Source organism: Vanacampus margaritifer, chromosome 1 (assembly GCF_051991255.1).
Source record: "Vanacampus margaritifer isolate UIUO_Vmar chromosome 1, RoL_Vmar_1.0, whole genome shotgun sequence".
In the NCBI taxonomy this organism is placed as follows: domain Eukaryota; kingdom Metazoa; phylum Chordata; class Actinopteri; order Syngnathiformes; family Syngnathidae; genus Vanacampus; species Vanacampus margaritifer.
Window position 1 is genome coordinate 42,991,884 of NC_135432.1, and position 144,179 is coordinate 43,136,062.

Sequence of the window (144,179 nt, forward strand, 5' to 3'; positions counted from 1 at the left end):
CTGAAGATGATTCCAGCATTAATTTCATTGTGCTCATGCTCATTTTTAAGATTTTGACATTTTCACCTAAAGTGCACAATCAGGCTGAAAACGCATTTAAAGCAATAAAAAGTTAATTTTGGCTCTCACACCTAAACTAAACGTTGTAGACTCAAAAATGTTGCTGTATTTAGTGTATTCTAGCATCCTGAAGATGATTCCAGCATTAATTTCATTGTGCTCATGCTCATTTTTAAGATTTTGACATTTTCACCTTAAGTGCACAATCAGGCTGAAAACACATTTAAAGCAATAAAAAGATCAGTTTGGCTCTCACACCTAAACTAAACGTTGTAGACTCAAAATGTTTGCTGTATTTGGTGTATTCTAGCATCCTGAAGATGATTCCAGCATTAATTTCATTGTGCTTATGCTCATTTTGAAGAATTTGACATTTTCACCTTAAGTGTACAATCAGGGGCTGAAAACGCATTTAAAGCAATAAAAAGTTCATTTTGGCTCTCACACCTAAACTAAACGTTGTAGACTCAAAATTTTTGTTGTATTTAGTGTATTCTAGCATCCTGAAGATAATTTCAGCATTAATTTCATTGTGCTTATTCTCAATTTTAAGATTTTGACATTTTCACCTTAAGTGTACAATCAGGGGCTGAAAACGCATTTAAAGCAATAAAAAGTTCATTTTGGCTCTCACACCTAAACTAAACGTTGTAGACTCAAAATGTTTGCTGTATTTAGTGTAATATATCATCCTGAAGATGATTCCAGCATTAATTTCATTGTGCTCATGCTCAATTTTAAGATTTTGACATTTTCACCTTAAGAGTACAATCAGGGGCTGAAAACGCATTTAAAGCAATAAAAAGTTCTTTTTGGCTCTCATACCTAAACTAAACATTGTAGAGTCAAAATTTTTACTGTATTTAGTGTATTCTAGCATCCTGAAGATGATTCCAGCATTAATTTCATTGTGCTTATGTTAATTTTTGAAGATTTTGACCTTTTCACCTAACGTGTACAATCAGGGGCTGAAAACGCATTTAAAGCAATAAAAAGTTCATTTTGGCTCTCACACCTAAACTAAACGTTGTAGACTCAAAATGTTTGCTGTATTTAGTGTATTATAGCATCCTGAAGATGATTCCAGCATTAATTTCATTGTGCTCATGCTCATTTTTAAGATTTTGACATTTTCACCTAAAGTGCACAATCAGGCTGAAAACGCATTTCAAGCAATAAAAAGTTCATTTTGGCTCTCACACCTAAACTAAACGTTGTAGACTCAAAATTTTTGCTGTATTTAGTGTATTCTAGCATCCTGAAGATGATTCCAGCATTAATTTCATTGTGCTTATGCTCATTTTGAAGATTTTGACATTTTCACCTTAAGTGTACAATCAGGGGCTGAAAACGCGTTTAAAGCAATAAAAAGTTCATTTTGGCTCTCACACCTAAACTAAACGTTGTAGACTCAAAAATGTTGCTGTATTTAGTGTATTCTAGCATCCTGAAGATGATTCCAGCATTAATTTCATTGTGCTCATGCTCATTTTTAAGATTTTGACATTTTCACCTAAAGTGCACAATCAGGCTGAAAACGCATTTAAAGCATTAAAAAGTTCATTTTGGCTCTCACTCCTAAACTAAACGTTGTAGACTCAAAATGTTTGCTGTATTTAGTGTATTATAGCATCCCGAAGATGATTCCAGCATTAATTTCATTGTGCTCATGCTCAATTTTAAGATTTTGACATTTTCACCTTAAGTGTACAATCAGGGGCTGAAAACGCATTTAAAGCAATAAAAAGTTCATTTTGGCTCTCACACCTAAACTAAACGTTGTAGACTAAAAATATTTGCTGTATTTAGTGTATTATAGCATCCTGAAGATGATTCCAGCATTAATTTCATTGTGCTCATGCTTAATTTTAAGATTTTGACATTTTCACCTTAAGTGTACAATCAGGTGCTCAAAACGCATTTAAAGCAATAAAAAGTTCATTTTGGCTCTCACACCTAAACTAAACGTTGTAGACTCAAAATTGTTGCTGTATTTAGTGTATTATAGCATCCCGAAGATGATTCCAGCATTAATTTCATTGTGCTCATGCTCAATTTTAAGATTTTGACATTTTCACCTTAAGTGTACAATCAGGGGCTGAAAACGCATTTAAAGCAATAAAAAGTTCTTTTTGGCTCTCATACCTAAACTAAACGTTGTAGAGTCAAAATGTTTGCTGTATTTAGTGTATTCTAGTATCCTGAAGATGATTCCAGCATTAATTTCATTGTGCTTATGCTCGTTTTGAGAATTTTGACATTTTTACCTTAAGTGTACAATCCGGGGCTGAAAATGCGTTTAAAGCAATAAAAAGTTCATTTTGGCTCTCACACCTAAACTAAACGTTGTAGACTCAAAATTTTTGCTGTACTTAGTGTATTCTAGCATCCTGAAGATGATTCCAGCATTAATTTCATTGCGCTTATGCTCATTTTGAAGATTTTGACATTTTCACCTTAAGTGTACAATCAGGGGCTGAAAACGCATTTAAAGCAATAAAAAGTTCATTTTGGCTCTCACACCTAAACTAAACGTTGTAGACTCAAATTTTTTGCTGTATTTAGTGTATTCTAGCATCCTGAAGATAATTTCAGAATAAATTTAATTGTGCTTATTCTCAATTTTAAGATTTTGACATTTTCACCATAAGTGTACAATCAGGGGCTGAAAACGCATTTAAAGCAATAAAAAGTTCATTTTGGCTCTCACACCTAAACTAAACGTTGTAGACTCAAAATGTTTGCTGTATTTAGTGTATTCTAGCATCCTGAAGATGATTCCAGCATTAATTTCATTGTGCTTATGCTCATTTTGAAGATTTTGACATTTTCACCTTAAGTGTACAATCAGGGGCTGAAAACGCGTTTAAAGCAATAAAAAGTTCATTTTGGCTCTCACACCTAAACTAAACGTTGTAGACTCAAAAATGTTGCTGTATTTAGTGTATTCTAGCATCCTGAAGATGTTTCCAGCATTAATTTCATTGTGCTCATGCTCATTTTTAAGATTTTGACATTTACACCTAAAGTGCACAATCAGGCTGAAAACGCATTTAAAGCAATAAAAAGTTCATTTTGGCTCTCACACCTAAACTAAACGTTGTAGACTCAAAATGTTTGCTGTATTTAGTGTATTATAGCATCCTGAAGATGATTCCAGCATTAATTTCATTGTGCTCATGCTCAATTTTAAGATTTTGACATTTTCACCTTAATTGTACAATCAGGTGCTCAAAACGCATTTAAAGCAATAAAAAGTTCATTTTGGCTCTCACACCTAAACTAAACGTTGTAGACTCAAAATGTTTGCTGTATTTAGTGTATTCTAGTATCCTGAAGATGATTCCAGCATTAATTTCATTGTGCTTATGCTCATTTTGAGAATTTTGACATTTTCACCTTAAGTGTACAATCCGGGGCTGAAAATGCGTTTAAAGCAATAAAAAGTTCATTTTGGCTCTCACACCTAAACTAAACGTTGCAGACTCAAAATTTTTGCTGTATTTAGTGTATTCTAGCATCCTGAAGATGATTCCAGCATTAATTTCATTGTGCTTATGCTCATTTTGAAGAATTTGACATTTTCACCTTAAGTGTACAATCAGGGGCTGAAAACGCATTTAAAGCAATAAAAAGTTCATTTTGGCTCTCACACCTAAACTAAACGTTGTAGACTCAAAATTTTTGTTGTATTTAGTGTATTCTAGCATCCTGAAGATAATTTCAGCATTAATTTCATTGTGCTTATTCTCAATTTTAAGATTTTGACATTTTCACCTTAAGTGTACAATCAGGGGCTGAAAACGCATTTAAAGCAATAAAAAGTTCATTTTGGCTCTCACACCTAAACTAAACGTTGTAGACTCAAAATGTTTGCTGTATTTAGTGTATTATAGCATCCTGAAGATGATTCCAGCATTAATTTCATTGTGCTCATGCTCAATTTTAAGATTTTGACCTTTTCACCTAACGTGTACAATCAGGGGCTGAAAACGCATTTAAAGCAATAAAAAGTTCATTTTGGCTCTCACACCTAAACTAAACGTTGTAGACTCAAAATGTTTGCTGTATTTAGTGTATTCTAGTATCCTGAAGATGATTCCAGCATTAATTTCATTGTGCTTATGCTCATTTTGAGAATTTTGACATTTTCACCTTAAGTGTACAATCCGGGGCTGAAAATGCGTTTAAAGCAATAAAAAGTTCATTTTGGCTCTCACACCTAAACTAAACGTTGTAGACTCAAAATTTTTGCTGTACTTAGTGTATTCTAGCATCCTGAAGATGATTCCAGCATTAATTTCATTGCGCTTATGCTCATTTTGAAGATTTTGACATTTTCACCTTAAGTGTACAATCAGGGGCTGAAAACGCATTTAAAGCAATAAAAAGTTCATTTTGGCTCTCACACCTAAACTAAACGTTGTAGACTCAAATTTTTTGCTGTATTTAGTGTATTCTAGCATCCTGAAGATAATTTAAGAATAAATTTAATTGTGCTTATTCTCAATTTTAAGATTTTGACATTTTCACCTTAAGTGTACAATCAGGGGCTGAAAACGCATTTAAAGCAATAAAAAGTTCATTTTGGCTCTCACACCTAAACTAAACGTTGTAGACTCAAAATGTTTGCTGTATTTAGTGTATTATAGCATCCTGAAGATGATTCCAGCATTAATTTCATTGTGCTCATGCTCATTTTTAAGATTTTGACATTTTCACCTAAAGTGCACAATCAGGCTGAAAACGCATTTCAAGCAATAAAAAGTTCATTTTGGCTCTCACACCTAAACTAAACGTTGTAGACTCAAAATTTTTGCTGTATTTAGTGTATTCTAGCATCCTGAAGATGATTCCAGCATTAATTTCATTGTGCTTATGCTCATTTTGAAGATTTTGACATTTTCACCTTAAGTGTACAATCAGGGGCTGAAAACGCGTTTAAAGCAATAAAAAGTTCATTTTGGCTCTCACACCTAAACTAAACGTTGTAGACTCAAAAATGTTGCTGTATTTAGTGTATTCTAGCATCCTAAAGATGATTCCAGCATTAATTTCATTGTGCTCATGCTCATTTTTAAGATTTTGACATTTTCACCTAAAGTGCACAATCAGGCTGAAAACGCATTTAAAGCATTAAAAAGTTCATTTTGGCTCTCACACCTAAACTAAACGTTGTAGACTCAAAATGTTTGCTGTATTTAGTGTATTATAGCATCCCGAAGATGATTCCAGCATTAATTTCATTGTGCTCATGCTCAATTTTAAGATTTTGACATTTTCACCTTAAGTGTACAATCAGGGGCTGAAAACGCATTTAAAGCAATAAAAAGTTATTTTTGGCTCTCATACCTAAACTAAACGTTGTAGAGTCAAAATTGTTACTGTATTTAGTGTATTCTAGCATCCTGAAGATGATTCCAGCATTATTAACACTGTGCTTATGCTCAATTTTAAGATTTTGACATTTTCACCTAACATGTACAATCAGGGGCTGAAAACGCATTTAAAGCAATAAAAAGTTCATTTTGGCTCTCACACCTAAACTAAACGTTGTAGACTCAAAATGTTTGCTGTATTTAGTGTATTATAGCATCCTGAAGATGATTCCAGCATTAATTTCATTGTGCTCATGCTTAATTTTAAGATTTTGACATTTTCACCTAAAGTGCACAATCAGGCTGAAAACGCATTTCAAGCAATAAAAAGTTCATTTTGGCTCTCACACCTAAACTAAACGTTGTAGACTCAAAATGTTTGCTGTATTTAGTGTATTCTAGTATCCTGAAGATGATTCCAGCATTAATTTCATTGTGCTTATGCTCATTTTGAGAATTTTGACATTTTCACCTTAAGTGTACAATCAGGTGCTCAAAATGCGTTTAAAGCAATAAAAAGTTCATTTTTGCTCTCACACCTAAACTAAACGTTGTAGACTCAAAATTTTTGCTGTATTTAGTGTATTCTAGCATCCTGAAGATGATTCCAGCATTAATTTCATTGCGCTTATGCTCATTTTGAAGATTTTGACATTTTCACCTTAAGTGTACAATCAGGGGCTGAAAACGCATTTAAAGCAATAAAAAGTTCATTTTGGCTCTCACACCTAAACTAAACGTTGTAGACTCAAAATTTTTGCTGTATTTAGTGTATTCTAGCATCCTGAAGATAATTTCAGCATTAATTTCATTGTGCTTATTCTCAATTTTAAGATTTTGACATTTTCACCTTAAGTGTACAATCAGGGGCTGAAAACGCATGTAAAGCAATAAAAAGTTCATTTTGGCTCTCACACCTAAACTAAACGTTGTAGACTCAAAATGGTTGCTGTATTTAGTGTATTATAGCATCCTGAAGATGTTTCCAGCATTAATTTCATTGTGCACATGCTCATTTTTAAGATTTTGACATTTTCACCTAAAGTGCACAATCAGGGGCTGAAAACGCATTTAAAGCAATAAAAAGTTCATTTTGGCTCTCACACCTAAACTAAACGTTGTAGACTCAAAATTTTTGCTGTATTTAGTGTATTCTAGCATCCTGAAGATGATTCCAGCATTAATTTCATTGTGCTTATGCTCATTTTGAAGATTTTGACATTTTCACCTTAAGTGTACAATCAGGGGCTGAAAACGCGTTTAAAGCAATAAAAAGTTCATTTTGGCTCTCACACCTAAACTAAACGTTGTAGACTCAAAAATGTTTTTGTATTTAGTGTATTCTAGCATCCTAAAGATGATTCCAGCATTAATTTCATTGTGCTCATGCTCATTTTTAAGATTTTGACATTTTCACCTAAAGTGCACATTCAGGCTGAATACGCATTTAAAGCATTAAAAAGTTCATTTTGGCTCTCACACCTAAACTAAACGTTGTAGACTCAAAATGTTTGCTGTATTTAGTGTATTATAGCATCCCGAAGATGATTCCAGCATTAATTTCATTGTGCTCATGCTCAATTTTAAGATTTTGACATTTTCACCTTAAGTGTACAATCAGGGGCTGAAAACGCATTTAAAGCAATAAAAAGTTATTTTTGGCTCTCATACCTAAACTAAACGTTGTAGAGTCAAAATTTTTACTGTATTTAGTGTATTCTAGCATCCTGAAGATGATTCCAGCATTATTTACACTGTGCTTATGCTCATTTTTGAAGATTTTGACCTTTTCACCTAACATGTACAATCAGGGGCTGAAAACGCATTTAAAGCAATAAAAAGTTCATTTTGGCTCTCACACCTAAACTAAACGTTGTAGACTCAAAATGTTTGCTGTATTTAGTGTATTATAGCATCCTGAAGATGATTCCAGCATTAATTTCATTGTGCTCATGCTTAATTTTAAGATTTTGACATTTTCACCTTAAGTGTACAATCAGGTGCTCAAAACGCATTTAAAGCAATAAAAGTTCATTTTGGCTCTCACACCTAAACTAAACATTGTAGACTCAAAATTGTTGCTGTATTTAGTGTATTCTAGCATCCTGAAGATGATTCCAGCATTAATTTCATTGTGCTTATGCTCATTTTGAAGATTTTGACATTTTCACCTTAAGTGTACAATCAGGGGCTGAAAACGCGTTTAAAGCAATAAAAAGTTCATTTTGGCTCTCACACCTAAACTAAACGTTGTAGACTCAAAATGTTTGCTGTATTTAGTGTATTATAGCATCCTGAAGATGATTCCAGCATTAATTTCATTGTGCTCATGCTCATTTTTAAGATTTTGACATTTTCACCTAAAGTGCACAATCAGGCTGAAAACGCATTTCAAGCAATAAAAAGTTCATTTTGGCTCTCACACCTAAACTAAACGTTGTAGACTCAAAATGTTTGCTGTATTTAGTGTATTCTAGTATCCTGAAGATGATTCCAGCATTAATTTCATTGTGCTCATGCTTAATTTTAAGATTTTGACATTTTCACCTTAAGTGTACAATCAGGTGCTCAAAACGCATTTAAAGCAATAAAAGTTCATTTTGGCTCTCACACTTAAACTAAACATTGTAGACTCAAAATTGTTGCTGTATTTAGTGTATTCTAGCATCCTGAAGATGATTCCAGCATTAATTTCATTGTGCTTATGCTCATTTTGAAGATTTTGACATTTTCACCTTAAGTGTACAATCCGGGGCTGAAAATGCGTTTAAAGCAATAAAAAGTTCATTTTTGCTCTCACACCTAAACTAAACGTTGTAGACTCAAAATTTTTGCTGTATTTAGTGTATTCTAGCATCCTGAAGATGATTCCAGCATTAATTTCATTGCGCTTATGCTCATTTTGAAGATTTTGACATTTTCACCTTAAGTGTACAATCAGGGGCTGAAAACGCATTTAAAGCAATAAAAAGTTCATTTTGGCTCTCACACCTAAACTAAACGTTGTAGACTCAAAATTTTTGCTGTATTTAGTGTATTCTAGCATCCTGAAGATAATTTCCACATTAATTTCATTGTGCTTATTCTCAATTTTAAGATTTTGACATTTTCACCTTAAGTGTACAATCAGGGGCTGAAAACGCATGTAAAGCAATAAAAAGTTCATTTTGGCTCTCACACCTAAACTAAACGTTGTAGACTCAAAATGGTTGCTGTATTTAGTGTATTATAGCATCCTGAAGATGATTCCAGCATTAATTTCATTGTGCTCATGCTCATTTTTAAGATTTTGACATTTTCACCTAAAGTGCACAATCAGGCTGAAAACGCATTTCAAGCAATAAAAAGTTCATTTTGGCTCTCACACCTAAACTAAACGTTGTAGACTCAAAATTTTTGCTGTATTTAGTGTATTCTAGCATCCCGAAGATGATTCCAGCATTAATTTCATTGTGCTCATGCTCAATTTTAAGATTTTGACATTTTCACCTTAAGTGTACAATCAGGGGCTGAAAACGCATTTAAAGCAATAAAAAGTTATTTTTGGCTCTCATACCTAAACTAAACGTTGTAGAGTCAAAATTTTTACTGTATTTAGTGTATTCTAGCATCCTGAAGATGATTCCAGCATTATTAACACTGTGCTTATGCTCAATTTTAAGATTTTGACATTTTCACCTAACATGTACAATCAGGGGCTGAAAACGCATTTAAAGCAATAAAAAGTTCATTTTGGCTCTCACACCTAAACTAAACGTTGTAGACTCAAAATGTTTGCTGTATTTAGTGTATTATAGCATCCTGAAGATGATTCCAGCATTAATTTCATTGTGCTCATGCTTAATTTTAAGATTTTGACATTTTCACCTTAAGTGTACAATCAGGTCCTCAAAACGCATTTAAAGCAATAAAAAGTTCATTTTGGCTCTCACACCTAAACTAAACGTTGTAGACTCAAAATTGTTGCTGTATTTAGTGTATTATAGCATCCCGAAGATGATTCCAGCATTAATTTCATTGTGCTCATGCTCAATTTTAAGATTTTGACATTTTCACCTTAAGTGTACAATCAGGGGCTGAAAACGCATTTAAAGCAATAAAAAGTTCTTTTTGGCTCTCATACCTAAACTAAACGTTGTAGAGTCAAAATTTTTACTGTATTTAGTGTATTCTAGCATCCTGAAGATGATTCCAGCATTATTTACACTGTGCTTATGCTCATTTTTGAAGATTTTGACCTTTTCACCTAACATGTACAATCAGGGGCTGAAAACGCATTTAAAGCAATAAAAAGTTCATTTTGGCTCTCACACCTAAACTAAACGTTGTAGACTCAAAATGTTTGCTGTATTTAGTGTATTATAGCATCCTGAAGATGATTCCAGCATTAATTTCATTGTGCTCATGCTTAATTTTAAGATTTTGACATTTTCACCTTAAGTGTACAATCAGGTGCTCAAAACGCATTTAAAGCAATAAAAGTTCATTTTGGCTCTCACACCTAAACTAAACATTGTAGACTCAAAATTGTTGCTGTATTTAGTGTATTCTAGCATCCTGAAGATGATTCCAGCATTAATTTCATTGTGCTTATGCTCATTTTGAAGATTTTGACATTTTCACCTTAAGTGTACAATCAGGGGCTGAAAACGCGTTTAAAGCAATAAAAAGTTCATTTTGACTCTCACACCTAAACTAAACGTTGTAGACTCAAAAATGTTGCTGTATTTAGTGTATTCTAGCATCCTGAAGATGTTTCCAGCATTAATTTCATTGTGCTCATGCTCATTTTTAAGATTTTGACATTTTCACCTAAAGTGCACAATCAGGCTGAAAACGCATTTAAAGCAATAAAAAGTTCATTTTGGCTCTCACACCTAAACTAAACGTTGTAGACTCAAAATGTTTGCTGTATTTAGTGTATTATAGCATCCTGAAGATGATTCCAGCATTAATTTCATTGTGCTCATGCTCAATTTTAAGATTTTGACATTTTCACCTTAAGTGTACAATCAGGGGCTGAAAACGCATTTAAAGCAATAAAAAGTTCATTTTGGCTATCACACCTAAACTAAACGTTGTAGACTCAAAATTTTTGTTGTATTTAGTGTATTCTAGCATCCTGAAGATAATTTCAGCATTAATTTCATTGTGCTTATTCTCAATTTTAAGATTTTGACATTTTCACCTTAAGTGTACAATCAGGGGCTGAAAACGCATTTAAAGCAATAAAAAGTTCATTTTGGCTCTCACACCTAAACTAAACGTTGTAGACTCAAAATGTTTGCTGTATTTAGTGTATTATAGCATCCTGAAGATGATTCCAGCATTAATTTCATTGTGCTCATGCTCAATTTTATGATTTTGACATTTTCACCTTAAGTGTACAATCAGGGGCTGAAAACGCATTTAAAGCAATAAAAAGTTCTTTTTGGCTCTCATACCTAAACTAAACGTTGTAGAGTCAAAATTTTTACTGTATTTAGTGTATTCTAGTATCCTGAAGATGATTCCAGCATTAATTTCATTGTGCTTATGCTCATTTTTGAAGATTTTGACCTTTTCACCTAACGTGTACAATCAGGGGCTGAAAACGCATTTAAAGCAATAAAAAGTTCATTTTGGCTCTCACACCTAAACTAAACGTTGTAGACTCAAAATGTTTGCTGTATTTAGTGTATTCTAGTATCCTGAAGATGATTCCAGCATTAATTTCATTGTGCTTATGCTCATTTTGAGAATTTTGACATTTTCACTTTAAGTGTACAATCCGGGGCTGAAAATGCGTTTAAAGCAATAAAAAGTTAATTTTGGCTCTCACACCTAAACTAAACGTTGTAGACTCAAAATTTTTGCTGTACTTAGTGTATTCTATCATCCTGAAGATGATTCCAGCATTAATTTCATTGCGCTTATGCTCATTTTGAAGATTTTGACATTTTCACCTTAAGTGTACAATCAGGGGCTGAAAACGCATTTAAAGCAATAAAAAGTTCATTTTGGCTCTCACACCTAAACTAAACGTTGTAGACTCAAATTTTTTGCTGTATTTAGTGTATTCTAGCATCCTGAAGATAATTTCAGAATAAATTTAATTGTGCTTATTCTCAATTTTAAGATTTTGACATTTTCACCTTAAGTGTACAATCAGGGGCTGAAAACGCATTTAAAGCAATAAAAAGTTCATTTTGGCTCTCACACCTAAACTAAACGTTGTAGACTCAAAATGTTTGCTGTATTTAGTGTATTATAGCATCCTGAAGATGATTCCAGCATTAATTTCATTGTGCTCATGCTCATTTTTAAGATTTTGACATTTTCACCTAAAGTGCACAATCAGGCTGAAAACGCATTTCAAGCAATAAAAAGTTCATTTTGGCTCTCACACCTAAACTAAACGTTGTAGACTCAAAATGTTTGCTGTATTTAGTGTATTCTAGTATCCTGAAGATGATTCCAGCATTAATTTCATTGTGCTTATGCTCATTTTGAGAATTTTGACATTTTCACCTTAAGTGTACAGTCGGGGCTGAAAATGCGTTTAAAGCAATAAAAAGTTCATTTTGGCTCTCACACCTAAACTAAACGTTGTAGACTCAAAATTTTTGCTGTATTTAGTGTATTCTAGCATCCTGAAGATGATTCCAGCATTAATTTCATTGCGCTTATGCTCATTTTGAAGATTTTGACATTTTCACCTTAAGTGTACAATCAGGGGCTGAAAACGCATTTAAAGCAATAAAAAGTTCATTTTGGCTCTCACACCTAAACTAAACGTTGTAGACTCCAAATTTTTGCTGTATTTAGTGTATTCTAGCATCCTGAAGATAATTTCAGCATTAATTTCATTGTGCTTATTCTCAATTTTAAGATTTTGACATTTTCACCTTAAGTGTACAATCAGGGGCTGAAAACGCATTTAAAGCAATAAAAAGTTCATTTTGGCTCTCACACCTAAACTAAACGTTGTAGACTCAAAATGGTTGCTGTATTTAGTGTATTATAGCATCCTGAAGATGATTCCAGCATTAATTTCATTGTGCTCATGCTCATTTTTAAGATTTTGACATTTTCACCTAAAGTGCACAATCAGGCTGAAAACGCATTTCAAGCAATAAAAAGTTCATTTTGGCTCTCACACCTAAACTAAACGTTGTAGACTCAAAATTTTTGCTGTATTTAGTGTATTCTAGCATCCTGAAGATGATTCCAGCATTAATTTCATTGTGCTTATGCTCATTTTGAAGATTTTGACATTTTCACCTTAAGTGTACAATCAGGGGCTGAAAACGCGTTTAAAGCAATAAAAAGTTCATTTTGGCTCTCACACCTAAACTAAACGTTGTAGACTCAAAAATGTTGCTGTATTTAGTGTATTCTAGCATCCTGAAGATGATTCCAGCATTAATTTCATTGTGCTCATGCTCATTTTTAAGATTTTGACATTTTCACCTAAAGTGCACAATCAGGCTGAAAACGCATTTAAAGCATTAAAAAGTTCATTTTGGCTCTCACACCTAAACTAAACGTTGTAGACTCAAAATGTTTGCTGTATTTAGTGTATTATAGCATCCCGAAGATGATTCCAGCATTAATTTCATTGTGCTCATGCTCAATTTTAAGATTTTGACATTTTCACCTTAAGTGTACAATCAGGGGCTGAAAACGCATTTAAAGCAATAAAAAGTTATTTTTGGCTCTCATACCTAAACTAAACGTTGTAGAGTCAAAATTTTTACTGTATTTAGTGTATTCTAGCATCCTGAAGATGATTCCAGCATTATTTACACTGTGCTTATGCTCAATTTTAAGATTTTGACATTTTCACCTAACATGTACAATCAGGGGCTGAAAACGCATTTAAAGCAATAAAAAGTTCATTTTGGCTCTCACACCTAAACTAAACGTTGTAGACTCAAAATGTTTGCTGTATTTAGTGTATTATAGCATCCTGAAGATGATTCCAGCATTAATTTCATTGTGCTCATGCTTAATTTTAAGATTTTGACATTTTCACCTTAAGTGTACAATCAGGTGCTCAAAACGCATTTAAAGCAATAAAAAGTTCATTTTGGCTCTCACACCTAAACTAAACGTTGTAGACTCAAAATGTTTGCTGTATTTAGTGTATTATAGCATCCTGAAGATGATTCCAGCATTAATTTCATTGTGCTCATGCTTAATTTTAAGATTTTGACATTTTCACCTTAAGTGTACAATCAGGTGCTCAAAACGCATTTAAAGCAATAAAAGTTCATTTTGGCTCTCACACCTAAACTAAACGTTGTAGACTCAAAATTGTTGCTGTATTTAGTGTATTCTAGCATCCTGAAGATGATTCCAGCATTAATTTCATTGTGCTTATTCTCAATTTTAAGATTTTGACATTTTCACCTTAAGTGTACAATCAGGGGCTGAAAACGCATTTAAAGCAATAAAAAGTTATTTTTGGCTCTCATACCTAAACTAAACGTTGTAGAGTCAAAATTTTTACTGTATTTAGTGTATTCTAGCATCCTGAAGATGATTCCAGCATTAAATTCATTGTGCTTATGCTCATATTGAAGATTTTGAAATTTTCACCTTAAGTGTACAATCAGGGGCTGAAAACGCATTTAAAGCAATAAAAAGTTCATTTTGGCTCTCACACCTAAACTAAACGTTGTAGACTCAAAAATTTTACTGTATTTAGTGTATTCTAGCATCCTGAAGATGATTCCAGCATTAATTTCATTGTGCATATGCTCATATTGAAGATTTTGACATTTTCACCTTAAGTGTACAATCAGGGGCTGAAAACGCATTTAAAGCAATAAAAAGTTCATTTTGGCTCTCACACCTAAACTAAACGTTGTAGACTCAAAAATTTTACTGTATTTAGTGTATTCTAGCATCCTGAAGATGATTCCAGCATTAATTTCATTGTGCTCATGCTCATTTTTAAGATTTTGACCTTTTCACCTAAAGTGCACAATCAGGCTGAAAACGCATTTCAAGCAATAAAAAGTTCATGTTGTCTCTTACACCTAAACTAAACGTTGTAGACTCAAAATTTTTGCTGTATTTAGTGTATTCTAGCATCCTGAAGATGATTCCAGCATTAAATTCATTGTGCTTATGCTCATATTGAAGATTTTGACATTTTCACCTTAAGTGTACAATCAGGGGCTGAAAACGCATTTAAAGCAATAAAAAGTTCATTTTGGCTCTCACACCTAAACTAAACGTTGTAGACTCAAAAATTTTACTGTATTTAGTGTATTCTAGCATCCTGAAGATGATTCCAGCATTAATTTCATTGTGCTCATGCTCATTTTTAAGATTTTGACATTTTCACCTAAAGTGCACAATCAGGCTGAAAACGCATTTAAAGCAATAAAAAGTTAATTTTGGCTCTCACACCTAAAATAAACGTTGTAGACTCAAAAATGTTGCTGTATTTAGTGTATTCTAGCATCCTGAAGATGATTCCAGCATTAATTTCATTGTGCTCATGCTCATTTTTAAGATTTTGACATTTTCACCTTAAGTGCACAATCAGGCTGAAAACACATTTAAAGCAATAAAAAGATCAGTTTGGCTCTCACACCTAAACTAAACGTTGTAGACTCAAAATTTTTGCTGTATTTAGTGTATTCTAGCATCCTGAAGATAATTTCAGCATTAATTTCAATGTGCCTATTCTCAATTTTAAGATTTTGACATTTTCACCTTAAGTGTACAATCAGGGGCTGAAAACGCATTTAAATCAATAAAAAGTTAATTTTGGCTCTCACGCCTAAACTAAACGTTGTAGACTCAAAATGTTTGCTGTATTTAGTGTATTATAGCATCCTGAAGATGATTCCAGCATTAATTTCATTGTGCTCATGCTCAATTTTAAGATTTTGACATTTTCACCTTAAGTGTACAATCAGGTGCTCAAAACGCATTTAAAGCAATAAAAAGTTCATTTTGGCTCTCACACCTAAACTAAACGTTGTAGACTCAAAATGTTTGCTGTATTTAGTGTATTATAGCATCCTGAAGATGATTCCAGCATTAAATTCATTGTGCTTATGCTCATATTGAAGATTTTGAAATTTTCACCTTAAGTGTACAATCAGGGGCTGAAAACGCATTTAAAGCAATAAAAAGTTCATTTTGGCTCTCACACCTAAACTAAACGTTGTAGACTCAAAAATTTTACTGTATTTAGTGTATTCTAGCATCCTGAAGATGATTCCAGCATTAATTTCATTGTGCTCATGCTCATTTTTAAGATTTTGACATTTTCACCTAAAGTGCACAATCAGGCTGAAAACGCATTGAAAGCAATAAAAAGTTAATTTTGGCTCTCACACCTAAACTAAACGTTGTAGACTCAAAAATGTTGCTGTATTTAGTGTATTCTAGCATCCTGAAGATGATTCCAGCATTAATTTCATTGTGCTCATGCTCATTTTTAAGATTTTGACATTTTCACCTTAAGTGTACAATCAGGCTGAAAACACATTTAAAGCAATAAAAAGATCAGTTTGGCTCTCACACCTAAACTAAACGTTGTAGACTCAAAATTTTTGCTGTATTTAGTGTATTCTAGCATCCTGAAGATAATTTCAGCATTAATTTCAATGTGCCTATTCTCAATTTTAAGATTTTGACATTTTCACCTTAAGTGTACAATCAGGGGCTGAAAACGCATTTAAATCAATAAAAAGTTAATTTTGGCTCTCACGCCTAAACTAAACGTTGTAGACTCAAAATGTTTGCTGTATTTAGTGTATTATAGCATCCTGAAGATGATTCCAGCATTAATTTCATTGTGCTCATGCTCAATTTTAAGATTTTGACATTTTCACCTTAAGTGTACAATCAGGTGCTCAAAACGCATTTAAAGCAATAAAAAGTTCATTTTGGCTCTCACACCTAAACTAAACGTTGTAGACTCAAAATTGTTGCTGTATTTAGTGTATTCTAGCATCCTGAAGATGATTCCAACATTAATTTCATTGTGCTTATGCTCATTTTTGAAGATTTTGACCTTTTCACCTAACGTGTACAAGCAGGGGCTGAAAACGCATTTAAAGCAATAAAAAGTTCATTTTGGCTCTCACACCTAAACTAAACGTTGTAGACTCAAAATTTTTGCTGTATTTAGTGTATTCTAGCATCCTGAAGATGATTCCAGCATTAAATTCATTGTGCTTATGCTCATATTGAAGATTTTGACATTTTCACCTTAAGTGTACAATCAGGGGCTGAAAACGCATTTAAAGCAATAAAAAGTTCATTTTGGCTCTCACACCTAAACTAAACGTTGTAGACTCAAAATGTTTGCTGTATTTAGTGTATTCTAGTATCCTGAAGATGATTCCAGCATTAATTTCATTGTGCTTATGCTCATTTTGAGAATTTTGACATTTTCACCTTAAGTGTACAATCCGGGGCTGAAAATGCGTTTAAAGCAATAAAAAGTTCATTTTGGCTCTCACACCTAAACTAAACGTTGTAGACTCAAAATTTTTGCTGTATTTAGTGTATTCTAGCATCCTGAAGATGATTCCAGCATTAATTTCATTGTGCTTATGCTCATTTTGAAGATTTTGACATTTTCACCTTAAGTGTACAATCAGGGGCTGAAAACGCGTTTAAAGCAATAAAAAGTTCATTTTGGCTCTCACACCTAAACTAAACGTTGTAGACTCAAAATTTTTGCTGTATTTAGTGTATTCTAGCATCCTGAAGATAATTTCAGCATTAATTTCATTGTGCTTATTCTCAATTTTAAGATTTTGACATTTTCACCTTAAGTGTACAATCAGGGGCTGAAAACGCATTTAAAGCAATAAAAAGTTCATTTTGGCTCTCACACCTAAACTAAACGTTGTAGACTCAAAATGTTTGCTGTATTTAGTGTATTATAGCATCCTGAAGATGATTCCAGCATTAATTTCATTGTGCTCATGCTCATTTTTAAGATTTTGACATTTTCACCTAAAGTGCACAATCAGGCTGAAAACGCATTTCAAGCAATAAAAAGTTCATTTTGGCTCTCACACCTAAACTAAACGTTGTAGACTCAAAATTTTTGCTGTATTTAGTGTATTCTAGCATCCTGAAGATGATTCCAGCATTAATTTCATTGGGCTTATGCTCATTTTGAAGATTTTGACATTTTCACCTTAAGTGTACAATCAGGGGCTGAAAACGCGTTTAAAGCAATAAAAAGTTCATTTTGGCTCTCACACCTAAACTAAACGTTGTAGACTCAAAAATGTTGCTGTATTTAGTGTATTCTAGCATCCTGAAGATGATTCCAGCATTAATTTCATTGTGCTCATGCTCATTTTTAAGATTTTGACATTTTCACCTAAAGTGCACAATCAGGCTGAAAACGCATTTAAAGCAATAAAAAGTTAATTTTGGCTCTCACACCTAAACTAAACATTGTAGACTCAAAAATGTTGCTGTATTTAGTGTATTCTAGCATCCTGAAGATGATTCCAGCATTAATTTCATTGTGCTCATGCTCATTTTTAAGATTTTGACATTTTCACCTTAAGTGCACAATCAGGCTGAAAACACATTTAAAGCAATAAAAAGATCAGTTTGGCTCTCACACCTAAACTAAACGTTGTACACTCAAAATTTTTGCTGTATTTAGTGTATTCTAGCATCCTGAAGATAATTTCAGCATTAATTTCAATGTGCCTATTCTCAATTTTAAGATTTTGACATTTTCACCTTAAGTGTACAATCAGGGGCTGAAAACGCATTTAAATCAATAAAAAGTTAATTTTGGCTCTCACGCCTAAACTAAACGTTGTAGACTCAAAATTTTTGCTGTATTTAGTGTATTATAGCATCCTGAAGATGATTCCAGCATTAATTTCATTGTGCTCATGCTCAATTTTAAGATTTTGACATTTTCACCTTAAGTGTACAATCAGGTGCTCAAAACGCATTTAAAGCAATAAAAAGTTCATTTTGGCTCTCACACCTAAACTAAACGTTGTAGACTCAAAATTGTTGCTGTATTTAGTGTATTCTAGCATCCTGAAGATGATTCCAACATTAATTTCATTGTGCTTATGCTCATTTTTGAAGATTTTGACCTTTTCACCTAACGTGTACAATCAGGGGCTGAAAACGCATTTAAAGCAATAAAAAGTTCATTTTGGCTCTCACACCTAAACTAAACGTTGTAGACTCAAAATGTTTGCTGTATTTAGTGTATTCTAGTATCCTGAAGATGATTCCAGCATTAATTTCATTGTGCTTATGCTCATTTTGAGAATTTTGACATTTTCACCTTAAGTGTACAATCCGGGGCTGAAAATGCGTTTAAAGCAATAAAAAGTTCATTTTGGCTCTCACACCTAAACTAAACGTTGTAGACTCAAAATTTTTGCTGTATTTAGTGTATTCTAGCATCCTGAAGATGATTCCAGCATTAATTTCATTGTGCTTATGCTCATTTTGAAGATTTTGACATTTTCACCTTAAGTGTACAATCAGGGGCTGAAAACGCGTTCAAAGCAATAAAAAGTTCATTTTGGCTCTCACACCTAAACTAAACGTTGTAGACTCAAAATTTTTGCTGTATTTAGTGTATTCTAGCATCCTGAAGATAATTTCAGCATTAATTTCATTGTGCTTATTCTCAATTTTAAGATTTTGACATTTTCACCTTAAGTGTACAATCAGGGGCTGAAAACGCATTTAAAGCAATAAAAAGTTCATTTTGGCTCTCACACCTAAACTAAACGTTGTAGACTCAAAATGTTTGCTGTATTTAGTGTATTATAGCATCCTGAAGATGATTCCAGCATTAATTTCATTGTGCTCATGCTCATTTTTAAGATTTTGACATTTTCACCTAAAGTTTACAATCAGGGGCTGAAAACGCATTTAAAGCAATAAAAAGTTCATTTTGGCTCTCACACCTAAACTAAACGTTGTAGACTCAAAATGTTTGCTGTATTTAGTGTATTCTAGTATCCTGAAGATGATTCCAGCATTAATTTCATTGTGCTCATGCTCATTTTGAGAATTTTGACATTTTCACCTTAAGTGTACAATCCGGGGCTGAAAATGCGTTTAAAGCAATAAAAAGTTCATTTTGGCTCTCACACCTAAACTAAACGTTGTAGACTCAAAATTTTTGCTGTATTTAGTGTATTCTAGCATCCTGAAGATGATTCCAGCATTAATTTCATTGTGCTTATGCTCATTTTGAAGATTTTGACATTTTCACCTTAAGTGTACAATCAGGGGCTGAAAACGCGTTCAAAGCAATAAAAAGTTCATTTTGGCTCTCACACCTAAACTAAACGTTGTAGACTCAAAATTTTTGCTGTATTTAGTGTATTCTAGCATCCTGAAGATAATTTCAGCATTAATTTCATTGTGCTTATTCTCAATTTTAAGATTTTGACATTTTCACCTTAAGTGTACAATCAGGGGCTGAAAACGCATTTAAAGCAATAAAAAGTTCATTTTGGCTCTCACACCTAAACTAAACGTTGTAGACTCAAAATGTTTGCTGTATTTAGTGTATTATAGCATCCTGAAGATGATTCCAGCATTAATTTCATTGTGCTCATGCTCATTTTTAAGATTTTGACATTTTCACCTAAAGTGCACAATCAGGCTGAAAACGCATTTCAAGCAATAAAAAGTTCATTTTGGCTCTCACACCTAAACTAAACGTTGTAGACTAAAAATTTTTGCTGTATTTAGTGTATTCTAGCATCCTGAAGATGATTCCAGCATTAATTTCATTGTGCTTATGCTCATTTTGAAGATTTTGACATTTTCACCTTAAGTGTACAATCAGGGGCTGAAAACGCGTTTAAAGCAATAAAAAGTTCATTTTGGCTCTCACACCTAAACTAAACGTTGTAGACTCAAAAATGTTGCTGTCTTTAGTGTATTCTAGCATCCCGAAGATGATTCCAGCATTAATTTCATTGTGCTCATGCTCAATTTTAAGATTTTGACATTTTCACCTTAAGTGTACAATCAGGGGCTGAAAACGCATTTAAAGCAATAAAAAGTTCTTTTTGGCTCTCATACCTAAACTAAACGTTGTAGAGTCAAAATTTTTACTGTATTTAGTGTATTCTAGCATCCTGAAGATGATTCCAGCATTATTAACACTGTGCTTATGCTCAATTTTAAGATTTTGACATTTTCACCTAACATGTACAATCAGGGGCTGAAAACGCATTTAAAGCAATAAAAAGTTCATTTTGGCTCTCACACCTAAACTAAACGTTGTAGACTCAAAATGTTTGCTGTATTTAGTGTATTATAGCATCCTGAAGATGATTCCAGCATTAATTTCATTGTGCTCATGCTTAATTTTAAGATTTTGACATTTTCACCTTAAGTGTACAATCAGGTCCTCAAAACGCATTTAAAGCAATAAAAAGTTCATTTTGGCTCTCACACCTAAACTAAACGTTGTAGACTCAAAATTGTTGCTGTATTTAGTGTATTATAGCATCCCGAAGATGATTCCAGCATTAATTTCATTGTGCTCATGCTCAATTTTAAGATTTTGACATTTTCACCTTAAGTGTACAATCAGGGGCTGAAAACGCATTTAAAGCAATAAAAAGTTCTTTTTGGCTCTCATACCTAAACTAAACGTTGTAGAGTCAAAATTTTTACTGTATTTAGTGTATTCTAGCATCCTGAAGATGATTCCAGCATTATTTACACTGTGCTTATGCTCATTTTTGAAGATTTTGACCTTTTCACCTAACATGTACAATCAGGGGCTGAAAACGCATTTAAAGCAATAAAAAGTTCATTTTGGCTCTCACACCTAAACTAAACGTTGTAGACTCAAAATGTTTGCTGTATTTAGTGTATTATAGCATCCTGAAGATGATTCCAGCATTAATTTCATTGTGCTCATGCTTAATTTTAAGATTTTGACATTTTCACCTTAAGTGTACAATCAGGTGCTCAAAACGCATTTAAAGCAATAAAAGTTCATTTTGGCTCTCACACCTAAACTAAACATTGTAGACTCAAAATTGTTGCTGTATTTAGTGTATTCTAGCATCCTGAAGATGATTCCAGCATTAATTTCATTGTGCTTATGCTCATTTTGAAGATTTTGACATTTTCACCTTAAGTGTACAATCAGGGGCTGAAAACGCGTTTAAAGCAATAAAAAGTTCATTTTGACTCTCACACCTAAACTAAACGTTGTAGACTCAAAAATGTTGCTGTATTTAGTGTATTCTAGCATCCTGAAGATGTTTCCAGCATTAATTTCATTGTGCTCATGCTCATTTTTAAGATTTTGACATTTTCACCTAAAGTGCACAATCAGGCTGAAAACGCATTTAAAGCAATAAAAAGTTCATTTTGGCTCTCACACCTAAACTAAACGTTGTAGACTCAAAATGTTTGCTGTATTTAGTGTATTATAGCATCCTGAAGATGATTCCAGCATTAATTTCATTGTGCTCATGCTCAATTTTAAGATTTTGACATTTTCACCTTAAGTGTACAATCAGGGGCTGAAAACGCATTTAAAGCAATAAAAAGTTCATTTTGGCTATCACACCTAAACTAAACGTTGTAGACTCAAAATTTTTGTTGTATTTAGTGTATTCTAGCATCCTGAAGATAATTTCAGCATTAATTTCATTGTGCTTATTCTCAATTTTAAGATTTTGACATTTTCACCTTAAGTGTACAATCAGGGGCTGAAAACGCATTTAAAGCAATAAAAAGTTCATTTTGGCTCTCACACCTAAACTAAACGTTGTAGACTCAAAATGTTTGCTGTATTTAGTGTATTATAGCATCCTGAAGATGATTCCAGCATTAATTTCATTGTGCTCATGCTCAATTTTAAGATTTTGACATTTTCACCTTAAGTGTACAATCAGGGGCTGAAAACGCATTTAAAGCAATAAAAAGTTCTTTTTGGCTCTCATACCTAAACTAAACGTTGTAGAGTCAAAATTTTTACTGTATTTAGTGTATTCTAGTATCCTGAAGATGATTCCAGCATTAATTTCATTGTGCTTATGCTCATTTTTGAAGATTTTGACCTTTTCACCTAACGTGTACAATCAGGGGCTGAAAACGCATTTAAAGCAATAAAAAGTTCATTTTGGCTCTCACACCTAAACTAAACGTTGTAGACTCAAAATGTTTGCTGTATTTAGTGTATTCTAGTATCCTGAAGATGATTCCAGCATTAATTTCATTGTGCTTATGCTCATTTTGAGAATTTTGACATTTTCACCTTAAGTGTACAATCCGGGGCTGAAAATGCGTTTAAAGCAATAAAAAGTTAATTTTGGCTCTCACACCTAAACTAAACGTTGTAGACTCAAAATTTTTGCTGTACTTAGTGTATTCTATCATCCTGAAGATGATTCCAGCATTAATTTCATTGCGCTTATGCTCATTTTGAAGATTTTGACATTTTCACCTTAAGTGTACAATCAGGGGCTGAAAACGCATTTAAAGCAATAAAAAGTTCATTTTGGCTCTCACACCTAAACTAAACGTTGTAGACTCAAATTTTTTGCTGTATTTAGTGTATTCTAGCATCCTGAAGATAATTTCAGAATAAATTTAATTGTGCTTATTCTCAATTTTAAGATTTTGACATTTTCACCTTAAGTGTACAATCAGGGGCTGAAAACGCATTTAAAGCAATAAAAAGTTCATTTTGGCTCTCACATCTAAACTAAACGTTGTAGACTCAAAATGTTTGCTGTATTTAGTGTATTATAGCATCCTGAAGATGATTCCAGCATTAATTTCATTGTGCTCATGCTCATTTTTAAGATTTTGACATTTTCACCTAAAGTGCACAATCAGGCTGAAAACGCATTTCAAGCAATAAAAAGTTCATTTTGGCTCTCACACCTAAACTAAACGTTGTAGACTCAAAATGTTTGCTGTATTTAGTGTATTCTAGTATCCTGAAGATGATTCCAGCATTAATTTCATTGTGCTTATGCTCATTTTGAGAATTTTGACATTTTCACCTTAAGTGTACAGTCGGGGCTGAAAATGCGTTTAAAGCAATAAAAAGTTCATTTTGGCTCTCACACCTAAACTAAACGTTGTAGACTCAAAATTTTTGCTGTATTTAGTGTATTCTAGCATCCTGAAGATGATTCCAGCATTAATTTCATTGCGCTTATGCTCATTTTGAAGATTTTGACATTTTCACCTTAAGTGTACAATCAGGGGCTGAAAACGCATTTAAAGCAATAAAAAGTTCATTTTGGCTCTCACACCTAAACTAAACGTTGTAGACTCCAAATTTTTGCTGTATTTAGTGTATTCTAGCATCCTGAAGATAATTTCAGCATTAATTTCATTGTGCTTATTCTCAATTTTAAGATTTTGACATTTTCACCTTAAGTGTACAATCAGGGGCTGAAAACGCATTTAAAGCAATAAAAAGTTCATTTTGGCTCTCACACCTAAACTAAACGTTGTAGACTCAAAATGGTTGCTGTATTTAGTGTATTATAGCATCCTGAAGATGATTCCAGCATTAATTTCATTGTGCTCATGCTCATTTTTAAGATTTTGACATTTTCACCTAAAGTGCACAATCAGGCTGAAAACGCATTTCAAGCAATAAAAAGTTCATTTTGGCTCTCACACCTAAACTAAACGTTGTAGACTCAAAATTTTTGCTGTATTTAGTGTATTCTAGCATCCTGAAGATGATTCCAGCATTAATTTCATTGTGCTTATGCTCATTTTGAAGATTTTGACATTTTCACCTTAAGTGTACAATCAGGGGCTGAAAACGCGTTTAAAGCAATAAAAAGTTCATTTTGGCTCTCACACCTAAACTAAACGTTGTAGACTCAAAAATGTTGCTGTATTTAGTGTATTCTAGCATCCTGAAGATGATTCCAGCATTAATTTCATTGTGCTCATGCTCATTTTTAAGATTTTGACATTTTCACCTAAAGTGCACAATCAGGCTGAAAACGCATTTAAAGCATTAAAAAGTTCATTTTGGCTCTCACACCTAAACTAAACGTTGTAGACTCAAAATGTTTGCTGTATTTAGTGTATTATAGCATCCCGAAGATGATTCCAGCATTAATTTCATTGTGCTCATGCTCAATTTTAAGATTTTGACATTTTCACCTTAAGTGTACAATCAGGGGCTGAAAACGCATTTAAAGCAATAAAAAGTTATTTTTGGCTCTCATACCTAAACTAAACGTTGTAGAGTCAAAATTTTTACTGTATTTAGTGTATTCTAGCATCCTGAAGATGATTCCAGCATTATTTACACTGTGCTTATGCTCAATTTTAAGATTTTGACATTTTCACCTAACATGTACAATCAGGGGCTGAAAACGCATTTAAAGCAATAAAAAGTTCATTTTGGCTCTCACACCTAAACTAAACGTTGTAGACTCAAAATGTTTGCTGTATTTAGTGTATTATAGCATCCTGAAGATGATTCCAGCATTAATTTCATTGTGCTCATGCTTAATTTTAAGATTTTGACATTTTCACCTTAAGTGTACAATCAGGTGCTCAAAACGCATTTAAAGCAATAAAAAGTTCATTTTGGCTCTCACACCTAAACTAAACGTTGTAGACTCAAAATGTTTGCTGTATTTAGTGTATTATAGCATCCTGAAGATGATTCCAGCATTAATTTCATTGTGCTCATGCTTAATTTTAAGATTTTGACATTTTCACCTTAAGTGTACAATCAGGTGCTCAAAACGCATTTAAAGCAATAAAAGTTCATTTTGGCTCTCACACCTAAACTAAACGTTGTAGACTCAAAATTGTTGCTGTATTTAGTGTATTCTAGCATCCTGAAGATGATTCCAGCATTAATTTCATTGTGCTTATTCTCAATTTTAAGATTTTGACATTTTCACCTTAAGTGTACAATCAGGGGCTGAAAACGCATTTAAAGCAATAAAAAGTTATTTTTGGCTCTCATACCTAAACTAAACGTTGTAGAGTCAAAATTTTTACTGTATTTAGTGTATTCTAGCATCCTGAAGATGATTCCAGCATTAAATTCATTGTGCTTATGCTCATATTGAAGATTTTGAAATTTTCACCTTAAGTGTACAATCAGGGGCTGAAAACGCATTTAAAGCAATAAAAAGTTCATTTTGGCTCTCACACCTAAACTAAACGTTGTAGACTCAAAAATTTTACTGTATTTAGTGTATTCTAGCATCCTGAAGATGATTCCAGCATTAATTTCATTGTGCTTATGCTCATATTGAAGATTTTGACATTTTCACCTTAAGTGTACAATCAGGGGCTGAAAACGCATTTAAAGCAATAAAAAGATCATTTTGGCTCTCACACCTAAACTAAACGTTGTAGACTCAAAAATTTTACTGTATTTAGTGTATTCTAGCATCCTGAAGATGATTCCAGCATTAATTTCATTGTGCTCATGCTCATTTTTAAGATTTTGACATTTTCACCTAAAGTGCACAATCAGGCTGAAAACGCATTTAAAGCAATAAAAAGTTAATTTTGGCTCTCACACCTAAAATAAACGTTGTAGACTCAAAAATGTTGCTGTATTTAGTGTATTCTAGCATCCTGAAGATGATTCCAGCATTAATTTCATTGTGCTCATGCTCATTTTTAAGATTTTGACATTTTCACCTTAAGTGCACAATCAGGCTGAAAACACATTTAAAGCAATAAAAAGATCAGTTTGGCTCTCACACCTAAACTAAACGTTGTAGACTCAAAATTTTTGCTGTATTTAGTGTATTCTAGCATCCTGAAGATAATTTCAGCATTAATTTCAATGTGCCTATTCTCAATTTTAAGATTTTGACATTTTCACCTTAAGTGTACAATCAGGGGCTGAAAACGCATTTAAATCAATAAAAAGTTAATTTTGGCTCTCACGCCTAAACTAAACGTTGTAGACTCAAAATGTTTGCTGTATTTAGTGTATTATAGCATCCTGAAGATGATTCCAGCATTAATTTCATTGTGCTCATGCTCAATTTTAAGATTTTGACATTTTCACCTTAAGTGTACAATCAGGTGCTCAAAACGCATTTAAAGCAATAAAAAGTTCATTTTGGCTCTCACACCTAAACTAAACGTTGTAGACTCAAAATGTTTGCTGTATTTAGTGTATTATAGCATCCTGAAGATGATTCCAGCATTAAATTCATTGTGCTTATGCTCATATTGAAGATTTTGAAATTTTCACCTTAAGTGTACAATCAGGGGCTGAAAACGCATTTAAAGCAATAAAAAGTTCATTTTGGCTCTCACACCTAAACTAAACGTTGTAGACTCAAAAATTTTACTGTATTTAGTGTATTCTAGCATCCTGAAGATGATTCCAGCATTAATTTCATTGTGCTCATGCTCATTTTTAAGATTTTGACATTTTCACCTAAAGTGCACAATCAGGCTGAAAACGCATTTAAAGCAATAAAAAGTTAATTTTGGCTCTCACACCTAAACTAAACGTTGTAGACTCAAAAATGTTGCTGTATTTAGTGTATTCTAGCATCCTGAAGATGATTCCAGCATTAATTTCATTGTGCTCATGCTCATTTTTAAGATTTTGACATTTTCACCTTAAGTGTACAATCAGGCTGAAAACACATTTAAAGCAATAAAAAGATCAGTTTGGCTCTCACACCTAAACTAAACGTTGTAGACTCAAAATTTTTGCTGTATTTAGTGTATTCTAGCATCCTGAAGATAATTTCAGCATTAATTTCAATGTGCCTATTCTCAATTTTAAGATTTTGACATTTTCACCTTAAGTGTACAATCAGGGGCTGAAAACGCATTTAAATCAATAAAAAGTTAATTTTGGCTCTCACGCCTAAACTAAACGTTGTAGACTCAAAATGTTTGCTGTATTTAGTGTATTATAGCATCCTGAAGATGATTCCAGCATTAATTTCATTGTGCTCATGCTCAATTTTAAGATTTTGACATTTTCACCTTAAGTGTACAATCAGGTGCTCAAAACGCATTTAAAGCAATAAAAAGTTCATTTTGGCTCTCACACCTAAACTAAACGTTGTAGACTCAAAATTGTTGCTGTATTTAGTGTATTCTAGCATCCTGAAGATGATTCCAACATTAATTTCATTGTGCTTATGCTCATTTTTGAAGATTTTGACCTTTTCACCTAACGTGTACAAGCAGGGGCTGAAAACGCATTTAAAGCAATAAAAAGTTCATTTTGGCTCTCACACCTAAACTAAACGTTGTAGACTCAAAATTTTTGCTGTATTTAGTGTATTCTAGCATCCTGAAGATGATTCCAGCATTAAATTCATTGTGCTTATGCTCATATTGAAGATTTTGACATTTTCACCTTAAGTGTACAATCAGGGGCTGAAAACGCATTTAAAGCAATAAAAAGTTCATTTTGGCTCTCACACCTAAACTAAACGTTGTAGACTCAAAATGTTTGCTGTATTTAGTGTATTCTAGTATCCTGAAGATGATTCCAGCATTAATTTCATTGTGCTTATGCTCATTTTGAGAATTTTGACATTTTCACCTTAAGTGTACAATCCGGGGCTGAAAATGCGTTTAAAGCAATAAAAAGTTCATTTTGGCTCTCACACCTAAACTAAACGTTGTAGACTCAAAATTTTTGCTGTATTTAGTGTATTCTAGCATCCTGAAGATGATTCCAGCATTAATTTCATTGTGCTTATGCTCATTTTGAAGATTTTGACATTTTCACCTTAAGTGTACAATCAGGGGCTGAAAACGCGTTTAAAGCAATAAAAAGTTCATTTTGGCTCTCACACCTAAACTAAACGTTGTAGACTCAAAATTTTTGCTGTATTTAGTGTATTCTAGCATCCTGAAGATAATTTCAGCATTAATTTCATTGTGCTTATTCTCAATTTTAAGATTTTGACATTTTCACCTTAAGTGTACAATCAGGGGCTGAAAACGCATTTAAAGCAATAAAAAGTTCATTTTGGCTCTCACACCTAAACTAAACGTTGTAGACTCAAAATGTTTGCTGTATTTAGTGTATTATAGCATCCTGAAGATGATTCCAGCATTAATTTCATTGTGCTCATGCTCATTTTTAAGATTTTGACATTTTCACCTAAAGTGCACAATCAGGCTGAAAACGCATTTCAAGCAATAAAAAGTTCATTTTGGCTCTCACACCTAAACTAAACGTTGTAGACTCAAAATTTTTGCTGTATTTAGTGTATTCTAGCATCCTGAAGATGATTCCAGCATTAATTTCATTGGGCTTATGCTCATTTTGAAGATTTTGACATTTTCACCTTAAGTGTACAATCAGGGGCTGAAAACGCGTTTAAAGCAATAAAAAGTTCATTTTGGCTCTCACACCTAAACTAAACGTTGTAGACTCAAAAATGTTGCTGTATTTAGTGTATTCTAGCATCCTGAAGATGATTCCAGCATTAATTTCATTGTGCTCATGCTCATTTTTAAGATTTTGACATTTTCACCTAAAGTGCACAATCAGGCTGAAAACGCATTTAAAGCAATAAAAAGTTAATTTTGGCTCTCACACCTAAACTAAACATTGTAGACTCAAAAATGTTGCTGTATTTAGTGTATTCTAGCATCCTGAAGATGATTCCAGCATTAATTTCATTGTGCTCATGCTCATTTTTAAGATTTTGACATTTTCACCTTAAGTGCACAATCAGGCTGAAAACACATTTAAAGCAATAAAAAGATCAGTTTGGCTCTCACACCTAAACTAAACGTTGTACACTCAAAATTTTTGCTGTATTTAGTGTATTCTAGCATCCTGAAGATAATTTCAGCATTAATTTCAATGTGCCTATTCTCAATTTTAAGATTTTGACATTTTCACCTTAAGTGTACAATCAGGGGCTGAAAACGCATTTAAATCAATAAAAAGTTAATTTTGGCTCTCACGCCTAAACTAAACGTTGTAGACTCAAAATTTTTGCTGTATTTAGTGTATTCTAGCATCCTGAAGATGATTCCAGCATTATTTACACTGTGCTTATGCTCATTTTTGAAGATTTTGACCTTTTCACCTAACATGTACAATCAGGGGCTGAAAACGCATTTAAAGCAATAAAAAGTTAATTTTGGCTCTCACGCCTAAACTAAACGTTGTAGACTCAAAATGTTTGCTGTATTTAGTGTATTATAGCATCCTGAAGATGATTCCAGCATTAATTTCATTGTTCTCATGCTGAATTTTAAGATTTTGACATTTTCACCTTAAGTGTACAATCAGGTGCTCAAAACGCATTTAAAGCAATAAAAAGTTCATTTTGGCTCTCACACCTAAACTAAACGTTGTAGACTCAAAATTGTTGCTGTATTTAGTGTATTCTAGCATCCTGAAGATGATTCCAACATTAATTTCATTGTGCTTATGCTCATGTTTGAAGATTTTGACCTTTTCACCTAACGTGTACAAGCAGGGGCTGAAAACGCATTTAAAGCAATAAAAAGTTCATTTTGGCTCTCACACCTAAACTAAACGTTGTAGACTCAAAATTTTTGCTGTATTTAGTGTATTCTAGCATCCTGAAGATGATTCCAGCATTAAATTCATTGTGCTTATGCTCATATTGAAGATTTTGACATTTTCACCTTAAGTGTACAATCAGGGGCTGAAAACGCATTTAAAGCAATAAAAAGTTCATTTTGGCTCTCACAACTAAACTAAACGTTGTAGACTCAAAATGTTTGCTGTATTTAGTGTATTCTAGTATCCTGAAGATGATTCCAGCATTAAATTCATTGTGCTTATGCTCATATTGAAGATTTTGACATTTTCACCTTAAGTGTACAATCAGGGGCTGAAAACGCATTTAAAGCAATAAAAAGTTCATTTTGGCTCTCACACCTAAACTAAACGTTGTAGACTCAAAATGTTTGCTGTATTTAGTGTATTCTAGTATCCTGAAGATGATTCCAGCATTAATTTCATTGTGCTTATGCTCATTTTGAGAATTTTGACATTTTCACCTTATGTGTACAATCCGGGGCTGAAAATGCGTTTAAAGCAATAAAAAGTTCATTTTGGCTCTCACACCTAAACTAAACGTTGTAGACTCAAAATTTTTGCTGTATTTAGTGTATTCTAGCATCCTGAAGATGATTCCAGCATTAATTTCATTGTGCTTATGCTCATTTTGAAGATTTTGACATTTTCACCTTAAGTGTACAATCAGGGGCTGAAAACGCGTTTAAAGCAATAAAAAGTTCATTTTGGCTCTCACACCTAAACTAAACGTTGTAGACTCAAAATTTTTGCTGTATTTAGTGTATTCTAGCATCCTGAAGATGATTCCAGCATTAAATTCATTGTGCTTATGCTCATATTGAAGATTTTGACACCTTAAGTGTACAATCAGGGGCTGAAAACGCATTTAAAGCAATAAAAAGTTCATTTTGGCTCTCACACCTAAACTAAACGTTGTAGACTCAAAATGTTTGCTGTATTTAGTGTATTCTAGTATCCTGAAGATGATTCCAGCATTAATTTCATTGTGCTTATGCTCATTTTGAGAATTTTGACATTTTCACCTTAAGTGTACAATCCGGGGCTGAAAATGCGTTTAAAGCAATAAAAAGTTCATTTTGGCTCTCACACCTAAACTAAACGTTGTAGACTCAAAATTTTTGCTGTATATAGTGTATTCTAGCATCCTGAAGATGATTCCAGCATTAATTTCATTGTGCTTATGCTCATTTTGAAGATTTTGACATTTTCACCTTAAGTGTACAATCAGGGGCTGAAAACGCGTTCAAAGCAATAAAAAGTTCATTTTGGCTCTCACACCTAAACTAAACGTTGTAGACTCAAAATTTTTGCTGTATTTAGTGTATTCTAGCATCCTGAAGATAATTTCAGCATTAATTTCATTGTGCTTATTCTCAATTTTAAGATTTTGACATTTTCACCTTAAGTGTACAATCAGGGGCTGAAAACGCATTTAAAGCAATAAAAAGTTCATTTTGGCTCTCACACCTAAACTAAACGTTGTAGACTCAAAATGTTTGCTGTATTTAGTGTATTATAGCATCCTGAAGATGATTCCAGCATTAATTTCATTGTGCTCATGCTCATTTTTAAGATTTTGACATTTTCACCTAAAGTGCACAATCAGGCTGAAAACGCATTTCAAGCAATAAAAAGTTCATTTTGGCTCTCACACCTAAACTAAACGTTGTAGACTAAAAATTTTTGCTGTATTTAGTGTATTCTAGCATCCTGAAGATGATTCCAGCATTAATTTCATTGTGCTTATGCTCATTTTGAAGATTTTGACATTTTCACCTTAAGTGTACAATCAGGGGCTAAAAACGCGTTTAAAGCAATAAAAAGTTCATTTTGGCTCTCACACCTAAACTAAACGTTGTAGACTCAAAAATGTTGCTGTATTTAGTGTATTCTAGCATCCCGAAGATGATTCCAGCATTAATTTCATTGTGCTCATGCTCAATTTTAAGATTTTGACATTTTCACCTTAAGTGTACAATCAGGGGCTGAAAACGCATTTAAAGCAATAAAAAGTTCTTTTTGGCTCTCATACCTAAACTAAACGTTGTAGAGTCAAAATTTTTACTGTATTTAGTGTATTCTAGCATCCTGAAGATGATTCCAGCATTATTTACACTGTGCTTATGCTCATTTTTGAAGATTTTGACCTTTTCACCTAACATGTACAATCAGGGGCTGAAAACGCATTTAAAGCAATAAAAAGTTAATTTTGGCTCTCACGCCTAAACTAAACGTTGTAGACTCAAAATGTTTGCTGTATTTAGTGTATTATAGCATCCTGAAGATGATTCCAGCATTAATTTCATTGTTCTCATGCTGAATTTTAAGATTTTGACATTTTCACCTTAAGTGTACAATCAGGTGCTCAAAACGCATTTAAAGCAATAAAAAGTTCATTTTGGCTCTCACACCTAAACTAAACGTTGTAGACTCAAAATTGTTGCTGTATTTAGTGTATTCTAGCATCCTGAAGATGATTCCAACATTAATTTCATTGTGCTTATGCTCATTTTTGAAGATTTTGACCTTTTCACCTAACGTGTACAAGCAGGGGCTGAAAACGCATTTAAAGCAATAAAAAGTTCATTTTGGCTCTCACACCTAAACTAAACGTTGTAGACTCAAAATTTTTGCTGTATTTAGTGTATTCTAGCATCCTGAAGATGATTCCAGCATTAAATTCATTGTGCTTATGCTCATATTGAAGATTTTGACATTTTCACCTTAAGTGTACAATCAGGGGCTGAAAACGCATTTAAAGCAATAAAAAGTTCATTTTGGCTCTCACAACTAAACTAAACGTTGTAGACTCAAAATGTTTGCTGTATTTAGTGTATTCTAGTATCCTGAAGATGATTCCAGCATTAAATTCATTGTGCTTATGCTCATATTGAAGATTTTGACATTTTCACCTTAAGTGTACAATCAGGGGCTGAAAACGCATTTAAAGCAATAAAAAGTTCATTTTGGCTCTCACACCTAAACTAAACGTTGTAGACTCAAAATGTTTGCTGTATTTAGTGTATTCTAGTATCCTGAAGATGATTCCAGCATTAATTTCATTGTGCTTATGCTCATTTTGAGAATTTTGACATTTTCACCTTATGTGTACAATCCGGGGCTGAAAATGCGTTTAAAGCAATAAAAAGTTCATTTTGGCTCTCACACCTAAACTAAACGTTGTAGACTCAAAATTTTTGCTGTATTTAGTGTATTCTAGCATCCTGAAGATGATTCCAGCATTAATTTCATTGTGCTTATGCTCATTTTGAAGATTTTGACATTTTCACCTTAAGTGTACAATCAGGGGCTGAAAACGCGTTTAAAGCAATAAAAAGTTCATTTTGGCTCTCACACCTAAACTAAACGTTGTAGACTCAAAATTTTTGCTGTATTTAGTGTATTCTAGCATCCTGAAGATAATTTCAGCATTAATTTCATTGTGCTTATTCTCAATTTTAAGATTTTGACATTTTCACCTTAAGTGTACAATCAGGGGCTGAAAACGCATTTAAAGCAATAAAAAGTTCATTTTGGCTCTCACACCTAAACTAAACGTTGTAGACTCAAAATTTTTGCTGTATTTAGTGTATTCTAGCATCCTGAAGATGATTCCAGCATTAATTTCATTGTGCTTATGCTCATTTTGAAGATTTTGACATTTTCACCTAAAGTGCACAATCAGGCTGAAAACGCATTTCAAGCAATAAAAAGTTCATTTTGGCTCTCACACCTAAACTAAACGTTGTAGACTAAAAATTTTTGCTGTATTTAGTGTATTCTAGCATCCTGAAGATGATTCCAGCATTAATTTCATTGTGCTTATGCTCATTTTGAAGATTTTGACATTTTCACCTTAAGTGTACAATCAGGGGCTGAAAACGCGTTTAAAGCAATAAAAAGTTCATTTTGGCTCTCACACCTAAACTAAACGTTGTAGACTCAAAAATGTTGCTGTATTTAGTGTATTCTAGCATCCCGAAGATGATTCCAGCATTAATTTCATTGTGCTCATGCTCAATTTTAAGATTTTGACATTTTCACCTTAAGTGTACAATCAGGGGCTGAAAACGCATTTAAAGCAATAAAAAGTTCTTTTTGGCTCTCATACCTAAACTAAACGTTGTAGAGTCAAAATTTTTACTGTATTTAGTGTATTCTAGCATCCTGAAGATGATTCCAGCATTATTTACACTGTGCTTATGCTCATTTTTGAAGATTTTGACCTTTTCACCTAACATGTACAATCAGGGGCTGAAAACGCATTTAAAGCAATAAAAAGTTAATTTTGGCTCTCACGCCTAAACTAAACGTTGTAGACTCAAAATGTTTGCTGTATTTAGTGTATTATAGCATCCTGAAGATGATTCCAGCATTAATTTCATTGTTCTCATGCTGAATTTTAAGATTTTGACATTTTCACCTTAAGTGTACAATCAGGTGCTCAAAACGCATTTAAAGCAATAAAAAGTTCATTTTGGCTCTCACACCTAAACTAAACGTTGTAGACTCAAAATTGTTGCTGTATTTAGTGTATTCTAGCATCCTGAAGATGATTCCAACATTAATTTCATTGTGCTTATGCTCATTTTTGAAGATTTTGACCTTTTCACCTAACGTGTACAAGCAGGGGCTGAAAACGCATTTAAAGCAATAAAAAGTTCATTTTGGCTCTCACACCTAAACTAAACGTTGTAGACTCAAAATTTTTGCTGTATTTAGTGTATTCTAGCATCCTGAAGATGATTCCAGCATTAAATTCATTGTGCTTATGCTCATATTGAAGATTTTGACATTTTCACCTTAAGTGTACAATCAGGGGCTGAAAACGCATTTAAAGCAATAAAAAGTTCATTTTGGCTCTCACACCTAAACTAAACGTTGTAGACTCAAAATGTTTGCTGTATTTAGTGTATTCTAGTATCCTGAAGATGATTCCAGCATTAAATTCATTGTGCTTATGCTCATATTGAAGATTTTGACATTTTCACCTTAAGTGTACAATCAGGGGCTGAAAACGCATTTAAAGCAATAAAAAGTTCATTTTGGCTCTCACACCTAAACTAAACGTTGTAGACTCAAAATGTTTGCTGTATTTAGTGTATTCTAGTATCCTGAAGATGATTCCAGCATTAATTTCATTGTGCTTATGCTCATTTTGAGAATTTTGACATTTTCACCTTAAGTGTACAATCCGGGGCTGAAAATGCGTTTAAAGCAATAAAAAGTTCATTTTGGCTCTCACACCTAAACTAAACGTTGTAGACTCAAAATTTTTGCTGTATTTAGTGTATTCTAGCATCCTGAAGATGATTCCAGCATTAATTTCATTGTGCTTATGCTCATTTTGAAGATTTTGACATTTTCACCTTAAGTGTACAATCAGGGGCTGAAAACGCGTTTAAAGCAATAAAAAGTTCATTTTGGCTCTCACACCTAAACTAAACGTTGTAGACTCAAAAATGTTGCTGTATTTAGTGTATTCTAGCATCCCGAAGATGATTCCAGCATTATTTACACTGTGCTTATGCTCATTTTTGAAGATTTTGACCTTTTCACCTAACATGTACAATCAGGGGCTGAAAACGCATTTAAAGCAATAAAAAGTTCATTTTGGCTCTCACACCTAAACTAAACGTTGTAGACTCAAAATGTTTGCTGTATTTAGTGTATTATAGCATCCTGAAGATGATTCCAGCATTAATTTCATTGTGCTCATGCTCATTTTTAAGATTTTGACATTTTCACCTAAAGTGCACAATCAGGCTGAAAACGCATTTCAAGCAATAAAAAGTTCATTTTGGCTCTCACACCTAAACTAAACGTTGTAGACTCAAAATTTTTGCTGTATTTAGTGTATTCTAGCATCCTGAAGATGATTCCAGCATTAATTTCATTGTGCTTATGCTCATTTTGAAGATTTTGACATTTTCACCTTAAGTGTACAATCAGGGGCTGAAAACGCGTTTAAAGCAATAAAAAGTTCATTTTGGCTCTCACACCTAAACTAAACGTTGTAGACTCTAAAATGTTGCTGTATTTAGTGTATTCTAGCATCCTGAAGATGATTCCAGCATTAATTTTATTGTGCTCATGCTCATTTTTAAGATTTTGACATTTTCACCTAAAGTGCACAATCAGGCTGAAAACGCATTTAAAGCATTAAAAAGTTCATTTTGGCTCTCACACCTAAACTAAACGTTGTAGACTCAAAATGTTTGCTGTATTTAGTGTATTATAGCATCCCGAAGATGATTCCAGCATTAATTTCATTGTGCTCATGCTCAATTTTAAGATTTTGACATTTTCACCTGAAGTGTACAATCAGGGGCTGAAAACGCATTTAAAGCAATAAAAAGTTCTTTTTGGCTCTCATACCTAAACTAAACGTTGTAGAGTCAAAATTTTTACTGTATTTAGTGTATTCTAGCATCCTGAAGATGATTCCAGCATTATTTACACTGTGCTTATGCTCATTTTTGAAGATTTTGACCTTTTCACCTAACATGTACAATCAGGGGCTGAAAACGCATTTAAAGCAATAAAAAGTTCATTTTGGCTCTCACACCTAAACTAAACGTTGTAGACTCAAAATGTTTGCTGTATTTAGTGTATTATAGCATCCTGAAGATGATTCCAGCATTAATTTCATTGTGCTCATGCTTAATTTTAAGATTTTGACATTTTCACCTTAAGTGTACAATCAGGTGCTCAAAACGCATTTAAAGCAATAAAAAGTTCATTTTGGCTCTCACACCTAAACTAAACGTTGTAGACTCAAAATTGTTGCTGTATTTAATGTATTATAGCATCCCGAAGATGATTCCAGCATTAATTTCATTGTGCTCATGCTAAATTTTAAGATTTTGACATTTTCACCTTAAGTGTACAATCAGGGGCTGAAAACGCATTTAAAGCAATAAAAAGTTCTTTTTGGCTCTCATACCTAAACTAAACGTTGTAGAGTCAAAATTTTTAATGTATTTAGTGTATTCTAGCATCCTGAAGATGATTCCAGCATTATTTACACTGTGCTTATGCTCATTTTTGAAGATTTTGACCTTTTCACCTAACATGTACAATCAGGGGCTGAAAACGCATTTAAAGCAATAAAAAGTTCATTTTGGCTCTCACACCTAAACTAAACGTTGTAGACTCAAAATGTTTGCTGTATTTAGTGTATTATAGCATCCTGAAGATGATTCCAGCATTAATTTCATTGTGCTCATGCTTAATTTTAAGATTTTGACATTTTCACCTTAAGTGTACAATCAGGTGCTCAAAACGCATTTAAAGCAATAAAAAGTTCATTTTGGCTCTCACACCTAAACTTAACGTTGTAGACTCAAAATTGTTGCTGTATTTAGTGTATTCTAGCATCCTGAAGATGATTCCAGCATCAATTTCATTGTGCTTATTCTCAATTTTAAGATTTTGACATTTTCACCTTAAGTGTACAATCAGGGGCTGAAAACGCATTTAAAGCAATAAAAATTTCATTTTGGCTCTCACACCTAAACTAAACGTTGTAGACTCAAAATTTTTGCTGTATTTAGTGTATTCTAGCATCCTGAAGATAATTTCAGCATTAATTTCATTGTGCTTATTCTCAATTTTAAGATTTTGACATTTTCACCTTAAGTGTACAATCAGGGGCTGAAAACGCATTTAAAGCAATAAAAAGTTCATTTTGGCTCTCACACCTAAACTAAACGTTGTAGACTCAAAATTTTTACTGTATTTAGTGTATTCTAGCATCCTGAAGATGATTCCAGCATTAATTTCATTGTGCTCATGCTCATTTTTAAGATTTTGACATTTTCACCTAAAGTGCACAATCAGGCTGAAAACGCATTTAAAGCAATAAAAAGTTAATTTTGGCTCTCACACCTAAACTAAACGTTGTAGACTCAAAAATGCTGCTGTATTTAGTGTATTCTAGCATCCTGAAGATGATTCCAGCATTAATTTCATTGTGCTCATGCTCATTTTTAAGATTTTGACATTTTCACCTTAAGTGCACAATCAGGCTGAAAACACATTTAAAGCAATAAAAAGATCAGTTTGGCTCTTACACCTAAACTAAACGTTGTAGACTCAAAATTTTTGCTGTATTTAGTGTATTCTAGCATCCTGAAGATAATTTCAGCATTAATTTCATTGTGCTTATTCTCAATTTTAAGATTTTGACATTTTCACCTTAAGTGTACAATCAGGGGCTGAAAACGCATTTAAAGCAATAAAAAGTTCATTTTGGCTCTCACACCTAAACTAAACGTTGTAGACTCAAAATTTTTACTGTATTTAGTGTATTCTAGCATCCTGAAGATGATTCCAGCATTAATTTCATTGTGCTCATGCTCATTTTTAAGATTTTGACATTTTCACCTAAAGTGCACAATCAGGCTGAAAACGCATTTAAAGCAATAAAAAGTTAATTTTGGCTCTCACACCTAAACTAAACGTTGTAGACTCAAAAATGCTGCTGTATTTAGTGTATTCTAGCATCCTGAAGATGATTCCAGCATTAATTTCATTGTGCTCATGCTCATTTTTAAGATTTTGACATTTTCACCTTAAGTGCACAATCAGGCTGAAAACACATTTAAAGCAATAAAAAGATCAGTTTGGCTCTCACACCTAAACTAAACGTTGTAGACTCAAAATTTTTGCTGTATTTAGTGTATTCTAGCATCCTGAAGATAATTTCAGCATTAATTTCATTGTGCTTATTCTCAATTTTAAGATTTTGACATTTTCACCTTAAGTGTACAATCAGGGGCTGAAAACGCATTTAAAGCAATAAAAAGTTCATTTTGGCTCTCACACCTAAACTAAACGTTGTAGACTCAAAATGTTTGCTGTATTTAGTGTATTATAGCATCCTGAAGATGATTCCAGCATTAATTTCATTGTGCTCATGCTCATTTTTAAGATTTTGACATTTTCACCTAAAGTGCACAATCAGGCTGAAAACGCATTTCAAGCAATAAAAAGTTCATTTTGTCTCTTACACCTAAACTAAACGTTGTAGACTCAAAATTTTTGCTGTATTTAGTGTATTCTAGCATCCTGAAGATGATTCCAGCATTAATTTCATTGTGCTTATGCTCATTTTGAAGATTTTGACATTTTCACCTTAAGTGTACAATCAGGGGCTGAAAACGCATTTAAATCAATAAAAAGTTTATTTTGGCTCTCACGCCTAAACTAAACGTTGTAGATTCAAAATGTTTGCTGTATTTAGTGTATTAAAGCATCCTGAAGATGATTCCAACATTAATTTCATTGTGCTTATGCTCATTTTTGAAGATTTTGACCTTTTCACCTCACGTGTACAATCAGGGGCTGAAAACGCATTTAAAGCAATAAAAAGTTCATTTTGGCTCTCACACCTAAACTAAACGTTGTAGACTCAAAATTTTTACTGTATGTAGTGTATTCTAGCATCCTGAAGATGATTCCAGCATTAATTTCATTGTGCTCATGCTCATTTTTAAGATTTTGACATTTTCACCTTAAGTGCACAATCAGGCTGAAAACACATTTAAAGCAATAAAAAGATCAGTTTGGCTCTCACACCTAAACTAAACGTTGTAGACTCAAAATTGTTGCTGTATTTAGTGTATTCTAGCATCCTGAAGATAATTACAGCATTAATTTCTGTGTGCCTATTCTCAATTTTAAGATTTTGACATTTTCACCTTAAGTGTACAATCAGGGGCTGAAAACGCATTTAAATCAATAAAAAGTTAATTTTGGCTCTCACGCCTAAACTAAACGTTGTAGACTTAAAATGTTTGCTGTATTTAGTGTATTATAGCATCCTGAAGATGATTCCAGCATTAATTTCATTGTGCTCATGCTCAATTTTAAGATTTTGACATTTTCACCTTAAGTGTACAATCAGGTGCTCAAAACGCATTTAAAGCAATAAAAAGTTCATTTTGGCTCTCACACCTAAACTAAACGTTGTAGACTCAAAATTGTTGCTGTATTTAGTGTATTCTAGCATCCTGAAGATGATTCCAACATTAATTTCATTGTGCTTATGCTCATTTTTGAAGATTTTGACCTTTTCACCTAACGTGTACAAGCAGGGGCTGAAAACGCATTTAAAGCAATAAAAAGTTCATTTTGGCTCTCACACCTAAACTAAACGTTGTAGACTCAAAATTTTTGCTGTATTTAGTGTATTCTAGCATCCTGAAGATGATTCCAGCATTAAATTCATTGTGCTTATGCTCATATTGAAGATTTTGACATTTTCACCTTAAGTGTACAATCAGGGGCTGAAAACGCATTTAAAGCAATAAAAAGTTCATTTTGGCTCTCACACCTAAACTAAACGTTGTAGACTCAAAATTTTTGTTGTATTTAGTGTATTCTAGCATCCTGAAGATAATTTCAGAATTAATTTCATTGTGCTTATTCTCAATTTTAAGATTTTGACATTTTCACCTTAAGTGTACAATCAGGGGCTGAAAACGCATTTAAAGCAATAAAAAGTTCATTTTGGCTCTCACACCTAAACTAAACGTTGTAGACTCAAAATGTTTGCTGTATTTAGTGTATTATAGCATCCTGAAGATGATTCCAGCATTAATTTCATTGTGCTCATGCTCATTTTTAAGATTTTGACATTTTCACCTTAAGTGCACAATCAGGCTGAAAACACATTTAAAGCAATAAAAAGATCAGTTTGGCTCTCACACCTAAACTAAACGTTGTAGACTCAAAATTTTTGCTGTATTTAGTGTCTTCTAGCATCCTGAAGATAATTTCAGCATTAATTTCATTGTGCCTATTCTCAATTTTAAGATTTTGACATTTTCACCTTAAGTGTACAATCAGGGGCTGAAAACGCATTTAAATCAATAAAAAGTTAATTTTGGCTCTCACACCTAAACTAAACGTTGTAGACTCAAAATTGTTGCTGTATTTAGTGTATTCTAGCATCCTGAAGATGATTCCAGCATTAATTTCATTGTGCTTATTCTCAATTTTAAGATTTTGACATTTTCACCTTAAGTGTACAATCAGGGGCTGAAAACGCATTTAAAGCAATAAAAAGTTCATTTTGGCTCTCACACCTAAACTAAACGTTGTAGACTCAAAATGTTTGCTGTATTTAGTGTATTATAGCATCCTGAAGATGATTCCAGCATTAATTTCATTGTGCTCATGCTCAATTTTAAGATTTTGACATTTTCACCTTAAGTGTACAATCAGGGGCTGAAAACGCATTTAAAGCAATAAAAAGTTCTTTTTGGCTCTCATACCTAAACTAAACGTTGTAGAGTCAAAATTTTTACTGTATTTAGTGTATTCTAGCATCCTGAAGATGATTCCAGCATTAAATTCATTGTGCTTATGCTAATTTTTGAAGATTTTGACCTTTTCACCTAACGAGTACAATCAGGGGCTGAAAACGCATTTAAAGCAATAAAAAGTTCATTTTGGCTCTCACACCTAAACTAAACGTTGTAGACTCAAAATGTTTGCTGTATTTAGTGTATTCTAGTATCCTGAAGATGATTCCAGCATTAATTTCATTGTGCTTATGCTCATTTTGAGAATTTTGACATTTTCACCTTAAGTGTACAATCCGGGGCTGAAAATGCGTTTAAAGCAATAAAAAGTTCATTTTGGCTCTCACACCTAAACTAAACGTTGTAGACTCAAAATGTTTGCTGTATTTAGTGTATTCTAGCATCCTGAAGATGATTCCAGCATTAATTTCATTGCGCTTATGCTCATTTTGAAGATTTTGACATTTTCACCTTAAGTGTACAATCAGGGGCTGAAAACGCATTTAAAGCAATAAAAAGTTCATTTTGGCTCTCACACCTAAACTAAACGTTGTAGACTCAAAATGTTTGCTGTATTTAGTGTATTATAGCATCCTGAAGATGATTCCAGCATTAATTTCATTGTGCTCATGCTCATTTTTAAGATTTTGACATTTTCACCTAAAGTGCACAATCAGGCTGAAAACGCATTTCAAGCAATAAAAAGTTCATTTTGGCTCTCACACCTGAACTAAACGTTGTAGACTCAAAATTTTTGCTGTATTTAGTGTATTCTAGCATCCTGAAGATGATTCCAGCATTAATTTCATTGTGCTTATGCTCATTTTGACAGATTTTGACATTTTCACCTTAAGTGTACAATCAGGGGCTGAAAACGCGTTTAAAGCAATAAAAAGTTCATTTTGGCTCTCACACCTAAACTAAACATTGTAGACTCAAAAATATTGCTGTATTTAGTGTATTCTAGCATCCTGAAGATGATTCCAGCATTAATTTCATTGTGCTCATGCTCATTTTTAAGATTTTGACATTTTCACCTAAAGTGCACAATCAGGCTGAAAACGCATTTAAAGCATTAAAAAGTTCATTTTGGCTCTCACACCTAAACTAAACGTTGTAGACTCAAAATGTTTGCTGTATTTAGTGTATTATAGCATCCCGAAGATGATTCCAGCATTAATTTCATTGTGCTCATGCTCAATTTTAAGATTTTGACATTTTCACCTTAAGTGTACAATCAGGGGCCGAAAACGCATTTAAAGCAATAAAAAGTTCTTTTTGGCTCTCATACCTAAACTAAACGTTGTAGAGTCAAAATTTTTACTGTATTTAGTGTATTCTAGCATCCTGAAGATGATTCCAGCATTATTTACACTGTGCTTATGCTCATTTTTGAAGATTTTGACCTTTTCACCTAACATGTACAATCAGGGGCTGAAAACGCATTTAAAGCAATAAAAAGTTCATTTTGGCTCTCACACCTAAACTAAACGTTGTAGACTCAAAATGTTTGCTGTATTTAGTGTATTCTAGTATCCTGAAGATGATTCCAGCATTAATTTCATTGTGCTTATGCTCATTTTGAGAATTTTGACATTTTCACCTTAAGTGTACAATCCGGGGCTGAAAATGCGTTTAAAGCAATAAAAAGTTCATTTTGGCTCTCACACCTAAACTAAACGTTGTAGACTCAAAATGTTTGCTGTATTTAGTGTATTCTAGCATCCTGAAGATGATTCCAGCATTAATTTCATTGCGCTTATGCTCATTTTGAAGATTTTGACATTTTCACCTTAAGTGTACAATCAGGGGCTGAAAACGCATTTAAAGCAATAAAAAGTTCATTTTGGCTCTCACACCTAAACTAAACGTTGTAGACTCAAAATGTTTGCTGTATTTAGTGTATTATAGCATCCTGAAGATGATTCCAGCATTAATTTCATTGTGCTCATGCTCATTTTTAAGATTTTGACATTTTCACCTAAAGTGCACAATCAGGCTGAAAACGCATTTCAAGCAATAAAAAGTTCATTTTGGCTCTCACACCTGAACTAAACGTTGTAGACTCAAAATGTTTGCTGTATTTAGTGTATTATAACATCCCGAAGATGATTCCAGCATTAATTTCATTGTGCTCATGCTCAATTTTAAGATTTTGACATTTTCACCTTAAGTGTACAATCAGGGGCCGAAAACGCATTTAAAGCAATAAAAAGTTCTTTTTGGCTCTCATACCTAAACTAAACGTTGTAGAGTCAAAATTTTTACTGTATTTAGTGTATTCTAGCATCCTGAAGATGATTCCAGCATTAATTTCATTGTGCTCATGCTCATTTTTAAGATTTTGACATTTTCACCTTAAGTGCACAATCAGGCTGAAAACACATTTAAAGCAATAAAAAGATCAGTTTGGCTCTCACACCTAAACTAAACGTTGTAGACTCAAAATTGTTGCTGTATTTAGTGTATTCTAGCATCCTGAAGATAATTTCAGCATTAATTTCATTGTGCCTATTCTCAATTTTAAGATTTTGACATTTTCACCTTAAGTGTACAATCAGGGGCTGAAAACGCATTTAAATCAATAAAAAGTTAATTTTGGCTCTCACGCCTAAACTAAACGTTGTAGACTTAAAATGTTTGCTGTATTTAGTGTATTATAGCATCCTGAAGATGATTCCAGCATTAATTTCATTGTGCTCATGCTCAATTTTAAGATTTTGACATTTTCACCTTAAGTGTACAATCAGGTGCTCAAAACGCATTTAAAGCAATAAAAAGTTCATTTTGGCTCTCACACCTAAACTAAACGTTGTAGACTCAAAATTGTTGCTGTATTTAGTGTATTCTAGCATCCTGAAGATGATTCCAACATTAATTTCATTGTGCTTATGCTCATTTTTGAAGATTTTGACCTTTTCACCTAACGTGTACAAGCAGGGGCTGAAAACGCATTTAAAGCAATAAAAAGTTCATTTTGGCTCTCACACCTAAACTAAACGTTGTAGACTCAAAATTTTTGCTGTATTTAGTGTATTCTAGCATCCTGAAGATGATTCCAGCATTAAATTCATTGTGCTTATGCTCATATTGAAGATTTTGACATTTTCACCTTAAGTGTACAATCAGGGGCTGAAAACGCATTTAAAGCAATAAAAAGTTCATTTTGGCTCTCACACCTAAACTAAACATTGTAGACTCAAAATTTTTGTTGTATTTAGTGTATTCTAGCATCCTGAAGATAATTTCAGCATTAATTTCATTGTGCTTATTCTCAATTTTAAGATTTTGACATTTTCACCTTAAGTGTACAATCAGGGGCTGAAAACGCATTTAAAGCAATAAAAAGTTCATTTTGGCTCTCACACCTAAACTAAACGTTGTAGACTCAAAATGTTTGCTGTATTTAGTGTATTATAGCATCCTGAAGATGATTCCAGCATTAATTTCATTGTGCTCATGCTCAATTTTAAGATTTTGACATTTTCACCTTAAGTGCACAATCAGGCTGAAAACACATTTAAAGCAATAAAAAGATCAGTTTGGCTCTCACACCTAAACTAAACGTTGTAGACTCAAAAATTTTGCTGTATTTAGTGTATTCTAGCATCCTGAAGATAATTTCAGCATTAATTTCATTGTGCCTATTCTCAATTTTAAGATTTTGACATTTTCACCTTAAGTGTACAATCAGGGGCTGAAAACGCATTTAAATCAATAAAAAGTTAATTTTGGCTCTCACACCTAAACTAAACGTTGTAGACTCAAAATTGTTGCTGTATTTAGTGTATTCTAGCATCCTGAAGATGATTCCAGCATTAATTTCATTGTGCTTATTCTCAATTTTAAGATTTTGACATTTTCACCTTAAGTGTACAATCAGGGGCTGAAAACGCATTTAAAGCAATAAAAAGTTCATTTTGGCTCTCACACCTAAACTAAACGTTGTAGACTCAAAATGTTTGCTGTATTTAGTGTATTATAGCATCCTGAAGATGATTCCAGCATTAATTTCATTGTGCTCATGCTCAATTTTAAGATTTTGACATTTTCACCTTAAGTGTACAATCAGGGGCTGAAAACGCATTTAAAGCAATAAAAAGTTCTTTTTGGCTCTCATACCTAAACTAAACGTTGTAGAGTCAAAATTTTTACTGTATTTAGTGTATTCTAGCATCCTGAAGATGATTCCAGCATTAATTTCATTGTGCTTATGCTAATTTTTGAAGATTTTGACCTTTTCACCTAACGAGTACAATCAGGGGCTGAAAACGCATTTAAAGCAATAAAAAGTTCATTTTGGCTCTCACACCTAAACTAAACGTTGTAGACTCAAAATGTTTGCTGTATTTAGTGTATTCTAGTATCCTGAAGATGATTCCAGCATTAATTTCATTGTGCTTATGCTCATTTTGAGAATTTTGACATTTTAACCTTAAGTGTACAATCCGGGGCTGAAAATGCGTTTAAAGCAATAAAAAGTTCATTTTGGCTCTCACACCTAAACTAAACGTTGTAGACTCAAAATGTTTGCTGTATTTAGTGTATTCTAGCATCCTGAAGATGATTCCAGCATTAATTTCATTGCGCTTATGCTCATTTTGAAGATTTTGACATTTTCACCTTAAGTGTACAATCAGGGGCTGAAAACGCATTTAAAGCAATAAAAAGTTCATTTTGGCTCTCACACCTAAACTAAACGTTGTAGACTCAAAATGTTTGCTGTATTTAGTGTATTATAGCATCCTGAAGATGATTCCAGCATTAATTTCATTGTGCTCATGCTCATTTTTAAGATTTTGACATTTTCACCTAAAGTGCACATTCAGGCTGAAAACGCATTTCAAGCAATAAAAAGTTCATTTTGGCTCTCACACCTGAACTAAACGTTGTAGACTCAAAATTTTTGCTGTATTTAGTGTATTCTAGCATCCTGAAGATGATTCCAGCATTAATTTCATTGTGCTTATGCTCATTTTGACAGATTTTGACATTTTCACCTTAAGTGTACAATCAGGGGCTGAAAACGCGTTTAAAGCAATAAAAAGTTCATTTTGGCTCTCACACCTAAACTAAACGTTGTAGACTCAAAAATGTTGCTGTATTTAGTGTATTCTAGCATCCTGAAGATGATTCCAGCATTAATTTCATTGTGCTCATGCTCATTTTTAAGATTTTGACATTTTCACCTAAAGTGCACAATCAGGCTGAAAACGCATTTAAAGCATTAAAAAGTTCATTTTGGCTCTCACACCTAAACTAAACGTTGTAGACTCAAAATGTTTGCTGTATTTAGTGTATTATAGCATCCCGAAGATGATTCCAGCATTAATTTCATTGTGCTCATGCTCAATTTTAAGATTTTGACATTTTCACCTTAAGTGTACAATCAGGGGCCGAAAACGCATTTAAAGCAATAAAAAGTTCTTTTTGGCTCTCATACCTAAACTAAACGTTGTAGAGTCAAAATTTTTACTGTATTTAGTGTATTCTAGCATCCTGAAGATGATTCCAGCATTATTTACACTGTGCTTATGCTCATTTTTGAAGATTTTGACCTTTTCACCTAACATGTACAATCAGGGGCTGAAAACGCATTTAAAGCAATAAAAAGTTCATTTTGGCTCTCACACCTAAACTAAACGTTGTAGACTCAAAATGTTTGCTGTATTTAGTGTATTATAGCATCCTGAAGATGATTCCAGCATTAATTTCATTGTGCTCATGCTTAATTTTAAGATTTTGACATTTTCACCTTAAGTGTACAATCAGGTGCTCAAAACGCATTTAAAGCAATAAAAAGTTCATTTTGGCTCTCACACCTAAACTAAACGTTGTAGACTCAAAATTGTTGCTGTATTTAGTGTATTATAGCATCCCGAAGATGATTCCAGCATTAATTTCATTGTGCTCATGCTCAATTTTAAGATTTTGACATTTTCACCTTAAGTGTACAATCAGGGGCTGAAAACGCATTTAAAGCAATAAAAAGTTCTTTTTGGCTGTCATACCTAAACTAAACGTTGTAGAGTCAAAATTTTTACTGTATTTAGTGTATTCTAGCATCCTGAAGATGATTCCAGCATTATTTACACTGTGCTTATGCTCATTTTTGAAGATTTTGACCTTTTCACCTAACATGTACAATCAGGGGCTGAAAACGCATTTAAAGCAATAAAAAGTTCATTTTGGCTCTCACACCTAAACTAAACGTTGTAGACTCAAAATGTTTGCTGTATTTAGTGTATTATAGCATCCTGAAGATGATTCCAGCATTAATTTCATTGTGCTCATGCTTAATTTTAAGATTTTGACATTTTCACCTTAAGTGTACAATCAGGTGCTCAAAACGCATTTAAAGCAATAAAAAGTTCATTTTGGCTCTCACACCTAAACTAAACGTTGTAGACTCAAAATTGTTGCTGTATTTAGTGTATTCTAGCATCCTGAAGATGATTCCAGCATTAATTTCATTGTGCTTATTCTCAATTTTAAGATTTTGACATTTTCACCTTAAGTGTACAATCAGGGGCTGAAAACGCATTTAAAGCAGTAGAAATTTCATTTTGGCTCTCACACCTAAACTAAACGTTGTAGACTCAAAATTTTTGCTGTATTTAGTGTATTCTAGCATCCTGAAGATAATTTCAGCATTAATTTCATTGTGCTTATTCTCAATTTTAAGATTTTGACATTTTCACCTTTAGTGTACAATCAGGGGCTGAAAACGCATTTAAAGCAATAAAAAGTTCATTTTGGCTCTCACACCTAAACTAAACGTTGTAGACTCAAAATGTTTGCTGTATTTAGTGTATTATAGCATCCTGAAGATGATTCCAGCATTAATTTCATTGTGCTCATGCTCATTTTTAAGATTTTGACATTTTCACCTAAAGTGCACAATCAGGCTGAAAACGCATTTCAAGCAATAAAAAGTTCATTTTGGCTCTCACACCTGAACTAAACGTTGTAGACTCAAAATTTTTGCTGTATTTAGTGTATTCTAGCATCCTGAAGATGATTCCAGCATTAATTTCATTGTGCTTATGCTCATTTTGACAGATTTTGACATTTTCACCTTAAGTGTACAATCAGGGGCTGAAAACGCGTTTAAAGCAATAAAAAGTTCATTTTGGCTCTCACACCTAAACTAAACATTGTAGACTCAAAAATGTTGCTGTATTTAGTGTATTCTAGCATCCTGAAGATGATTCCAGCATTAATTTCATTGTGCTCATGCTCATTTTTAAGATTTTGACATTTTCACCTTAAGTGCACAATCAGGCTGAAAACACATTTAAAGCAATAAAAAGATCAGTTTGGCTCTTACACCTAAACTAAACGTTGTAGACTCAAAATTTTTGCTGTATTTAGTGTATTCTAGCATCCTGAAGATAATTTCAGCATTAATTTCATTGTGCTTATTCTCAATTTTAAGATTTTGACATTTTCACCTTAAGTGTACAATCAGGGGCTGAAAACGCATTTAAAGCAATAAAAAGTTCATTTTGGCTCTCACACCTAAACTAAACGTTGTTGACTCAAAATTTTTACTGTATTTAGTGTATTCTAGCATCCTGAAGATGATTCCAGCATTAATTTCATTGTGCTCATGCTCATTTTTAAGATTTTGACATTTTCACCTAAAGTGCACAATCAGGCTGAAAACGCATTTAAAGCAATAAAAAGTTAATTTTGGCTCTCACACCTAAACTAAACGTTGTAGACTCAAAAATGCTGCTGTATTTAGTGTATTCTAGCATCCTGAAGATGATTCCAGCATTAATTTCATTGTGCTCATGCTCATTTTTAAGATTTTGACATTTTCACCTTAAGTGCACAATCAGGCTGAAAACACATTTAAAGCAATAAAAAGATCAGTTTGGCTCTCACACCTAAACTAAACGTTGTAGACTCAAAATTTTTGCTGTATTTAGTGTATTCTAGCATCCTGAAGATAATTTCAGCATTAATTTCATTGTGCTTATTCTCAATTTTAAGATTTTGACATTTTCACCTTAAGTGTACAATCAGGGGCTGAAAACGCATTTAAAGCAATAAAAAGTTCATTTTGGCTCTCACACCTAAACTAAACGTTGTAGACTCAAAATGTTTGCTGTATTTAGTGTATTATAGCATCCTGAAGATGATTCCAGCATTAATTTCATTGTGCTCATGCTCATTTTTAAGATTTTGACATTTTCACCTAAAGTGCACAATCAGGCTGAAAACGCATTTCAAGCAATAAAAAGTTCATTTTGTCTCTTACACCTAAACTAAACGTTGTAGACTCAAAATTTTTGCTGTATTTAGTGTATTCTAGCATCCTGAAGATGATTCCAGCATTAATTTCATTGTGCTTATGCTCATTTTGAAGATTTTGACATTTTCACCTTAAGTGTACAATCAGGGGCTGAAAACGCATTTAAATCAATAAAAAGTTTATTTTGGCTCTCACGCCTAAACTAAACGTTGTAGATTCAAAATGTTTGCTGTATTTAGTGTATTAAAGCATCCTGAAGATGATTCCAACATTAATTTCATTGTGCTTATGCTCATTTTTGAAGATTTTGACCTTTTCACCTCACGTGTACAATCAGGGGCTGAAAACGCATTTAAAGCAATAAAAAGTTCATTTTGGCTCTCACACCTAAACTAAACGTTGTAGACTCAAAATTTTTACTGTATTTAGTGTATTCTAGCATCCTGAAGATGATTCCAGCATTAATTTCATTGTGCTCATGCTCATTTTTAAGATTTTGACATTTTCACCTTAAGTGCACAATCAGGCTGAAAACACATTTAAAGCAATAAAAAGATCAGTTTGGCTCTCACACCTAAACTAAACGTTGTAGACTCAAAATTGTTGCTGTATTTAGTGTATTCTAGCATCCTGAAGATAATTTCAGCATTAATTTCATTGTGCCTAGTCTCAATTTTAAGATTTTGACATTTTCACCTTAAGTGTACAATCAGGGGCTGAAAACGCATTTAAATCAATAAAAAGTTAATTTTGGCTCTCACGCCTAAACTAAACGTTGTAGACTTAAAATGTTTGCTGTATTTAGTGTATTATAGCATCCTGAAGATGATTCCAGCATTAATTTCATTGTGCTCATGCTCAATTTTAAGATTTTGACATTTTCACCTTAAGTGTACAATCAGGTGCTCAAAACGCATTTAAAGCAATAAAAAGTTCATTTTGGCTCTCACACCTAAACTAAACGTTGTAGACTCAAAATGTTTGCTGTATTTAGTGTATTCTAGTATCCTGAAGATGATTCCAGCATTAATTTCATTGTGCTTATGCTCATTTTGAGAATTTTGACATTTTCACCTTAAGTGTACAATCCGGGGCTGAAAATGCGTTTAAAGCAATAAAAAGTTCATTTTGGCTCTCACACCTAAACTAAACGTTGTAGACTCAAAATGTTTGCTGTATTTAGTGTATTCTAGCATCCTGAAGATGATTCCAGCATTAATTTCATTGCGCTTATGCTCATTTTGAAGATTTTGACATTTTCACCTTAAGTGTACAATCAGGGGCTGAAAACGCATTTAAAGCAATAAAAAGTTCATTTTGGCTCTCACACCTAAACTAAACGTTGTAGACTCAAAATGTTAGCTGTATTTAGTGTATTATAGCATCCTGAAGATGATTCCAGCATTAATTTCATTGTGCTCATGCTCATTTTTAAGATTTTGACATTTTCACCTAAAGTGCACAATCAGGCTGAAAACGCATTTCAAGCAATAAAAAGTTCATTTTGGCTCTCACACCTAAACTAAACGTTGTAGACTCAAAATTTTTGCTGTATTTAGTGTATTCTAGCATCCTGAAGATGATTCCAGCATTAATTTCATTGTGCTTATGCTCATTTTGACAGATTTTGACATTTTCACCTTAAGTGTACAATCAGGGGCTGAAAACGCGTTTAAAGCAATAAAAAGTTCATTTTGGCTCTCACACCTAAACTAAACGTTGTAGACTCAAAATGTTTGCTGTATTTAGTGTATTATAGCATCCTGAAGATGATTCCAGCATTAATTTCATTGTGCTCATGCTCATTTTTAAGATTTTGACATTTTCACCTAAAGTGCACAATCAGGCTGAAAACGCATTTAAAGCATTAAAAAGTTCATTTTGGCTCTCACACCTAAACTAAACGTTGTAGACTCAAAATGTTTGCTGTATTTAGTGTATTATAACATCCCGAAGATGATTCCAGCATTAATTTCATTGTGCTCATGCTCAATTTTAAGATTTTGACATTTTCACCTTAAGTGTACAATCAGGGGCCGAAAACGCATTTAAAGCAATAAAAAGTTCTTTTTGGCTCTCATACCTAAACCAAACGTTGTAGAGTCAAAATTTTTACTGTATTTAGTGTATTCTAGCATCCTGAAGATGATTCCAGCATTAATTTCATTGTGCTCATGCTCATTTTTAAGATTTTGACATTTTCACCTTAAGTGCACAATCAGGCTGAAAACACATTTAAAGCAATAAAAAGATCAGTTTGGCTCTCACACCTAAACTAAACGTTGTAGACTCAAAATTGTTGCTGTATTTAGTGTATTCTAGCATCCTGAAGATAATTTCAGCATTAATTTCATTGTGCCTATTCTCAATTTTAAGATTTTGACATTTTCACCTTAAGTGTACAATCAGGGGCTGAAAACGCATTTAAATCAATAAAAAGTTAATTTTGGCTCTCACGCCTAAACTAAACGTTGTAGACTTAAAATGTTTGCTGTATTTAGTGTATTATAGCATCCTGAAGATGATTCCAGCATTAATTTCATTGTGCTCATGCTCAATTTTAAGATTTTGACATTTTCACCTTAAGTGTACAATCAGGTGCTCAAAACGCATTTAAAGCAATAAAAAGTTCATTTTGGCTCTCACACCTAAACTAAACGTTGTAGACTCAAAATTGTTGCTGTATTTAGTGTATTCTAGCATCCTGAAGATGATTCCAACATTAATTTCATTGTGCTTATGCTCATTTTTGAAGATTTTGACCTTTTCACCTAACGTGTACAAGCAGGGGCTGAAAACGCATTTAAAGCAATAAAAAGTTCATTTTGGCTCTCACACCTAAACTAAACGTTGTAGACTCAAAATTTTTGCTGTATTTAGTGTATTCTAGCATCCTGAAGATGATTCCAGCATTAAATTCATTGTGCTTATGCTCATATTGAAGATTTTGACATTTTCACCTTAAGTGTACAATCAGGGGCTGAAAACGCATTTAAAGCAATAAAAAGTTCATTTTGGCTCTCACACCTAAACTAAACGTTGTAGACTCAAAATTTTTGTTGTATTTAGTGTATTCTAGCATCCTGAAGATAATTTCAGCATTAATTTCATTGTGCTTATTCTCAATTTTAAGATTTTGACATTTTCACCTTAAGTGTACAATCAGGGGCTGAAAACGCATTTAAAGCAATAAAAAGTTAATTTTGGCTCTCACACCTAAACTAAACGTTGTAGACTCAAAATGTTTGCTGTATTTAGTGTATTATAGCATCCTGAAGATGATTCCAGCATTAATTTCATTGTGCTCATGCTCATTTTTAAGATTTTGACATTTTCACCTTAAGTGCACAATCAGGCTGAAAACACATTTAAAGCAATAAAAAGATCAGTTTGGCTCTCACACCTAAACTAAACGTTGTAGACTCAAAAGTTTTGCTGTATTTAGTGTATTCTAGCATCCTGAAGATAATTTCAGCATTAATTTCATTGTGCCTATTCTCAATTTTAAGATTTTGACATTTTCACCTTAAGTGTACAATCAGGGGCTGAAAACGCATTTAAATCAATAAAAAGTTCATTTTGGCTCTCACGCCTAAACTAAACGTTGTAGACTCAAAATGTTTGCTGTATTTAGTGTATTCTAGCATCCTGAAGATGATTCCAGCATTAATTTCATTGTGCTTATGCTCATTTTGAAGATTTTGACCTTTTCACCTAACGTGTACAATCAGGGGCTGAAAACGCATTTAAAGCAATAAAAAGTTCATTTTGGCTCTCACACCTAAACTAAACGTTGTAGACTCAAAATTTTTGCTGTATTTAGTGTATTCTAGCATCCTGAAGATGATTCCAGCATTAATTTCATTGTGCTTATGCTCATTTTGAAGATTTTGACATTTTCACCTTAAGTGTACAATCAGGGGCTGAAAACGCATTTAAAGCAATAAAAAGTTCATTTTGGCTCTCACATCTAAACTAAATGTTGTAGACTCAAAATTGTTGCTGTATTTAGTGTATTCTAGCATCCTGAAGATGATTCCAGCATTAATTTCATTGTGCTCATGCTCATTTTTAAGATTTTGACATTTTCACCTAAAGTGCACAATCAGGCTGAAAACGCATTTAAAGCAATAAAAAGTTCATTTTGGCTCTCACACCTAAACTAAACGTTGTAGACTCAAAATGTTTGCTGTATTTAGTGTATTATAGCATCCTGAAGATGATTCCAGCATTAATTTCATTGTGCTCATGCTCAATTTTAAGATTTTGACATTTTCACCTTAAGTGTACAATCAGGTGCTCAAAACGCATTTAAAGCAATAAAAAGTTCATTTTGGCTCTCACACCTAAACTAAATGTTGTAGACTCAAAATTGTTGCTGTATTTAGTGTATTCTAGCATCCTGAAGATGATTCCAGCATTAATTTCATTGTGCTCATGCTCATTTTTAAGATTTTGACATTTTCACATAAAGTGCACAATCAGGCTGGAAACGCATTGAAAGCAATAAAAAGTTAATTTTGGCTCTCACACCTAAACTAAACGTTGTAGACTCAAAATTTTTGCTGTATTTAGTGTATTCTAGCATCCTGAAGATGATTCCAGCATTAATTTCATTGTGCTTATGCTCATTTTGAAGATTTTGACATTTTCACCTTAAGTGTACAATCAGGGGCTGAAAACGCGTTTAAAGCAATAAAAAGTTCATTTTGGCTCTCACACCTAAACTAAACGTTGTAGACTCAAAATTTTTACTGTATTTAGTGTATTCTAGCATCCTGAAGATAATTACAGCATTAATTTTATTGTGCTTATTCTCAATTTTAAGATTTTGACATTTTCACCTTAAGTGTACAATCAGGAGCTGAAAACGCGTTTAAAGCAATAAAAAGTTCATTTTGGCTCTCAAACCTAAACTACACTTTGTAGACTCAAAAATGTTGCTGTATTTCGTGTATTATAGCATCCTGAAGATGATTCAAGCATTAATTTCATTGTGCTCATGCTCATTTTGAAGATTTTGACATTTTCACCTAAAGTGCACAATCAGGCTGAAAACGCATTTAAAGCAATAAAAAGTTAATTTTGGCTCTCACACCTAAACTAAACGTTGTAGACTCAAAATTTTTGCTGTATTTAGTGTATTCTAGCATCCTGAAGATGATTCCAGCATTAATTTCATTGTGCTTATGCTCATTTTGAAGATTTTGACATTTTCACCTTTAGTGTACAATCAAGGGCTGAAAACGCATTTAAAGCAATAAAAAGTTCATTTTGGCTCTCACACCTAAACTAAACGTTGTAGACTCAAAATTTTTGCTGTATTTAGTGTATTGTAGCATCCTGAAGATGATTCCAGCATTAATTTCATAGTGCTAATGCTCATTTTTAAGATTTTGACATTTTCACCTAAAGTGCACAATCAGGCTGAAAACGCATTTAAAGCATTAAAAAGTTCATTTTGGCTCTCACACCTAAACTAAACGTTGTAGACTCAAAATGTTTGCTGTATTTAGTGTATTATAGCATCCCGAAGATGATTCCAGCATTATTTTCATTGTGCTCATGCTCAATTTTAAGATTTTGACATTTTCACCTTTAGTGTACAATCAGGGGCTGAAAAGGCATTTAAAGCAATAAAAAGTTCTTTTTGGCTCTCATACCTAAACTAAACGTTGTAGACTCAAAATTTTTGCTGTATTTAGTGTATTCTAGCATCCTGAAGATGATTTCAGCATTAAATTCATTGTGCTTATGCTCATATTGAAGATTTTGACATTTTCACCTTAAGTGCACAATCAGGCTGAAAACACATTTAAAGCAATAAAAAGATCAGTTTGGCTCTCACGCCTAAACTAAACGTTGTAGACTCAAAATGTTTGCTGTATTTAGTGTATTAAAGCATCCTGAAGATGATTCCAGCATTAATTTCATTGTGCTCATGCTCATTTTTAAGATTTTGACATTTTCACCTTAAGTGCACAATCAGGCTGAAAACACATTTAAAGCAATAAAAAGATCAGTTTTGCTCTCACACCTAAACTAAACGTTTTAGACTCAAAATTTTTGCTGTATTTAGTGTATTCTAGCATCCTGAAGATGATTCCAGCATTAAATTCACTGTGCTTATGCTCATATTGAAGATTTTGACATTTTCACCTTAAGTGTACAATCAGGGGCTGAAAACGCATTTAAAGCAATAAAAAGTTCATTTTGGCTCTCACACCTAAACTAAACGTTGTAGACTCAAAAATATTGCTGTATTTAGTGTATTCTAGCATCCTGAAGATGATTCCAGCATTAATTTCATTGTGCTCATGCTCATTTTTAAGATTTTGACATTTTCACCTTAAGTACACAATCAGGCTGAAAACACATTTAAAGCAATAAAAAGATCAGTTTGGCTCTCACACCTAAACTAAACGTTGTAGACTCAAAATTTTTGCTGTATTTAGTGTATTCTAGCATCCTGAAGATAATTTCAGCATTAATTTCATTGTGCCTATTCTCAATTTTAAGATTTTGACATTTTCACCTTAAGTGTACAATCAGGGGCTGAAAACGCATTTAAATCAATAAAAAGTTCATTTTGGCTCTCACGCCTAAACTAAACGTTGTAGACTCAAAATGTTTGCTGTATTTAGTGTATTCTAGCATCCTGAAGATGATTCCAGCATTATTTCATTGTGCTTATGCTCATTTTGAAGATTTTGACCTTTTCACCTAACGTGTACAATCAGGGGCTGAAAACGCATTTAAAGCAATAAAAAGTTCATTTTGGCTCTCACACCTAAACTAAACGTTGTAGACTCAAAATGTTTGCTGTATTTAGTGTATTCTAGCATCCTGAAGATGATTCCAGCATTAATTTCATTGTGCTCATGCTCAATTTTAAGATTTTGACATTTTCACCTTAAGTGTACAATCAGGTGCTCAAAACGCATTTAAAGCAATAAAAAGTTCATTTTGGCTCTCACACCTAAACTAAATGTTGTAGACTCAAAATTGTTGCTGTATTTAGTGTATTCTAGCATCCTGAAGATGATTCCAGCATTAATTTCATTGTGCTTATTCTCATTTTTGAAGATTTTGACCTTTTCACCTAACGTGTACAATCAGGGGCTGAAAACGCATTTAAAGCAATAAAAAGTTCATTTTGGCTCTCACACCTAAACTAAACGTTGTAGACTCAAAATTTTTGCTGTATTTAGTGTATTCTAGCATCCTGAAGATGATTCCAGCATTAATTTCATTGTGCTCATGCTCATTTTTAAGATTTTGACATTTTCACATAAAGTGCACAATCAGGCTGGAAACGCATTGAAAGCAATAAAAAGTTAATTTTGGCTCTCACACCTAAACTAAACGTTGCAGACTCAAAATTTTTGCTGTATTTAGTGTATTCTAGCATCCTGAAGATGATTCCAGCATTAATTTCATTGTGCTTATGCTCATTTTGAAAATTTTGACATTTTCACCTTAAGTGTACAATCCGGGGCTGAAAATGCGTTTAAAGCAATAAAAAGTTCATTTTGGCTCTCACACCTAAACTAAACGTTGTAGACTCAAAATGTTTGCTGTATTTAGTGTATTCTAGCATCCTGAAGATGATTCCAGCATTAATTTCATTGCGCTTATGCTCATTTTGAAGATTTTGACATTTTCACCTTAAGTGTACAATCAGGGGCTGAAAACGCATTTAAAGCAATAAAAAGTTCATTTTGGCTCTCACACCTAAACTAAACGTTGTAGACTCAAAATGTTTGCTGTATTTAGTGTATTATAGCATCCTGAAGATGATTCCAGCATTAATTTCATTGTGCTCATGCTCATTTTTAAGATTTTGACATTTTCACCTAAAGTGCACAATCAGGCTGAAAACGCATTTCAAGCAATAAAAAGTTCATTTTGGCTCTCACACCTGAACTAAACGTTGTAGACTCAAAATTTTTGCTGTATTTAGTGTATTCTAGCATCCTGAAGATGATTCCAGCATTAATTTCATTGTGCTTATGCTCATTTTGACAGATTTTGACATTTTCACCTTAAGTGTACAATCAGGGGCTGAAAACGCGTTTAAAGCAATAAAAAGTTCATTTTGGCTCTCACACCTAAACTAAACGTTGTAGACTCAAAAATGTTGCTGTATTTAGTGTATTCTAGCATCCTGAAGATGATTCCAGCATTAATTTCATTGTGCTCATGCTCATTTTTAAGATTTTGACATTTTCACCTAAAGTGCACAATCAGGCTGAAAACGCATTTAAAGCATTAAAAAGTTCATTTTGGCTCTCACACCTAAACTAAACGTTGTAGACTCAAAATGTTTGCTGTATTTAGTGTATTATAACATCCCGAAGATGATTCCAGCATTAATTTCATTGTGCTCATGCTCAATTTTAAGATTTTGACATTTTCACCTTAAGTGTACAATCAGGGGCCGAAAACGCATTTAAAGCAATAAAAAGTTCTTTTTGGCTCTCATACCTAAACTAAACGTTGTAGAGTCAAAATTTTTACTGTATTTAGTGTATTCTAGCATCCTGAAGATGATTCCAGCATTAATTTCATTGTGCTCATGCTCATTTTTAAGATTTTGACATTTTCACCTTAAGTGCACAATCAGGCTGAAAACACATTTAAAGCAATAAAAAGATCAGTTTGGCTCTCACACCTAAACTAAACGTTGTAGACTCAAAATTGTTGCTGTATTTAGTGTATTCTAGCATCCTGAAGATAATTTCAGCATTAATTTCATTGTGCCTATTCTCAATTTTAAGATTTTGACATTTTCACCTTAAGTGTACAATCAGGGGCTGAAAACGCATTTAAATCAATAAAAAGTTAATTTTGGCTCTCACGCCTAAACTAAACGTTGTAGACTTAAAATGTTTGCTGTATTTAGTGTATTATAGCATCCTGAAGATGATTCCAGCATTAATTTCATTGTGCTCATGCTCAATTTTAAGATTTTGACATTTTCACCTTAAGTGTACAAGCAGGGGCTGAAAACGCATTTAAAGCAATAAAAAGTTCATTTTGGCTCTCACACCTAAACTAAACGTTGTAGACTCAAAATTTTTGCTGTATTTAGTGTATTCTAGCATCCTGAAGATGATTCCAGCATTAAATTCATTGTGCTTATGCTCATATTGAAGATTTTGACATTTTCACCTTAAGTGTACAATCAGGGGCTGAAAACGCATTTAAAGCAATAAAAAGTTCATTTTGGCTCTCACACCTAAACTAAACGTTGTAGACTCAAAATTTTTGTTGTATTTAGTGTATTCTAGCATCCTGAAGATAATTTCAGCATTAATTTCATTGTGCTTATTCTCAATTTTAAGATTTTGACATTTTCACCTTAAGTGTACAATCAGGGGCTGAAAACGCATTTAAAGCAATAAAAAGTTCATTTTGGCTCTCACACCTAAACTAAACGTTGTAGACTCAAAATGTTTGCTGTATTTAGTGTATTATAGCATCCTGAAGATGATTCCAGCATTAATTTCATTGTGCTCATGCTCATTTTTAAGATTTTGACATTTTCACCTTAAGTGCACAATCAGGCTGAAAACACATTTAAAGCAATAAAAAGATCAGTTTGGCTCTCACACCTAAACTAAACGTTGTAGACTCAAAATTTTTGCTGTATTTAGTGTATTCTAGCATCCTGAAGATAATTTCAGCATTAATTTCATTGTGCCTATTCTCAATTTTAAGATTTTGACATTTTCACCTTAAGTGTACAATCAGGGGCTGAAAACGCATTTAAATCAATAAAAAGTTAATTTTGGCTCTCACACCTAAACTAAACGTTGTAGACTCAAAATTGTTGCTGTATTTAGTGTATTCTAGCATCCTGAAGATGATTCCAGCATTAATTTCATTGTGCTTATTCTCAATTTTAAGATTTTGACATTTTCACCTTAAGTGTACAATCAGGGGCTGAAAACGCATTTAAAGCAATAAAAAGTTCATTTTGGCTCTCACACCTAAACTAAACGTTGTAGACTCAAAATGTTTGCTGTATTTAGTGTATTATAGCATCCTGAAGATGATTCCAGCATTAATTTCATTGTGCTCATGCTCAATTTTAAGATTTTGACATTTTCACCTTAAGTGTACAATCAGGGGCTGAAAACGCATTTAAAGCAATAAAAAGTTCTTTTTGGCTCTCATACCTAAACTAAACGTTGTAGAGTCAAAATTTTTACTGTATTTAGTGTATTCTAGCATCCTGAAGATGATTCCAGCATTAATTTCATTGTGCTTATGCTAATTTTTGAAGATTTTGACCTTTTCACCTAACGAGTACAATCAGGGGCTGAAAACGCATTTAAAGCAATAAAAAGTTCATTTTGGCTCTCACACCTAAACTAAACGTTGTAGACTCAAAATGTTTGCTGTATTTAGTGTATTCTAGTATCCTGAAGATGATTCCAGCATTAATTTCATTGTGCTTATGCTCATTTTGAGAATTTTGACATTTTCACCTTAAGTGTACAATCCGGGGCTGAAAATGCGTTTAAAGCAATAAAAAGTTCATTTTGGCTCTCACACCTAAACTAAACGTTGTAGACTCAAAATGTTTGCTGTATTTAGTGTATTCTAGCATCCTGAAGATGATTCCAGCATTAATTTCATTGCGCTTATGCTCATTTTGAAGATTTTGACATTTTCACCTTAAGTGTACAATCAGGGGCTGAAAACGCATTTAAAGCAATAAAAAGTTCATTTTGGCTCTCACACCTAAACTAAACGTTGTAGACTCAAAATGTTTGCTGTATTTAGTGTATTATAGCATCCTGAAGATGATTCCAGCATTAATTTCATTGTGCTCATGCTCATTTTTAAGATTTTGACATTTTCACCTAAAGTGCACAATCAGGCTGAAAACGCATTTCAAGCAATAAAAAGTTCATTTTGGCTCTCACACCTGAACTAAACGTTGTAGACTCAACATTTTTGCTGTATTTAGTGTATTCTAGCATCCTGAAGATGATTCCAGCATTAATTTCATTGTGCTCATGCTTAATTTTAAGATTTTGACATTTTCACCTTAAGTGTACAATCAGGTGCTCAAAACGCATTTAAAGCAATAAAAAGTTCATTTTGGCTCTCACACCTAAACTAAACGTTGTAGACTCAAAATTGTTGCTGTATTTAGTGTATTATAGCATCCCGAAGATGATTCCAGCATTAATTTCATTGTGCTCATGCTCAATTTTAAGATTTTGACATTTTCACCTTAAGTGTACAATCAGGGGCTGAAAACGCATTTAAAGCAATAAAAAGTTCTTTTTGGCTCTCATACCTAAACTAAACGTTGTAGAGTCAAAATTTTTACTGTATTTAGTGTATTCTAGCATCCTGAAGATGATTCCAGCATTATTTACACTGTGCTTATGCTCATTTTTGAAGATTTTGACCTTTTCACCTAACATGTACAATCAGGGGCTGAAAACGCATTTAAAGCAATAAAAAGTTCATTTTGGCTCTCACACCTAAACTAAACGTTGTAGACTCAAAATGTTTGCTGTATTTAGTGTATTATAGCATCCTGAAGATGATTCCAGCATTAATTTCATTGTGCTCATGCTTAATTTTAAGATTTTGACATTTTCACCTTAAGTGTACAATCAGGTGCTCAAAACGCATTTAAAGCAATAAAAAGTTCATTTTGGCTCTCACACCTAAACTAAACGTTGTAGACTCAAAATTGTTGCTGTATTTAGTGTATTCTAGCATCCTGAAGATGATTCCAGCATTAATTTCATTGTGCTTATTCTCAATTTTAAGATTTTGACATTTTCACCTTAAGTGTACAATCAGGGGCTGAAAACGCATTTAAAGCAATAGAAATTTCATTTTGGCTCTCACACCTAAACTAAACGTTGTAGACTCAAAATTTTTGCTGTATTTAGTGTATTCTAGCATCCTGAAGATAATTTCAGCATTAATTTCATTGTGCTTATTCTCAATTTTAAGATTTTGACATTTTCACCTTTAGTGTACAATCAGGGGCTGAAAACGCATTTAAAGCAATAAAAAGTTCATTTTGGCTCTCACACCTAAACTAAACGTTGTAGACTCAAAATGTTTGCTGTATTTAGTGTATTATAGCATCCTGAAGATGATTCCAGCATTAATTTCATTGTGCTCATGCTCATTTTTAAGATTTTGATATTTTCACCTAAAGTGCACAATCAGGCTGAAAACGCATTTCAAGCAATAAAAAGTTCATTTTGTCTCTCACACCTAAACTAAACGTTGTAGACTCAAATTTTTTGCTGTATTTAGTGTATTCTAGCATCCTGAAGATGATTCCAGCATTAATTTCATTGTGCTTATGCTCATTTTGAAGATTTTGACATTTTCACCTTAAGTGTACAATCAGGGGCTGAAAACGCATTTAAATCAATTAAAAGTTGATTTTTGGCTCTCACGCCTAAACTAAACGTTGTAGACTCAAAATGTTTGCTGTATTTAGTGTATTAAAGCATCCTGAAGATGATTCCAACATTAATTTCATTGTGCTTATGCTCATTTTTGAAGATTTTGACCTTTTCACCTAACGTGTACAATCAGGGGCTGAAAACGCATTTAAAGCAATAAAAAGTTCATTTTGGCTCTCACACCTAAACTAAACGTTGTAGACTCAAAATTTTTGCTGTATTTAGTGTATTCTAGCATCCTGAAGATGATTTCAGCATTAATTTCATTGTGCTTATGCTCATATTGAAGATTTTGACATTTTCACCTTAAGTGCACAATCAGGCTGAAAACACATTTAAAGCAATAAAAAGATCAGTTTGGCTCTCACGCCTAAACTAAACGTTGTAGACTCAAAATGTTTGCTGTATTTAGTGTATTAAAGCATCCTGAAGATGATTCCAGCATTAATTTCATTGTGCTCATGCTCATTTTTAAGATTTGGACATTTTCACCTTAAGTGCACAATCAGGCTGAAAACACATTTAAAGCAATAAAAAGATCAGTTTGGCTCTCACACCTAAACTAAACGTTGTAGACTCAAAATTTTTGCTGTATTTAGTGTATTCTAGCATCCTGAAGATAATTTCAGCATTAATTTCATTGTGCCTATTCTCAATTTTAAGATTTTGACATTTTCACCTTAAGTGTACAATCAGGGGCTGAAAACGCATTTAAATCAATAAAAAGTTCATTTTGGCTCTCACTTCTAAACTAAACGTTGTAGACTCAAAATGTTTGCTGTATTTAGTGTATTATAGCATCCTGAAGATGATTCCAGCATTAATTTCATTGTGCTCATGCTCAATTTTAAGATTTTGACATTTTCACATTAAGTGTACAATCAGGTGCTCAAAACGCATTTAAAGCAATAAAAAGTTCATTTTGGCTCTCACACCTAAACTAAACGTTGTAGACTCAAAATTGTTGCAGTATTTAGTGTATTCTAGCATCCTGAAGATGATTCCAACATTAATTTCATTGTGCTTATGCTCATTTTTGAAGATTTTGACCTTTTCACCTAACGTGTACAAGCAGGGGCTGAAAACGCATTTAAAGCAATAAAAAGTTCATTTTGGCTCTCACACCTAAACTAAACGTTGTAGACTCAAAATTTTTGCTGTATTTAGTGTATTTTAGCATCCTGAAGATGATTCCAGCATTAAATTCATTGTGCTTATGCTCATATTGAAGATTTTGACATTTTCACCTTAAGTGTACAATCAGGGGCTGAAAACGCATTTAAAGCAATAAAAAGTTCATTTTGGCTCTCACACCTAAACTAAACGTTGTAGACTCAAAATTTTTGCTGTATTTAGTGTATTCTAGCATCCTGAAGATGATTCCAGCATTAATTTCATTGTGCTCATGCTCCTTTTTTAGATTTTGACATTTTCACCTAAAGTGCACAATCAGGGGCTGAAAACGCATTTAAAGCAATAAAAAGTTAATTTTGGCTCTCACACCTAAACTAAACGTTGTAGACTCAAAAATATTGCTGTATTTAGTGTATTCTAGCATCCTGAAGATGATTCCAGCATTAATTTCATTGTGCTCATGCTCATTTTTAAGATTTTGACATTTTCACCTTAAGTACACAATCAGGCTGAAAACACATTTAAAGCAATAAAAAGATCAGTTTGGCTCTCACACCTAAACTAAACGTTGTAGACTCAAAATTTTTGCTGTATTTAGTGTATTCTAGCATCCTGAAGATAATTTCAGCATTAATTTCATTGTGCCTATTCTCAATTTTAAGATTTTGACATTTTCACCTTAAGTGTACAATCAGGGGCTGAAAACGCATTTAAATCAATAAAAAGTTCATTTTGGCTCTCACGCCTAAACTAAACGTTGTAGACTCAAAATGTTTGCTGTATTTAGTGTATTCTAGCATCCTGAAGATGATTCCAGCATTAATTTCATTGTGCTTATGCTCATTTTGAAGATTTTGACCTTTTCACCTAACGTGTACAATCAGGGGCTGAAAACGCATTTAAAGCAATAAAAAGTTCATTTTGGCTCTCACACCTAAACTAAACGTTGTAGACTCAAAATTTTTGCTGTATTTAGTGTATTCTAGCATCCTGAAGATGATTCCAGCATTAATTTCATTGTGCTTATGCTCATTTTGAAGATTTTGACATTTTCACCTTAAGTGTACAATCAGGGGCTGAAAACGCATTTAAAGCAATAAAAAGTTCATTTTGGCTCTCACATCTAAACTAAATGTTGTAGACTCAAAATTGTTGCTGTATTTAGTGTATTCTAGCATCCTGAAGATGATTCCAGCATTAATTTCATTGTGCTCATGCTCATTTTTAAGATTTTGACATTTTCACCTAAAGTGCACAATCAGGCTGAAAACGCATTTAAAGCAATAAAAAGTTCATTTTGGCTCTCACACCTAAACTAAACGTTGTAGACTCAAAATGTTTGCTGTATTTAGTGTATTATAGCATCCTGAAGATGATTCCAGCATTAATTTCATTGTGCTCATGCTCAATTTTAAGATTTTGACATTTTCACCTTAAGTGTACAATCAGGTGCTCAAAACGCATTTAAAGCAATAAAAAGTTCATTTTGGCTCTCACACCTAAACTAAATGTTGTAGACTCAAAATTGTTGCTGTATTTAGTGTATTCTAGCATCCTGAAGATGATTCCAGCATTAATTTCATTGTGCTCATGCTCATTTTTAAGATTTTGACATTTTCACATAAAGTGCACAATCAGGCTGGAAACGCATTGAAAGCAATAAAAAGTTAATTTTGGCTCTCACACCTAAACTAAACGTTGTAGACTCAAAATTTTTGCTGTATTTAGTGTATTCTAGCATCCTGAAGATGATTCCAGCATTAATTTCATTGTGCTTATGCTCATTTTGAAGATTTTGACATTTTCACCTTAAGTGTACAATCAGGGGCTGAAAACGCGTTTAAAGCAATAAAAAGTTCATTTTGGCTCTCACACCTAAACTAAACGTTGTAGACTCAAAATTTTTACTGTATTTAGTGTATTCTAGCATCCTGAAGATAATTACAGCATTAATTTTATTGTGCTTATTCTCAATTTTAAGATTTTGACATTTTCACCTTAAGTGTACAATCAGGAGCTGAAAACGCGTTTAAAGCAATAAAAAGTTCATTTTGGCTCTCAAACCTAAACTACACTTTGTAGACTCAAAAATGTTGCTGTATTTCGTGTATTATAGCATCCTGAAGATGATTCAAGCATTAATTTCATTGTGCTCATGCTCATTTTGAAGATTTTGACATTTTCACCTAAAGTGCACAATCAGGCTGAAAACGCATTTAAAGCAATAAAAAGTTAATTTTGGCTCTCACACCTAAACTAAACGTTGTAGACTCAAAATTTTTGCTGTATTTAGTGTATTCTAGCATCCTGAAGATGATTCCAGCATTAATTTCATTGTGCTTATGCTCATTTTGAAGATTTTGACATTTTCACCTTTAGTGTACAATCAAGGGCTGAAAACGCATTTAAAGCAATAAAAAGTTCATTTTGGCTCTCACACCTAAACTAAACGTTGTAGACTCAAAATTTTTGCTGTATTTAGTGTATTGTAGCATCCTGAAGATGATTCCAGCATTAATTTCATAGTGCTAATGCTCATTTTTAAGATTTTGACATTTTCACCTAAAGTGCACAATCAGGCTGAAAACGCATTTAAAGCATTAAAAAGTTCATTTTGGCTCTCACACCTAAACTAAACGTTGTAGACTCAAAATGTTTGCTGTATTTAGTGTATTATAGCATCCCGAAGATGATTCCAGCATTATTTTCATTGTGCTCATGCTCAATTTTAAGATTTTGACATTTTCACCTTTAGTGTACAATCAGGGGCTGAAAAGGCATTTAAAGCAATAAAAAGATCAGTTTGGCTCTCACGCCTAAACTAAACGTTGTAGACTCAAAATGTTTGCTGTATTTAGTGTATTAAAGCATCCTGAAGATGATTCCAGCATTAATTTCATTGTGCTCATGCTCATTTTTAAGATTTTGACATTTTCACCTTAAGTGCACAATCAGGCTGAAAACACATTTAAAGCAATAAAAAGATCAGTTTTGCTCTCACACCTAAACTAAACGTTTTAGACTCAAAATTTTTGCTGTATTTAGTGTATTCTAGCATCCTGAAGATGATTCCAGCATTAAATTCACTGTGCTTATGCTCATATTGAAGATTTTGACATTTTCACCTTAAGTGTACAATCAGGGGCTGAAAACGCATTTAAAGCAATAAAAAGTTCATTTTGGCTCTCACACCTAAACTAAACGTTGTAGACTCAAAAATATTGCTGTATTTAGTGTATTCTAGCATCCTGAAGATGATTCCAGCATTAATTTCATTGTGCTCATGCTCATTTTTAAGATTTTGACATTTTCACCTTAAGTACACAATCAGGCTGAAAACACATTTAAAGCAATAAAAAGATCAGTTTGGCTCTCACACCTAAACTAAACGTTGTAGACTCAAAATTTTTGCTGTATTTAGTGTATTCTAGCATCCTGAAGATAATTTCAGCATTAATTTCATTGTGCCTATTCTCAATTTTAAGATTTTGACATTTTCACCTTAAGTGTACAATCAGGGGCTGAAAACGCATTTAAATCAATAAAAAGTTCATTTTGGCTCTCACGCCTAAACTAAACGTTGTAGACTCAAAATGTTTGCTGTATTTAGTGTATTCTAGCATCCTGAAGATGATTCCAGCATTATTTCATTGTGCTTATGCTCATTTTGAAGATTTTGACCTTTTCACCTAACGTGTACAATCAGGGGCTGAAAACGCATTTAAAGCAATAAAAAGTTCATTTTGGCTCTCACACCTAAACTAAACGTTGTAGACTCAAAATGTTTGCTGTATTTAGTGTATTCTAGCATCCTGAAGATGATTCCAGCATTAATTTCATTGTGCTCATGCTCAATTTTAAGATTTTGACATTTTCACCTTAAGTGTACAATCAGGTGCTCAAAACGCATTTAAAGCAATAAAAAGTTCATTTTGGCTCTCACACCTAAACTAAATGTTGTAGACTCAAAATTGTTGCTGTATTTAGTGTATTCTAGCATCCTGAAGATGATTCCAGCATTAATTTCATTGTGCTTATTCTCATTTTTGAAGATTTTGACCTTTTCACCTAACGTGTACAATCAGGGGCTGAAAACGCATTTAAAGCAATAAAAAGTTCATTTTGGCTCTCACACCTAAACTAAACGTTGTAGACTCAAAATTTTTGCTGTATTTAGTGTATTCTAGCATCCTGAAGATGATTCCAGCATTAATTTCATTGTGCTCATGCTCATTTTTAAGATTTTGACATTTTCACATAAAGTGCACAATCAGGCTGGAAACGCATTGAAAGCAATAAAAAGTTAATTTTGGCTCTCACACCTAAACTAAACGTTGCAGACTCAAAATTTTTGCTGTATTTAGTGTATTCTAGCATCCTGAAGATGATTCCAGCATTAATTTCATTGTGCTTATGCTCATTTTGAAAATTTTGACATTTTCACCTTAAGTGTACAATCCGGGGCTGAAAATGCGTTTAAAGCAATAAAAAGTTCATTTTGGCTCTCACACCTAAACTAAACGTTGTAGACTCAAAATTTTTGCTGTATTTAGTGTATTCTAGCATCCTGAAGATGATTCCAGCATTAATTTCATTGTGCTTATGCTCATTTTGAAGATTTTGACATTTTCACCTTAAGTGTACAATCAGGGGCTGAAAACGCATTTAAAGCAATAAAAAGTTCATTTTGGCTCTCACACCTAAACTAAACGTTGTAGACTCAAAATTTTTGCTGTATTTAGTGTATTCTAGCATCCTGAAGATGATTCCAGCATTAATTTCATTGTGCTCATGCTCATTTTTAAGATTTTGACATTTTCACCTAAAGTGCACAATCAGGCTCAAAACGCATTTAAAGCAATAAAAAGTTCATTTTGGCTCTCAAACCTAAACTAAATGTTGTAGACTCAAAATTGTTGCTGTATTTAGTGTATTCTAGCATCCTGAAGATGATTCCAGCATTAATTTCATTGTGCTTATTCTCATTTTTGAAGATTTTGACCTTTTCACCTAACGTGTACAATCAGGGGCTGAAAACGCATTTAAAGCAATAAAAAGTTCATTTTGGCTCTCACACCTAAACTAAACGTTGTAGACTCAAAATTTTTGCTGTATTTAGTGTATTCTAGCATCCTGAAGATGATTCCAGCATTAATTTCATTGTGCTCATGCTCATTTTAAGATTTTGACATTTTCACCTTAAGTGTACAATCAGGGGCTGAAAACGCATTGAAAGCAATAAAAAGTTAATTTTGGCTCTCACACCTAAACTACACTTTGTAGACTCAAAAATGTTGCTGTATTTCGTGTATTATAGCATCCTGAAGATGATTCAAGCATTAATTTCATTGTGCTCATGCTCATTTTGAAGATTTTGACATTTTCACCTAAAGTGCACAATCAGGCTGAAAACGCATTTAAAGCAATAAAAAGTTAATTTTGGCTCTCACACCTAAACTAAACGTTGTAGACTCAAAATTTTTGCTGTATTTAGTGTATTCTAGCATCCTGAAGATGATTCCAGCATTAATTTCATTGTGCTTATGCTCATTTTGAAGATTTTGACATTTTCACCTTAAGTGTACAATCAAGGGCTGAAAACGCATTTAAAGCAATAAAAAGTTCATTTTGGCTCTCACACCTAAACTTAACGTTGTAGACTCAAAAATGTTGCTATATTTAGTGTATTCTAGCATCCTGAAGATGATTCCAGCATTAATTTCATTGTGCTCATGCTCATTTTTAAGATTTTGACATTTTCACCTAAAGTGCACAATCAGGCTGAAAACGCATTTAAAGCAATAAAAAGTTCATTTTGGCTCTCACACCTAAACTAAACGTTGTAGACTCAAAATTGTTGCTGTATTTAGTGTATTCTAGCATCCTGAAGATGATTCCAGCATTAATTTCATTGTGCTTATGCTCATTTTTGAAGATTTTGACCTTTTCACCTAACGTGTACAATCAGGGGCTGAAAACGCATTTAAAGCAATAAAAAGTTAATTTTGGCTCTCACACCTAAACTAAACGTTGTAGACTCAAAATTTTTGCTGTATTTAGTGTATTGTAGCATCCTGAAGATGATTCCAGCATTAATTTCATAGTGCTCATGCTCATTTTTAAGATTTTGACATTTTCACCTAAAGTGCACAATCAGGCTGAAAACGCATTTAAAGCAATAAAAAGTTAATTTTGTTTCTCACACCTAAACTAAACGTTGTAGACTCAAAAATGTTGCTGTATTTAGTGTATTCTAGCATCCTGAAGGTGATTCCAGCATTAATTTCATTGTGCTCATGCTCATTTTTAAGATTTTGACATTTTCACCTAAAGTGCACAATCAGGCTGAAAATGCATTTAAAGCAATAAAAAGTTAATTTTGGCTCTCACATCCAAACTAAACGTTGTAGACTCAAAAATTTTGCTGTATTTAGTGTATTATAGCATCCTGAAGATGATTCCAGCATTAATTTCACTGTGCTTATGCTCATTTTTAAGATTTTGACATTTTCACCTAAAGTGCACAATCAGGCTGAAAACGCATTTCAAGCAATAAAAAGTTCATTTTGGCTCTCACACCTAAACTAAACGTTGTAGACTCAAAATTGTTGCTGTATTTAGTGTATTCTAGCAACCTGAAGATGATTCCAGCATTAATTTCAGTAAGCTTATGCTCATTTTTGAAGATTTTGACCTTTTCACCTTAAGTGTACAATCAGGGGCTGAAAACGCATTTAAAGCAATAAAAAGTTCATTTTGGCTCTCACACCTAAACTAAACGTTGTAGACTCAAAATGTTTGCTGTATTTAGTGTATTCTAGTATCCTGAAGATGATTCCAGCATTAATTTCATTGTGTTTATGCTCATTTTGAGAATTTTGACATTTTCACCTTAAGTGTACAATCCGGGGCTGAAAATGCGTTTAAAGCAATAAAAAGTTCATTTTGGCTCTCACACCTAAACTAAACGTTGTAGACTCAAAATTTTTGCTGTATTTAGTGTATTCTAGCATCCTGAAGATGATTCCAGCATTAATTTCATTGTGCTTATGCTCATTTTGAAGATTTTGACATTTTCACCTTAAGTGTACAATCAGGGGCTGAAAACGCATTTAAAGCAATAAAAAGTTCATTTTGGCTCTCACACCTAAACTAAAAGTTGTAGACTCAAAATTTTTGTTGTATTTAGTGTATTCTAGCATCCTGAAGATAATTTCAGCATTAATTTCATTGTGCTTATTCTCAATTTTAAGATTTTGACATTTTCACCTTAAGTGTACAATCAGGGGCTGAAAACGCATTTAAAGCAATAAAAAGTTCATTTTGGCTCTCACACCTAAACTAAACGTTGTAGACTCAAAATGTTTGCTGTATTTAGTGTATTATAGCATCCTGAAGATGATTCCAGCATTAATTTCATTGTGCTCATGCTCATTTTTAAGATTTTGACATTTTCACCTTAAGTGCACAATCAGGCTGAAAACACATTTAAAGCAATAAAAAGTTCATTTTGGCTCTCACACCTAAACTAAACGTTGTAGACTCAAAATTTTTGCTGTATTTAGTGTATTCTAGCATCCTGAAGATAATTTCAGCATTAATTTCATTGTTCCTATTCTCAATTTTAAGATTTTGACATTTTCACCTTAAGTGTACAATCAGGGGCTGAAAACGCATTTAAATCAATAAAAAGTTAATTTTGGCTCTCACGCCTAAACTAAACGTTGTAGACTCAAAATGTTTGCTGTATTTAGTGTATTATAGCATCCTGAAGATGATTCCAGCATTAATTTCATTGTGCTCATGCTCAATTTTAAGATTTTGACATTTTCACCTTAAGTGTACAATCAGGGGCCGAAAACGCATTTAAAGCAATAAAAAGTTCTTTTTGGCTCTCATACCTAAACTAAACGTTGTAGAGTCAAAATTTTTACTGTATTTAGTGTATTCTAGCATCCTGAAGATGATTCCAGCATTATTTATACTGTGCTTATGCTCATTTTTGAAGATTTTGACCTTTTCACCTAACATGTACAATCAGGGGCTGAAAACGCATTTAAAGCAATAAAAAGTTCATTTTGGCTCTCACACCTAAACTAAACGTTGTAGACTCAAAATGTTTGCTGTATTTAGTGTATTATAGCATCCTGAAGATGATTCCAGCATTAATTTCATTGTGCTCATGCTTAATTTTAAGATTTTGACATTTTCACCTTAAGTGTACAATCAGGTGCTCAAAACGCATTTAAAGCAATAAAAAGTTCAATTTGGCTCTCACACCTAAACTAAACGTTGTAGACTCAAAATTGTTGCTGTATTTAGTGTATTATAGCATCCCGAAGATGATTCCAGCATTAATTTCATTGTGCTCATGCTCAATTTTAAGATTTTGACATTTTCACCTTAAGTGTACAATCAGGGGCTGAAAACGCATTTAAAGCAATAAAAAGTTCTTTTTGGCTCTCATACCTAAACTAAACGTTGTAGAGTCAAAATTTTTACTGTATTTAGTGTATTCTAGCATCCTGAAGATGATTCCAGCATTATTTACACTGTGCTTATGCTCATTTTTGAAGATTTTGACCTTTTCACCTAACATGTACAATCAGGGGCTGAAAACGCATTTAAAGCAATAAAAAGTTCATTTTGGCTCTCACACCTAAACTAAACGTTGTAGACTCAAAATGTTTGCTGTATTTAGTGTATTATAGCATCCTGAAGATGATTCCAGCATTAATTTCATTGTGCTCATGCTCATTTTTGAAGATTTTGACATTTTCACCTTAAGTGTACAATCAGGTGCTCAAAACGCATTTAAAGCAATAAAAAGTTCATTTTGGCTCTCACACCTAAACTAAACGTTGTAGACTCAAAATTGTTGCTGTATTTAGTGTATTCTAGCATCCTGAAGATGATTCCAGCATTAATTTCATTGTGCTTATTCTCAATTTTAAGATTTTGACATTTTCACCTTAAGTGTACAATCAGGGGCTGAAAACGCATTTAAAGCAATAGAAATTTCATTTTGGCTCTCACACCTAAACTAAACGTTGTAGACTCAAAATTTTTGCTGTATTTAGTGTATTCTAGCATCCTGAAGATAATTTCAGCATTAATTTCATTGTGCTTATTCTCAATTTTAAGATTTTGACATTTTCACCTTAAGTGTACAATCAGGGGCTGAAAACGCATTTAAAGCAATAAAAAGTTCATTTTGGCTCTCACACCTAAACTAAACGTTGTAGACTCAAAATGTTTGCTGTATTTAGTGTATTATAGCATCTTGAAGATGATTCCAGCATTAATTTCATTGTGCTCATGCTCATTTTTAAGATTTTGACATTTTCACCTAAAGTGCACAATCAGGCTGAAAACGCATTTCAAGCAATAAAAAGTTCATTTTGTCTCTCACACCTAAACTAAACGTTGTAGACTCAAAATTTTTGCTGTATTTAGTGTATTCTAGCATCCTGAAGATGATTCCAGCATTAATTTCATTGTGCTTATGCTCATTTTGAAGATTTTGACATTTTCACCTTAAGTGTACAATCAGGGGCTGAAAACGCATTTAAATCAATTAAAAGTTCATTTTGGCTCTCACGCCTAAACTAAACGTTGTAGACTCAAAATGTTTGCTGTATTTAGTGTATTAAAGCATCCTGAAGATGATTCCAACATTAATTTCATTGTGCTTATGCTCATTTTTGAAGATTTTGACCTTTTCACCTAACGTGTACAATCAGGGGCTGAAAACGCATTTAAAGCAATAAAAAGTTCATTTTGGCTCTCAAACCTAAACTACACTTTGTAGACTCAAAAATGTTGCTGTATTTCGTGTATTATAGCATCCTGAAGATGATTCAAGCATTAATTTTATTGTGCTTATTCTCAATTTTAAGATTTTGACATTTTCACCTAAAGTGCACAATCAGGCTGAAAACGCATTTCAAGCATTAAAAAGTTCATTTTGGCTCTCACACCTAAACTAAACGTTGTAGACTCAAAATGTTTGCTGTATTTAGTGTATTATAGCATCCCGAAGATGATTCCAGCATTAATTTCATTGTGCTCATGCTCAATTTTAAGATTTTGACATTTTCACCTTTAGTGTACAATCAGGGGCTGAAAAGGCATTTAAAGCAATAAAAAGTTCTTTTTGGCTCTCATACCTAAACTAAACGTTGTAGACTCAAAATTTTTGCTGTATTTAGTGTATTCTAGCATCCTGAAGATAATTCCAGCATTAATTTTATTGTGCTTATTCTCAATTTTAAGATTTTGACATTTTCACCTTAAGTGTACAATCAGGGGCTGAAAACGCGTTTAAAGCAATAAAAAGTTCATTTTGGCTCTCAAACCTAAACTACACTTTGTAGACTCAAAAATGTTGCTGTATTTCGTGTATTATAGCATCCTGAAGATGATTCAAGCATTAATTTTATTGTGCTTATTCTCAATTTTAAGATTTTGACATTTTCACCTAAAGTGCACAATCAGGCTGAAAACGCATTTCAAGCATTAAAAAGTTCATTTTGGCTCTCACACCTAAACTAAACGTTGTAGACTCAAAATGTTTGCTGTATTTAGTGTATTATAGCATCCCGAAGATGATTCCAGCATTAATTTCATTGTGCTCATGCTCAATTTTAAGATTTTGACATTTTCACCTTTAGTGTACAATCAGGGGCTGAAAAGGCATTTAAAGCAATAAAAAGTTCTTTTTGGCTCTCATACCTAAACTAAACGTTGTAGACTCAAAATTTTTGCTGTATTTAGTGTATTCTAGCATCCTGAAGATGATTTCAGCATTAAATTCATTGTGCTTATGCTCATATTGAAGATTTTGACATTTTCACCTTAAGTGCACAATCAGGCTGAAAACACATTTAAAGCAATAAAAAGATCAGTTTGGCTCTCACGCCTAAACTAAACGTTGTAGACTCAAAATGTTTGCTGTATTTAGTGTATTAAAGCATCCTGAAGATGATTCCAGCATTAATTTCATTGTGCTCATGCTCATTTTTAAGATTTTGACATTTTCACCTTAAGTGCACAATCAGGCTGAAAACACATTTAAAGCAATAAAAAGATCAGTTTTGCTCTCACACCTAAACTAAACGTTGTAGACTCAAAATTTTTGCTGTATTTAGTGTATTCTAGCATCCTGAAGATAATTTCAGCATTAATTTCATTGTGCCTATTCTCAATTTTAAGATTTTGACATTTTCACCTTAAGTGTACAATCAGGGGCTGAAAACGCATTTAAATCAATAAAAAGTTCATTTTGGCTCTCACGCCTAAACTAAAGGTTGTAGACTCAAAATGTTTGCTGTATTTAGTGTATTATAGCATCCTGAAGATGATTCCAGCATTAATTTCATTGTGCTCATGCTCAATTTTAAGATTTTGACATTTTCACCTTAAGTGTACAATCAGGTGCTCAAAACGCATTTAAAGCAATAAAAAGTTCATTTTGGCTCTCACACCTAAACTAAACGTTGTAGACTCAAAATTGTTGCAGTATTTAGTGTATTCTAGCATCCTGAAGATGATTCCAACATTAATTTCATTGTGCTTATGCTCATTTTTGAAGATTTTGACCTTTTCACCTAACGTGTACAAGCAGGGGCTGAAAACGCATTTAAAGCAATAAAAAGTTCATTTTGGCTCTCACACCTAAACTAAACGTTGTAGACTCAAAATTTTTGCTGTATTTAGTGTATTCTAGCATCCTGAAGATGATTCCAGCATTAAATTCACTGTGCTTATGCTCTTATTGAAGATTTTGACATTTTCACCTTAAGTGTACAATCAGGGGCTGAAAACGCATTTAAAGCAATAAAAAGTTCATTTTGGCTCTCACACCTAAACTAAACGTTGTAGACTCAAAATTTTTGCTGTATTTAGTGTATTCTAGCATCCTGAAGATGATTCCAGCATTAATTTCATAGTGCTCATGCTCATTTTTAAGATTTTGACATTTTCACCTAACGTGTACAATCAGGGGCTGAAAACGCATTTAAAGCAATAAAAAGTTCATTTTGGCTCTCACACCTAAACTAAACGTTGTAGACTCAAAATTTTTGCTGTATTTAGTGTATTCTAGCATCCTGAAGATGATTCCAGCATTAATTTCATTGTGCTCATGCTCATTTTTAAGATTTTGACATTTTCACATAAAGTGCACAATCAGGCTGGAAACGCATTGAAAGCAATAAAAAGTTAATTTTGGCTCTCACACCTAAACTAAACGTTGTAGACTCAAAATTTTTGCTGTATTTAGTGTATTCTAGCATCCTGAAGATGATTCCAGCATTAATTTCATTGTGCTTATGCTCATTTTGAAGATTTTGACATTTTCACCTTAAGTGTACAATCAGGGGCTGAAAACGCGTTTAAAGCAATAACAAGTTCATTTTGGCTCTCACACCTAAACTAAACGTTGTAGACTCAAAATTTTTGCTGTATTTAGTGTATTCTAGCATCCTGAAGATAATTCCAGCATTAATTTTATTGTGCTTATTCTCAATTTTAAGATTTTGACATTTTCACCTTAAGTGTACAATCAGGGGCTGAAAACGCGTTTAAAGCAATAAAAAGTTCATTTTGGCTCTCAAACCTAAACTACACTTTGTAGACTCAAAAATGTTGCTGTATTTCGTGTATTAAAGCATCCTGAAGATGATTCAAGCATTAATTTCATTGTGCTCATGCTCATTTTGAAGATTTTGACATTTTCACCTAAAGTGCACAATCAGGCTGAAAACGCATTTAAAGCAATAAAAAGTTAATTTTGGCTCTCACACCTAAACTAAACGTTGTAGACTCAAAATTTTTGCTGTATTTAGTGTATTCTAGCATCCTGAAGATGATTCCAGCATTAATTTCATTGTGCTTATGCTCATTTTGAAGATTTTGACATTTTCACCTTTAGTGTACAATCAAGGGCTGAAAACGCATTTAAAGCAATAAAAAGTTCATTTTGGCTCTCACACCTAAACTAAACGTTGTAGACTCAAAATTTTTGCTGTATTTAGTGTATTGTAGCATCCTGAAGATGATTCCAGCATTAATTTCATAGTGCTCATGCTCATTTTTAAGATTTTGACATTTTCACCTAAAGTGCACAATCAGGCTGAAAACGCATTTCAAGCATTAAAAAGTTCATTTTGGCTCTCACACCTAAACTAAACGTTGTAGACTCAAAATGTTTGCTGTATTTAGTGTATTATAGCATCCCGAAGATGATTCCAGCATTAATTTCATTGTGCTCATGCTCAATTTTAAGATTTTGACATTTTCACCTTTAGTGTACAATCAGGGGCTGAAAAGGCATTTAAAGCAATAAAAAGTTCTTTTTGGCTCTCATACCTAAACTAAACGTTGTAGACTCAAAATTTTTGCTGTATTTAGTGTATTCTAGCATCCTGAAGATGATTTCAGCATTAAATTCATTGTGCTTATGCTCATATTGAAGATTTTGACATTTTCACCTTAAGTGCACAATCAGGCTGAAAACACATTTAAAGCAATAAAAAGATCAGTTTGGCTCTCACGCCTAAACTAAACGTTGTAGACTCAAAATGTTTGCTGTATTTAGTGTATTAAAGCATCCTGAAGATGATTCCAGCATTAATTTCATTGTGCTCATGCTCATTTTTAAGATTTTGACATTTTCACCTTAAGTGCACAATCAGGCTGAAAACACATTTAAAGCAATAAAAAGATCAGTTTTGCTCTCACACCTAAACTAAACGTTGTAGACTCAAAATTTTTGCTGTATTTAGTGTATTCTAGCATCCTGAAGATAATTTCAGCATTAATTTCATTGTGCCTATTCTCAATTTTAAGATTTTGACATTTTCACCTTAAGTGTACAATCAGGGGCTGAAAACGCATTTAAATCAATAAAAAGTTCATTTTGGCTCTCACGCCTAAACTAAAGGTTGTAGACTCAAAATGTTTGCTGTATTTAGTGTATTATAGCATCCTGAAGATGATTCCAGCATTAATTTCATTGTGCTCATGCTCAATTTTAAGATTTTGACATTTTCACCTTAAGTGTACAATCAGGTGCTCAAAACGCATTTAAAGCAATAAAAAGTTCATTTTGGCTCTCACACCTAAACTAAACGTTGTAGACTCAAAATTGTTGCAGTATTTAGTGTATTCTAGCATCCTGAAGATGATTCCAACATTAATTTCATTGTGCTTATGCTCATTTTTGAAGATTTTGACCTTTTCACCTAACGTGTACAAGCAGGGGCTGAAAACGCATTTAAAGCAATAAAAAGTTCATTTTGGCTCTCACACCTAAACTAAACGTTGTAGACTCAAACTTTTTGCTGTATTTAGTGTATTCTAGCATCCTGAAGATGATTCCAGCATTAAATTCACTGTGCTTATGCTCTTATTGAAGATTTTGACATTTTCACCTTAAGTGTACAATCAGGGGCTGAAAACGCATTTAAAGCAATAAAAAGTTCATTTTGGCTCTCACACCTAAACTAAACGTTGTAGACTCAAAATTTTTGCTGTATTTAGTGTATTCTAGCATCCTGAAGATGATTCCAGCATTAATTTCATTGTGCTCATGCTCATTTTTAAGAGTTTGACATTTTCACCTAAAGTGCACAATCAGGGGCTGAAAACGCATTTAAAGCAATAAAAAGTTCATTTTGGCTCTCACATCTAAACTAAATGTTGTAGACTCAAAATTGTTGCTGTATTTAGTGTATTCTAGCATCCTGAAGATGATTCCAGCATTAATTTCATTGTGCTCATGCTCATTTTTAAGATTGTGACATTTTCACCTAAAGTGCACAATCAGGCTGAAAACGCATTTAAAGCAATAAAAAGTTCATTTTGGCTCTCACACCTAAACTAAACGTTGTAGACTCAAAATGTTTGCTGTATTTAGTGTATTATAGCATCCTGAAGATGATTCCAGCATTAATTTCATTGTGCTCATGCTCAATTTTAAGATTTTGACATTTTCACCTTAAGTGTACAATCAGGTGCTCAAAACGCATTTAAAGCAATAAAAAGTTCATTTTGGCTCTCACACCTAAACTAAATGTTGTAGACTCAAAATTGTTGCTGTATTTAGTGTATTCTAGCATCCTGAAGATGATTCCAGCATTAATTTCATTGTGCTTATTCTCATTTTTGAAGATTTTGACCTTTTCACCTAACGTGTACAATCAGGGGCTGAAAACGCATTTAAAGCAATAAAAAGTTCATTTTGGCTCTCACACCTAAACTAAACGTTGTAGACTCAAAATTTTTGCTGTATTTAGTGTATTCTAGCATCCTGAAGATGATTCCAGCATTAATTTCATTGTGCTTATGCTCATTTTGAAGATTTTGACATTTTCACCTTAAGTGTACAATCAGGGGCTGAAAACGCGTTTAAAGCAATAACAAGTTCATTTTGGCTCTCACACCTAAACTAAACGTTGTAGACTCAAAATTTTTGCTGTATTTAGTGTATTCTAGCATCCTGAAGATAATTCCAGCATTAATTTTATTGTGCTTATTCTCAATTTTAAGATTTTGACATTTTCACCTTAAGTGTACAATCAGGGGCTGAAAACGCGTTTAAAGCAATAAAAAGTTCATTTTGGCTCTCAAACCTAAACTACACTTTGTAGACTCAAAAATGTTGCTGTATTTCGTGTATTATAGCATCCTGAAGATGATTCAAGCATTAATTTCATTGTGCTCATGCTCATTTTGAAGATTTTGACATTTTCACCTAAAGTGCACAATCAGGCTGAAAACGCATTTAAAGCAATAAAAAGTTAATTTTGGCTCTCACACCTAAACTAAACGTTGTAGACTCAAAATTTTTGCTGTATATAGTGTATTCTAGCATCCTGAAGATGATTCCAGCATTAATTTCATTGTGCTTATGCTCATTTTGAAGATTTTGACATTTTCACCTTTAGTGTACAATCAAGGGCTGAAAACGCATTTAAAGCAATAAAAAGTTCATTTTGGCTCTCACACCTAAACTAAACGTTGTAGACTCAAAATTTTTGCTGTATTTAGTGTATTGTAGTATCCTGAAGATGATTCCAGCATTAATTTTATAGTGCTCATGCTCATTTTTAAGATTTTGACATTTTCACCTAAAGTGCACAATCAGGCTGAAAACGCATTTCAAGCATTAAAAAGTTCATTTTGGCTCTCACACCTAAACTAAACGTTGTAGACTCAAAATGTTTGCTGTATTTAGTGTATTATAGCATCCCGAAGATGATTCCAGCATTAATTTCATTGTGCTCATGCTCAATTTTAAGATTTTGACATTTTCACCTTTAGTGTACAATCAGGGGCTGAAAAGGCATTTAAAGCAATAAAAAGTTCTTTTTGGCTCTCATACCTAAACTAAACGTTGTAGACTCAAAATTTTTGCTGTATTTAGTGTATTCTAGCATCCTGAAGATGATTTCAGCATTAAATTCATTGTGCTTATGCTCATATTGAAGATTTTGACATTTTCACCTTAAGTGCACAATCAGGCTGAAAACACATTTAAAGCAATAAAAAGATCAGTTTGGCTCTCACGCCTAAACTAAACGTTGTAGACTCAAAATGTTTGCTGTATTTAGTGTATTAAAGCATCCTGAAGATGATTCCAGCATTAATTTCATTGTGCTCATGCTCATTTTTAAGATTTTGACATTTTCACCTTAAGTGCACAATCAGGCTGAAAACACATTTAAAGCAATAAAAAGATCAGTTTTGCTCTCACACCTAAACTAAACGTTGTAGACTCAAAATTTTTGCTGTATTTAGTGTATTCTAGCATCCTGAAGATAATTTCAGCATTAATTTCATTGTGCCTATTCTCAATTTTAAGATTTTGACATTTTCACCTTAAGTGTACAATCAGGGGCTGAAAACGCATTTAAATCAATAAAAAGTTCATTTTGGCTCTCACGCCTAAACTAAAGGTTGTAGACTCAAAATGTTTGCTGTATTTAGTGTATTATAGCATCCTGAAGATGATTCCAGCATTAATTTCATTGTGCTCATGCTCAATTTTAAGATTTTGACATTTTCACCTTAAGTGTACAATCAGGTGCTCAAAACGCATTTAAAGCAATAAAAAGTTCATTTTGGCTCTCACACCTAAACTAAACGTTGTAGACTCAAAATTGTTGCAGTATTTAGTGTATTCTAGCATCCTGAAGATGATTCCAACATTAATTTCATTGTGCTTATGCTCATTTTTGAAGATTTTGACCTTTTCACCTAACGTGTACAAGCAGGGGCTGAAAACGCATTTAAAGCAATAAAAAGTTCATTTTGGCTCTCACACCTAAACTAAACGTTGTAGACTCAAAATTTTTGCTGTATTTAGTGTATTCTAGCATCCTGAAGATGATTCCAGCATTAAATTCACTGTGCTTATGCTCTTATTGAAGATTTTGACATTTTCACCTTAAGTGTACAATCAGGGGCTGAAAACGCATTTAAAGCAATAAAAAGTTCATTTTGGCTCTCACACCTAAACTAAACGTTGTAGACTCAAAATTTTTGCTGTATTTAGTGTATTCTAGCATCCTGAAGATGATTCCAGCATTAATTTCATAGTGCTCATGCTCATTTTTAAGATTTTGACATTTTCACCTAACGTGTACAATCAGGGGCTGAAAACGCATTTAAAGCAATAAAAAGTTCATTTTGGCTCTCACACCTAAACTAAACGTTGTAGACTCAAAATTTTTGCTGTATTTAGTGTATTCTAGCATCCTGAAGATGATTCCAGCATTAATTTCATTGTGCTCATGCTCATTTTTAAGATTTTGACATTTTCACATAAAGTGCACAATCAGGCTGGAAACGCATTGAAAGCAATAAAAAGTTAATTTTGGCTCTCACACCTAAACTAAACGTTGTAGACTCAAAATTTTTGCTGTATTTAGTGTATTCTAGCATCCTGAAGATGATTCCAGCATTAATTTCATTGTGCTTATGCTCATTTTGAAGATTTTGACATTTTCACCTTAAGTGTACAATCAGGGGCTGAAAACGCGTTTAAAGCAATAACAAGTTCATTTTGGCTCTCACACCTAAACTAAACGTTGTAGACTCAAAATTTTTGCTGTATTTAGTGTATTCTAGCATCCTGAAGATAATTCCAGCATTAATTTTATTGTGCTTATTCTCAATTTTAAGATTTTGACATTTTCACCTTAAGTGTACAATCAGGGGCTGAAAACGCGTTTAAAGCAATAAAAAGTTCATTTTGGCTCTCAAACCTAAACTACACTTTGTAGACTCAAAAATGTTGCTGTATTTCGTGTATTATAGCATCCTGAAGATGATTCAAGCATTAATTTCATTGTGCTCATGCTCATTTTGAAGATTTTGACATTTTCACCTAAAGTGCACAATCAGGCTGAAAACGCATTTAAAGCAATAAAAAGTTAATTTTGGCTCTCAAACCTAAACTAAACGTTGTAGACTCAAAATTTTTGCTGTATTTAGTGTATTCTAGCATCCTGAAGATGATTCCAGCATTAATTTCATTGTGCTTATGCTCATTTTGAAGATTTTGACATTTTCACCTTTAGTGTACAATCAAGGGCTGAAAACGCATTTAAAGCAATAAAAAGTTCATTTTGGCTCTCACACCTAAACTAAACGTTGTAGACTCAAAATTTTTGCTGTATTTAGTGTATTGTAGCATCCTGAAGATGATTCCAGCATTAATTTCATAGTGCTCATGCTCATTTTTAAGATTTTGACATTTTCACCTAAAGTGCACAATCAGGCTGAAAACGCATTTCAAGCATTAAAAAGTTCATTTTGGCTCTCACACCTAAACTAAACGTTGTAGACTCAAAATTTTTGCTGTATTTAGTGTATTCTAGCATCCTGAAGATGATTCCAGCATTAATTTCATTGTGCTTATGCTCATTTTGAAGATTTTGACATTTTCACCTTAAGTGTACAATCAGGGGCTGAAAACGCATTTAAATCAATTAAAAGTTCATTTTGGCTCTCACGCCTAAACTAAACGTTGTAGACTCAAAATGTTTGCTGTATTTAGTGTATTAAAGCATCCTGAAGATGATTCCAACATTAATTTCATTGTGCTTATGCTCATTTTTGAAGATTTTGACCTTTTCACCTAACGTGTACAATCAGGGGCTGAAAACGCATTTAAAGCAATAAAAAGTTCATTTTGGCTCTCAAACCTAAACTACACTTTGTAGACTCAAAAATGTTGCTGTATTTCGTGTATTATAGCATCCTGAAGATGATTCAAGCATTAATTTTATTGTGCTTATTCTCAATTTTAAGATTTTGACATTTTCACCTAAAGTGCACAATCAGGCTGAAAACGCATTTCAAGCATTAAAAAGTTCATTTTGGCTCTCACACCTAAACTAAACGTTGTAGACTCAAAATGTTTGCTGTATTTAGTGTATTATAGCATCCCGAAGATGATTCCAGCATTAATTTCATTGTGCTCATGCTCAATTTTAAGATTTTGACATTTTCACCTTTAGTGTACAATCAGGGGCTGAAAAGGCATTTAAAGCAATAAAAAGTTCTTTTTGGCTCTCATACCTAAACTAAACGTTGTAGACTCAAAATTTTTGCTGTATTTAGTGTATTCTAGCATCCTGAAGATAATTCCAGCATTAATTTTATTGTGCTTATTCTCAATTTTAAGATTTTGACATTTTCACCTTAAGTGTACAATCAGGGGCTGAAAACGCGTTTAAAGCAATAAAAAGTTCATTTTGGCTCTCAAACCTAAACTACACTTTGTAGACTCAAAAATGTTGCTGTATTTCGTGTATTATAGCATCCTGAAGATGATTCAAGCATTAATTTTATTGTGCTTATTCTCAATTTTAAGATTTTGACATTTTCACCTAAAGTGCACAATCAGGCTGAAAACGCATTTCAAGCATTAAAAAGTTCATTTTGGCTCTCACACCTAAACTAAACGTTGTAGACTCAAAATGTTTGCTGTATTTAGTGTATTATAGCATCCCGAAGATGATTCCAGCATTAATTTCATTGTGCTCATGCTCAATTTTAAGATTTTGACATTTTCACCTTTAGTGTACAATCAGGGGCTGAAAAGGCATTTAAAGCAATAAAAAGTTCTTTTTGGCTCTCATACCTAAACTAAACGTTGTAGACTCAAAATTTTTGCTGTATTTAGTGTATTCTAGCATCCTGAAGATGATTTCAGCATTAAATTCATTGTGCTTATGCTCATATTGAAGATTTTGACATTTTCACCTTAAGTGCACAATCAGGCTGAAAACACATTTAAAGCAATAAAAAGATCAGTTTGGCTCTCACGCCTAAACTAAACGTTGTAGACTCAAAATGTTTGCTGTATTTAGTGTATTAAAGCATCCTGAAGATGATTCCAGCATTAATTTCATTGTGCTCATGCTCATTTTTAAGATTTTGACATTTTCACCTTAAGTGCACAATCAGGCTGAAAACACATTTAAAGCAATAAAAAGATCAGTTTTGCTCTCACACCTAAACTAAACGTTGTAGACTCAAAATTTTTGCTGTATTTAGTGTATTCTAGCATCCTGAAGATAATTTCAGCATTAATTTCATTGTGCCTATTCTCAATTTTAAGATTTTGACATTTTCACCTTAAGTGTACAATCAGGGGCTGAAAACGCATTTAAATCAATAAAAAGTTCATTTTGGCTCTCACGCCTAAACTAAAGGTTGTAGACTCAAAATGTTTGCTGTATTTAGTGTATTATAGCATCCTGAAGATGATTCCAGCATTAATTTCATTGTGCTCATGCTCAATTTTAAGATTTTGACATTTTCACCTTAAGTGTACAATCAGGTGCTCAAAACGCATTTAAAGCAATAAAAAGTTCATTTTGGCTCTCACACCTAAACTAAACGTTGTAGACTCAAAATTGTTGCAGTATTTAGTGTATTCTAGCATCCTGAAGATGATTCCAACATTAATTTCATTGTGCTTATGCTCATTTTTGAAGATTTTGACCTTTTCACCTAACGTGTACAAGCAGGGGCTGAAAACGCATTTAAAGCAATAAAAAGTTCATTTTGGCTCTCACACCTAAACTAAACGTTGTAGACTCAAAATTTTTGCTGTATTTAGTGTATTCTAGCATCCTGAAGATGATTCCAGCATTAAATTCACTGTGCTTATGCTCTTATTGAAGATTTTGACATTTTCACCTTAAGTGTACAATCAGGGGCTGAAAACGCATTTAAAGCAATAAAAAGTTCATTTTGGCTCTCACACCTAAACTAAACGTTGTAGACTCAAAATTTTTGCTGTATTTAGTGTATTCTAGCATCCTGAAGATGATTCCAGCATTAATTTCATAGTGCTCATGCTCATTTTTAAGATTTTGACATTTTCACCTAACGTGTACAATCAGGGGCTGAAAACGCATTTAAAGCAATAAAAAGTTCATTTTGGCTCTCACACCTAAACTAAACGTTGTAGACTCAAAATTTTTGCTGTATTTAGTGTATTCTAGCATCCTGAAGATGATTCCAGCATTAATTTCATTGTGCTCATGCTCATTTTTAAGATTTTGACATTTTCACATAAAGTGCACAATCAGGCTGGAAACGCATTGAAAGCAATAAAAAGTTAATTTTGGCTCTCACACCTAAACTAAACGTTGTAGACTCAAAATTTTTGCTGTATTTAGTGTATTCTAGCATCCTGAAGATGATTCCAGCATTAATTTCATTGTGCTTATGCTCATTTTGAAGATTTTGACATTTTCACCTTAAGTGTACAATCAGGGGCTGAAAACGCGTTTAAAGCAATAACAAGTTCATTTTGGCTCTCACACCTAAACTAAACGTTGTAGACTCAAAATTTTTGCTGTATTTAGTGTATTCTAGCATCCTGAAGATAATTCCAGCATTAATTTTATTGTGCTTATTCTCAATTTTAAGATTTTGACATTTTCACCTTAAGTGTACAATCAGGGGCTGAAAACGCGTTTAAAGCAATAAAAAGTTCATTTTGGCTCTCAAACCTAAACTACACTTTGTAGACTCAAAAATGTTGCTGTATTTCGTGTATTAAAGCATCCTGAAGATGATTCAAGCATTAATTTCATTGTGCTCATGCTCATTTTGAAGATTTTGACATTTTCACCTAAAGTGCACAATCAGGCTGAAAACGCATTTAAAGCAATAAAAAGTTAATTTTGGCTCTCACACCTAAACTAAACGTTGTAGACTCAAAATTTTTGCTGTATTTAGTGTATTCTAGCATCCTGAAGATGATTCCAGCATTAATTTCATTGTGCTTATGCTCATTTTGAAGATTTTGACATTTTCACCTTTAGTGTACAATCAAGGGCTGAAAACGCATTTAAAGCAATAAAAAGTTCATTTTGGCTCTCACACCTAAACTAAACGTTGTAGACTCAAAATTTTTGCTGTATTTAGTGTATTGTAGCATCCTGAAGATGATTCCAGCATTAATTTCATAGTGCTCATGCTCATTTTTAAGATTTTGACATTTTCACCTAAAGTGCACAATCAGGCTGAAAACGCATTTCAAGCATTAAAAAGTTCATTTTGGCTCTCACACCTAAACTAAACGTTGTAGACTCAAAATGTTTGCTGTATTTAGTGTATTATAGCATCCCGAAGATGATTCCAGCATTAATTTCATTGTGCTCATGCTCAATTTTAAGATTTTGACATTTTCACCTTTAGTGTACAATCAGGGGCTGAAAAGGCATTTAAAGCAATAAAAAGTTCTTTTTGGCTCTCATACCTAAACTAAACGTTGTAGACTCAAAATTTTTGCTGTATTTAGTGTATTCTAGCATCCTGAAGATGATTTCAGCATTAAATTCATTGTGCTTATGCTCATATTGAAGATTTTGACATTTTCACCTTAAGTGCACAATCAGGCTGAAAACACATTTAAAGCAATAAAAAGATCAGTTTGGCTCTCACGCCTAAACTAAACGTTGTAGACTCAAAATGTTTGCTGTATTTAGTGTATTAAAGCATCCTGAAGATGATTCCAGCATTAATTTCATTGTGCTCATGCTCATTTTTAAGATTTTGACATTTTCACCTTAAGTGCACAATCAGGCTGAAAACACATTTAAAGCAATAAAAAGATCAGTTTTGCTCTCACACCTAAACTAAACGTTGTAGACTCAAAATTTTTGCTGTATTTAGTGTATTCTAGCATCCTGAAGATAATTTCAGCATTAATTTCATTGTGCCTATTCTCAATTTTAAGATTTTGACATTTTCACCTTAAGTGTACAATCAGGGGCTGAAAACGCATTTAAATCAATAAAAAGTTCATTTTGGCTCTCACGCCTAAACTAAAGGTTGTAGACTCAAAATGTTTGCTGTATTTAGTGTATTATAGCATCCTGAAGATGATTCCAGCATTAATTTCATTGTGCTCATGCTCAATTTTAAGATTTTGACATTTTCACCTTAAGTGTACAATCAGGTGCTCAAAACGCATTTAAAGCAATAAAAAGTTCATTTTGGCTCTCACACCTAAACTAAACGTTGTAGACTCAAAATTGTTGCAGTATTTAGTGTATTCTAGCATCCTGAAGATGATTCCAACATTAATTTCATTGTGCTTATGCTCATTTTTGAAGATTTTGACCTTTTCACCTAACGTGTACAAGCAGGGGCTGAAAACGCATTTAAAGCAATAAAAAGTTCATTTTGGCTCTCACACCTAAACTAAACGTTGTAGACTCAAACTTTTTGCTGTATTTAGTGTATTCTAGCATCCTGAAGATGATTCCAGCATTAAATTCACTGTGCTTATGCTCTTATTGAAGATTTTGACATTTTCACCTTAAGTGTACAATCAGGGGCTGAAAACGCATTTAAAGCAATAAAAAGTTCATTTTGGCTCTCACACCTAAACTAAACGTTGTAGACTCAAAATTTTTGCTGTATTTAGTGTATTCTAGCATCCTGAAGATGATTCCAGCATTAATTTCATTGTGCTCATGCTCATTTTTAAGAGTTTGACATTTTCACCTAAAGTGCACAATCAGGGGCTGAAAACGCATTTAAAGCAATAAAAAGTTCATTTTGGCTCTCACATCTAAACTAAATGTTGTAGACTCAAAATTGTTGCTGTATTTAGTGTATTCTAGCATCCTGAAGATGATTCCAGCATTAATTTCATTGTGCTCATGCTCATTTTTAAGATTGTGACATTTTCACCTAAAGTGCACAATCAGGCTGAAAACGCATTTAAAGCAATAAAAAGTTCATTTTGGCTCTCACACCTAAACTAAACGTTGTAGACTCAAAATGTTTGCTGTATTTAGTGTATTATAGCATCCTGAAGATGATTCCAGCATTAATTTCATTGTGCTCATGCTCAATTTTAAGATTTTGACATTTTCACCTTAAGTGTACAATCAGGTGCTCAAAACGCATTTAAAGCAATAAAAAGTTCATTTTGGCTCTCACACCTAAACTAAATGTTGTAGACTCAAAATTGTTGCTGTATTTAGTGTATTCTAGCATCCTGAAGATGATTCCAGCATTAATTTCATTGTGCTTATTCTCATTTTTGAAGATTTTGACCTTTTCACCTAACGTGTACAATCAGGGGCTGAAAACGCATTTAAAGCAATAAAAAGTTCATTTTGGCTCTCACACCTAAACTAAACGTTGTAGACTCAAAATTTTTGCTGTATTTAGTGTATTCTAGCATCCTGAAGATGATTCCAGCATTAATTTCATTGTGCTTATGCTCATTTTGAAGATTTTGACATTTTCACCTTAAGTGTACAATCAGGGGCTGAAAACGCGTTTAAAGCAATAACAAGTTCATTTTGGCTCTCACACCTAAACTAAACGTTGTAGACTCAAAATTTTTGCTGTATTTAGTGTATTCTAGCATCCTGAAGATAATTCCAGCATTAATTTTATTGTGCTTATTCTCAATTTTAAGATTTTGACATTTTCACCTTAAGTGTACAATCAGGGGCTGAAAACGCGTTTAAAGCAATAAAAAGTTCATTTTGGCTCTCAAACCTAAACTACACTTTGTAGACTCAAAAATGTTGCTGTATTTCGTGTATTATAGCATCCTGAAGATGATTCAAGCATTAATTTCATTGTGCTCATGCTCATTTTGAAGATTTTGACATTTTCACCTAAAGTGCACAATCAGGCTGAAAACGCATTTAAAGCAATAAAAAGTTAATTTTGGCTCTCACACCTAAACTAAACGTTGTAGACTCAAAATTTTTGCTGTATATAGTGTATTCTAGCATCCTGAAGATGATTCCAGCATTAATTTCATTGTGCTTATGCTCATTTTGAAGATTTTGACATTTTCACCTTTAGTGTACAATCAAGGGCTGAAAACGCATTTAAAGCAATAAAAAGTTCATTTTGGCTCTCACACCTAAACTAAACGTTGTAGACTCAAAATTTTTGCTGTATTTAGTGTATTGTAGTATCCTGAAGATGATTCCAGCATTAATTTTATAGTGCTCATGCTCATTTTTAAGATTTTGACATTTTCACCTAAAGTGCACAATCAGGCTGAAAACGCATTTCAAGCATTAAAAAGTTCATTTTGGCTCTCACACCTAAACTAAACGTTGTAGACTCAAAATGTTTGCTGTATTTAGTGTATTATAGCATCCCGAAGATGATTCCAGCATTAATTTCATTGTGCTCATGCTCAATTTTAAGATTTTGACATTTTCACCTTTAGTGTACAATCAGGGGCTGAAAAGGCATTTAAAGCAATAAAAAGTTCTTTTTGGCTCTCATACCTAAACTAAACGTTGTAGACTCAAAATTTTTGCTGTATTTAGTGTATTCTAGCATCCTGAAGATGATTTCAGCATTAAATTCATTGTGCTTATGCTCATATTGAAGATTTTGACATTTTCACCTTAAGTGCACAATCAGGCTGAAAACACATTTAAAGCAATAAAAAGATCAGTTTGGCTCTCACGCCTAAACTAAACGTTGTAGACTCAAAATGTTTGCTGTATTTAGTGTATTAAAGCATCCTGAAGATGATTCCAGCATTAATTTCATTGTGCTCATGCTCATTTTTAAGATTTTGACATTTTCACCTTAAGTGCACAATCAGGCTGAAAACACATTTAAAGCAATAAAAAGATCAGTTTTGCTCTCACACCTAAACTAAACGTTGTAGACTCAAAATTTTTGCTGTATTTAGTGTATTCTAGCATCCTGAAGATAATTTCAGCATTAATTTCATTGTGCCTATTCTCAATTTTAAGATTTTGACATTTTCACCTTAAGTGTACAATCAGGGGCTGAAAACGCATTTAAATCAATAAAAAGTTCATTTTGGCTCTCACGCCTAAACTAAAGGTTGTAGACTCAAAATGTTTGCTGTATTTAGTGTATTATAGCATCCTGAAGATGATTCCAGCATTAATTTCATTGTGCTCATGCTCAATTTTAAGATTTTGACATTTTCACCTTAAGTGTACAATCAGGTGCTCAAAACGCATTTAAAGCAATAAAAAGTTCATTTTGGCTCTCACACCTAAACTAAACGTTGTAGACTCAAAATTGTTGCAGTATTTAGTGTATTCTAGCATCCTGAAGATGATTCCAACATTAATTTCATTGTGCTTATGCTCATTTTTGAAGATTTTGACCTTTTCACCTAACGTGTACAAGCAGGGGCTGAAAACGCATTTAAAGCAATAAAAAGTTCATTTTGGCTCTCACACCTAAACTAAACGTTGTAGACTCAAAATTTTTGCTGTATTTAGTGTATTCTAGCATCCTGAAGATGATTCCAGCATTAAATTCACTGTGCTTATGCTCTTATTGAAGATTTTGACATTTTCACCTTAAGTGTACAATCAGGGGCTGAAAACGCATTTAAAGCAATAAAAAGTTCATTTTGGCTCTCACACCTAAACTAAACGTTGTAGACTCAAAATTTTTGCTGTATTTAGTGTATTCTAGCATCCTGAAGATGATTCCAGCATTAATTTCATAGTGCTCATGCTCATTTTTAAGATTTTGACATTTTCACCTAACGTGTACAATCAGGGGCTGAAAACGCATTTAAAGCAATAAAAAGTTCATTTTGGCTCTCACACCTAAACTAAACGTTGTAGACTCAAAATTTTTGCTGTATTTAGTGTATTCTAGCATCCTGAAGATGATTCCAGCATTAATTTCATTGTGCTCATGCTCATTTTTAAGATTTTGACATTTTCACATAAAGTGCACAATCAGGCTGGAAACGCATTGAAAGCAATAAAAAGTTAATTTTGGCTCTCACACCTAAACTAAACGTTGTAGACTCAAAATTTTTGCTGTATTTAGTGTATTCTAGCATCCTGAAGATGATTCCAGCATTAATTTCATTGTGCTTATGCTCATTTTGAAGATTTTGACATTTTCACCTTAAGTGTACAATCAGGGGCTGAAAACGCGTTTAAAGCAATAACAAGTTCATTTTGGCTCTCACACCTAAACTAAACGTTGTAGACTCAAAATTTTTGCTGTATTTAGTGTATTCTAGCATCCTGAAGATAATTCCAGCATTAATTTTATTGTGCTTATTCTCAATTTTAAGATTTTGACATTTTCACCTTAAGTGTACAATCAGGGGCTGAAAACGCGTTTAAAGCAATAAAAAGTTCATTTTGGCTCTCAAACCTAAACTACACTTTGTAGACTCAAAAATGTTGCTGTATTTCGTGTATTATAGCATCCTGAAGATGATTCAAGCATTAATTTCATTGTGCTCATGCTCATTTTGAAGATTTTGACATTTTCACCTAAAGTGCACAATCAGGCTGAAAACGCATTTAAAGCAATAAAAAGTTAATTTTGGCTCTCAAACCTAAACTAAACGTTGTAGACTCAAAATTTTTGCTGTATTTAGTGTATTCTAGCATCCTGAAGATGATTCCAGCATTAATTTCATTGTGCTTATGCTCATTTTGAAGATTTTGACATTTTCACCTTTAGTGTACAATCAAGGGCTGAAAACGCATTTAAAGCAATAAAAAGTTCATTTTGGCTCTCACACCTAAACTAAACGTTGTAGACTCAAAATTTTTGCTGTATTTAGTGTATTGTAGCATCCTGAAGATGATTCCAGCATTAATTTCATAGTGCTCATGCTCATTTTTAAGATTTTGACATTTTCACCTAAAGTGCACAATCAGGCTGAAAACGCATTTCAAGCATTAAAAAGTTCATTTTGGCTCTCACACCTAAACTAAACGTTGTAGACTCAAAATGTTTGCTGTATTTAGTGTATTATAGCATCCCGAAGATGATTCCAGCATTAATTTCATTGTGCTCATGCTCAATTTTAAGATTTTGACATTTTCACCTTTAGTGTACAATCAGGGGCTGAAAAGGCATTTAAAGCAATAAAAAGTTCTTTTTGGCTCTCATACCTAAACTAAACGTTGTAGACTCAAAATTTTTGCTGTATTTAGTGTATTCTAGCATCCTGAAGATGATTTCAGCATTAAATTCATTGTGCTTATGCTCATATTGAAGATTTTGACATTTTCACCTTAAGTGCACAATCAGGCTGAAAACACATTTAAAGCAATAAAAAGATCAGTTTGGCTCTCACGCCTAAACTAAACGTTGTAGACTCAAAATGTTTGCTGTATTTAGTGTATTAAAGCATCCTGAAGATGATTCCAGCATTAATTTCATTGTGCTCATGCTCATTTTTAAGATTTTGACATTTTCACCTTAAGTGCACAATCAGGCTGAAAACACATTTAAAGCAATAAAAAGATCAGTTTTGCTCTCACACCTAAACTAAACGTTAGTCTCAAAATTTTTGCTGTATTTAGTGTATTCTAGCATCCTGAAGATAATTTCAGCATTAATTTCATTGTGCCTATTCTCAATTTTAAGATTTTGACATTTTCACCTTAAGTGTACAATCAGGGGCTGAAAACGCATTTAAATCAATAAAAAGTTCATTTTGGCTCTCACGCCTAAACTAAAGGTTGTAGACTCAAAATGTTTGCTGTATTTAGTGTATTATAGCATCCTGAAGATGATTCCAGCATTAATTTCATTGTGCTCATGCTCAATTTTAAGATTTTGACATTTTCACCTTAAGTGTACAATCAGGTGCTCAAAACGCATTTAAAGCAATAAAAAGTTCATTTTGGCTCTCACACCTAAACTAAACGTTGTAGACTCAAAATTGTTGCAGTATTTAGTGTATTCTAGCATCCTGAAGATGATTCCAACATTAATTTCATTGTGCTTATGCTCATTTTTGAAGATTTTGACCTTTTCACCTAACGTGTACAAGCAGGGGCTGAAAACGCATTTAAAGCAATAAAAAGTTCATTTTGGCTCTCACACCTAAACTAAACGTTGTAGACTCAAAATTTTTGCTGTATTTAGTGTATTCTAGCATCCTGAAGATGATTCCAGCATTAAATTCACTGTGCTTATGCTCTTATTGAAGATTTTGACATTTTCACCTTAAGTGTACAATCAGGGGCTGAAAACGCATTTAAAGCAATAAAAAGTTCATTTTGGCTCTCACACCTAAACTAAACGTTGTAGACTCAAAATTTTTGCTGTATTTAGTGTATTCTAGCATCCTGAAGATGATTCCAGCATTAATTTCATTGTGCTCATGCTCATTTTTAAGAGTTTGACATTTTCACCTAAAGTGCACAATCAGGGGCTGAAAACGCATTTAAAGCAATAAAAAGTTCATTTTGGCTCTCACATCTAAACTAAATGTTGTAGACTCAAAATTGTTGCTGTATTTAGTGTATTCTAGCATCCTGAAGATGATTCCAGCATTAATTTCATTGTGCTCATGCTCATTTTTAAGATTGTGACATTTTCACCTAAAGTGCACAATCAGGCTGAAAACGCATTTAAAGCAATAAAAAGTTCATTTTGGCTCTCACACCTAAACTAAACGTTGTAGACTCAAAATGTTTGCTGTATTTAGTGTATTATAGCATCCTGAAGATGATTCCAGCATTAATTTCATTGTGCTCATGCTCAATTTTAAGATTTTGACATTTTCACCTTAAGTGTACAATCAGGTGCTCAAAACGCATTTAAAGCAATAAAAAGTTCATTTTGGCTCTCACACCTAAACTAAATGTTGTAGACTCAAAATTGTTGCTGTATTTAGTGTATTCTAGCATCCTGAAGATGATTCCAGCATTAATTTCATTGTGCTTATTCTCATTTTTGAAGATTTTGACCTTTTCACCTAACGTGTACAATCAGGGGCTGAAAACGCATTTAAAGCAATAAAAAGTTCATTTTGGCTCTCACACCTAAACTAAACGTTGTAGACTCAAAATTTTTGCTGTATTTAGTGTATTCTAGCATCCTGAAGATGATTCCAGCATTAATTTCATTGTGCTCATGCTCATTTTTAAGATTTTGACATTTTCACATAAAGTGCACAATCAGGCTGGAAACGCATTGAAAGCAATAAAAAGTTCATTTTGGCTCTCACACCTAAACTAAACGTTGTAGACTCAAAATTTTTGCTGTATTTAGTGTATTCTAGCATCCTGAAGATGATTCCAGCATTAATTTCATTGTGCTTATGCTCATTTTGAAGATTTTGACATTTTCACCTTAAGTGTACAATCAGGGGCTGAAAACGCGTTTAAAGCAATAACAAGTTCATTTTGGCTCTCACACCTAAACTAAACGTTGTAGACTCAAAATTTTTGCTGTATTTAGTGTATTCTAGCATCCTGAAGATAATTCCAGCATTAATTTTATTTTGCTTATTCTCAATTTTAAGATTTTGACATTTTCACCTTAAGTGTACAATCAGGGGCTGAAAACGCGTTTAAAGCAATAAAAAGTTCATTTTGGCTCTCAAACCTAAACTACACTTTGTAGACTCAAAAATGTTGCTGTATTTCGTGTATTATAGCATCCTGAAGATGATTCAAGCATTAATTTCATTGTGCTCATGCTCATTTTGAAGATTTTGACATTTTCACCTAAAGTGCACAATCAGGCTGAAAACGCATTTAAAGCAATAAAAAGTTAATTTTGGCTCTCACACCTAAACTAAACGTTGTAGACTCAAAATGTTTGCTGTATTTAGTGTATTATAGCATCCCGAAGATGATTCCAGCATTAATTTCATTGTGCTCATGCTCAATTTTAAGATTTTGACATTTTCACCTTTAGTGTACAATCAGGGGCTGAAAACGCATTTAAAGCAATAAAAAGTTCTTTTTGGCTCTCATACCTAAACTAAACGTTGTAGACTCAAAATTTTTGCTGTATTTAGTGTATTCTAGCATCCTGAAGATGATTTCAGCATTAAATTCATTGTGCTTATGCTCATATTGAAGATTTTGACATTTTCACCTTAAGTGCACAATCAGGCTGAAAACACATTTAAAGCAATAAAAAGATCAGTTTGGCTCTCACGCCTAAACTAAACGTTGTAGACTCAAAATGTTTGCTGTATTTAGTGTATTAAAGCATCCTGAAGATGATTCCAGCATTAATTTCATTGTGCTCATGCTCATTTTTAAGATTTTGACATTTTCACCTTAAGTGCACAATCAGGCTGAAAACACATTTAAAGCAATAAAAAGATCAGTTTTGCTCTCACACCTAAACTAAACGTTGTAGACTCAAAATTTTTGCTGTATTTAGTGTATTCTAGCATCCTGAAGATAATTTCAGCATTAATTTCATTGTGCCTATTCTCAATTTTAAGATTTTGACATTTTCACCTTAAGTGTACAATCAGGGGCTGAAAACGCATTTAAATCAATAAAAAGTTCATTTTGGCTCTCACGCCTAAACTAAAGGTTGTAGACTCAAAATGTTTGCTGTATTTAGTGTATTATAGCATCCTGAAGATGATTCCAGCATTAATTTCATTGTGCTCATGCTCAATTTTAAGATTTTGACATTTTCACCTTAAGTGTACAATCAGGTGCTCAAAACGCATTTAAAGCAATAAAAAGTTCATTTTGGCTCTCACACCTAAACTAAACGTTGTAGACTCAAAATTGTTGCAGTATTTAGTGTATTCTAGCATCCTGAAGATGATTCCAACATTAATTTCATTGTGCTTATGCTCATTTTTGAAGATTTTGACCTTTTCACCTAACGTGTACAAGCAGGGGCTGAAAACGCATTTAAAGCAATAAAAAGTTCATTTTGGCTCTCACACCTAAACTAAACGTTGTAGACTCAAAATTTTTGCTGTATTTAGTGTATTCTAGCATCCTGAAGATGATTCCAGCATTAAATTCACTGTGCTTATGCTCTTATTGAAGATTTTGACATTTTCACCTTAAGTGTACAATCAGGGGCTGAAAACGCATTTAAAGCAATAAAAAGTTCATTTTGGCTCTCACACCTAAACTAAACGTTGTAGACTCAAAATTTTTGCTGTATTTAGTGTATTCTAGCATCCTGAAGATGATTCCAGCATTAATTTCATAGTGCTCATGCTCATTTTTAAGATTTTGACATTTTCACCTAACGTGTACAATCAGGGGCTGAAAACGCATTTAAAGCAATAAAAAGTTCATTTTGGCTCTCACACCTAAACTAAACGTTGTAGACTCAAAATTTTTGCTGTATTTAGTGTATTCTAGCATCCTGAAGATGATTCCAGCATTAATTTCATTGTGCTCATGCTCATTTTTAAGATTTTGACATTTTCACATAAAGTGCACAATCAGGCTGGAAACGCATTGAAAGCAATAAAAAGTTAATTTTGGCTCTCACACCTAAACTAAACGTTGTAGACTCAAAATTTTTGCTGTATTTAGTGTATTCTAGCATCCTGAAGATGATTCCAGCATTAATTTCATTGTGCTTATGCTCATTTTGAAGATTTTGACATTTTCACCTTAAGTGTACAATCAGGGGCTGAAAACGCGTTTAAAGCAATAACAAGTTCATTTTGGCTCTCACACCTAAACTAAACGTTGTAGACTCAAAATTTTTGCTGTATTTAGTGTATTCTAGCATCCTGAAGATAATTCCAGCATTAATTTTATTGTGCTTATTCTCAATTTTAAGATTTTGACATTTTCACCTTAAGTGTACAATCAGGGGCTGAAAACGCGTTTAAAGCAATAAAAAGTTCATTTTGGCTCTCAAACCTAAACTACACTTTGTAGACTCAAAAATGTTGCTGTATTTCGTGTATTATAGCATCCTGAAGATGATTCAAGCATTAATTTCATTGTGCTCATGCTCATTTTGAAGATTTTGACATTTTCACCTAAAGTGCACAATTAGGCGTAAAACGCATTTAAAGCAATAAAAAGTTAATTTTGGCTCTCACACCTAAACTAAACGTTGTAGACTCAAAATTTTTGCTGTATTTAGTGTATTCTAGCATCCTGAAGATGATTCCAGCATTAATTTCATTGTGCTTATGCTCATTTTGAAGATTTTGACATTTTCACCTTTAGTGTACAATCAAGGGCTGAAAACGCATTTAAAGCAATAAAAAGTTCATTTTGGCTCTCACACCTAAACTAAACGTTGTAGACTCAAAATTTTTGCTGTATTTAGTGTATTGTAGCATCCTGAAGATGATTCCAGCATTAATTTCATAGTGCTCATGCTCATTTTTAAGATTTTGACATTTTCACCTAAAGTGCACAATCAGGCTGAAAACGCATTTCAAGCATTAAAAAGTTCATTTTGGCTCTCACACCTAAACTAAACGTTGTAGACTCAAAATGTTTGCTGTATTTAGTGTATTATAGCATCCCGAAGATGATTCCAGCATTAATTTCATTGTGCTCATGCTCAATTTTAAGATTTTGACATTTTCACCTTTAGTGTACAATCAGGGGCTGAAAAGGCATTTAAAGCAATAAAAAGTTCTTTTTGGCTCTCATACCTAAACTAAACGTTGTAGACTCAAAATTTTTGCTGTATTTAGTGTATTCTAGCATCCTGAAGATGATTTCAGCATTAAATTCATTGTGCTTATGCTCATATTGAAGATTTTGACATTTTCACCTTAAGTGCACAATCAGGCTGAAAACACATTTAAAGCAATAAAAAGATCAGTTTGGCTCTCACGCCTAAACTAAACGTTGTAGACTCAAAATGTTTGCTGTATTTAGTGTATTAAAGCATCCTGAAGATGATTCCAGCATTAATTTCATTGTGCTCATGCTCATTTTTAAGATTTTGACATTTTCACCTTAAGTGCACAATCAGGCTGAAAACACATTTAAAGCAATAAAAAGATCAGTTTTGCTCTCACACCTAAACTAAACGTTGTAGACTCAAAATTTTTGCTGTATTTAGTGTATTCTAGCATCCTGAAGATAATTTCAGCATTAATTTCATTGTGCCTATTCTCAATTTTAAGATTTTGACATTTTCACCTTAAGTGTACAATCAGGGGCTGAAAACGCATTTAAATCAATAAAAAGTTCATTTTGGCTCTCACGCCTAAACTAAAGGTTGTAGACTCAAAATGTTTGCTGTATTTAGTGTATTATAGCATCCTGAAGATGATTCCAGCATTAATTTCATTGTGCTCATGCTCAATTTTAAGATTTTGACATTTTCACCTTAAGTGTACAATCAGGTGCTCAAAACGCATTTAAAGCAATAAAAAGTTCATTTTGGCTCTCACACCTAAACTAAACGTTGTAGACTCAAAATTGTTGCAGTATTTAGTGTATTCTAGCATCCTGAAGATGATTCCAACATTAATTTCATTGTGCTTATGCTCATTTTTGAAGATTTTGACCTTTTCACCTAACGTGTACAAGCAGGGGCTGAAAACGCATTTAAAGCAATAAAAAGTTCATTTTGGCTCTCACACCTAAACTAAACGTTGTAGACTCAAAATTTTTGCTGTATTTAGTGTATTCTAGCATCCTGAAGATGATTCCAGCATTAAATTCACTGTGCTTATGCTCTTATTGAAGATTTTGACATTTTCACCTTAAGTGTACAATCAGGGGCTGAAAACGCATTTAAAGCAATAAAAAGTTCATTTTGGCTCTCACACCTAAACTAAACGTTGTAGACTCAAAATTTTTGCTATATTTAGTGTATTCTAGCATCCTGAAGATGATTCCAGCATTAATTTCATTGTGCTCATGCTCATTTTTAAGAGTTTGACATTTTCACCTAAAGTGCACAATCAGGGGCTGAAAACGCATTTAAAGCAATAAAAAGTTAATTTTGGCTCTCACACCTAAACTAAACGTTGTAGACTCAAAAATATTGCTGTATTTAGTGTATTCTAGCATCCTGAAGATGATTCCAGCATTAATTTCATTGTGCTCATGCTCATTTTTAAGATTTTGACATTTTCACCTAAAGTGCACAATCAGGCTGAAAACGCATTTAAAGCAATAAAAAGTTCATTTTGGCTCTCACACCTAAACTAAACGTTGTAGACTCAAAATGTTTGCTGTATTTAGTGTATTCTAGCATCCTGAAGATGATTCCAGCATTAATTACACTGTGCTTATGCTCATTTTTGAAGATTTTGACCTTTTCACCTAACGTGTACAATCAGGGGCTGAAAACGCATTTAAAGCAATAAAAAGTTCATTTTGGCTCTCACACCTAAACTAAACGTTGTAGACTCAAAATTTTTGCTGTATTTAGTGTATTGTAGCATCCTGAAGATGATTCCAGCATTAATTTCATAGTGCTCATGCTCATTTTTAAGATTTTGACATTTTCACCTAAAGTGCACAATCAGGCTGAAAACGCATTTAAAGCAATAAAAAGTTAATTTTGTTTCTCACACCTAAACTAAACGTTGTAGACTCAAAAATGTTGCTGTATTTAGTGTATTCTAGCATCCTGAAGGTGATTCCAGCATTAATTTCATTGTGGTCATGCTCATTTTTAAGATTTTGACATTTTCACCTAAAGTGCACAATCAGGCTGAAAATGCATTTAAAGCAATAAAAAGTTAATTTTGGCTCTCACACCCAAACTAAACGTTGTAGACTCAAAAATTTTGCTGTATTTAGTGTATTCTAGCATCCTGAAGATGATTCCAGCATTAATTTCATTGTGCTTATGCTCATTTTGAAGATTTTGACATTTTCACCTTAAGTGTACAATCAGGGGCTGAAAACGCATTTAAAGCAATAAAAAGTTCATTTTGGCTCTCACACCTAAACTAAACGTTGTAGACTCAAAATTTTTGCTGTATTTAGTGTATTCTAGCATCCTGAAGATGATTCCAGCATTAATTTCATTGTGCTTATGCTCATTTTTAAGATTTTGACATTTTCACCTAAAGTGCACAATCAGGCTGAAAACGCATTTAAAGCAATAAAAAGTTCATTTTGGCTCTCACACCTAAACTAAACGTTGTAGACTCAAAATGTTTGCTGTATTTAGTGTATTATAGCATCCTGAAGATGATTCCAACATTAATTTCATTGTGCTCATGCTCAATTTTAAGATTTTGACATTTTCACCTTAAGTGTACAATCAGGTGCTCAAAACGCATTTAAAGCAATAAAAAGTTCATTTTGGCTCTCAAACCTAAACTAAATGTTGTAGACTCAAAATTGTTGCTGTATTTAGTGTATTCTAGCATCCTGAAGATGATTCCAGAATTAATTTCATTGTGCTTATTCTCATTTTTGAAGATTTTGACCTTTTCACCTAACGTGTACAATCAGGGGCTGAAAACGCATTTAAAGCAATAAAAAGTTCATTTTGGCTCTCACACCTAAACTAAACGTTGTAGACTCAAAATTTTTGCTGTATTTAGTGTATTCTAGCATCCTGAAGATGATTCCAGCATTAATTTCATTGTGCTCATGCTCATTTTTAAGATTTTGACATTTTCACATAAAGTGCACAATCAGGCTGGAAACGCATTGAAAGCAATAAAAAGTTAATTTTGGCTCTCACACCTAAACTACACTTTGTAGACTCAAAAATGTTGCTGTATTTCGTGTATTATAGCATCCTGAAGATGATTCAAGCATTAATTTCATTGTGCTCATGCTCATTTTGAAGATTTTGACATTTTCACCTAAAGTGCACAATCAGGCTGAAAACGCATTTAAAGCAATAAAAAGTTAATTTTGGCTCTCACACCTAAACTAAACGTTGTAGACTCAAAATTTTTGCTGTATTTAGTGTATTCTAGCATCCTGAAGATGATTCCAGCATTAATTTCATTGTGCTTATGCTCATTTTGAAGATTTTGACATTTTCACCTTAAGTGTACAATCAAGGGCTGAAAACGCATTTAAAGCAATAAAAAGTTCATTTTGGCTCTCACACCTAAACTAAACGTTGTAGACTCAAAAATGTTGCTATATTTAGTGTATTCTAGCATCCTGAAGATGATTCCAGCATTAATTTCATTGTGCTCATGCTCATTTTTAAGATTTTGACATTTTCACCTAAAGTGCACAATCAGGCTGAAAACGCATTTAAAGCAATAAAAAGTTCATTTTGGCTCTCACACCTAAACTAAACGTTGTAGACTCAAAATGTTTGCTGTATTTAGTGTATTCTAGCATCCTGAAGATGATTCCAGCATTAATTACACTGTGCTTATGCTCATTTTTGAAGATTTTGACCTTTTCACCTAACGTGTACAATCAGGGGCTGAAAACGCATTTAAAGCAATAAAAAGTTCATTTTGGCTCTCACACCTAAACTAAACGTTGTAGACTCAAAATTTTTGCTGTATTTAGTGTATTGTAGCATCCTGAAGATGATTCCAGCATTAATTTCATAGTGCTCATGCTCATTTTTAAGATTTTGACATTTTCACCTAAAGTGCACAATCAGGCTGAAAACGCATTTAAAGCAATAAAAAGTTCATTTTGGCTCTCACACCTAAACTAAACGTTGTAGACTCAAAAATTTTGCTGTATTTAGTGTATTCTAGCATCCTGAAGATGATTCCAGCATTAATTTCATTGCGCTTATGCTCATTTTGAAGATTTTGACATTTTCACCTTAAGTGTACAATCAGGGGCTGAAAACGCATTTAAAGCAATAAAAAGTTCATTTTGGCTCTCACACCTAAACTAAACGTTGTAGACTCAAAATTGTTGCTGTATTTAGTGTATTCTAGCATCCTGAAGATGATTCCAGCATTAATTTCATTGTGCTTATTCTCAATTTTAAGATTTTGACATTTTCACCTTAAGTGTACAATCAGGGGCTGAAAACGCATTTAAAGCAATAAAAATTTCATTTTGGCTCTCACACCTAAACTAAACGTTGTAGACTCAAAATTTTTGCTGTATTTAGTGTATTCTAGCATCCTGAAGATAATTTCAGCATTAATTTCATTGTGCCTATTCTCAATTTTAAGATTTTGACATTTTCACCTTAAGTGTACAATCAGGGGCTGAAAACGCATTTAAATCAATAAAAAGTTAATTTTGGCTCTCACGCCTAAACTAAACGTTGTAGACTCAAAATGTTTGCTGTATTTAGTGTATTATAGCATCCTGAAGATGATTCCAGCATTAATTTCATTGTGCTCATGCTCAATTTTAAGATTTTGACATTTTCACCTTAAGTGTACAATCAGGTGCTCAAAACGCATTTAAAGCAATAAAAAGTTCATTTTGGCTCTCACACCTAAACTAAACGTTGTAGACTCAAAATTGTTGCTGTATTTAGTGTATTCTAGTATCCTGAAGATGATTCCAGCATTAATTTCATTGTGCTTATGCTCATTTTGAGAATTTTGACATTTTCACCTTAAGTGTACAATCCGGGGCTGAAAATGCGTTTAAAGCAATAAAAAGTTCATTTTGGCTCTCACACCTAAACTAAACGTTGTAGACTCAAAATTTTTGCTGTATTTAGTGTATTCTAGCATCCTGAAGATGATTCCAGCATTAAATTCACTGTGCTTATGCTCATTTTGAGAATTTTGACATTTTCACCTTAAGTGTACAATCAGGGGCTGAAAACGCATTTAAAGCAATAAAAAGTTCATTTTGGCTCTCACACCTAAACTAAACGTTGTAGACTCAAAATTTTTGCTGTATTTAGTGTATTCTAGCATCCTGAAGATGATTCCAGCATTAATTTCATTGTGCTCATGCTCATTTTTAAGAGTTTGACATTTTCACCTAAAGTGCACAATCAGGGGCTGAAAACGCATTTAAAGCAATAAAAAGTTAATTTTGGCTCTCACACCTAAACTAAACGTTGTAGACTCAAAAATATTGCTGTATTTAGTGTATTCTAGCATCCTGAAGATGATTCCAGCATTAATTTCATTGTGCTCATGCTCATTTTTAAGATTTTGACATTTTCACCTAAAGTGCACAATCAGGCTGAAAACGCATTTAAAGCAATAAAAAGTTCATTTTGGCTCTCACACCTAAACTAAACGTTGTAGACTCAAAATGTTTGCTGTATTTAGTGTATTCTAGCATCCTGAAGATGATTCCAGCATTAATTACACTGTGCTTATGCTCATTTTTGAAGATTTTGACCTTTTCACCTAACGTGTACAATCAGGGGCTGAAAACGCATTTAAAGCAATAAAAAGTTCATTTTGGCTCTCACACCTAAACTAAACGTTGTAGACTCAAAATTTTTGTTGTATTTAGTGTATTCTAGCATCCTGAAGATAATTTCAGCATTAATTTCATTGTGCTTATTCTCAATTTTAAGATTTTGACATTTTCACCTTAAGTGTACAATCAGGGGCTGAAAACGCATTTAAAGCAATAAAAAGTTCATTTTGGCTCTCACACCTAAACTAAACGTTGTAGACTCAAAATGTTTGCTGTATTTAGTGTATTATAGCATCCTGAAGATGATTCCAGCATTAATTTCATTGTGCTCATGCTCATTTTTAAGATTTTGACATTTTCACCTTAAGTGCACAATCAGGCTGAAAACACATTTAAAGCAATAAAAAGTTCATTTTGGCTCTCACACCTAAACTAAACGTTGTAGACTCAAAATTTTTGCTGTATTTAGTGTATTCTAGCATCCTGAAGATAATTTCAGCATTAATTTCATTGTGCCTATTCTCAATTTTAAGATTTTGACATTTTCACCTTAAGTGTACAATAAGGGGCTGAAAACGCATTTAAATCAATAAAAAGTTAATTTTGGCTCTCACGCCGAAACTAAACGTTGTAGACTCAAAATGTTTGCTGTATTTAGTGTATTATAGCATCCTGAAGATGATTCCAGCATTAATTTCATTGTGCTCATGCTCAATTTTAAGATTTTGACATTTTCACCTTAAGTGTACAATCAGGTGCTCAAAACGCATTTAAAGCAATAAAAAGTTCATTTTGGCTCTCACACCTAAACTAAACGTTGTAGATTCAAAATTGTTGCTGTATTTAGTGTATTCTAGTATCCTGAAGATGATTCCAGCATTAATTTCATTGTGCTTATGCTCATTTTGAGAATTTTGACATTTTCACCTTAAGTGTACAATCCGGGGCTGAAAATGCGTTTAAAGCAATAAAAAGTTCATTTTGGCTCTCACACCTAAACTAAACGTTGTAGACTCAAAAATGTTGCTGTATTTAGTGTATTCTAGCATCCTGAAGATGATTCCAGCATTAATTTCATTGCGCTTATGCTCATTTTGAAGATTTTGACATTTTCACCTTAAGTGTACAATCAGGGGCTGAAAACGCATTTAAAGCAATAAAAAGTTCATTTTGGCTCTCACACCTAAACTAAACGTTGTAGACTCAAAATTGTTGCTGTATTTAGTGTATTCTAGCATCCTGAAGATGATTCCAGCATTAATTTCATTGTGCTTATTCTCAATTTTAAGATTTTGACATTTTCACCTTAAGTGTACAATCAGGGGCTGAAAACGCATTTAAAGCAATAAAAATTTCATTTTGGCTCTCACACCTAAACTAAACGTTGTAGACTCAAAATTTTTGCTGTATTTAGTGTATTCTAGCATCCTGAAGATAATTTCAGCATTAATTTCATTGTGCCTATTCTCAATTTTAAGATTTTGACATTTACACCTTAAGTGTACAATCAGGGGCTGAAAACGCATTTAAATCAATAAAAAGTTAATTTTGGCTCTCACGCCTAAACTAAACGTTGTAGACTCAAAATGTTTGCTGTATTTAGTGTATTATAGCATCCTGAAGATGATTCCAGCATTAATTTCATTGTGCTCATGCTCAATTTTAAGATTTTGACATTTTCACCTTAAGTGTACAATCAGGTGCTCAAAACGCATTTAAAGCAATAAAAAGTTCATTTTGGCTCTCACACCTAAACTAAACGTTGTAGACTCAAAATTGTTGCTGTATTTAGTGTATTCTAGTATCCTGAAGATGATTCCAGCATTAATTTCATTGTGCTTATGCTCATTTTGAGAATTTTGACATTTTCACCTTAAGTGTACAATCCGGGGCTGAAAATGCGTTTAAAGCAATAAAAAGTTCATTTTGGCTCTCACACCTAAACTAAACGTTGTAGACTCAAAAATTTTGCTGTATTTAGTGTATTCTAGCATCCTGAAGATGATTCCAGCATTAATTTCATTGCGCTTATGCTCATTTTGAAGATTTTGACATTTTCACCTTAAGTGTACAATCAGGGGCTGAAAACGCATTTAAAGCAATAAAAAGTTCATTTTGGCTCTCACACCTAAACTAAACGTTGTAGACTCAAAATTGTTGCTGTATTTAGTGTATTCTAGCATCCTGAAGATGATTCCAGCATTAATTTCATTGTGCTTATTCTCAATTTTAAGATTTTGACATTTTCACCTTAAGTGTACAATCAGGGGCTGAAAACGCATTTAAAGCAATAAAAATTTCATTTTGGCTCTCACACCTAAACTAAACGTTGTAGACTCAAAATTTTTGCTGTATTTAGTGTATTCTAGCATCCTGAAGATAATTTCAGCATTAATTTCATTGTGCTTATTCTCATTTTTAAGATTTTGACATTTTCACCTTAAGTGTACAATCAGGGGCTGAAAACGCATTTAAAGCAATAAAAAGTTCATTTTGGCTCTCACACCTAAACTAAACGTTGTAGACTCAAAATGTTTGCTGTATTTAGTGTATTATAGCATCCTGAAGATGATTCCAGCATTAATTTCATTGTGCTCATGCTCATTTTTAAGATTTTGACATTTTCACCTAAAGTGCACAATCAGGCTGAAAACGCATTTCAAGCAATAAAAAGTTCATTTTGTCTCTCACACCTAAACTAAACGTTGTAGACTCAAAATTTTTGCTGTATTTAGTGTATTCTAGCATCCTGAAGATGATTCCAGCATTAATTTCATTGTGCTTATGCTCATTTTGAAGATTTTGACATTTTCACCTTAAGTGTACAATCAGGGGCTGAAAACGCATTTAAAGCAATAAAAAGTTCATTTTGGCTCTCACACCTAAACTAAACGTTGTAGACTCAAAATGTTTGCTGTATTTAGTGTATTATAGCATCCTGAAGATGATTCCAGCATTAATTTCATTGTGCTTATGCTCATTTTGAGAATTTTGACATTTTCACCTTAAGTGTACAATCCGGGGCTGAAAATGCGTTTAAAGCAATAAAAAGTTCATTTTGGCTCTCAAACCTAAACTAAACGTTGTAGACTCAAAATTTTTGCTGTATTTAGTGTATTCTAGCATCCTGAAGATGATTCCTGCATTAATTTCATTGTGCTTATGCTCATTTTGAAGATTTTGACATTTTCACCTTAAGTGTACAATCAGGGGCTGAAAACGCATTTAAAGCAATAAAAAGTTCATTTTGGCTCTCACACCTAAACTACACGTTGTAGACTCAAAATTTTTGTTGTATTTAGTGTATTCTAGCATCCTGAAGATAATTTCAGCATTAATTTCATTGTGCTTATTCTCAATTTTAAGATTTTGACATTTTCACCTTAAGTGTACAATCAGGGGCTGAAAACGCATTTAAAGCAATAAAAAGTTCATTTTGGCTCTCACACCTAAACTAAACGTTGTAGACTCAAAATGTTTGCTGTATTTAGTGTATTATAGCATCCTGAAGATGATTCCAGCATTAATTTCATTGTGCTCATGCTCAATTTTAAGATTTTGACATTTTCACCTTAAGTGTACAATCAGGGGCTGAAAACGCATTTAAAGCAATAAAAAGTTCTTTTTGGCTCTCATACCTAAACTAAACGTTGTAGAGTCAAAATTTTTTTGGGTTTAGTGTATTCTAGCATCCTGAAGATGATTCCAGCATTAATTTCATTGTGCTTATGCTAATTTTTGAAGATTTTGACCTTTTCACCTAACGTGTACAATCAGGGGCTGAAAACGCATTTAAAGCAATAAAAAGTTCATTTTGGCTCTCACACCTAAACTAAACGTTGTAGACTCAAAATGTTTGCTGTATTTAGTGTATTCTAGTATCCTGAAGATGATTCCAGCATTAATTTCATTGTGCTTATGCTCATTTTGAGAATTTTGACATTTTCACCTTAAGTGTACAATCCGGGGCTGAAAATGCGTTTAAAGCAATAAAAAGTTCATTTTGGCTCTCACACTTAAACTAAACGTTGTAGACTCAAAAATTTTGCTGTATTTAGTGTATTCTAGCATCCTGAAGATGATTCCAGCATTAATTTCATTGCGCTTATGCTCATTTTGAAGATTTTGACATTTTCACCTTAAGTGTACAATCAGGGGCTGAAAACGCATTTAAAGCAATAAAAAGTTCATTTTGGCTCTCACACCTAAACTAAACGTTGTAGACTCAAAATTGTTGCTGTATTTAGTGTATTCTAGCATCCTGAAGATGATTCCAGCATTAATTTCATTGTGCTTATTCTCAATTTTAAGATTTTGACATTTTCACCTTAAGTGTACAATCAGGGGCTGAAAACGCATTTAAAGCAATAAAAAGTTCATTTTGGCTCTCACACCTAAACTAAACGTTGTAGACTCAAAATGTTTGCTGTATTTAGTGTATTATAGCATCCTGAAGATGATTCCAGCATTAATTTCATTGTGCTCATGCTCATTTTTAAGATTTTGACATTTTCACCTAAAGTGCACAATCAGGCTGAAAACGCATTTCAAGCAATAAAAAGTTCATTTTGTCTCTCACACCTAAACTAAACGTTGTAGACTCAAAATTTTTGCTGTATTTAGTGTATTCTAGCATCCTGAAGATGATTCCAGCATTAATTTCATTGTGCTTATGCTCATTTTGAAGATTTTGACATTTTCACCTTAAGTGTACAATCAGGGGCTGAAAACGCATTTAAAGCAATAAAAAGTTCATTTTGGCTCTCACACCTAAACTAAACGTTGTAGACTCAAAATGTTTGCTGTATTTAGTGTATTATAGCATCCTGAAGATTATTCCAGCATTAATTTCATTGTGCTTATGCTCATTTTGAGAATTTTGACATTTTCACCTTAAGTGTACAATCCGGGGCTGAAAATGCGTTTAAAGCAATAAAAAGTTCATTTTGGCTCTCACACCTAAACTAAACGTTGTAGACTCAAAATTTTTGCTCTATTTAGTGTATTCTAGCATCCTGAAGATGATTCCTGCATTAATTTCATTGTGCTTATGCTCATTTTGAAGATTTTGACATTTTCACCTTAAGTGTACAATCAGGGGCTGAAAACGCATTTAAAGCAATAAAAAGTTCATTTTGGCTCTCACACCTAAACTACACGTTGTAGACTCAAAATTTTTGTTGTATTTAGTGTATTCTAGCATCCTGAAGATAATTTCAGCATTAATTTCATTGTGCTTATTCTCAATTTTAAGATTTTGACATTTTCATCTTAAGTGTACAATCAGGGGCTGAAAACGCATTTAAAGCAATAAAAAGTTCATTTTGGCTCTCACACCTAAACTAAACGTTGTAGACTCAAAATGTTTGCTGTATTTAGTGTATTATAGCATCCTGAAGATGATTCCAGCATTAATTTCATTGTGCTCATGCTCAATTTTAAGATTTTGACATTTTCACCTTAAGTGTACAATCAGGGGCTGAAAACGCATTTAAAGCAATAAAAAGTTCTTTTTGGCTCTCATACCTAAACTAAACGTTGTAGAGTCAAAATTTTTTTGGGTTTAGTGTATTCTAGCATCCTGAAGATGATTCCAGCATTAATTTCATTGTGCTTATGCTAATTTTTGAAGATTTTGACCTTTTCACCTAACCTGTACAATCAGGGGCTGAAAACGCATTTAAAGCAATAAAAAGTTCATTTTGGCTCTCACACCTAAACTAAACGTTGTAGACTCAAAATGTTTGCTGTATTTAGTGTATTCTAGTATCCTGAAGATGATTCCAGCATTAATTTCATTGTGCTTATGCTCATTTTGAGAATTTTGACATTTTCACCTTAAGTGTACAATCAGGGGCTGAAAATGCGTTTAAAGCAATAAAAAGTTCATTTTGGCTCTCACACCTAAACTAAACGTTGTAGACTCAAAATGTTTGCTGTATTTAGTGTATTCTAGCAACCTGAAGATGATTCCAGCATTAATTTCAGTAAGCTTATGCTCATTTTTGAAGATTTTGACCTTTTCACCTAACGTGTTGTTGGAATTTATTTCTATATTAATATAAACTTAAGTTAATAATCTGACTCCAATTTGTGACCTTACCAAACTATCACCCATCCAACAATAGCATGCTCGTTCTGCAATAGAAAGGTATCAGGAAGCCGGCATTTTCACACACGAGTGGATTTATTCCTAACTTTCAAATCTAATACAAACAGCTGGGGTCCCGGGTCCCTATCAACACAATTCTATACGTCTCTGTCTCAAGCAGCCGACGTAGTCTCTTCCGAGTTGCCCCAGTGAATAGTTATACTACACAATATTTAAATGACACAGAAACAAAGGCATCCTGACATTATTCTATTGGCTATGTGTTTTCTGCAGTTTAACTTTAGCTTGCTTTTCATTGGCCGATCTTCATCCGCAGCGTCACTGGGTGGCTTCTCCTGTTTTGTACTTTTCCGCCCAGGTGTAAAACAAATGTGGTTTACAACCTACTCTGACCTTATCGCGGCTCTGCATCTCCCCCCTGCAATTAGCATCCTTTGTTCTGCAACATTCCATTCCTAAAACCCCCACTTGCACAAACTCTTAGATTCCTTTAGTGTACAATCAGGGGCTGAAAACGCATTTAAAGCAATAAAAAGTTCATTTTGGCTCTCACACCTAAACTAAACGTTGTAGACTCAAAATGTTTGCTGTATTTAGTGTATTCTAGCATCCTGAAGATGATTCCAGCATTAATTTCATTGCGCTTATGCTCATTTTGAAGATTTTGACATTTTCACCTTAAGTGTACAATCAGGGGCTGAAAACGCATTTAAAGCAATAAAAAGTTCATTTTGGCCCTCACACCTAAACTAAACGTTGTAGACTCAAATTTTTTGCTGTATTTAGTGTATTCTAGCATCCTGAAGATAATTTCAGCATTAATTTCATTGTGCTTATTCTCAATTTTAAGATTTTGACATTTTCACCTTAAGTGTACAATCAGGGGCTGAAAACGCATTTAAAGCAATAAAAAGTTCATTTTGGCTCTCACACCTAAACTAAACGTTGTAGACTCAAAATGTTTGCTGTATTTAGTGTATTATAGCATCCTGAAGATGATTCCAGCATTAATTTCATTGTGCTCATGCTCATTTTTAAGATTTTGACATTTTCACCTAAAGTGCACAATCAGGCTGAAAACGCATTTCAAGCAATAAAAAGTTCATTTTGGCTCTCACACCTGAACTAAACGTTGTAGACTCAAAAATTTTGCTGTATTTAGTGTATTCTAGCATCCTGAAGATGATTCCAGCATTAATTTCATTGTGCTTATGCTCATTTTGAAGATTTTGACATTTTCACCTTAAGTGTACAATCAGGGGCTGAAAACGCGTTTAAAGCAATAAAAAGTTCATTTTGGCTCTCACACCTAAACTAAACGTTGTAGACTCAAAAATGTTGCTGTATTTAGTGTATTCTAGCATCCTGAAGATGATTCCAGCATTAATTTCATTGTGCTCATGCTCATTTTTAAGATTTTGACATTTTCACCTAAAGTGCACAATCAGGCTGAAAACGCATTTAAAGCATTAAAAAGTTCATTTTGGCTCTCACACCTAAACTAAACGTTGTAGACTCAAAATGTTTGCTGTATTTAGTGTATTATAGCATCCCGAAGATGATTCCAGCATTAATTTCATTGTGCTCATGCTCAATTTTAAGATTTTGACATTTTCACCTTAAGTGTACAATCAGGGGCTGAAAACGCATTTAAAGCAATAAAAAGTTCTTTTTGGCTCTCATACCTAAACTAAACGTTGTAGAGTCAAAATTTTTACTGTATTTAGTGTATTCTAGCATCCTGAAGATGATTCCAGCATTATTTACACTGTGCTTATGCTCATTTTTGAAGATTTTGACCTTTTCACCTAACATGTACAATCAGGGGCTGAAAACGCATTTAAAGCAATAAAAAGTTCATTTTGGCTCTCACACCTAAACTAAACGTTGTAGACTCAAAATGTTTGCTGTATTTAGTGTATTATAGCATCCTGAAGATGATTCCAGCATTAATTTCATTGTGCTCATGCTTAATTTTAAGATTTTGACATTTTCACCTTAAGTGTACAATCAGGTGCTCAAAACGCATTTAAAGCAATAAAAAGTTCATTTTGGCTCTCACACCTAAACTAAACGTTGTAGACTCAAAATTTTTAATGTATTTAGTGTATTCTAGCATCCTGAAGATAATTTCAGCATTAATTTCATTGTGCTTATTCTCAATTTTAAGATTTTGACATTTTCACCTTAAGTGTACAATCAGGGGCTGAAAACGCATTTAAAACAATAAAAAGTTCATTTTGGCTCTCACACCTAAACTAAACGTTGTAGACTCAAAATGTTTGCTGTATTTAGTGTATTATAGCATCCTGAAGATGATTCCAGCATTAATTTCATTGTGCTCATGCTCATTTTTAAGATTTTGACATTTTCACCTAAAGTGCACAATCAGGCTGAAAACGCATTTCAAGCAATAAAAAGTTCATTTTGTCTCTCACACCTAAACTAAACGTTGTAGACTCAAAATTTTTGCTGTATTTAGTGTATTCTAGCATCCTGAAGATGATTCCAGCATTAATTTCATTGTGCTTATGCTCATTTTGAAGATTTTGACATTTTCACCTTAAGTGTACAATCAGGGGCTGAAAACGCATTTAAATCAATAAAAAGTTCATTTTGGCTCTCACGCCTAAACTAAACGTTGTAGACTCAAAATGTTTGCTGTATTTAGTGTATTAAAGCATCCTGAAGATGATTCCAACATTAATTTCATTGTGCTTATGCTCATTTTTGAAGATTTTGACCTTTTCACCTAACGTGTACAATCAGGGGCTGAAAACGCATTTAAAGCAATAAAAAGTTCATTTTGGCTCTCACACCTAAACTAAACGTTGTAGACTCAAAATTGTTGCTGTATTTAGTGTATTCTAGCATCCTGAAGATGATTTCAGCATTAAATTCATTGTGCTTATGCTCATATTGAAGATTTTGACATTTTCACCTTAAGTGCACAATCAGGGCTGAAAACGCATTTAAAGCAAAAAAAAGTTCATTTTGGCTCTCACACCTAAACTAAACGTTGTAGACTCAAAATGTTTGCTGTATTTAGTGTATTCTAGCATCCTGAAGATGATTCCAGCATTAATTTCATTGTGCTTATGCTCATTTTGAGAATTTTGACATTTTCACCTTAAGTGTACAATCCGGGGCTGAAAATGCGTTTAAAGCAATAAAAAGTTCATTTTGGCTCTCACACCTAAACTAAACGTTGTAGACTCAAAATTTTTGCTGTATTTAGTGTATTCTAGCATCCTGAAGATGATTCCAGCATTAATTTCACTGTGCTTATGCTCATTTTTAAGATTTTGACATTTTCACCTAAAGTGCACAATCAGGCTGAAAACGCATTTCAAGCAATAAAAAGTTCATTTTGGCTCTCACACCTAAACTAAACGTTGTAGACTCAAAATTGTTGCTGTATTTAGTGTATTCTAGCAACCTGAAGATGATTCCAGCATTAATTTCAGTAAGCTTATGCTCATTTTTGAAGATTTTGACCTTTTCACCTAACGTGTTGTTGGAATTTATTTCTATATTAATATAAACTTAAGTTAATAATCTGACTCCAATTTGTGACCTTACCAAACTATCACCCATCCAACAATAGCATGCTCGTTCTGCAATAGAAAGGTATCAGGAAGCCGGCATTTTCACACACGAGTGGATTTATTCCTAACTTTCAAATCTAATACAAACAGCTGGGGTCCCGGGTCCCTATCAACACAATTCTATACGTCTCTGTCTCAAGCAGCCGACGTAGTCTCTTCCGAGTTGCCCCAGTGAATAGTTATACTACACAATATTTAAATGACACAGAAACAAAGGCATCCTGACATTATTCTATTGGCTATGTGTTTTCTGCAGTTTAACTTTAGCTTGCTTTTCATTGGCCGATCTTCATCCGCAGCGTCACTGGGTGGCTTCTCCTGTTTTGTACTTTTCCGCCCAGGTGTAAAACAAATGTGGTTTACAACCTACTCTGACCTTATCGCGGCTCTGCATCTCCCCCTGCAATTAGCATCCTTTGTTCTGCAACATTCCATTCCTAAAACCCCCACTTGCACAAACTCTTAGATTCCTTTAGTGTACAATCAGGGGCTGAAAACGCGTTTAAAGCAATAAAAAGTTCATTTTGGCTCTCACACCTAAACTAAACGTTGTAGACTCAAAATGTTTGCTGTATTTAGTGTATTATAGCATCCTGAAGATGATTCCAGCATTAATTTCATTGTGCTCATGCTCATTTTTAAGATTTTGACATTTTCACCTAAAGTGCACAATCAGGCTGAAAACGCATTTCAAGCAATAAAAAGTTCATTCTGTCTCTCACACCTAAACTAAACGTTGTAGACTCAAAATTTTTGCTGTATTTAGTGTATTCTAGCATCCTGAAGATGATTCCAGCATTAATTTCATTGTGCTTATGCTCATTTTGAAGATTTTGACATTTTCACCTTAAGTGTACAATCAGGGGCTGAAAACGCATTTAAATCAATAAAAAGTTCATTTTGGCTCTCACGCCTAAACTAAACGTTGTAGACTCAAAATGTTTGCTGTATTTAGTGTATTAAAGCATCCTGAAGATGATTCCAACATTAATTTCATTGTGCTTATGCTCATTTTTGAAGATTTTGACCTTTTCACCTAACGTGTACAATCAGGGGCTGAAAACGCATTTAAAGCAATAAAAAGTTCATTTTGGCTCTCACACCTAAACTAAACGTTGTAGACTCAAAATTGTTGCTGTATTTAGTGTATTCTAGCATCCTGAAGATGATTTCAGCATTAAATTCATTGTGCTTATGCTCATATTGAAGATTTTGACATTTTCACCTTAAGTGCACAATCAGGGGATGAAAACGCATTTAAAGCAAAAAAAAGTTCATTTTGGCTCTCACACCTAAACTAAACGTTGTAGACTCAAAATGTTTGCTGTATTTAGTGTATTCTAGCATCCTGAAGATGATTCCAGCATTAATTTCATTGTCCTTATGCTCATTTTGTGAATTTTGACATTTTCACCTTAAGTGTACAATCCGGGGCTGAAAATGCGTTTAAAGCAATAAAAAGTTCATTTTGGCTCTCACACCTAAACTAAACGTTGTAGACTCAAAATTTTTGCTGTATTTAGTGTATTCTAGCATCCTGAAGATGATTCCAGCATTAATTTCATTGTGCTTATGCTCATTTTGAAGATTTTGACATTTTCACCTTAAGTGTACAATCAGGGGCTGAAAACGCATTTAAAGCAATAAAAAGTTCATTTTGGCTCTCACACCTAAACTAAACGTTGTAGACTCAAAATGTTTGCTGTATTTAGTGTATTATAGCATCCTGAAGATGATTCCTGCATTAATTTCATTGTGCTTATGCTCATTTTGAAGATTTTGACATTTTCACCTTAAGTGTACAATCAGGGGCTGAAAACGCATTTAAAGCAATAAAAAGTTCATTTTGGCTCTCACACCTAAACTACACGTTGTAGACTCAAAATTTTTGTTGTATTTAGTGTATTCTAGCATCCTGAAGATAATTTCAGCATTAATTTCATTGTGCTTATTCTCAATTTTAAGATTTTGACATTTTCATCTTAAGTGTACAATCAGGGGCTGAAAACGCATTTAAAGCAATAAAAAGTTCATTTTGGCTCTCACACCTAAACTAAACGTTGTAGACTCAAAATGTTTGCTGTATTTAGTGTATTATAGCATCCTGAAGATGATTCCAGCATTAATTTCATTGTGCTCATGCTCAATTTTAAGATTTTGACATTTTCACCTTAAGTGTACAATCAGGGGCTGAAAACGCATTTAAAGCAATAAAAAGTTCTTTTTGGCTCTCATACCTAAACTAAACGTTGTAGAGTCAAAATTTTTTTGGGTTTAGTGTATTCTAGCATCCTGAAGATGATTCCAGCATTAATTTCATTGTGCTTATGCTAATTTTTGAAGATTTTGACCTTTTCACCTAACCTGTACAATCAGGGGCTGAAAACGCATTTAAAGCAATAAAAAGTTCATTTTGGCTCTCACACCTAAACTAAACGTTGTAGACTCAAAATGTTTGCTGTATTTAGTGTATTCTAGTATCCTGAAGATGATTCCAGCATTAATTTCATTGTGCTTATGCTCATTTTGAGAATTTTGACATTTTCACCTTAAGTGTACAATCAGGGGCTGAAAATGCGTTTAAAGCAATAAAAAGTTCATTTTGGCTCTCACACCTAAACTAAACGTTGTAGACTCAAAATGTTTGCTGTATTTAGTGTATTCTAGCAACCTGAAGATGATTCCAGCATTAATTTCAGTAAGCTTATGCTCATTTTTGAAGATTTTGACCTTTTCACCTAACGTGTTGTTGGAATTTATTTCTATATTAATATAAACTTAAGTTAATAATCTGACTCCAATTTGTGACCTTACCAAACTATCACCCATCCAACAATAGCATGCTCGTTCTGCAATAGAAAGGTATCAGGAAGCCGGCATTTTCACACACGAGTGGATTTATTCCTAACTTTCAAATCTAATACAAACAGCTGGGGTCCCGGGTCCCTATCAACACAATTCTATACGTCTCTGTCTCAAGCAGCCGACGTAGTCTCTTCCGAGTTGCCCCAGTGAATAGTTATACTACACAATATTTAAATGACACAGAAACAAAGGCATCCTGACATTATTCTATTGGCTATGTGTTTTCTGCAGTTTAACTTTAGCTTGCTTTTCATTGGCCGATCTTCATCCGCAGCGTCACTGGGTGGCTTCTCCTGTTTTGTACTTTTCCGCCCAGGTGTAAAACAAATGTGGTTTACAACCTACTCTGACCTTATCGCGGCTCTGCATCTCCCCCCTGCAATTAGCATCCTTTGTTCTGCAACATTCCATTCCTAAAACCCCCACTTGCACAAACTCTTAGATTCCTTTAGTGTACAATCAGGGGCTGAAAACGCATTTAAAGCAATAAAAAGTTCATTTTGGCTCTCACACCTAAACTAAACGTTGTAGACTCAAAATGTTTGCTGTATTTAGTGTATTCTAGCATCCTGAAGATGATTCCAGCATTAATTTCATTGCGCTTATGCTCATTTTGAAGATTTTGACATTTTCACCTTAAGTGTACAATCAGGGGCTGAAAACGCATTTAAAGCAATAAAAAGTTCATTTTGGCCCTCACACCTAAACTAAACGTTGTAGACTCAAATTTTTTGCTGTATTTAGTGTATTCTAGCATCCTGAAGATAATTTCAGCATTAATTTCATTGTGCTTATTCTCAATTTTAAGATTTTGACATTTTCACCTTAAGTGTACAATCAGGGGCTGAAAACGCATTTAAAGCAATAAAAAGTTCATTTTGGCTCTCACACCTAAACTAAACGTTGTAGACTCAAAATGTTTGCTGTATTTAGTGTATTATAGCATCCTGAAGATGATTCCAGCATTAATTTCATTGTGCTCATGCTCATTTTTAAGATTTTGACATTTTCACCTAAAGTGCACAATCAGGCTGAAAACGCATTTCAAGCAATAAAAAGTTCATTTTGGCTCTCACACCTGAACTAAACGTTGTAGACTCAAAAATTTTGCTGTATTTAGTGTATTCTAGCATCCTGAAGATGATTCCAGCATTAATTTCATTGTGCTTATGCTCATTTTGAAGATTTTGACATTTTCACCTTAAGTGTACAATCAGGGGCTGAAAACGCGTTTAAAGCAATAAAAAGTTCATTTTGGCTCTCACACCTAAACTAAACGTTGTAGACTCAAAAATGTTGCTGTATTTAGTGTATTCTAGCATCCTGAAGATGATTCCAGCATTAATTTCATTGTGCTCATGCTCATTTTTAAGATTTTGACATTTTCACCTAAAGTGCACAATCAGGCTGAAAACGCATTTAAAGCATTAAAAAGTTCATTTTGGCTCTCACACCTAAACTAAACGTTGTAGACTCAAAATGTTTGCTGTATTTAGTGTATTATAGCATCCCGAAGATGATTCCAGCATTAATTTCATTGTGCTCATGCTCAATTTTAAGATTTTGACATTTTCACCTTAAGTGTACAATCAGGGGCTGAAAACGCATTTAAAGCAATAAAAAGTTCTTTTTGGCTCTCATACCTAAACTAAACGTTGTAGAGTCAAAATTTTTACTGTATTTAGTGTATTCTAGCATCCTGAAGATGATTCCAGCATTATTTACACTGTGCTTATGCTCATTTTTGAAGATTTTGACCTTTTCACCTAACATGTACAATCAGGGGCTGAAAACGCATTTAAAGCAATAAAAAGTTCATTTTGGCTCTCACACCTAAACTAAACGTTGTAGACTCAAAATGTTTGCTGTATTTAGTGTATTATAGCATCCTGAAGATGATTCCAGCATTAATTTCATTGTGCTCATGCTTAATTTTAAGATTTTGACATTTTCACCTTAAGTGTACAATCAGGTGCTCAAAACGCATTTAAAGCAATAAAAAGTTCATTTTGGCTCTCACACCTAAACTAAACGTTGTAGACTCAAAATTTTTAATGTATTTAGTGTATTCTAGCATCCTGAAGATAATTTCAGCATTAATTTCATTGTGCTTATTCTCAATTTTAAGATTTTGACATTTTCACCTTAAGTGTACAATCAGGGGCTGAAAACGCATTTAAAACAATAAAAAGTTCATTTTGGCTCTCACACCTAAACTAAACGTTGTAGACTCAAAATGTTTGCTGTATTTAGTGTATTATAGCATCCTGAAGATGATTCCAGCATTAATTTCATTGTGCTCATGCTCATTTTTAAGATTTTGACATTTTCACCTAAAGTGCACAATCAGGCTGAAAACGCATTTCAAGCAATAAAAAGTTCATTTTGTCTCTCACACCTAAACTAAACGTTGTAGACTCAAAATTTTTGCTGTATTTAGTGTATTCTAGCATCCTGAAGATGATTCCAGCATTAATTTCATTGTGCTTATGCTCATTTTGAAGATTTTGACATTTTCACCTTAAGTGTACAATCAGGGGCTGAAAACGCATTTAAATCAATAAAAAGTTCATTTTGGCTCTCACGCCTAAACTAAACGTTGTAGACTCAAAATGTTTGCTGTATTTAGTGTATTAAAGCATCCTGAAGATGATTCCAACATTAATTTCATTGTGCTTATGCTCATTTTTGAAGATTTTGACCTTTTCACCTAACGTGTACAATCAGGGGCTGAAAACGCATTTAAAGCAATAAAAAGTTCATTTTGGCTCTCACACCTAAACTAAACGTTGTAGACTCAAAATTGTTGCTGTATTTAGTGTATTCTAGCATCCTGAAGATGATTTCAGCATTAAATTCATTGTGCTTATGCTCATATTGAAGATTTTGACATTTTCACCTTAAGTGCACAATCAGGGCTGAAAACGCATTTAAAGCAAAAAAAAGTTCATTTTGGCTCTCACACCTAAACTAAACGTTGTAGACTCAAAATGTTTGCTGTATTTAGTGTATTCTAGCATCCTGAAGATGATTCCAGCATTAATTTCATTGTGCTTATGCTCATTTTGAGAATTTTGACATTTTCACCTTAAGTGTACAATCCGGGGCTGAAAATGCGTTTAAAGCAATAAAAAGTTCATTTTGGCTCTCACACCTAAACTAAACGTTGTAGACTCAAAATTTTTGCTGTATTTAGTGTATTCTAGCATCCTGAAGATGATTCCAGCATTAATTTCACTGTGCTTATGCTCATTTTTAAGATTTTGACATTTTCACCTAAAGTGCACAATCAGGCTGAAAACGCATTTCAAGCAATAAAAAGTTCATTTTGGCTCTCACACCTAAACTAAACGTTGTAGACTCAAAATTGTTGCTGTATTTAGTGTATTCTAGCAACCTGAAGATGATTCCAGCATTAATTTCAGTAAGCTTATGCTCATTTTTGAAGATTTTGACCTTTTCACCTAACGTGTTGTTGGAATTTATTTCTATATTAATATAAACTTAAGTTAATAATCTGACTCCAATTTGTGACCTTACCAAACTATCACCCATCCAACAATAGCATGCTCGTTCTGCAATAGAAAGGTATCAGGAAGCCGGCATTTTCACACACGAGTGGATTTATTCCTAACTTTCAAATCTAATACAAACAGCTGGGGTCCCGGGTCCCTATCAACACAATTCTATACGTCTCTGTCTCAAGCAGCCGACGTAGTCTCTTCCGAGTTGCCCCAGTGAATAGTTATACTACACAATATTTAAATGACACAGAAACAAAGGCATCCTGACATTATTCTATTGGCTATGTGTTTTCTGCAGTTTAACTTTAGCTTGCTTTTCATTGGCCGATCTTCATCCGCAGCGTCACTGGGTGGCTTCTCCTGTTTTGTACTTTTCCGCCCAGGTGTAAAACAAATGTGGTTTACAACCTACTCTGACCTTATCGCGGCTCTGCATCTCCCCCTGCAATTAGCATCCTTTGTTCTGCAACATTCCATTCCTAAAACCCCCACTTGCACAAACTCTTAGATTCCTTTAGTGTACAATCAGGGGCTGAAAACGCGTTTAAAGCAATAAAAAGTTCATTTTGGCTCTCACACCTAAACTAAACGTTGTAGACTCAAAATGTTTGCTGTATTTAGTGTATTATAGCATCCTGAAGATGATTCCAGCATTAATTTCATTGTGCTCATGCTCATTTTTAAGATTTTGACATTTTCACCTAAAGTGCACAATCAGGCTGAAAACGCATTTCAAGCAATAAAAAGTTCATTCTGTCTCTCACACCTAAACTAAACGTTGTAGACTCAAAATTTTTGCTGTATTTAGTGTATTCTAGCATCCTGAAGATGATTCCAGCATTAATTTCATTGTGCTTATGCTCATTTTGAAGATTTTGACATTTTCACCTTAAGTGTACAATCAGGGGCTGAAAACGCATTTAAATCAATAAAAAGTTCATTTTGGCTCTCACGCCTAAACTAAACGTTGTAGACTCAAAATGTTTGCTGTATTTAGTGTATTAAAGCATCCTGAAGATGATTCCAACATTAATTTCATTGTGCTTATGCTCATTTTTGAAGATTTTGACCTTTTCACCTAACGTGTACAATCAGGGGCTGAAAACGCATTTAAAGCAATAAAAAGTTCATTTTGGCTCTCACACCTAAACTAAACGTTGTAGACTCAAAATTGTTGCTGTATTTAGTGTATTCTAGCATCCTGAAGATGATTTCAGCATTAAATTCATTGTGCTTATGCTCATATTGAAGATTTTGACATTTTCACCTTAAGTGCACAATCAGGGGATGAAAACGCATTTAAAGCAAAAAAAAGTTCATTTTGGCTCTCACACCTAAACTAAACGTTGTAGACTCAAAATGTTTGCTGTATTTAGTGTATTCTAGCATCCTGAAGATGATTCCAGCATTAATTTCATTGTCCTTATGCTCATTTTGTGAATTTTGACATTTTCACCTTAAGTGTACAATCCGGGGCTGAAAATGCGTTTAAAGCAATAAAAAGTTCATTTTGGCTCTCACACCTAAACTAAACGTTGTAGACTCAAAATTTTTGCTGTATTTAGTGTATTCTAGCATCCTGAAGATGATTCCAGCATTAATTTCATTGTGCTTATGCTCATTTTGAAGATTTTGACATTTTCACCTAAAGTGCACAATCAGGCTGAAAACGCATTTAAAGCAATAAAAAGTTCATTTTGGCTCTCACACCTAAACTAAACGTTGTAGACTCAAAAATGTTGCTGTATTTAGTGTATTCTAGCATCCTGAAGGTGATTCCAGCATTAATTTCATTGTGCTCATGCTCATTTTTAAGATTTTGACATTTTCACCTAAAGTGCAGAATCAGGCTGAAAATGCATTTAAAGCAATAAAAAGTTCATTTTGGCTCTCACACCTAAACTAAACGTTGTAGACTCAAAAATTTTGCTGTATTTAGTGAATTCTAGCATCCTGAAGATGATTCCAGCATTATTTTCATTGTGCTTATGCTCATTTTGAAGATTTTGACATTTTCACCTTAAGTGTACAATCAGGGGCTGAAAACGCGTTTAAAGCAATAAAAAATTCATTTTGGCTCTCACACCTAAACTAAACGTTGTAGACTCAAAAATGTTGCTGTATTTAGTGTATTATAGCATCCTGAAGATGATTCCAGCATTAATTTCACTGTGCTTATGCTCATTTTTAAGATTTTGACATTTTCACCTAAAGTGCACAATCAGGCTGAAAACGCATTTCAAGCAATAAAAAGTTCATTTTGGCTCTCACACCTAAACTAAACGTTGTAGACTCAAAATTGTTGCTGTATTTAGTGTATTCTAGCAACCTGAAGATGATTCCAGCATTAATTTCAGTAAGCTTATGCTCATTTTTGAAGATTTTGACCTTTTCACCTAACGTGTTGTTGGAATTTATTTCTATATTAATATAAACTTAAGTTAATAATCTGACTCCAATTTGTGACCTTACCAAACTATCACCCATCCAACAATAGCATGCTCGTTCTGCAATAGAAAGGTATCAGGAAGCCGGCATTTTCACACACGAGTGGATTTATTCCTAACTTTCAAATCTAATACAAACAGCTGGGGTCCCGGGTCCCTATCAACACAATTCTATACGTCTCTGTCTCAAGCAGCCGACGTATTCTCTTCCGAGTTGCCCCAGTGAATAGTTATACTACACAATATTTAAATGACACAGAAACAAAGGCATCCTGACATTATTCTATTGGCTATGTGTTTTCTGCAGTTTAACTTTAGCTTGCTTTTCATTGGCCGATCTTCATCCGCAGCGTCACTGGGTGGCTTCTCCTGTTTTGTACTTTTCCGCCCAGGTGTAAAACAAATGTGGTTTACAACCTACTCTGACCTTATCGCGGCTCTGCATCTCCCCCTGCAATTAGCATCCTTTGTTCTGCAACATTCCATTCCTAAAACCCCCACTTGCACAAACTCTTAGATTCCTTTAGTGTACAATCAGGGGCTGAAAACGCGTTTAAAGCAATAAAAAGTTCATTTTGGCTCTCACACCTAAACTAAACGTTGTAGACTCAAAATGTTTGCTGTATTTAGTGTATTATAGCATCCTGAAGATGATTCCAGCATTAATTTCATTGTGCTCATGCTCATTTTTAAGATTTTGACATTTTCACCTAAAGTGCACAATCAGGCTGAAAACGCATTTCAAGCAATAAAAAGTTCATTTTGTCTCTCACACCTAAACTAAACGTTGTAGACTCAAAATTTTTGCTGTATTTAGTGTATTCTAGCATCCTGAAGATGATTCCAGCATTAATTTCTTTGTGCTTATGCTCATTTTGAAGATTTTGACATTTTCACCTTAAGTGTACAATCAGGGGCTGAAAACGCATTTAAATCAATAAAAAGTTCATTTTGGCTCTCACGCCTAAACTAAACGTTGTAGACTCAAAATGTTTGCTGTATTTAGTGTATTAAAGCATCCTGAAGATGATTCCAACATTAATTTCATTGTGCTTATGCTCATTTTTGAAGATTTTGACCTTTTCACCTAACGTGTACAATCAGGGGCTGAAAACGCATTTAAAGCAATAAAAAGTTCATTTTGGCTCTCACACCTAAACTAAACGTTGTAGACTCAAAATTGTTGCTGTATTTAGTGTATTCTAGCATCCTGAAGATGATTTCAGCATTAAATTCATTGTGCTTATGCTCATATTGAAGATTTTGACATTTTCACCTTAAGTGCACAATCAGGGGCTGAAAACGCATTTAAAGCAAAAAAAAGTTCATTTTGGCTCTCACACCTAAACTAAACGTTGTAGACTCAAAATGTTTGCTGTATTTAGTGTATTCTAGCATCCTGAAGATGATTCCAGCATTAATTTCATTGTCCTTATGCTCATTTTGTGAATTTTGACATTTTCACCTTAAGTGTACAATCCGGGGCTGAAAATGCGTTTAAAGCAATAAAAAGTTCATTTTGGCTCTCACACCTAAACTAAACGTTGTAGACTCAAAATTTTTGCTGTATTTAGTGTATTCTAGCATCCTGAAGATGATTCCAGCATTAATTTCATTGTGCTTATGCTCATTTTGAAGATTTTGACATTTTCACCTAAAGTGCACAATCAGGCTGAAAACGCATTTAAAGCAATAAAAAGTTCATTTTGGCTCTCACACCTAAACTAAACGTTGTAGACTCAAAAATGTTGCTGTATTTAGTGTATTCTAGCATCCTGAAGGTGATTCCAGCATTAATTTCATTGTGCTCATGCTCATTTTTAAGATTTTGACATTTTCACCTAAAGTGCAGAATCAGGCTGAAAATGCATTTAAAGCAATAAAAAGTTCATTTTGGCTCTCACACCTAAACTAAACGTTGTAGACTCAAAAATTTTGCTGTATTTAGTGAATTCTAGCATCCTGAAGATGATTCCAGCATTATTTTCATTGTGCTTATGCTCATTTTGAAGATTTTGACATTTTCACCTTAAGTGTACAATCAGGGGCTGAAAACGCGTTTAAAGCAATAAAAAATTCATTTTGGCTCTCACACCTAAACTAAACGTTGTAGACTCAAAAATGTTGCTGTATTTAGTGTATTATAGCATCCTGAAGATGATTCCAGCATTAATTTCACTGTGCTTATGCTCATTTTTAAGATTTTGACATTTTCACCTAAAGTGCACAATCAGGCTGAAAACGCATTTCAAGCAATAAAAAGTTCATTTTGGCTCTCACACCTAAACTAAACGTTGTAGACTCAAAATTGTTGCTGTATTTAGTGTATTCTAGCAACCTGAAGATGATTCCAGCATTAATTTCAGTAAGCTTATGCTCATTTTTGAAGATTTTGACCTTTTCACCTAACGTGTTGTTGGAATTTATTTCTATATTAATATAAACTTAAGTTAATAATCTGACTCCAATTTGTGACCTTACCAAACTATCACCCATCCAACAATAGCATGCTCGTTCTGCAATAGAAAGGTATCAGGAAGCCGGCATTTTCACACACGAGTGGATTTATTCCTAACTTTCAAATCTAATACAAACAGCTGGGGTCCCGGGTCCCTATCAACACAATTCTATACGTCTCTGTCTCAAGCAGCCGACGTAGTCTCTTCCGAGTTGCCCCAGTGAATAGTTATACTACACAATATTTAAATGACACAGAAAAAAAGGCATCCTGACATTATTCTATTGGCTATGTGTTTTCTGCAGTTTAACTTTAGCTTGCTTTTCATTGGCCGATCTTCATCCGCAGCGTCACTGGGTGGCTTCTCCTGTTTTGTACTTTTCCGCCCAGGTGTAAAACAAATGTGGTTTACAACCTACTCTGACCTTATCGCGGCTCTGCATCTCCCCCTGCAATTAGCATCCTTTGTTCTGCAACATTCCATTCCTAAAACCCCCACTTGCACAAACTCTTAGATTCCTTTAGTGTACAATCAGGGGCTGAAAACGCATTTAAAGCAATAAAAAGTTCATTTTGGCTCTCACACCTAAACTAAACGTTGTAGACTCAAAATGTTTGCTGTATTTAGTGTATTCTAGCATCCTGAAGATGATTCCAGCATTAATTTCATTGCGCTTATGCTCATTTTGAAGATTTTGACATTTTCACCTTAAGTGTACAATCAGGGGCTGAAAACGCATTTAAAGCAATAAAAAGTTCATTTTGGCTCTCACACCTAAACTAAACGTTGTAGACTCAAAATTTTTGCTGTATTTAGTGTATTCTAGCATCCTGAAGATAATTTCAGCATTAATTTCATTGTGCTTATTCTCAATTTTAAGATTTTGACATTTTCACCTTAAGTGTACAATCAGGGGCTGAAAACGCATTTAAAGCAATAAAAAGTTCATTTTGGCTCTCACACCTAAACTAAACGTTGTAGACTCAAAATGTTTGCTGTATTTAGTGTATTATAGCATCCTGAAGATGATTCCAGCATTAATTTCATTGTGCTCATGCTCATTTTTAAGATTTTGACATTTTCACCTAAAGTGCACAATCAGGCTGAAAACGCATTTCAAGCAATAAAAAGTTCATTTTGGCTCTCACACCTGAACTAAACGTTGTAGACTCAAAATTTTTGCTGTATTTAGTGTATTCTAGCATCCTGAAGATGATTCCAGCATTAATTTCATTGTGCTTATGCTCATTTTGAAGATTTTGACATTTTCACCTTAAGTGTACAATCAGGGGCTGAAAACGCGTTTAAAGCAATAAAAAGTTCATTTTGGCTCTCACACCTAAACTAAACGTTGTAGACTCAAAAATGTTGCTGTATTTAGTGTATTCTAGCATCCTGAAGATGATTCCAGCATTAATTTCATTGTGCTCATGCTCATTTTTAAGATTTTGACATTTTCACCTAAAGTGCACAATCAGGCTGAAAACGCATTTAAAGCATTAAAAAGTTCATTTTGGCTCTCACACCTAAACTAAACGTTGTAGACTCAAAATGTTTGCTGTATTTAGTGTATTATAGCATCCCGAAGATGATTCCAGCATTAATTTCATTGTGCTCATGCTCAATTTTAAGATTTTGACATTTTCACCTTAAGTGTACAATCAGGGGCTGAAAACGCATTTAAAGCAATAAAAAGTTCTTTTTGGCTCTCATACCTAAACTAAACGTTGTAGAGTCAAAATTTTTACTGTATTTAGTGTATTCTAGCATCCTGAAGATGATTCCAGCATTATTTACACTGTGCTTATGCTCATTTTTGAAGATTTTGACCTTTTCACCTAACATGTACAATCAGGGGCTGAAAACGCATTTAAAGCAATAAAAAGTTCATTTTGGCTCTCACACCTAAACTAAACGTTGTAGACTCAAAATGTTTGCTGTATTTAGTGTATTATAGCATCCTGAAGATGATTCCAGCATTAATTTCATTGTGCTCATGCTTAATTTTAAGATTTTGACATTTTCACCTTAAGTGTACAATCAGGTGCTCAAAACGCATTTAAAGCAATAAAAAGTTCATTTTGGCTCTCACACCTAAACTAAACGTTGTAGACTCAAAATTGTTGCTGTATTTAGTGTATTCTAGCATCCTGAAGATGATTCCAGCATTAATTTCATTGTGCTTATTCTCAATTTTAAGATTTTGACATTTTCACCTTAAGTGTACAATCAGGGGCTGAAAACGCATTTAAAGCAATAAAAATTTCATTTTGGCTCTCCTACCTAAACTAAACGTTGTAGACTCAAAATTTTTAATGTATTTAGTGTATTCTAGCATCCTGAAGATAATTTCAGCATTAATTTCATTGTGCTTATTCTCAATTTTAAGATTTTGACATTTTCACCTTAAGTGTACAATCAGGGGCTGAAAACGCATTTAAAGCAATAAAAAGTTCATTTTGGCTCTCACACCTAAACTAAACGTTGTAGACTCAAAATGTTTGCTGTATTTAGTGTATTATAGCATCCTGAAGATGATTCCAGCATTAATTTCATTGTGCTCATGCTCATTTTTAAGATTTTGACATTTTCACCTAAAGTGCACAATCAGGCTGAAAACGCATTTCAAGCAATAAAAAGTTCATTTTGTCTCTCACACCTAAACTAAACGTTGTAGACTCAAAATTTTTGCTGTATTTAGTGTATTCTAGCATCCTGAAGATGATTCCAGCATTAATTTCATTGTGCTTATGCTCATTTTGAAGATTTTGACATTTTCACCTTAAGTGTACAATCAGGGGCTGAAAACGCATTTAAATCAATAAAAAGTTCATTTTGGCTCTCACGCCTAAACTAAACGTTGTAGACTCAAAATGTTTGCTGTATTTAGTGTATTAAAGCATCCTGAAGATGATTCCAACATTAATTTCATTGTGCTTATGCTCATTTTTGAAGATTTTGACCTTTTCACCTAACGTGTACAATCAGGGGCTGAAAACGCATTTAAAGCAATAAAAAGTTCATTTTGGCTCTCACACCTGAACTAAACGTTGTAGACTCAAAATTGTTGCTGTATTTAGTGTATTCTAGCATCCTGAAGATGATTTCAGCATTAAATTCATTGTGCTTATGCTCATATTGAAGATTTTGACATTTTCACCTTAAGTGTACAATCAGGGGCTCAAAACGCATTTAAATCAATAAAAAGTTCATTTTGGCTCTCACGCCTAAACTAAACGTTGTAGACTCAAAATGTTTGCTGTATTTAGTGTATTATAGCATCCTGAAGATGATTCCAGCATTAATTTCATTGTGCTTATGCTCATTTTGAAGATTTTGACCTTTTCACCTAACGTGTACAATCAGGGGCTGAAAACGCATTTAAAGCAAAAAAAAGTTCATTTTGGCTCTCACACCTAAACTAAACGTTGTAGACTCAAAATGTTTGCTGTATTTAGTGTATTCTAGCATCCTGAAGATGATTCCAGCATTAATTTCATTGTGCTTATGCTCATTTTGAGAATTTTGACATTTTCACCTTAAGTGTACAATCCGGGGCTGAAAATGCGTTTAAAGCAATAAAAAGTTCATTTTGGCTCTCACACCTAAACTAAACGTTGTAGACTCAAAATTTTTGCTGTATTTAGTGTATTCTAGCATCCTGAAGATGATTCCAGCATTAATTTCATTGTGCTTATGCTCATTTTGAAGATTTTGACATTTTCACCTAAAGTGCACAATCAGGCTGAAAACGCATTTAAAGCAATAAAAAGTTCATTTTGGCTCTCACACCTAAACTAAACGTTGTAGACTCAAAAATGTTGCTGTATTTAGTGTATTCTAGCATCCTGAAGGTGATTCCAGCATTAATTTCATTGTGCTCATGCTCATTTTTAAGATTTTGACATTTTCACCTAAAGTGCACAATCAGGCTGAAAATGCATTTAAAGCAATAAAAAGTTAATTTTGGCTCTCACACCTAAACTAAACGTTGTAGACTCAAAAATTTTGCTGTATTTAGTGAATTCTAGCATCCTGAAGATGATTCCAGCATTATTTTCATTGTGCTTATGCTCATTTTGAAGATTTTGACATTTTCACCTTAAGTGTACAATCAGGGGCTGAAAACGCGTTTAAAGCAATAAAAAATTCATTTTGGCTCTCACACCTAAACTAAACGTTGTAGACTCAAAAATGTTGCTGTATTTAGTGTATTATAGCATCCTGAAGATGATTCCAGCATTAATTTCACTGTGCTTATGCTCATTTTTAAGATTTTGACATTTTCACCTAAAGTGCACAATCAGGCTGAAAACGCATTTCAAGCAATAAAAAGTTCATTTTGGCTCTCACACCTAAACTAAACGTTGTAGACTCAAAATTGTTGCTGTATTTAGTGTATTCTAGCAACCTGAAGATGATTCCAGCATTAATTTCAGTAAGCTTATGCTCATTTTTGAAGATTTTGACCTTTTCACCTAACGTGTTGTTGGAATTTATTTCTATATTAATATAAACTTAAGTTAATAATCTGACTCCAATTTGTGACCTTACCAAACTATCACCCATCCAACAATAGCATGCTCGTTCTGCAATAGAAAGGTATCAGGAAGCCGGCATTTTCACACACGAGTGGATTTATTCCTAACTTTCAAATCTAATACAAACAGCTGGGGTCCCGGGTCCCTATCAACACAATTCTATACGTCTCTGTCTCAAGCAGCCGACGTAGTCTCTTCCGAGTTGCCCCAGTGAATAGTTATACTACACAATATTTAAATGACACAGAAACAAAGGCATCCTGACATTATTCTATTGGCTATGTGTTTTCTGCAGTTTAACTTTAGCTTGCTTTTCATTGGCCGATCTTCATCCGCAGCGTCACTGGGTGGCTTCTCCTGTTTTGTACTTTTCCGCCCAGGTGTAAAACAAATGTGGTTTACAACCTACTCTGACCTTATCGCGGCTCTGCATCTCCCCCTGCAATTAGCATCCTTTGTTCTGCAACATTCCATTCCTAAAACCCCCACTTGCACAAACTCTTAGATTCCTTTAGTGTACAATCAGGGGCTGAAAACGCATTTAAAGCAATAAAAAGTTCATTTTGGCTCTCACACCTAAACTAAACGTTGTAGACTCAAAATGTTTGCTGTATTTAGTGTATTCTAGCATCCTGAAGATGATTCCAGCATTAATTTCATTGTGCTTATGCTCATTTTTAAGATTTTGACATTTTCACCTTAAGTGTACAATCAGGGGCTGAAAACGCGTTTAAAGCAATAAAAAGTTCATTTTGGCTCTCACACCTAAACTAAACGTTGTAGACTCAAAATTGTTGCTGTATTTAGTGTATTATAGCATCCTGAAGATGATTCCAGCATTAATTTCATTGTGCTTATGCTCATTTTTAAGATTTTGACATTTTCACCTAAAGTGCACTATCAGGCTGAATACGCATTTAAAGCAATAAAAAGTTCATTTTGGCTCTCACACCTAAACTAAACGTTGTAGACTCAAAATTGTTGCTGTATTTAGTGTATTCTAGCATCCTGAAGATGATTCCAGCATTAATTTCATTGTGCTTATGCTCATTTTGAAGATTTTGACATTTTCACCTTAAGTGTACAATCAGGGGCTGAAAACGCATTTAAAGCAATAAAAAGTTCATTTTGGCTCTCACACCTAAACTAAACGTTGTAGACTCAAAAATGTTGCTGTATTTAGTGTATTCTAGCATCCTGAAGATGATTCCAGCATTAATTTCATTGTGCTCATGCTCATTTTTAAGATTTTGACATTTTCACCTAAAGTGCACAATCAGGCTGAAAACGCATTTAAAGCAATAAAAAGTTAATTTTGGCTCTCACACCTAAACTAAACGTTGTAGACTCAAAAACTTTGCTGTATTTAGTGTATTCTAGCATCCTGAAGATGATTCCAGCATTAATTTCATTGTGCTTATGCTCATTTTGAAGATTTTGACATTTTCACCTTAAGTGTACAATCAGGGGCTGAAAACGCGTTTAAAGCAATAAAAAGTTCATTTTGGCTCTCACACCTAAACTAAACGTTGTAGACTCAAATTTTTTGCTGTATTTAGTGTATTCTAGCATCCTGAAGATAATTCCAGCATTAATTTTATTGTGCTTATTCTCAATTTTAAGATTTTGACATTTTCACCTTAAGTGTACAATCAGGGGCTGAAAACGCGTTTAAAGCAATAAAAAGTTCATTTTGGCTCTCAAACCTAAACTACACTTTGTAGACTCAAAAATGTTGCTGTATTTCGTGTATTATAGCATCCTGAAGATGATTCAAGCATTAATTTCATTGTGCTCATGCTCATTTTGAAGATTTTGACATTTTCACCTAAAGTGCACAATCAGGCTGAAAAAGCATTTAAAGCAATAAAAAGTTAATTTTGGCTCTCACACCTAAACTAAACGTTGTAGACTCAAAATTTTTGCTGTATTTAGTGTATTCTAGCATCCTGAAGATGATTCCAGCATTAATTTCATTGTGCTTATGCTCATTTTGAAGATTTTGACATTTTCACCTTAAGTGTACAATCAAGGGCTGAAAACGCATTTAAAGCAATAAAAAGTTCATTTTGGCTCTCACACCTAAACTAAACGTTGTAGACTCAAAATTTTTGCTGTATTTAGTGTATTGTAGCATCCTGAAGATGATTCCAGCATTAATTTCATAGTGCTCATGCTCATTTTAAAGATTTTGACATTTTCACCTAAAGTGCACAATCAGGCTGAAAACGCATTTAAAGCATTAAAAAGTTCATTTTGGCTCTCACACCTAAACTAAACGTTGTAGACTCAAAATGTTTGCTGTATTTAGTGTATTATAGCATCCCGAAGATGATTCCAGCATTAATTTCATTGTGCTCATGCTCAATTTTAAGATTTTGACATTTTCACCTTAAGTGTACAATCAGGGGCTGAAAACGCATTTAAAGCAATAAAAAGTTCTTTTTGGCTCTCATACCTAAACTAAACGTTGTAGAGTCAAAATTTTTACTGTATTTAGTGTATTCTAGCATCCTGAAGATGATTCCAGCATTATTTACACTGTGCTTATGCTCATTTTTGAAGATTTTGACCTTTTCACCTAACGTGTACAAGCAGGGGCTGAAAACGCATTTAAAGCAATAAAAAGTTCATTTTGGCTCTCACACCTAAACTAAACGTTGTAGACTCAAAATTTTTGCTGTATTTAGTGTATTCTAGCATCCTGAAGATGATTCCAGCATTAATTTCATTGTGCTCATGCTCATTTTTAAGATTTTGACATTTTCACCTAAAGTGCACAATCAGGGGCTGAAAACGCATTTAAAGCAATAAAAAGTTAATTTTGGCTCTCACACCTAAACTAAACGTTGTAGACTCAAAAATATTGCTGTATTTAGTGTATTCTAGCATCCTGAAGATGTTTCCAGCATTAATTTCATTGTGCTCATGCTCATTTTTAAGATTTTGACATTTTCACCTTAAGTACACAATCAGGCTGAAAACACATTTAAAGCAATAAAAAGATCAGTTTGGCTCTCACACCTAAACTAAACGTTGTAGACTCAAAATTTTTGCTGTATTTAGTGTATTCTAGCATCCTGAAGATGATTCCAGCATTAATTTCATTGTGCTTATGCTCATTTTGAAGATTTTGACCTTTTCACCTAACGTGTACAATCAGGGGCTGAAAACGCATTTAAAGCAATAAAAAGTTCATTTTGGCTCTCACACCTAAACTAAACGTTGTAGACTCAAAATGTTTGCTGTATTTAGTGTATTCTAGCATCCTGAAGATGATTCCAGCATTAATTTCATTGTGCTTATGCTCATTTTGAGAATTTTGACATTTTCACCTTAAGTGTACAATCTGGGGCTGAAAATGCGTTTAAAGCAATAAAAAGTTCATTTTGGCTCTCACACCTAAACTAAACGTTGTAGACTCAAAATTTTTGCTGTATTTAGTGTATTCTAGCATCCTGAAGATGATTCCAGCATTAATTTCATTGTGCTTATGCTCATTTTGAAGATTTTGACATTTTCACCTTAAGTGTACAATCAGGGGCTGAAAACGCATTTAAAGCAATAAAAAGTTCATTTTGGCTCTCACACCTAAACTAAACGTTGTAGACTCAAAATTTTTGCTGTATTTAGTGTATTCTAGCATCCTGAAGATGATTCCAGCATTAATTTCATTGTGCTCATGCTCATTTTTAAGATTTTGACATTTTCACCTAAAGTGCACAATCAGGCTGAAAACGCATTTAAAGCAATAAAAAGTTCATTTTGGCTCTCACACCTAAACTAAACGTTGTAGACTCAAAATGTTTGCTGTATTTAGTGTATTATAGCATCCTGAAGATGATTCCAGCATTAATTTCATTGTGCTCATGCTCAATTTTAAGATTTTGACATTTTCACCTTAAGTGTACAATCAGGTGCTCAAAACGCATTTAAAGCAATAAAAAGTTCATTTTGGCTCTCACACCTAAACTAAATGTTGTAGACTCAAAATTGTTGCTGTATTTAGTGTATTCTAGCATCCTGAAGATGATTCCAGCATTAATTTCATTGTGCTTATGCTCATTTTTAAGATTTTGACATTTTCACCTAAAGTGCACTATCAGGCTGAATACGCATTTAAAGCAATAAAAAGTTCATTTTGGCTCTCACACCTAAACTAAACGTTGTAGACTCAAAAATGTTGCTGTATTTAGTGTATTCTAGCATCCTGAAGATGATTCCAGCATTAATTTCATTGTGCTCATGCTCATTTTTAAGATTTTGACATTTTCACCTAAAGTGCACAATCAGGCTGAAAACGCATTTAAAGCAATAAAAAGTTAATTTTGGCTCTCACACCTAAACTAAACGTTGTAGACTCAAAAACTTTGCTGTATTTAGTGTATTCTAGCATCCTGAAGATGATTCCAGCATTAATTTCATTGTGCTTATGCTCATTTTGAAGATTTTGACATTTTCACCCTAAGTGTACAATCAGGGGCTGAAAACGCGTTTAAAGCAATAAAAAGTTCATTTTGGCTCTCACACCTAAACTAAACGTTGTAGACTCAAATTTTTTGCTGTATTTAGTGTATTCTAGCATCCTGAAGATAATTCCAGCATTAATTTTATTGTGCTTATTCTCAATTTTAAGATTTTGACATTTTCACCTTAAGTGTACAATCAGGGGCTGAAAACGCGTTTAAAGCAATAAAAAGTTCATTTTGGCTCTCAAACCTAAACTACACTTTGTAGACTCAAAAATGTTGCTGTATTTCGTGTATTATAGCATCCTGAAGATGATTCAAGCATTAATTTCATTGTGCTCATGCTCATTTTGAAGATTTTGACATTTTCACCTAAAGTGCACAATCAGGCTGAAAACGCATTTAAAGCAATAAAAAGTTAATTTTGGCTCTCACACCTAAACTAAACGTTGTAGACTCAAAATTTTTGCTGTATTTAGTGTATTCTAGCATCCTGAAGATGATTCCAGCATTAATTTCATTGTGCTTATGCTCATTTTGAAGATTTTGACATTTTCACCTTAAGTGTACAATCAAGGGCTGAAAACGCATTTAAAGCAATAAAAAGTTCATTTTGGCTCTCACACCTAAACTAAACGTTGTAGACTCAAAATTTTTGCTGTATTTAGTGTATTGTAGCATCCTGAAGATGATTCCAGCATTAATTTCATAGTGCTCATGCTCATTTTTAAGATTTTGACATTTTCACCTAAAGTGCACAATCAGGCTGAAAACGCATTTAAAGCATTAAAAAGTTCATTTTGGCTCTCACACCTAAACTAAACGTTGTAGACTCAAAATGTTTGCTGTATTTAGTGTATTATAGCATCCCGAAGATGATTCCAGCATTAATTTCATTGTGCTCATGCTCAATTTTAAGATTTTGACATTTTCACCTTAAGTGTACAATCAGGGGCTGAAAACGCATTTAAAGCAATAAAAAGTTATTTTTGGCTCTCATACCTAAACTAAACGTTGTAGAGTCAAAAATTTTACTGTATTTAGTGTATTCTAGCATCCTGAAGATGATTCCAGCATTATTTACACTGTGCTTATGCTCATTTTTGAAGATTTTGACCTTTTCACCTAACGTGTACAAGCAGGGGCTGAAAACGCATTTAAAGCAATAAAAAGTTCATTTTGGCTCTCACACCTAAACTAAACGTTGTAGACTCAAAATTTTTGCTGTATTTAGTGTATTCTAGCATCCTGAAGATGATTCCAGCATTAAATTCATTGTGCTTATGCTCATATTGAAGATTTTGACATTTTCACCTTAAGTGTACAATCAGGGGCTGAAAACGCATTTAAAGCAATAAAAAGTTCATTTTGGCTCTCACACCTAAACTAAACGTTGTAGACTCAAAATTTTTGCTGTATTTAGTGTATTCTAGCATCCTGAAGATGATTCCAGCATTAATTTCATTGTGCTCATGCTCATTTTTAAGATTTTGACATTTTCACCTAAAGTGCACAATCAGGGGCTGAAAACGCATTTAAAGCAATAAAAAGTTAATTTTGGCTCTCACACCTAAACTAAACGTTGTAGACTCAAAAATATTGCTGTATTTAGTGTATTCTAGCATCCTGAAGATGTTTCCAGCATTAATTTCATTGTGCTCATGCTCATTTTTAAGATTTTGACATTTTCACCTTAAGTACACAATCAGGCTGAAAATGCGTTTAAAGCAATAAAAAGTTCATTTTGGCTCTCACACCTAAACTAAACGTTGTAGACTCAAAATTTTTGCTGTATTTAGTGTATTCTAGCATCCTGAAGATGATTCCAGCATTGATTACACTGTGCTTATGCTCATTTTTGAAGATTTTGACCTTTTCACCTAACGTGTACAATCAGGGGCTGAAAACGCATTTAAAGCAATAAAAAGTTCATTTTGGCTCTCACACCTAAACTAAACGTTGTAGACTCAAAATTTTTGCTGTATTTAGTGTATTCTAGCATCCTGAAGATGATTCCAGCATTAATTTCATTGTGCTCATGCTCATTTTTAAGATTTTGACATTTTCACATAAAGTGCACAATCAGGCTGGAAACGCATTGAAAGCAATAAAAAGTTAATTTTGGCTCTCACACCTAAACTAAACGTTGTAGACTCAAAATTTTTGCTGTATTTAGTGTATTCTAGCATCCTGAAGATGATTCCAGCATTAATTTCATTGTGCTTATGCTCATTTTGAAGATTTTGACATTTTCACCTTAAGTGTACAATCAGGGGCTGAAAACGCATTTAAAGCAATAAAAAGTTCATTTTGGCTCTCACACCTAAACTAAACGTTGTAGACTCAAAATTTTTGCTGTATTTAGTGTATTTTAGCATCCTGAAGATAATTCCAGCATTAATTTTATTGTGCTTATTCTCAATTTTAAGATTTTGACATTTTCACCTTAAGTGTACAATCAGGGGCTGAAAACGCGTTTAAAGCAATAAAAAGTTCATTTTGGCTCTCACACCTAAACTACACTTTGTAGACTCAAAAATGTTGCTGTATTTCGTGTATTATAGCATCCTGAAGATGATTCAAGCATTAATTTCATTGTGCTCATGCTCATTTTGAAGATTTTGACATTTTCACCTAAAGTGCACAATCAGGCTGAAAACGCATTTAAAGCAATAAAAAGTTAATTTTGGCTCTCACACCTAAACTAAACGTTGTAGACTCAAAATTTTTGCTGTATTTAGTGTATTCTAGCATCCTGAAGATGATTCCAGCATTAATTTCATTGTGCTTATGCTCATTTTGAAGATTTTGACATTTTCACCTTAAGTGCACAATCAAGGGCTGAAAACGCATTTAAAGCAATAAAAAGTTCATTTTGGCTCTCACACCTAAACTAAACGTTGTAGACTCAAAAATGTTGCTGTATTTAGTGTATTCTAGCATCCTGAAGATGATTCCAGCATTAATTTCATTGTGCTCATGCTCATTTTTAAGATTTTGACATTTTCACCTAAAGTGCACAATCAGGCTGAAAACGCATTTAAAGCAATAAAAAGTTCATTTTGGCTCTCACACCTAAACTAAACGTTGTAGACTCAAAATGTTTGCTGTATTTAGTGTATTCTAGCATCCTGAAGATGATTCCAGCATTGATTACACTGTGCTTATGCTCATTTTTGAAGATTTTGACCTTTTCACCTAACGTGTACAATCAGGGGCTGAAAACGCATTTAAAGCAATAAAAAGTTCATTTTGGCTCTCACACCTAAACTAAACGTTGTAGACTCAAAAATTTTGCTGTATTTAGTGTATTCTAGCATCCTGAAGATGATTCCAGCATTATTTTCATTGTGCTTATGCTCATTTTGAAGATTTTGACATTTTCACCTTAAGTGTACAATCAGGGGCTGAAAACGCGTTTAAAGCAATAAAAAATTCATTTTGGCTCTCACACCTAAACTAAACGTTGTAGACTCAAAAATGTTGCTGTATTTAGTGTATTATAGCATCCTGAAGATGATTCCAGCATTAATTTCACTGTGCTTATGCTCATTTTTAAGATTTTGACATTTTCACCTAAAGTGCACAATCTGGCTGAAAATGCATTTAAAGCAATAAAAAGTTATTTTTGGCTCTCATACCTAAACTAAACGTTGTAGAGTCAAAAATTTTACTGTATTTAGTGTATTCTAGCATCCTGAAGATGATTCCAGCATTATTTACACTGTGCTTATGCTCATTTTTGAAGATTTTGACCTTTTCACCTAACGTGTACAAGCAGGGGCTGAAAACGCATTTAAAGCAATAAAAAGTTCATTTTGGCTCTCACACCTAAACTAAACGTTGTAGACTCAAAATTTTTGCTGTATTTAGTGTATTCTAGCATCCTGAAGATGATTCCAGCATTAAATTCATTGTGCTTATGCTCATATTGAAGATTTTGACATTCAGGGGCTGAAAACGCATTTAAAGCAATAAAAAGTTCATTTTGGCTCTCACACCTAAACTAAACGTTGTAGACTCAAAATTTTTGCTGTGTTTAGTGTATTCTAGCATCCTGAAGATGATTCCAGCATTAATTTCATTGTGCTCATGCTCATTTTTAAGATTTTGACATTTTCACCTAAAGTGCACAATCAGGGGCTGAAAACGCATTTAAAGCAATAAAAAGTTAATTTTGGCTCTCACACCTAAACTAAACGTTGTAGACTCAAAAATATTGCTGTATTTAGTGTATTCTAGCATCCTGAAGATGTTTCCAGCATTAATTTCATTGTGCTCATGCTCATTTTTAAGATTTTGACATTTTCACCTTAAGTACACAATCAGGCTGAAAACACATTTAAAGCAATAAAAAGATCAGTTTGGCTCTCACACCTAAACTAAACGTTGTAGACTCAAAATTTTTGCTGTATTTAGTGTATTCTAGCATCCTGAAGATGATTCCAGCATTAATTTCATTGTGCTTATGCTCATTTTGAAGATTTTGACCTTTTCACCTAACGTGTACAATCAGGGGCTGAAAACGCATTTAAAGCAATAAAAAGTTCATTTTGGCTCTCACACCTAAACTAAACGTTGTAGACTCAAAATGTTTGCTGTATTTAGTGTATTCTAGCATCCTGAAGATGATTCCAGCATTAATTTCATTGTGCTTATGCTCATTTTGAGAATTTTGACATTTTCACCTTAAGTGTACAATCCGGGGCTGAAAATGCGTTTAAAGCAATAAAAAGTTCATTTTGGCTCTCACACCTAAACTAAACGTTGTAGACTCAAAATTTTTGCTGTATTTAGTGTATTCTAGCATTCTGAAGATGATTCCAGCATTAATTTCATTGTGCTTATGCTCATTTTGAAGATTTTGACATTTTCACCTTAAGTGTACAATCAGGGGCTGAAAACGCATTTAAAGCAATAAAAAGTTCATTTTGGCTCTCACACCTAAACTAAACGTTGTAGACTCAAAATTTTTGCTGTATTTAGTGTATTCTAGCATCCTGAAGATGATTCCAGCATTAATTTCATTGTGCTCATGCTCATTTTTAAGATTTTGACATTTTCACCTAAAGTGCACAATCAGGCTGAAAACGCATTTAAAGCAATAAAAAGTTCATTTTGGCTCTCACACCTAAACTAAACGTTGTAGACTCAAAATGTTTGCTGTATTTAGTGTATTATAGCATCCTGAAGATGATTCCAGCATTAATTTCATTGTGCTCATGCTCAATTTTAAGATTTTGACATTTTCACCTTAAGTGTACAATCAGGTGCTCAAAACGCATTTAAAGCAATAAAAAGTTCATTTTGGCTCTCACACCTAAACTAAACGTTGTAGACTCAAAATTTTTGCTGTATTTAGTGTATTCTAGCATCCTGAAGATGATTCCAGCATTAATTTCATTGTGCTCATGCTCATTTTTAAGATTTTGACATTTTCACCTAAAGTGCACAATCAGGCTGAAAACGCATTTAAAGCAATAAAAAGTTAATTTTGGCTCTCACACCTAAACTAAACGTTGTAGACTCAAAAACTTTGCTGTATTTAGTGTATTCTAGCATCCTGAAGATGATTCCAGCATTAATTTCATTGTGCTTATGCTCATTTTGAAGATTTTGACATTTTCACCCTAAGTGTACAATCAGGGGCTGAAAACGCGTTTAAAGCAATAAAAAGTTCATTTTGGCTCTCACACCTAAACTAAACGTTGTAGACTCAAATTTTTTGCTGTATTTAGTGTATTCTAGCATCCTGAAGATAATTCCAGCATTAATTTTATTGTGCTTATTCTCAATTTTAAGATTTTGACATTTTCACCTTAAGTGTACAATCAGGGGCTGAAAACGCGTTTAAAGCAATAAAAAGTTCATTTTGGCTCTCAAACCTAAACTACACTTTGTAGACTCAAAAATGTTGCTGTATTTCGTGTATTATAGCATCCTGAAGATGATTCAAGCATTAATTTCATTGTGCTCATGCTCATTTTGAAGATTTTGACATTTTCACCTAAAGTGCACAATCAGGCTGAAAACGCATTTAAAGCAATAAAAAGTTAATTTTGGCTCTCACACCTAAACTAAACGTTGTAGACTCAAAATTTTTGCTGTATTTAGTGTATTCTAGCATCCTGAAGATGATTCCAGCATTAATTTCATTGTGCTTATGCTCATTTTGAAGATTTTGACATTTTCACCTTAAGTGTACAATCAAGGGCTGAAAACGCATTTAAAGCAATAAAAAGTTCATTTTGGCTCTCACACCTAAACTAAACGTTGTACACTCAAAATTTTTGCTGTATTTAGTGTATTGTAGCATCCTGAAGATGATTCCAGCATTAATTTCATAGTGCTCATGCTCATTTTTAAGATTTTGACATTTTCACCTAAAGTGCACAATCAGGCTGAAAACGCATTTAAAGCATTAAAAAGTTCATTTTGGCTCTCACACCTAAACTAAACGTTGTAGACTCAAAATGTTTGCTGTATTTAGTGTATTATAGCATCCCGAAGATGATTCCAGCATTCATTTCATTGTGCTCATGCTCAATTTTAAGATTTTGACATTTTCACCTTAAGTGTACAATCAGGGGCTGAAAACGCATTTAAAGCAATAAAAAGTTATTTTTGGCTCTCATACCTAAACTAAACGTTGTAGAGTCAAAAATTTTACTGTATTTAGTGTATTCTAGCATCCTGAAGATGATTCCAGCATTATTTACACTGTGCTTATGCTCATTTTTGAAGATTTTGACCTTTTCACCTAACGTGTACAAGCAGGGGCTGAAAACGCATTTAAAGCAATAAAAAGTTCATTTTGGCTCTCACACCTAAACTAAACGTTGTAGACTCAAAATTTTTGCTGTATTTAGTGTATTCTAGCATCCTGAAGATGATTCCAGCATTAAATTCATTGTGCTTATGCTCATATTGAAGATTTTGACATTTTCACCTTAAGTGTACAATCAGGGGCTGAAAACGCATTTAAAGCAATAAAAAGTTCATTTTGGCTCTCACACCTAAACTAAACGTTGTAGACTCAAAATTTTTGCTGTATTTAGTGTATTCTAGCATCCTGAAGATGATTCCAGCATTAATTTCATTGTGCTCATGCTCATTTTTAAGATTTTGACATTTTCACCTAAAGTGCACAATCAGGGGCTGAAAACGCATTTAAAGCAATAAAAAGTTAATTTTGGCTCTCACACCTAAACTAAACGTTGTAGACTCAAAAATATTGCTGTATTTAGTGTATTCTAGCATCCTGAAGATGTTTCCAGCATTAATTTCATTGTGCTCATGCTCATTTTTAAGATTTTGACATTTTCACCTTAAGTACACAATCAGGCTGAAAATGCGTTTAAAGCAATAAAAAGTTCATTTTGGCTCTCACACCTAAACTAAACGTTGTAGACTCAAAATTTTTGCTGTATTTAGTGTATTCTAGCATCCTGAAGATGATTCCAGCATTGATTACACTGTGCTTATGCTCATTTTTGAAGATTTTGACCTTTTCACCTAACGTGTACAATCAGGGGCTGAAAACGCATTTAAAGCAATAAAAAGTTCATTTTGGCTCTCACACCTAAACTAAACGTTGTAGACTCAAAATTTTTGCTGTATTTAGTGTATTCTAGCATCCTGAAGATGATTCCAGCATTAATTTCATTGTGCTCATGCTCATTTTTAAGATTTTGACATTTTCACATAAAGTGCACAATCAGGCTGGAAACGCATTGAAAGCAATAAAAAGTTAATTTTGGCTCTCACACCTAAACTAAACGTTGTAGACTCAAAATTTTTGCTGTATTTAGTGTATTCTAGCATCCTGAAGATGATTCCAGCATTAATTTCATTGTGCTTATGCTCATTTTGAAGATTTTGACATTTTCACCTTAAGTGTACAATCAGGGGCTGAAAACGCATTTAAAGCAATAAAAAGTTCATTTTGGCTCTCACACCTAAACTAAACGTTGTAGACTCAAAATTTTTGCTGTATTTAGTGTATTCTAGCATCCTGAAGATAATTCCAGCATTAATTTTATTGTGCTTATTCTCAATTTTAAGATTTTGACATTTTCACCTTAAGTGTACAATCAGGGGCTGAAAACGCGTTTAAAGCAATAAAAAGTTCATTTTGGCTCTCACACCTAAACTACACTTTGTAGACTCAAAAATGTTGCTGTATTTCGTGTATTATAGCATCCTGAAGATGATTCAAGCATTAATTTCATTGTGCTCATGCTCATTTTGAAGATTTTGACATTTTCACCTAAAGTGCACAATCAGGCTGAAAACGCATTTAAAGCAATAAAAAGTTAATTTTGGCTCTCACACCTAAACTAAACGTTGTAGACTCAAAATTTTTGCTGTATTTAGTGTATTCTAGCATCCTGAAGATGATTCCAGCATTAATTTCATTGTGCTTATGCTCATTTTGAAGATTTTGACATTTTCACCTTAAGTGCACAATCAAGGGCTGAAAACGCATTTAAAGCAATAAAAAGTTCATTTTGGCTCTCACACCTAAACTAAACGTTGTAGACTCAAAAATGTTGCTGTATTTAGTGTATTCTAGCATCCTGAAGATGATTCCAGCATTAATTTCATTGTGCTCATGCTCATTTTTAAGATTTTGACATTTTCACCTAAAGTGCACAATCAGGCTGAAAACGCATTTAAAGCAATAAAAAGTTCATTTTGGCTCTCACACCTAAACTAAACGTTGTAGACTCAAAATGTTTGCTGTATTTAGTGTATTCTAGCATCCTGAAGATGATTCCAGCATTGATTACACTGTGCTTATGCTCATTTTTGAAGATTTTGACCTTTTCACCTAACGTGTACAATCAGGGGCTGAAAACGCGTTTAAAGCAATAAAAAATTCATTTTGGCTCTCACACCTAAACTAAACGTTGTAGACTCAAAAATGTTGCTGTATTTAGTGTATTATAGCATCCTGAAGATGATTCCAGCATTAATTTCACTGTGCTTATGCTCATTTTTAAGATTTTGACATTTTCACCTAAAGTGCACAATCTGGCTGAAAATGCATTTAAAGCAATAAAAAGTTATTTTTGGCTCTCATACCTAAACTAAACGTTGTAGAGTCAAAAATTTTACTGTATTTAGTGTATTCTAGCATCCTGAAGATGATTCCAGCATTATTTACACTGTGCTTATGCTCATTTTTGAAGATTTTGACCTTTTCACCTAACGTGTACAAGCAGGGGCTGAAAACGCATTTAAAGCAATAAAAAGTTCATTTTGGCTCTCACACCTAAACTAAACGTTGTAGACTCAAAATTTTTGCTGTATTTAGTGTATTCTAGCATCCTGAAGATGATTCCAGCATTAAATTCATTGTGCTTATGCTCATATTGAAGATTTTGACATTCAGGGGCTGAAAACGCATTTAAAGCAATAAAAAGTTCATTTTGGCTCTCACACCTAAACTAAACGTTGTAGACTCAAAATTTTTGCTGTGTTTAGTGTATTCTAGCATCCTGAAGATGATTCCAGCATTAATTTCATTGTGCTCATGCTCATTTTTAAGATTTTGACATTTTCACCTAAAGTGCACAATCAGGGGCTGAAAACGCATTTAAAGCAATAAAAAGTTAATTTTGGCTCTCACACCTAAACTAAACGTTGTAGACTCAAAAATATTGCTGTATTTAGTGTATTCTAGCATCCTGAAGATGTTTCCAGCATTAATTTCATTGTGCTCATGCTCATTTTTAAGATTTTGACATTTTCACCTTAAGTACACAATCAGGCTGAAAACACATTTAAAGCAATAAAAAGATCAGTTTGGCTCTCACACCTAAACTAAACGTTGTAGACTCAAAATGTTTGCTGTATTTAGTGTATTCTAGCATCCTGAAGATGATTCCAGCATTAATTTCATTGTGCTTATGCTCATTTTGAGAATTTTGACATTTTCACCTTAAGTGTACAATCCGGGGCTGAAAATGCGTTTAAAGCAATAAAAAGTTCATTTTGGCTCTCACACCTAAACTAAACGTTGTAGACTCAAAATTTTTGCTGTATTTAGTGTATTCTAGCATTCTGAAGATGATTCCAGCATTAATTTCATTGTGCTTATGCTCATTTTGAAGATTTTGACCTTTTCACCTAACGTGTACAATCAGGGGCTGAAAACGCATTTAAAGCAATAAAAAGTTCATTTTGGCTCTCACACCTAAACTAAACGTTGTAGACTCAAAATGTTTGCTGTATTTAGTGTATTCTAGCATCCTGAAGATGATTCCAGCATTAATTTCATTGTGCTTATGCTCATTTTGAGAATTTTGACATTTTCACCTTAAGTGTACAATCCGGGGCTGAAAATGCGTTTAAAGCAATAAAAAGTTCATTTTGGCTCTCACACCTAAACTAAACGTTGTAGACTCAAAATTTTTGCTGTATTTAGTGTATTCTAGCATTCTGAAGATGATTCCAGCATTAATTTCATTGTGCTTATGCTCATTTTGAAGATTTTGACATTTTCACCTTAAGTGTACAATCAGGGGCTGAAAACGCATTTAAAGCAATAAAAAGTTCATTTTGGCTCTCACACCTAAACTAAACGTTGTAGACTCAAAATTTTTGCTGTATTTAGTGTATTCTAGCATCCTGAAGATGATTCCAGCATTAATTTCATTGTGCTCATGCTCATTTTTAAGATTTTGACATTTTCACCTAAAGTGCACAATCAGGCTGAAAACGCATTTAAAGCAATAAAAAGTTCATTTTGGCTCTCACACCTAAACTAAACGTTGTAGACTCAAAATGTTTGCTGTATTTAGTGTATTATAGCATCCTGAAGATGATTCCAGCATTAATTTCATTGTGCTCATGCTCAATTTTAAGATTTTGACATTTTCACCTTAAGTGTACAATCAGGTGCTCAAAACGCATTTAAAGCAATAAAAAGTTCATTTTGGCTCTCACACCTAAACTAAATGTTGTAGACTCAAAATTGTTGCTGTATTTAGTGTATTCTAGCATCCTGAAGATGATTCCAGCATTAATTTCATTGTGCTTATTCTCATTTTTGAAGATTTTGACCTTTTCACCTAACGTGTACAATCAGGGGCTGAAAACGCATTTAAAGCAATAAAAAGTTCATTTTGGCTCTCACACCTAAACTAAACGTTGTAGACTCAAAATTTTTGCTGTATTTAGTGTATTCTAGCATCCTGAAGATGATTCCAGCATTAATTTCATTGTGCTCATGCTCATTTTTAAGATTTTGACATTTTCACATAAAGTGCACAATCAGGCTGGAAACGCATTGAAAGCAATAAAAAGTTAATTTTGGCTCTCACACCTAAACTAAACGTTGTAGACTCAAAATTTTTGCTGTATTTAGTGTATTCTAGCATCCTGAAGATGATTCCAGCATTAATTTCATTGTGCTTATGCTCATTTTGAAGATTTTGACATGTTCACCTTAAGTGTACAATCAGGGGCTGAAAACGCATTTAAAGCAATAAAAAGTTCATTTTG